This window comes from Bidens hawaiensis, unplaced genomic scaffold (genome assembly GCF_021521415.1).
Source record: "Bidens hawaiensis isolate Kalapana, Puna unplaced genomic scaffold, B.hawaiensis_p1.1 tig00012466_1, whole genome shotgun sequence".
Taxonomy (NCBI): domain Eukaryota; kingdom Viridiplantae; phylum Streptophyta; class Magnoliopsida; order Asterales; family Asteraceae; genus Bidens; species Bidens hawaiensis.
Genome location: NW_027492016.1, coordinates 172,682 through 310,901, shown reverse-complemented (window position 1 = coordinate 310,901; position 138,220 = coordinate 172,682). Strand labels below are relative to the sequence as shown.

The window sequence follows — 138,220 nt, the reverse complement described above, 5'->3', positions numbered from 1 at the left end:
ACCGGTGGACCCGAACCGGACCCGAACCGGTTCCTACCTGTTTTTTGTAGGAACCGGACCCTATCTGATTCAACCCGATGATCCGTGACCGGTTCTAGCATTTTTGAGTGGGGGCGGGTAGGAACCGGAACCGAACCGGAACCGAACCGGAACCGGTTCTGGAACCGAACCATCCGGAACCGGTTCCTAACCGGTTCTAGCCGTTGGATCGAATATAGCCGTTGGAAATCGTTTTTTTGCCCGTTTTTTGACCGTTGGGGTCAAAAATAGTCGTTTTTGGCTCCCCCAAGCACCCTACTACTAGTATAAATAGGTATTTGGTGTCATGGGTTCATCACAACACTCAAAACGCAAACCCGAACGCAAAAAAATACAAAAAAACGCTATTACAACGTTTTGAGTTCTCTAATCTCTTGTTTTCTCTTCTTCTATATTCATATTTGTTGTTATGGCTACCTCACAATCATCGGTTGGTCAAGGTTCCAACGCCGAACCAAGTTTCGTTCGTATTGTACCTCATAATCGTAATCAAGAGATTTGGTGCAATTGGGATTTGGTTGAATTGAGTGACCATTCATTGAAGGCTCGGTGCAAGTTTTGTGGGATTTATTTAAACCCACTTTCGAATTCAAATTTGAAGAAACACATCGAAAAACCGTATTGCAAGGCGTTGAAAAAGAACGTTGATTCGCAACAAACGCAAATGGATAGTGAAGGCGGAATATTTACATACCAAATTGATCGAGTTCAAGATCGTATGGCGAAGTTTGTGATTCAAGAAGCTTTGCCGTTTAGCCACTTCGACAACCCTCGCTTAACCGCCATGATTCGAGATACGCTTCAACCACAATACACTCACGTAAGTCGTCATACTCTTAAACGTTATTGTTTAAAATTGTGGAAGAAGGACAAAGATGTACTAATTGCATATTTTGAAAATATAAATACGGGAATAAACTTAACTAGTGATGTTTGGTCGGCTCCACATGGTCTACCCGAATCTTATCTTTGTGTCACCGCTCATTGGGTAGACCGGTCATCGTGGGAAATGATGAAACGCACCATTGCTTTCGAACTCTTTGAGTATCAACATACGGGAGATAATTTGTTTGAAATTTTAGATTATGTTATAAAAACTTATAAACTGGAAAATAAAATATTTTCAATGGCATTTGATAACGCGTCGAATAATACATCGGCGGTTGATAAATTAAAATTAAAATATACGCCGATTTGCAATGGTGTATTTTTTCACTCAAGGTGTGTTGCACATATCATTAATTTAATCGTGCAAGACGGACTTGCTTCGGATGAGGTTACATCGGTTATAAACGATTTTAGACTAATGATACATGAAGTTTTTAAGAAAAGTAAAAAAAGACAAATGGAATATAGAAAATTTTGTAAAGATACGGGAAGAAAAGCTTTGGGAGCTAATTGGGATGTACCTCATCGATGGAATTCCACTTGCATAATGTTTCAAAGTGCTTTGAAACAAAGAGAAACTTTACAAATGTTTCATTCTAGTCTTGCCGAGAATGATTTGGCAATCCCCTTTTCAAATGAGAAATGGGAAATTATCAATGACTTATCGACTTTTCTTGAAGTTTTTAAAACATCAACTACGAAACTATCGGGAACGTATTATCCGACAAGTCCCTTGGTTCTTTCGGAGTTATTTTTAATCGTTAACAATCTTAAAGAATTTGAAAATAAAAGTCCAATGTTTTCAAACATCATATTACCAATGAAGTTTAAATTAAAAAAATACTTTCTTGAATTGCCACCGGTTTTTACTTGCGCTGCCGCTTTAAACCCAATGTTAAATGTTACGGGGGTTGAATGTGTGATAGACGAAATTTTTCCAGCCTTAGATATGCATGAAGTTGACCCAAACTTTTCAACAGAGGCAAAAAATGATTTTAACTTGAATTTTAAATTTATGTATGACTTTTATTTAAATAAATATGGGTCAAACATACACATGCCTATGCCGGGGGGGTCTTCATCAAGTTCAAGTGCTACTAGAGTACGAGATCCCATGATTAGCCTTATGAACACCGTTCGCAACGTAACGGCTGAAAAACAAAGGGGTAACACCCCTTCAAGCGAACTAGGAAGGTATAGTGCAAATGATTACTCTACCGGTTTATCCGAAGAGGAATATGGCACTTTTGATGTTTTGGTTTGGTGGAAGGTAAAGGAAACCGAGTTTCCGATTCTTGCCACCATGGCCCGTGATTTACTAACCGTCAAAGCTTCTACGGTAGCTTCGGAATCCGCTTTTTCTCTTAGTGGCAGGGTAATATCGGTGAGAAGAACAAGACTAAATTCGGAGTCAGTGGAGATGTGCATTTGCTTAAAGGATCACTTGGACTCAATCGATCGTATTCAACACGTAACCACTCTCGAAGATGAAACACTACTTGATGTTCGAGTGCACGACGAACAAGAAGACATATCTACAAGTAATTCCGAGGAAGAAGTCGCCGCTCAATAATTACGACGAACAAGAATGCTTTTCTAGAAATAATATGTCATAACTTTATATTTATAAGTTTAATGTTTTGTTAGTTTGTTTTTGAAGATTTTAAAACATGTAACCTTTTTTTTGAACTTCTTAAAGTAAATAAAATGAATTTTATGTTAATTGTTTTGTTTATTTTTCATGCTATACAAATACGAATCGTAGTTTAGAATCCAAATCGCAAACGAAAAACGAAAAAAAAAAAACTAAATGCACTTGTATTGCAAATCCAATGAACAAGTTTACATTGTACAATGGTTACATATTTAACTGATGATGTTCCAACTGATGAAACTCTGCAACTGATGTGTCACTGATTCATATTTTGCATCAGTGACAATAAACTCTGCAACTGATGAATGTTCCCACTGATGAGTATTCCTCATCAGTGGCAACCTTCAGTAGTTGTCATCAGTGGCAACCTTCAGTAGTTGTCTTCAGTGACAACCTTCAGTAGTTGTCTTCAGTGGCAAACATCTTCAGTAGTTGTCTTTTCTTCATCAGTTAATTGTTTATTTTTATGTTAATTGTTTTTTTTTATTTTTCATGTTATACAAATACGAATCGAAGTTTAGAATCCAAATCGCAAACGAAAAACGAAAAAAAAATAAAATTTTACACTGTAACCGGTTGGAACCGGTTACGGTACAGGAACCGGGTTAGGAACCGGTAAGAACCGGTTAGATAGGTTAGGGGTCCGAGGGTGGGAGAACCGGTTCGGTTCCCTAACCGGTTCGAGCCTGGAACCGGTTTAATTGAGGGTTTTGAATATAGGAACCGGTTAGGAACCGGTTCCGGTTCCTAGTCCCAAACCGTTTTGAACATGCCTATTTTAAGGTATATACCTCAAGACTATGGATCCAAGGCCCATCTCTATTCATTTAAGTCCATAAATTCCTAAGCCCAACTTGTTTGGCCAACACCATATTTATTAATTATTATTTAAAATAGCAAATACTAAATAATAACACCCAATAATAATAAATTATTTATTTTCGACTTTAGGATGTTACACACTCGCTACCATCTTTATTTTATACTTTCATTATTTTCTTTCTACCAAACAACACAAGGTAATTCATTTCATTTTTACATGGTAATCAAGCACCCCAATAGAATTAATTTTGTTACCTAGACACTCAAGCTGTTTTATTCAACCCTAACCAAATTCCGAAAATACCTTGCCATCATATACATACTCATCAAATGCAGTTAGCACCAAAATTAAAATGGTAGAATTAATCAAAACCACAAAATATATAATTAATATAAGCAATACAACAACAATAATTATATTTTTCGGACCTAGAAATTAACAGTGTTTTACAAAACCTTACCCAACTGAATTGTAATGCAGACTAATGATATGGATAAACGTCGATTCAATTTGAAGAGAGGGGACGGAATGATCCAAATTTACTTGGCCTGTTTGGAACAAAAACATAACCTAAATCAACTGATTCATAAGTAAATGAGTGGTAATTGCCGCCTGTACATAGATCAAAGTGATAGATTACCATTCTTTCAAATGAATTTGGAGCATCAAGATCACAGTCAGAATTCACATAGAGATCAATAAGCATCTGTGGACCCTTACAAACTTTCTCCATTCTGCAACGTTTTAAACAAATAAAAGCGATAAAAAACAAATCTATTCAGGGATTTGATTGAATTTTGTAGAGAAAGGTCATAACTTAATAAATTTGAGAGAACCAATATATATGAATATTATGAAAAACAAGGATTTAAACAAATATGAGACAATAATTAAAGATAAAACATACCAGAGAACACTTAATTTGAGGTTGAGTTCAAAACCATCCAAAGACCTCAAAACAATCAACGGAAAGAAGATACCAATTTCAACCTGAAAATTAATATTAATGCAGGATATAAGCAAACATATATAAATTTGGGTTGTCTAAACTTTATGAGTACCTTAAGGCTTTCCCTAAAACATCAATTTCACTTTGGTTACGTAATGTAATAAGACGGTACAAGCAATCAATTCCATTCTTTAGACGTGTCAAGACGAATGCTAACCACCAGTGTGACTTTATAAGCCTACCTTCTGTTTCTATCCATACACCTTCCGTTTCTATCCATACACCTTTCAGGTCGCAACCCCTATTTCACCTCCCAATTGTCGTTCATTTTTATACTATCAGTATCGTCATCACATTCTTAGTATCGTCATCACGTTCTTAGCTTATCTATGTTCCGATATGAATTTTATTCAAAATTGAGTTTACCCGCCGCAACGCGCGGGCACTCCTACTAGTAATAAATTATTTATTTTCGACTTTAGGATGTTACACACTCGCTACCATCTTTATTTTATTCTTTCATTATTTTCTTTCTACCAAACAACACAAGGTAATTCATTTCATTTCCACATGGTAATCAAGCACCCCAATAAAATGATAATGGCTGAAGAGGTAGGTCCCAGCAGAGCCCAGTTGGACCCGCAAGACTCACCTTGAAAAGAGACGTCTGCGCAGAAACTTACTGGATCCGCAGGACCCACCATGCTCAGAGACGTGACTTCCTTACGCGCAGTACGCAAGCTGTTCCCGCAGGAAATGCCTCCCAATGGTGAAGTACTCTGCCTGTTCCCGCAGCTGCGGATACAAGCCATCAGGGAAGGCCACCCGCGCAGCAAGGCTACACGCACAAGGCACTTAGCTCTCAAATAATTCAGTTGTCACCTGAAGGAATGAGCAAAGCCGGGAACAATCCCGCACAAAGGCGGGAGGGGGAATACTCCCGCCCAAATAAGCCAGTCCGTACGATACGGGAAGATCTTTTGTACTGTACCTGACGAGGTATGGGCAAAAGATCTGACCAAAGATACGACAGCTCATTGACAACAGTATGGCGAGCAGCATGCTCTTGTACTGTATGTCACTATTAGCCGCTGCCTACTCACCAACTCCTGTCATACCACATGCATAGCCGGCAGTTGGTGGAAAAGGAATAATAGTACACAGCAGGCCTGGTCACTGTCAGCCGCTGCCTACCCACCAACTACCAGCATGGCACGTGCGTAGGCCACAGTTGGTAAAACAGGAATACTATTCAGCCGGCTACACCTTCTTGGAAACCTACCTTCGGCTATAAATACCCCAAATGGTATGATCATCTCATCTTATCATATACTATCTCGTATCACATATTATACCTGATATCTGCTCTAGCAATCTCTTAATATACATTTATATTCAAGAGCAATCTAGTCTGATTCTCACGCCGGAGGGTGGTCACAAGGAGGAACCCCCCCCCCCTTCTCAGTGACGAGCTCACGGTGTCTGTTTTGCAGGTTATCAGAAGAACCATCTTTGCCGGGTCTAACCCCTCGTGGGAAACATCTATCTAACCCCCAGGTTATCCGTAATCTGCCCGGGGTCCGATTAGTGTTTCTTCAATGGCGCTTTTCACTTATTATCAATTTCATTTTGTAGTCTACTCTATTACCTGGTATCAAATGAAAAATGCTGCTTAGGTCAAGTCTATACTTTTCCTAAAATTTAATCTCATTGATTATCTCATTTTACGTATATATAGATGGAAAGCGGATATTTTCATAAAGAGAAAGTCAACATATTTACATATGGAAATATATTTATAAATAAATATTTTATTTTAGATACAAGAGAATGAGAGATACTATAGTAAGTAAATAATAAAAGACAATAAGACATAGTGACATGCTATAAGTTTTGGGAAGGGGAAGTAGGACAAAAAAGAATAATATTATTTTGGATACAAACGAATAAACTTGATTTGATAAGTAAATAAATAATAATAATAATAATAATAATAATAATAATATTGATGATCAAGAGTGAGAAATAGAAACAAACGATACGGTGAAAAAGGAGGCAACTTTGAAAAAGGCGGCAAGGAATAAATAAAGTCAGTCGTCCTTCCCAAACACGAATATACGATCGCCATTACCATTACCATTACCATTACCATTACCATTAAATTAAGGAAGCTCACTCCGATTCTTCATTCCTATCCTAATGGCCAGACTCTATTCAAATATTCCGACTTCTCAACTTCCCGATCATCATGCAGATGAACACTCTCGTCACCACAAACCACCTTCTTATGCCCCTGCTGCTGCTGTTAACCGTGCCGGCGGTGGTCGCGGTGGTGGACGGTGTTGTTTCCGGTGCGGCGATTCTGCTCATTTTGTTCGTGACTGTCCGTTTCCTGGTCCTCCACCAAGGAATAATAATAATTTTCGGAGGTCGGCTTTAATTATTTCATTTCTATGTAGCGTTACTGTGTAATTAGATCTGTTCATTTGATAACATTTGTGCTATGTTTATGATTGTGATTAGTTTCTGAACCTAACTTAAAGAATGTATATTCAGAATTGCAACATTTGTGATATGTTTATGATTCGTTATTGTCATCACTTTCTCAACTTAAGCTAAAAGGATGTATATTCAGAATTCTGCATATTTGTGTTACACCATCTGTTTGTTTACAGGTGTTTGAACTTTGAAGGTCTTAAATTGTGATTTGGAGATTTTGATTCATCTAATGTCGCATATAAATCACAAAACTCAGTTTTAACCAACCCTAAATGTAATAAGGATACAACAAACCGCGTAGGTAATTTTGCGTAAATGTAAGGAAACTATGAGTTGTATGAATAAAAGGTAGATAATTTTGCATAATGTTCAAAGTAAGTGTAGGAATTGGAGGGCTCTGTTGTGTGTTGTAGATCTTTGATGCTTCATTTCTTCTAAATTTTGGTTTTAATTAATTGGTAGCATAAGCATATCACTTTTACTCTTAAATCTATATGCATTAGACTGTGAATCAGTTTTCTGAAAGAAGTTGCCATGTGTCAGGGGGAATCAAGCTTCTGTTAATGATTCCGTAAAAATTGAGTTTGTAAAGTTTATTTCCGAGACAGACAAGGGTAAAACAAATCCAACTAACTCATCAAATGAAATATCAACAAATTTGGAATCAGTTAAGGCTTTTTCTAACGGGGTACCTTCAAAGAGTGTTGACGAAAGTCTGTTACTAGAAAAAATACAACAAAAAGAAAAAGAACTGCAGCTGCGAGCTGAAGAAATCGACAGTTTGAGCACCAGATTGAACAAAGCTACTACTGAGTTGAACTTATGTCAAACTAAGAATGAAGAGATGGTTCTGAACATAAAAAGGCTTCAAGAGGATTTAGACAAAAGCAAAATAGAGGTATCGCATTTGAGAGATAAGGATGAGGAGATGCATATGAGGTGGTGGTCTTTGAATAACAAATATGCAGAGACTGAGGCTGAGTTGTGTGAGAGAATTAAAGAGCTTGAAGAAGAAAATGAGACTGCAATTTCTGATGTGAGGAGGAAGGCATTGGAGGCAGAAAAATGGAAAAAAGCAGCAAAAGCTATAGCTTCTGTTTTGGTTACAGGCGCAGATATATTTTCTAAAACAGCAGAACTAGAATCTCTTGTGTTGTATTACAGCAATCGTGCTGCTAAAAGGATGTCAGTTGGAAAGATCAGGAAAGCTTTAGATGACTGCAAAGTGGCAAATCTGTTAGATCCTGGCTTTCTGAAAGTCTGTTTAACAGCTGCCAAGTAAGATTGATACTGATTCAGCTGTTGTGCTTACATAGGTTTAAATATGACTTGTTTTAATCCAACAAATCTTACTTATGATTTGTGTTTGTTAGCTGCCATTTGGTTCTTGGAGACATTGATGGTGCAATGTACAACTACAAAAAGTGTATGGACTCTGGAGTAGTCTGTTTGGAAAGAAGGCTTACTATTGAGGCATCTGATGGTCTACAAAATGCGGAGGTAACATTTACTTTTTTATCGACAGTAATGCCATTTTTAACCACGACTGAAAGTACTTTAGCATACATTAAGATTTGTATGTGTTGAATAAGGACTTACTTAACTTTCTTTTTATTGGCTGCAGAAAGTGGTTAATTTTATCAACAAGTTGACTGAGCTTTTGAAACAAAAGAATGTTGAGTCAGCGACTACTGCTTTGGAGGTTGTTAAAGAGGCCTTGTCAATAAGCCCCTATTCCGAGAAACTACTTGAAATGAAGAGGGAGGCTCTCTTAATGGTATTTACTTTCACAATTTAGTCAGGTTATGCTACTTTAAGATATTGTTATTCTCACCATCGGCTTTATCATGTGTGTAATGTAACAGCTGCATAAGTATGAAGAGGTAATTAAAATGTGTGAGCAAACACTTACCTCTGCTGAAAAGAATTGTGCCTCCGTTGATGACAGTAATCACATGCCCGGTCAGGATCAAATCCGACCATTGAAGCTTTGGAGATTGAGCTTGATGTCTAGGTCATACTTTCATATGGCTAAGTTTGACTTGGCCCTTTCCACCCTTGAGAAATATGAGCAACTGGCACCTCCTGAAACCAAGTAATAATAATGCACACACTCACATACACACACATATATGTATGTATCTATGTATTTATAAGTGTGTATATATCGGGTGGGATATGCTAAAAAGCCTTAAATGTCTAAGGAGCATGATAAGTCACCATGAGTCGCCACGTGCACGAAGGATGAAGAGTAAAACTGTCCAATTGTTTAAATATAAAAAAATCTGGGCGAAATTTGGACTCTCTGTTGTAAACACATGGACGCTCTGTTGTAAATATCTGGACTCACTGTTGAACAAACCCAGTTCAAGCACGCTTAAATTTTTTTAAAAAGATATATCAATAGTATACTCAAATTATAGCTAAAAAATGCTTGATTTTATGGTGCAATCTTTAAAATAAATTGTCGCATAAAAAGGTTATCAACGTTTAGAAAAACGGGGAAGTGGATAAAAATCAACAATGCTCGGCTTTTCCTATTTGCCTCTCCATCCTCTTTTAAAACGTCCACGTCACCTTCCAGCCATCTCAACCATTGATTTGTTTCCATCAAAGGCCTAGGATCCCTTTCACACCTTTTAGACACAATACACTTTTTATATACACGTGCACACACACACACACACACACACAATACACTTAAAGTGTTTACGGCTTTTAAAACATATGGTATTACGGTACAATCCTTTTATACATGTTGGTGATTTTTAAACCAAATTCCCCCAACAATTTTTAAATGGCCTTCGCCCTTTTTAAACATTTAATTCTCATAAATTTAACTATAATATTGCTTTGTTTTTTTTAAGTAAGAAAAAACTTCACATCTTACGTGATTACTAGTATAGTAGTGTCTGTGTTCTGACCTGCCACATCGCGTGTACTGTGCCTTTATATATATATGGTATATTGGTATCTGAAAAGAATCTAGTTTGATCAATTTTTGTATTTTTCCTGTCCCACATTGCAGAAATAACGGGCCATCTTTTCCTTCATCTGCCACTATCAGCGAACTTCTTCACTGTAAGGTGTGAGGCTATATTACGTGGTTTCGGTTTCGGTTTCCTATCTATTTGAAAATTTTGACTTTGTAGACTTTCAGTTGACTTGTGATTTTTCATGTGATGTACATATATTGTACAATGGTTCAGAATGCAGGAAATGCAGCTTTTAAAGGTGGGAAGTATAAAGAAGCGGTGAAGCTTTATAGTAATGCTATAATGCAAAGTATAGTTACAAAGTCTTTCACTGCTATCTGCTTATGCAACCGTGCAGCTGCTCTTCAAGCTTTGGGTGAAGTCACTGATGCCATTGCAGATTGCAATCTTGCAATAGCTCTTGATGGAGATTACATGAAGGTTTGGTATATACATTTTTTTTTGTTTTTAGGTTATACACATTAATTTGCCTTTTTTTTTTAATGCAGGCAATTTCTAGGAGAGCAAAACTACATGAGAAAATTAGGGACTATGAGCATGCAGCCATTGATTTTAAGAGATTAATCACGCTTCTTGAAAAGAAAAGTGAGAGGAAATACGAGGATGATTTAACGGTAGCTCGTCGACAGCTTTCTTCTGTGAATCAAAACATGAAAAAAGGAATGACTATGGATCTCTACCTCATCTTGTAAGTTTTCATTATATTTATTTGTTTGCATTATTTTATTAACAATTGTATTCTCATTTATTATCCGATGATAGGGGACTAAAAGGGTCAGAATCTGGTTCAGAAATTAAGAAAGCGTACCATAAAGCTGCACTTAGACATCATCCAGACAAGGTTTTTTATTTTTAAATTTTGGCTTAATTAATTTTTTTTTTCAAATTTGTTTCTTTTTAACTTGTTTATTTTGTATGCAGGCTGGTAAGTTTCTAGCACGAAGTGAGAGTGGATTAGATGGTGATGCTTGGAAAGAGATTTTTGCAAACATTCATAAGGACGCAGACAAGCTTTTTAAGATAATCGGGGAGGCATATGCTGTACTATCTGACAAAAACAAGGTTTGTTTAGTTTTTTTTTTCATTTCATTTAAGGTTTCTCCGTGTTTTGCTAAATTGTACTTTTCTTGACCATGAATAAACTATCTATGGTCTAATATTGGCATTTTTTTCAGAGGTTTAGTTACAACCTTCAAGACAGTATGCGTGATGACTTTGGGTGGAGCTGTGACGAGTAGATGGTTTTGGGCTGTCTGTTGGAAGAAGGTACACCCCGGGTGGTTGAACTAACATGATCATGGTAAACTTTTGTGAGTACAAATGAAATCGGTTTTCTTATTTTGTGCCCTTTTTTATTTCTGCCCTAATGTTTTATGACTTCATATCAAAGGTGGGGTACATGGGCAGATTGTTGTATATAGTTTTTCTTTGCAAAAAACCGGAAGTTTTATCGTATTAAGGTTTATAGTTATCCTTCGTTACAACTAACAAGATCTTATTTTTGTGGTAAAATGGGTAGTCATTGGTAAAACCATTAGGTCATTTTAACTCTTAAGATGTCAAGACATAACCTCAAAGTATTGGAGAATGAGTGCTTTTTCTCCCTAACCGCAATGGGTGTAAATACAAGAGAGGAAGCCCTAATGGGCCTGCTGAACAAATAAATTCAAATAATTGCAAAATAATATTGACCAAATATATCACCAAATGTACATCATCTAAGATTCCCCTCAGTCGAAACAGAGGATTGTCATATGCAAAGACTGAATCGAAAGCGTGCGAACAAGTGATGAGGCAAGCCTTTCGTACAGATGTCAGCATAGTAATAGTCGGCTGGAAAATTTAAGACTCGAATGACCCTGATGTTCGCTTACCAAATATATTACAAATATGTATATCATCTAAGAATAACAGCTCTAGGTCCATTTGTCATGGGGTTGGTCTAGCTTATTGCAATTATTGGTATCTGGTTTCTACTTTGGTTCATGCTAGATTTAACATTTTTTAATATTATATATAGCTTCGGTTATTTGGCTGCAAGGTTCATATATTGTTAGTATTGGTCATATATGTAGAATTGTAGATGGGTGTTTAGTGTGGACCTTGTGAACTAGTCGAACCAGATGTGAAAAAAATCAACAGGAAAGGTTGTGTTAATATATAGGGTGCTCCATGCCTTGCTTTCATGGTGCATTGGAGTGGTCTTGTTAGTAGGGCTGTATTGGCTGATCCTTGTTGGTTACTTATTGTTACTTGTTGCACCAATTTTATGATCCTCGTTAGTTTGTTACTAGTTGTGCTGATTTTATGATGCATGTGGCTGTATATTTGATCTTAATATATTATATAACTATTCATCTTAATATATGATATAACATGGCAACTATGCACATAATTTTGGCTCACAACACCATTGTTAAATTCAAAATAGCAAGATGATCTTTTCACGTGATATTATTCTCGGGCCTTCATTTAGAATGTCATGTAAGCAGCTTTCTATTTTATCAAGCCAATCAATTATGTTATACTTGAAAATCTTAATAAATAAGTTATATAAATATTTTAGATAAATATGCACAATTTCGTTAATATCCTACTAGCATAGTATAAGTTAACCTTTGAATATGATTAAATATAATGATATTAACATTTCTTTTAATCACACGGGTCACTATCCAATGTTGTATATAAAGAAGTTTTTTGAGATTTATGAATTGTAAAATTTTTGTTATCATTATTTGTATCATATTAATGCATAATGTATTATGTTATTAAATTTAACTTTTTTTATTGTAATTTTTTAATCACCCGTACATCATACTGACTTTATCTTAGTTTATTGTAAATTAATACTACCAAATCAGCCAATTGTCCATTTTCCTTTTCCCCCATCATATGCCGACAACACCTATCCATCACCGTCTTTCGCTTTAATTTCCACTTTTCTCCCTCTACACTCCACTCCAAAAATGTAAGACTTTACATTAGAATAAGATACAAACAAATATGTAACATTCGTTATTTTTATGTTTCGTTGTAACATTTTTTTTTTACGTTTCATTGTACCCGGCTCGTACTATAATTCTGGTTTTGATTTACTAATGAAAGTGTATTTTATCCATTTACCATGCATTAGTGCCATTACAACTTGCTTATGTGTTTTAAATATCAAGTTATAGCAATTAACGACGATTTTAGAAACTATAGGGGTGGTTATTGTCAAAAAGGAAACTATGGTAGAAAACGACCTCGCCGCTTTAGGCGACGAGGGTGGCTGGCTGGCTTCGTGGCGTCACTAGACCCATGTTACAGCAGCTTCTTTTTCTGGTTCGTTTAAGTGTGTTTTAACTCGTTTAACCACTCAAACTCTATCCAAATCAAGTGTAATTCAAAATAGAATGATTCCAGAACATTCCCCAATCAAATCCTATCTAAAACCTATGAATTTTATCTTTTATTTCGAGATAATTATCATGTTTTAAGTGTTTATCTCATTCATTTTGATTTCCAAACGAATTATCATGTTTTATAATTTTCCATCTTCATCTCCATATCTATAATTACATTAAAAACACTATCTTTTCTCTTTCATTTTCAATTAAATAATACTTTTTTTATACTTTTATCATTATTTTTTCTCTCTCATTCACTCACAACCACTTTCAAAAACATTAAAAAATTATAGAGATGAACAGTGCGCTTCTTCAAATTTAACCATGAACAGTACGTTTTCTTTCTTCTCCGCTCACAACCATTTTTAACTATCTTTAAAAAATGGAGTACCCCCTCACATAATTTAGAGAATCCATTGGGAATGCTCTTAGTTTCGTTTATTTAACATTTATGGCACGCTACTAGATTTATACGTCTGATTTGATTTAGTTTTTGGGTTAAAAAATGTCAAATGGAAAGTAAAAAAATCGTCATTCAAAAGGGTCTCAAATTTTTATCTCGGTTTAGGCCTCCGAATACGTTAAGCCGGCCCTACATTGAATTCGTCAAATTAAAGCAGTAATTACTTATGGGCATTATTTTCATGGTGGAGTCATGAGGCGTAATAATACTTTTTAAATTATCATGAGAGAAAGATCATATACCCTAATAATAAGGCCATAGGGTATACTCTAACATCCACTAGTGTTAAGCTTGTTAAGATAGTCCATGGATTATGCTTTTAATGGGTTAAAAGAAAAAATATGTATTAATTACTAATTGATTTGTTATTTTAATAGGAGTGAGATTGAGTTAAATTAATTAAACCATTTTCTTTGGATGAGAGGGAGTAAAGAGAAAAAAAATGAGTGATGTGGAGCATATATGAAGTTAAAAGAGGTTAGAGGATACCCCATGACCTAAGTACACACTAGTCGAATGTAAATAAGGTTGGATAATAAATACTGTAACCAAAAAATATAAATCCAAAATTAATGCACGGAAAGAGTGTGCATTAACAGAATAGAAGTATAACACGCGACTTATATCGCATAAAACATTTCATTTATGATACTCAAGTGGGAATGCTTGTTTAAAATCATCTATTATATGATTTTAACATAATTTTTTTTACAAAAATTGTAAAAATATAGCGTCTCCCTAATAGCTACTTTGAGGGTTAATAATATTAAATAGAACCACCCTTGGAGGGGTAGGTGTTTTACTATTATCCTTTTATTATTAACTAGTTTTTTACTGGGTGCGTTGCACCGGGGCAGGTCGTTAAAATTCGGGTGGTGGTAAAACTAAGCGTTTTTGGTCCAAGCGTTGAGGTGGTAGGTCGATATGAATTCGGTCGGTTTCGGTTACGTGCTTTATTGTGCCGGAACTAAAACAAAAAGGTTACAAGAATTGAGGTAGACCAATGGGGTGGCATCAGTTGGTAAAACTCGAGCGTTGATAAAACCCGACCATTCTCGATCCTGGGCGTTGAAACGGTGAGTCTTTGCAAATTCGGTCGGTTTCTGTCACGCTCGCTACGGTACCAAAACTAAAACAAAACAAAATAAAATCGGCATTCGGTCAATTTCTCTTACGTTCGTTACATTACTATAACTAAAACAAAATGAAGTGAGTCTACACGAATTTGGCCAGCATCCGTCACGTTCGTTATGGTACCAGAACTATAAAAACAAAACAGGTATTCGATAGGTTTTTGTTACGTTTGTTAGGAACCGAAACTAGAACAAAAAATAAAATAAAAAACAAAAATAATATGCTTGACTAGTAAAGTGCCGAAAAGCGACCCAACAGGGCTTTGCGGCACCAGAGATCACAATTGTTATATAGTAATTTTATTTTACGACCTTTTATTAATCAAGTGTTACCCCAAAAACTCATGAACTCCACCAATAAAATTTGATTTAAACTTGTAACTCTCAGTTTTATATAACATTTTGTTAGCGGTCCCTATTTTTATATAATTCGGTCGTTTATAGAAAAGATAAACATAGTGTTTGACATATTACATATGAAAAACGAAATGAGAAATCATGATTCTTAGCAGATTTTTAGTCATGAAATCGAGTTCAAAGATTCTAAACAGTTTACATGAAAAACCGATTTCACTGAGTTCAAAAATAATAAAATCCAGAATTAGGATTATCATATTTTCATGAATGTATTTTCGATTTCTAGTTATAGAGCTGATCATTTACCAAATATAGTAAAAAGAAGGGTGAATTTGAATCGGATGATATTGTTTTAGTTATAAATTATGCACGTCTAAGATTAACTTAATTTCCCAATTAACAAACATGATGGCTCGTATTCGATTACCTCATCCCAACCATGACAAAACCTAATTTATTGTCTCTTTGTTTCATCCTTTTAGCGTTCCGTTTGATCATCACATGCTATGCCAATGCATCCAAAGGTATGTGTACATACATGTAATGTACGTTTTGGCTAATTAATACCGTTTTGACATAATTTGGATCTTGTAATATCTATTGGCTAAGCCAAAAGAAATGCAATGGAAAATCAAGGTTAATATGTTCAAAAGAATAAGAATTATGTTTCAAAAAATTAAGGGAAATTTCTTCACATATTTTAAAAAGCCATTTGGTCATGCAATCAGGAGTTAGAAAAAAGGTTTCTTGATGTACAATTATTTGGCAGATTGTATGCGTTTTATTAATGTTATAAGGATTCAACAAATGTGCACAGACCATGAATTCAACTATGATGACGCGTCGCAGATTGGACCAAAGAAATGGGGATCTCTGAGTGCAGGTTTTAAAGCTTGCTCGGATGGGGAGTCACAGTCTCCTGTTGATATTGAAGCCAAAAAAGCAAAAGATCAGCACAATGACTTGAAACGGTCTTACAAAGAAGCTCCTGCCAAACTTTTCAATAAAGGCCACCATATCGCGGTATGCTCTCTAGTACCTAATAAGCTCATGCATGCTACAATGATATCTGTTCTTACATTTGTTCTTGTTATTGTTCTTACAGTTGTTCTTGTTATTATTATTATTTTAAATTTCATAATTTTTTTAGGTTGAATGGGACGGAGATGCAGGAGGAATAGAAGTGAATGGCACAACTTACAAGCTAGTTCAATGCCATTGGCATATACCTGGGGAGCACACTTTCGACGGGAAGAGGCATGTGTTTTGTAGCATGTTGAATCCTTTTATTACGGGATGGCTTACTGGTTGTTTATAATTCAAGTGATAATTATTGTGCATGATGTTATAGGTATGATGCAGAAATACATTTTGTTCATAGCAATGACAAATATCAATTGGCAGTTGTTGGCGTTCTATACGCCATTGGAGAGCCTGATCCCTTTATTGGAAAAGTACGCATCTTTCTCTACATTTTTATACACGATGTGTGAAAAAGAGTAGCTTATATATCTTAGTGAACCCTAAAAGATCATGTAATATGTATAATATGAAAATGAGTCTTGATACTTCTAGTAGCAAAATGGGTTTATTTATAGAGATGGTATGAAATGGATAGGTCTAGTAATGAGATATGAAGGTAATATATCTTACTTTTAGAACAAACTAGCAAACTCTCGAATTCTTCTCTTAAATATGCACCTTCTGTTCAACACATTTGAGTAGGGACATCTTTATCTAACACTTGGGTACGTATCACTAAGCCAAACACCCTTTGGTTATATCCCCGTATATATGAATGTTTTATATTAAATATGAAAATGAATCAATCAAAACATGATAACTAATTAATGTTTTTGGTTTTACTACGTTAATTTATAGATGGTGTTAGTCACTTAATGTATGATGCAGTTGTCTGAAAGCAAGTTTAAAGAAATCAGTGCCAATGGGAATGATTTGGGGAAAGTAAGTGCAAGTAACATCACGAGTAGCAAAAAGTATTTCCGATATGGTGGTTCTCTTACAACTCCTCCATGCTCAGAGGGTGTCACTTGGACCGCTGCTGAGACGGTCAAATCGATTTCAAAGGAACAAATCGAATCACTCGAAGGTCCTCTTGAAGCCGTAAGTCTTATTTCCTTCCATACAATTATTAGTTTACGTTGTGTAACCCGTTGATAATGTGTGAGAGAACGACATTATATATAGGCTTATAGCAACGATTGTATTTTCATAGTTATTTAACATTAACTTAGAACCAAAAATTTGTAATCTCTTATGTTTTTTTACCTAAAGTACTCGATCTTGTCTGATTGTTCTAGGAATTTAAAGAAAACGCCAGGCCTGTTCAACAACTTAGTGGGAGAACAGTTACGCAATTTGAAGACAAAGAGTAAGCCCTCTTATTTTATAAATATTTCTTGATTACTTTATAATACATGAGACATGCTACTTTTTAAAAGTAATTAGCATAAGGTAATATTGGGGTAAACTTGTCCGTTATAAAATATACATAGAAATAATTATAGCACTGCCTCGCTCAACTTTTATAAATTTAGGAAATAGTTAGAACTTTGAACCTTCATCTTTACCCATTTATTCCTTTTGATTTTAATTGTAAACCAACTTTCTACCAACGATTTTCCAATGGCCGTAACTTTTTCATACTATATATTTTTTTAAAATTGCAATATAAATATGAGCATTTTATTGTCTTTAATTTAGGTATTGTATTGATATAATTTTTTTCAATTGAAAAAATTAACATGTTACGTATGGGCGTTCACAATTCGGTTTTAACGGTTTCTAAGTTAAACCGTGAGCTAAACCATCGGTTTGATTTTTTTCATTGAAAACCGAAACTGAAACATCAAAAATTTAAACTGAATCGTTACTAATTATTTGGTTTCACACATTGAGCTTCAATAATAAGTTTACAGTCCGGTCTGGTTTTATATGGCCTATTTTCAGTATAAACCGTAAACCAAACTGTTTTCTATGGTTTGAACATTCAAAAACCGGCTGGCCAAAATTTGGTGATTGGTTTAAACGCTTTCAAGGTTTCAAACGAACCTTTAACATCCATAATTATTACATGGATTACCAGAATTTTTGTTTCCCGCCTCATCATATGGGTACCCATTAGTATATATTTAACTTTAAGGTGTAAAATAAGTGGTCAAAGGTTCAGACTATGTACAACGTAATATTTAGCTTTAAAAAAAAAATTGAAAGAAACAAGGAACCCGTATAATTCATTTCATATTGGTATTATTCACTTCTTCACATCTTTTATTTACTAATTACCATAGAAACTCAATTAAAATATTTCACACTTATTAAAAGTAAATATTGATTAATTATAACAGTTATAAAAATTAATTAAGTAAATACTTATAAAAAAAATTATATTTTTTTGTAAATAAGTAAAGTTTTTTTTACACAAAATAAGTAAACTAAATAAATAATAAAAAGAGAAAATTACTAGTTGCGTCCCTGTGGTTTTAGGGCGGAGACACAATGAGTCCTCGAAATTTTTTTTGAACTGGTTGAGTCCCCGTGGTTTCAGAAACGAACCATTTGAGTCCCTGCAGTTACTTAACTTTCATGGTAAAACTTTCATTTTTCTGAAACCACATGGACTCAAATTGTTCGTTTCTGAAACCACGGAGACTCAACCAGTTCAAAAATTTTTTCGGGACACATTGTGTCTCCGCCCTAAAACCACAGGGACGCAAACAGTAATGGAATCATCAATGTCTTAACGATGTTTTCATGACGGCTTTAATTATTGTAGGGGCACAGGAGAAGACGCGAAACACAGTGGGGCGGAATCATCGTCATCAATACTGCAGCTTCTAAGAAACGGAATCATCATGCTACTTCAAATATATATTTTATTATATTTATTTTAGGTGGTAGCGTTTTGGTTTTAGATACAGAAATACATACGTGCTTAAGATGCATGCACCATGTGGTGGAAAGTCTAGTGCTTTTGTTATGTCATTTTCTTCTAATTCTTCGATTTGTAATTGTTGTTTATTGATATAAATTCGTTTTACTGGTAAAAGAAATTACATATGTGATATTTTTATTTTATTGTTTGTAAGTTGGGGTGCTAGACTCTTTAATGAGTTTATATCATCGATTTTCGTTACAATGACATATCCTAACATCAATTTACACTACAACAGTTTTTGTTTGATTTGTCATTAGTTTCGCAACAATAAATTTTCCAATGTCGTCGGTATAGCTCTTAGCGGTGACAAGTCGTAGCAAGAGGTCCACCATTACTTCGACACTAAGAGGAAAAACATGTTTTCATAAAAGGTGTCGCCTTTATAATATGACTCATTCGCGACGACATGTTGTGGTTAAAGGATTGACTCACCGGCTTTTTTAAAATTAAAATAAATATTTTAATTAAAAAATCACCTTTTTCAACGACTTGTCGTTGCTAAAGGTTAAATCTTACAGATTTCTCCTAACTAAAATCAAGTGTTTGATAAAGTCATTTCTAGCGTGTTGACATGTCATCGCTAAAGAGTTGGCCCAAACACATATTCTTGATTAAAAATATAGATTAAATAAAAATAATTTCAAACCTTTGGCGATTACGCAGCATCGCTAACGGATGTTTAATTTATTAATTTTATTTTTTATAGTTTCCAGATTTTTATTGAACCATACATAAAAATGAAAACAGTAAATTGACAACTAATTACAATAAAAAACCGTGAAGTTACATAATCTAATTACACAATAAAATTGCAATACTAATTATCATAACAATCAAATATTTTCATCTTCATCTTAAGTCAACAACCCATGGTTTTTTTAATTTTAATTCCTTGATCTTGATTTACTGTATATACAATACACACTATTGAATATATACAATTAAACATTACTAAACATATACAATGCATGATATTAAACATATGTAATATAACACTATTGCATATATTTACTACATTGATCATTTTCTTCTGGTGAAAATTAACAAAATATAATAATGATGAAAGGAAAAAAAATGAAAATATTTTTTCTTTAATTAAAAATATTTTTGAGTATTTAAAATTTCCTTTTCTAATGAAGAGTTTGTTCTTAATTCTTCTCCTATATATATATATACGTATTTCTAACCTTTATATACATATAACTTTATGCAGTGGAGGGTTATTGTACAATAATATCTTATCGTATATTACGTACATGATCTTCCAGAGCGTTGGGTTAAAAAATACGCGATGACAGTTTCGTAAATAACCCAGACCAATTCATGATCAAATTCGTCGATTACAAATCCATTCTGATCCAAATTCTGAACTCATCGCTCTATCTCATCCAATTTCTAAACCCTAACCAGAGCTTAAAGTATGAAATCTCTAAAGTCAAAAACCAAAATCAAAATGAAACGTCGTTGAACATCAAGAATCTTCAAAATTGATCAAAAAATGATGATTTAATCAATCAAATTGATGTGTAGAAGCATTTAGATTCATCAATCGATTATGAAATTGCAGAATACTACACTCAATTGAGCTCTGATTACGGTTCAAAATATCACGTTTAAAAATTCTGAACAAAACTGAAGACACTAAAACGTGTTCTGACCAAAACACATTTAAACATTCAAGTTAAACGTTCTGACCAAAAATTAACACCTTTAAACGTTCAAATTAAATGTTATGATAAAAACGAACACCTTTAAACGTTCAAGTTAAACGTTCTGACAAAAAACGAACACCTTAAAAGTTCAAGTTAAACGTTCTGACAAAAAACGAACACCTTTAAACGTTCAAGTTTAGAAGTTCAGAACAAAAAAGTTTAGAAGTTTTGCTTAGAAGTTCTGTTTAGAAGTTCAGAACAAAAATGTTTAGAAGTTCTGTTTAGAAGTTCAGAAACTTAATCAGAGCTCATATATGAAATTAAACGTTCTACACAAACCTTTAAACATTAAGAAGCTCATATCTAAAATTAAACTATCTGTAACATAAAATTTAACACTGAAATCACTTCATATAATCTTGTAATCATCAAGAAATCATCAATCGACCATCGATCTCGTCATATGAACAAATCTGGAATGTATTTAGACTTCTATCAGTTGAAATCAATTTTCAAATTTTCAATTCAATTGAAGTGAAGACTACAATGGAGTCAGTGATGATGGTTGAATGATCGTAACGGTTAATTGGGATGAAAACGAATTGAAAGAATTTACAATATTGCCATCGCGTGTTTTTTGAAATCAACGGTGTAAGGGTGTCGCGTATGTAATGTACGATAAGAGATTATTGTATTGGATCTTTTATCTACTTATTTATGCAAACCTACTTACACATTTTGGGTCGAAACAAATCATACAATTTCTATGCCCATTAGTAACATATATATACATATACGCACATATGCAACAACATATAAATTAAAAATACAAACATGTATATGCATACATACACATATACAAGTATAAGTACATACATAGCATACATAAATAAACATACAAACCTAGGGGAGGGATATTTGAAAACCTTGTTGAGTTTTAAAAATTTAAGAACTTCATTCTTGGCCACACATTTAATTAAATGGATTAGATTATGTTGTTGAGATTAAATCTGATCAAAAAATCAAAGTATGAGAGAGAATAAAAATGCAAGTGATTACACTAATTTTTGCGTTCGTTACACATATACAAAAAGTCGACTCGGTGCGTAAAAAATTCTGTAATTTTTACGTATATGTAACCTACATATATTACGTATGTTTAAAAAAAATTCAAAAAAAAATATTACATTGAATTCTTTCGAGTTCTTAAAACTTGAAATCTCCCATGCAAACCTATATGTATGATATGCACGCATATATAACCTTCTATGAATGTCGTTAATTACAAAAATTCATCAAATAGTAATTCTGTCAAAAAAATTCCAACGGCAAGTTTTCTTCTTTTGAAATCTCTATATTTTACAAAATAGTTGTTTTCAATTGAGTTCATCCAAAAATCACCTTTTGAAACACAAAACTCAACCATGACTTTCTCCAACCTCTCACATTATTAACCAAAAAACAATTCAAGCCAAATATGAAAAGGTGATTAGTTACGTAACACAGATTCTGAATATTGTCCGTCGTTGATTTCATGATCATATCACCGTAATTCTGCAAAACCGTTAAATCGAGTCTTCGCTTCAATTCAACAACAATGTCAAACCCCAATCTATCATCACTTATATTCATTTATCTTATGATCCTATCATCACAGTCCATTTCGATTTGCATGGCTGATGAGTCCAATGAAGCAGGTACATATGATCCATCCAAATATATATATATATATTTATGTTTTGTTATGTTTTGCTTCAATTGATGATTACCATTTTGTCAATATTAATTGCCCTAACCAAATGTGGAACTTGAGGACACCTAATATATGTATCGTAATAAAATGCCATGTTGTTCTTCCCTGCGCAATGAATCTTGTAGGTCTTCGCCATCGTCTCTTGCTTGGAACATCAAAGAATGATAATTCTCCTAAAACCTTGAACATACCTCCCATTATAGGGGTGCAGCGGGATTCTGAAGGTAACATCTTTCAAACTAAAATAATTTGTCTTGATTAATTATGTTAATCACATGTTTGTAACTTAATTAATTGAAATTTAAATTAAAGTAACGTAAATAAAAGGATATATAATATAATTTAATTAAAGTATACGTGTGTCTGTATATACAAGGTGAGGAGGAATTCAACTATGTAGATGGGACTCCACTTGGCCCAAAGAATTGGGGAAGTATTAAGTCGGAATGGAAGATTTGTGCGGATGGAAAATCACAGTCTCCGATTAATATTGATGCCAAAAGCGCGCAAGTTACACCAGGTGACTTGAAACGTGCTTACCTGGATGCACCAGCCCGACTTATCAATGGAGTTAATAATATTGGTGTAAGCTCAACCGATTTTATTGCACGCGTTATGATTAATTAATTTATCACCATATTATCATTATTCATGTTAAAATTGTTATTGTTATTTTTTAGACAGAATTACAAATTTTGTCCTTTAAAAAAAGCCAAATTACGGTTCGTGTCCTTTTCTAAGTTTCCTTGCAGGCGGTGTACTTTAAACTTTTTTTTTCTACACGTTATGTCCTTTACGCTAACTGGGTTAGAAAAACTCAGTTAAATGCCCTCACGTGAGGCGCATGTGAGGGCATTTTTGTCTTTTCGTCTACCCTGCAACTTCTTCTTCCTCTTTCTTCTTCATTTTTGTTCTTGCATATATTGTTCTGTGTAGATTTAACAAGCTTGATCGACAACAGAATTCCACCTTCATCAATCACAAACCGCCTGATTTCATCAACACCGATCAAATTTCTCAACACCCCACACGCCAAACCGACCAACTCACCACCCGAACCAGACACAACAGCATCATCACAACCATTTTCACAAATCTTTAACAACGCAGACACACCACCGTGAGCAGAAACCGACCACGCGTTGTCACAGTTCGCCGTGACTTTCATCAAACACCTGGCAGACAACTCTTTACCCAACTCGCTTTCACTCTCCAAACCCTTAATCAACAAACCAATAACCCCAAATCCTACCAACACACTCTTATAACAATCAAACCCACAAATTACCGCCACCGATTTCAACGCCTCTTCTTGAATCCCCAATTCTTTCGAACTAAAAAACTTCATAACTGCAGGAACAAACCCCTCAATCTCCATTGCAATTCTCACATACCTTTCATCCTCTTGAATCACCTCATTAAAGAGAACCAACGCCTGCATCTTCATCTCAACTCGCCCAATTTTAAACCGACACAGCAAATCATTAACATAAAACCTAATATCGTCTCTTGACGCACCAATCCCAGGTTTCGAAACCACAATCGCGTGATTATTATTCAAAAACAACAACAACCCATTATCACCAGTAACATATTCAGACAAACCCTAGAAGGAATTGTCGAATTTCGCGGTAATAATATCAAGATCACTCTGCATTAACAGTTTGCCACTGTATGTGTTTTCAATACACTTCTGGGCCAATTTGTTACAGCAATTTATTGTTTCTTCAAGGGTTTGAATGATTGTGAACAGGGTATTACTTTCTCCGTAGTTGCCGGTGCCGGAATAAAATTCCGGCGGGAAGGAGTTGAGAACGTTGAGGATTTGTTCGAGTTTGTGTCGGATTATTTTCCATTTGGATTGGAAGGGTTTGATGGAGTGAGAGAGGAAGATTAAGGATGAGATTTGGTCGGTGGTTTTTCTAACCCAGTTGCAGGGTAGACGAAAAGACAAAAATGCCCTCACATGCGCCTCACGTGAGGGCATTTAACTGAGTTTTTCTAACCCAGTTAGCGTAAAGGACATAACGTGTATAAAAAAAAAGTTTAAAGTACACCGCCTACAAGGAAACTTAGAAAAGGACACGAACCGTAATTTGGCTTTTTTTAAAGGACAAAATTTGTAATTCTGTCTATTTTTTATTTTAAGGTTGTATGGCAAGGAGATGCAGGAGGAATAGAAGTGAATGGTTCAACATACAAGCTAATTCAATGTCACTGGCACACGCCTTCGGAGCACACTATTGACGGGAAGAAGTATGTATGTGTTTAATTTGTAAGTAGTGTTGTATATAACACGCATATATATGCTATTATGCTAACAAATACTATTAAGCTGTGTGCGTTTTATTTACCTTAGAGAAATCAGTTTTATTGACAGATCACAATGTACTTAAAATTAAAATCTGGTTCCTACCTTTATCAAGGTTTGTAGTGATGTTTTTACAGGTTCGATGCAGAACTACATTTGGTTCATTCAAATGACAAAGGACAAAAGGCAGTTGTTGGCATTCTTCAGAACGTTGGAGCACCGGATCCTTTTATTGGAAATGTAACCCCTCTCTTAGTCTCTTTCTCCATGTATACATACACTGGGTGTTCGTTTCAAAACCAATACTATATTGAGAACTCTGATAACCACTCTAACCTTTAAACTAGGTGTTATATTAATTTGCATATAGGCTTTCAATATGTCAAGTATTCATTTATTTTTTTTAAATATGACGTTTATATAGCATTTTATCTGAAAAGCATATGTGTGCATATACTATGTGCATATATGTACACTTTTTATACTTTTAAAAATAAATCCCGAAGATAGGAGATCAATTAACCATATTTTTAGATTTAACCATATTCATCAAAGAATACGCATACGTGCTTATGTGTTTCTATTAGTTCTCATCATACTAATAGTTATGAAATGAACATGTACGTCCATATATAATTATATATAGATCATTCGCACGATCAATGGTGGTCTTCATCCCCCCATAAGTTGATTAATTTTCATACGCAGCTAACAGAGAAGATCGATGTACTTGATACGAATGAAGAAATTAATTTGGAGAAAATAAGTGCAAATAGTATTAAAGATGGTAGCAAAAGGAATTATAGATATATTGGTTCCTTTACTACTCCTCCATGCACGGAGGGTGTTATTTGGACAATTGAAGAAAAAGTTAGATCGATTTCACAGGATCAAATCAAACTACTTAAGGGATGTCATCAACGTGTAAGCAACAGTTCACTATTATGGTTTCTTTTACTTGAAATTAAAGTTAGCTAATTGTATTATTATTATTAGGGAATTCGTGAGAATAGGCATGTTGACCCAACAACATATTAACAATTAATGTAGGCATTCAATTTCTCAGGCCGTAAAATAGGCAACTCCAAAAGGAACCAATTAGAAATCTTCAAGTGGAACTAACTAAGTATGCTTAATTTTAGCCCGCCATAAAAATTATAACAGGTTCACAATATAACCAATCAAATAGTTACACATGTAAATGTGTCGGCTCTATTCTAGTCGGTGGGCTAAATGAGCCGACTCCATCTTAGCCGGCACAACACAGAAAAAAAAGACAGTTTTTTTCCTGTGTTGGCTATATTTTGCTATTTTTGATAGTCAATGCCTATTTTGATGATTATCCTTATTATTACTGAAGAGGTATGTACCCGCCTCAACACCGAGCGAGGCGGGTCAACCCACAAGATATGGACAAGAGGCTTGAAATCAAGACATTATGAAGGCACAAAGCCAAAACCTACGCGCATGGCGCATATCACATATGCTCACGCATATCACATATGCTCATGCATCACATGCTCAGGCATCATATGCTCAGGCACCACAGATGCTCAGGCATCACATATGCTCATGCATCACATGCTCAGGCATCATATGCTCAGGCATCATATGCTCAGGCACCACATATGCTCACGCATCACATATGCTCACGCATATCACATATGCGCGTGGCGCATCCGCGCGTGGCGCATATCACATGCTCGTGCATATCACATCTACGCATGAAACATCTGCGCGTGAGAATAAAGAGAAGACCTCGCGCATCCTCAGGATAGGCGCGTATCATACATGCACATAATCAACCTCGTCCATATCCAAATCAGGATTAGGGCAACCTTGATTGTGCACGTCAGACAACCTTCCAGAAGGTATCTTTTTAAGGAATAAGAATATGCTGATGTTGACAGCTGCCAATGAAAGGTGGACAACTCAGCAAAACCCATGTGCTACCACGTGATTATAACCAATGAAAAAGCACCAGGTGTCCCAAAGGACACGTGGCGCAAAGCAATTGGAGGAGGCCAACAAGGCCCTAATTGGGTCTGAGCCCAATCATTGGAAACCCTAGCACTATAAATACCACATCAACTCCACAAGGAGGGGAGATCAAATATCATCTGATAACATCCAATTACACACAATAACAGAGTATTCTGCTATTAAGCAATACACTCCAAATTCCTTACTCTCACATATTATTATCTTCTCCTACAAATACTTATTTTCACACCGGAGGGTTACCCCAAAGAGGACCCCTCTGTCCCTTTCTGAGGGGTAAGTTTACGGTGCTGTTCATTTTGTAGGTGGAAGAACCCAGATCCATCAGATCCCAGAGAACCATCGGTGAAATAGCATAATCACACCCGAGGAAAGTAGATCGTCTACCAGTGAGTCGATCCACGTTTCTTCATTGGCGCCATCCACTGTTACAACGGCAACAAGATCTCATCAGATCTCTATAAAAAATAAATTTTCACCATGGTTTCTGGCGTTCGTAACGTTGATCAAGTTCTGGAGGATATTGAACGTGAGGATGTTAATGAGGGACAACAGTTTCTGAGGGTGCCGCGTGATTCTACGCGCGCCACCAGTAACCGTCCCTTCATCACAACTCCTCATGGCCAGACTGAAACTCCTCCAGACGATCTCACGTTACAAAATCTTGCCGGCGCGAAACAAAAAGGACCAATGGGTCCAGAAGATGAAACCAGTGATCCCAAAGAATGGCTCATAAACGAGCAACGACGTCTAATGGACAAGTACAATGAGATGGTCAAACACAAAAAGACAGCCGACTTAACACAAAGGCTAGCGTTTGACAAGCAAAACGTTCATGGAACAAAAAGGGCGCGCGCGCCGGAAGATGGTCATTCCGTTCACACTGCACACACTGAGTTTAGTGATGAAGAAGTGCACAGCATGAGGAAGACGCGAGATACTCATGCAGGAGGCTCACAGCTCCGCGCGCACGTGAACATGGCGCCTGGAGCCAGAGCCGATCTGGATCTGCACGCGCCATACAGCCCACCAGTAAGAGGGCAAGTGGACGTAACCACACCATACAGGCCAGCCATCTTGGTGAAACATTCAAAGTTCACCGAGCGCATCGCGAAGGCCCCCATTCAGCACAAAACCAAGATGCCAAGTGGTTTGGGCAAATATGACGGCACAACAGATCCAGACGATTTCTTACAAGGGTTTTACAACACAGGAAACCTAGAAAGCTGGACGATGCCAACATGGTGTCACATGTTTGCTCGCTGCCTCACGGGCGCGGCGCGTGTCTGGTTCGAGAGCTTGCCGACTGGGCAAATCGATGGGTTCGAGGAACTATTGGAAAAGTTCCAAGCCCACTTTGTACAGCAGCGCAGACACACGCGCGACCCTGATGACATCATGCACTGCGTGCGCAGGAATGATGAAACGATTGAAGACTACATCACTCGTTTCAATCAAGAGTCTCTGGCAATCGGAGGTATCACTGAGCAACTCTTGCGCGTGGCCTTTATACAAGGCGCGCGCAGTGATCAACTCCGCCGAGCTCTCGTAAGCAGAGATGGCATGCCAACCACTTGGGCCAAACTAATGGAAGCATCGCGAGTCTTCGCGAGAAATGAAAAACAAATTGCCCAAGATAGGGCAAGAGAAAGAGCGCATCAAGCTGAGTCACCGCGAAGCAACGAAAAAAGGGGCAAACAGAACTCTGTATGGTCCAGGTTGCAACCAACCAGTTTTTCTTCCGCAGAAAAACAGGCACAACCAATCTCACCCCAGCCCCAAAAAGACGTTCGTAATCGCGGGGAGGGTGACAAGAGGGAAGGCGGCAGAGATCCTAACAGACCTCTGCCAAGAATATGGACTCCCCTCACTAAAACGCCTTCACAGGTGTTAAGCACTGAGAATGTCCAATTCAAAAGCCCCAAGCCGCTACACTACAAGGGACCATCAGACAGTGGCAAGTACTGTGAGTTTCACAAGTCCACAGGACACAACACTGATGCATGCCACAACTTGAAGGATGCAATTGAAAAAGATGTGAAATCAGGCAAGCTGGCTCACCTGGTAAAAAACTCAAGACCAGAAAATGAACAATCAGGAGCCTCAGCCAGCAAAAAGTACAAAAGAATCTGTGTAGCCGAGGGAGGAAGGCAAGGGCAAATATCAAGAAAGAGAAGCGCGCAAATCCAAGGAGATTGGCGCGAGCAACAAGTCATCTTCCCAAGAATCAGGGGAGGCCCTTCCATCAGCAGTCCTCTTGTCATCACTACACACATTGCTCATTATGAAGTGTCAAAAGTCCTGGTGGACACTGGCAGCGAATCAGACATCATGTATGAGCAATGTTTCAGGAAACTGGATCCGGCAGACCAAGCAAGGCTGGAAATTGTGAATGCACCAATCTTTGGTGTTTCGAATGAAATCATTCATCCCCTAGGTCAAATACAATTTGAACTAACCATGGGGGATGAAAAACACAAGCGAGCCGAAGTTGTCAACTTCTTGGTCTTGCCCACCACTTCATGCCACAATATGATCTTGGGTAGGGAAACGATTGCCCAATTCAACGCCATACCGTCGCCAGCGCACGGCGCATTGGGGTTCCCAACACCAACAGGTGTAACTTTTGTATACCGAGATCATTTGTGGGCAGTGACAAGTACTCCGCGGGAAGGGAGAATGAAACTTCCAATGGCAGACAACGCGCTAGAGGAATGGATTCTCAACCCAAAATTCCCGGAGCAAACAGTCACAATTGGCGCTACGATATCAGACGACACGAGGTTGAGAATGAAAAGATTGCTCACAGCATATATGTCGGTCTTCGCGTGGCAACACTCTGATATGACTGGGGTTCCGCTAGACCTGGCGCAACATTCTCTCAACACGTTCAAGTCTGTAGAGCCAATTGCTCAAAAGAAGAGAGTCATGGGGGATGAGAAGGCGAGGGCCATGAATGAGCAGGTTGAGGATCTATTGCGCGCAAACATCATCCGCCCGATACGATACCAGACATGGGTAGCCAATCCTGTGATGGTAAAGAAAAGTAACGGGTCGTGGAGGATGTGCATTGACTTCAAGGACCTCAACAAAGCGTGCCCAAAAGATTGTTACCCCCTCCCAAACATCGACGCAAAGGTGGACTCCGTGGCGCCATTCAAGCTCAAATGTTTCCTGGATGCCTACAAGGGCTATCACCAGATTCAAATGGCACCACAAGACGAGGACAAGACCGCCTTCAGAACCGATAAGGGTGTTTTTTGTTACACAAAAATGCCCTTTGGTTTGAAGAATGCGGGAGCCACCTACCAAAGACTTATGGATGCCGTTTTCAGCGAGCAAATTGGAAGAAACCTAGAAGTCTATGTGGATGATTTGGTGATCAAAAGCAGGGAGGAAAAACAAATGCTCAAAGACATCGAAGAAACCCTTGGGCGCCTAAAGGAAGTTAACATGAAGCTCAATCCGAGCAAATGCACTTTCGGCGTACAAGAGGGAAAATTTCTAGGTGTAATGGTCACCAAGGATGGTTTCAAGGTGAACCCTGAGAAGGTGGAGGCCATCCTTAACATGCCCTCGCCATCCAACATGAAAGAAGTCCAGAAGCTGAATGGTAGATTGGTTTCAATCAACAGGTTCCTAGCGAACCATGCAAGCAAATCTACCCCATTTGTCAACACATTGAGGAATTGCTTAAAGAAAAGCCAGTTCAAATGGACTCCTGAGGCCGAGCAAGCTTTCAGTGAGATAAAAGAATGTTTGATAAATTTGCCCGCGCTCACAGCTCCACTTCCTGGTGAAACTTTGACATTGTACCTATCAGCAGGAGAGCGCGCCATCGGCGCAGTATTATTGGTGGATCGCAAGGGAATCCAAACGCCAATATACTATGTGAGTCGGGTGCTGACAGATCCTGAGACGCGCTACTCCATCATGGAAAAGTTAGTTTTGTCACTAACACACGCGTCGCGCAAGCTTCATAGATATTTCAATGGTCATCCCATTGAAGTTCTGACTGGTTACAACATCCAGCAAGTCTTGCGGCGCCCCGCGCTCTCGGGAAGGCTGACAAAGTGGGCACTGGAATTAGGTGAGCACACGATCGCCTATAAGCCCCGTCCAGCAATAAAGGGACAAGTCTTGGCTGATTTCATTGCAGAAGTCCCCGAAGGAAAAATTGAAGAGGCTCAGCGCGAGGTAGACCCTCCGCGAGCCAATGATGAAGAAAATGTGTGGAGATTATTCATCGACGGAGCTTCAAACAACGAAGGATCCGGCGCAGGCCTCAAGCTGGTGGATCCAGAGAATCAGGAATATACTTACGCCATCAGGTTGGACTTCAAGAGCACCAACAATGAAGCTGAGTATGAAGCCCTGCTGGCTGGCCTGCGCATCGCGCAGAAATTCGGAGTTAAAAAGCTAGAGGCCCATGTTGATTCATACTTGGTAGCAACACAGGTCAATGGCCTTTATGATGCCAAGGAGAACACCATGCCTCTGTATCTAGAGCAGGCGAAAAAGCTCATCGAGCAATTTGACTGCTTCAGAATCATTCATATCCCGCGCAGCGAAAACAAGTCTGCTGACGCGCTGAGCAAGATGGCATCAACCAGCTTCGATCACTTTGGCAAAGATGTCAGGGTGGAAGTATTGAGCAACCCGTCGGTGGGAGCGAAGTCTGTCCTTGTAACTCATACAACCCGTTCATCATGGATAACTCCAGTAGTGGAATTCTTGAAGGAGGGAAAAGTACCGGACGATCGCGCACAGGCGAGGAAGATAAGACACAAGTCGCAGAACTATGAACTGCTTGATGGTACATTATATCGACGCTCTTATCTTGGACCGCTCATGAAATGCCTAGACGCTGAGGATGCAAGCTATGTGATCAGAGAGATACACGAAGGAATCTGTGGAATACATGCTGGCCCGCGCATGGTGGTTGCCAAGGCAATGAGCGCAGGTTACTATTGGCCAGGCATGTACTTGGACGCTTTAAAAGAGATCCAAAAATGCAAAGCATGTCAGAGCTATGCGCCAAACACCATGCGGCCAAAGAACAACTTGATTCCGGTGACCTCCGCATGGCCTTTCCACAAATGGGCAATCGATATTGTGGGTCCCCTACCGCAAGCGCAAGGGCGAGTAAAATTTTTGGTAGTGGCAGTAGACTATTTTACAAAATGGGTTGAAGCCAAGCCACTAGCAAAAATCACAGCAGAAGCGATGAAGCAGTTTATCTGGAGCCACATCATATGCCGTTTTGGCTTGCCCATGGAAATTGTGAGCGATAATGGCAAACAATTCACTGACAGAAAGATATCCAACTGGCTTAAGGAATTGCGCATCAACCAAATCTTCACTTCGGTATACCACCCACAGGGGAATGGCCAAGTGGAGCGCGCGAATCAAAGCTTGTTAAATGGGCTGAAGAAAAGGTTGGAGGGAGAATCCCATTCTTGGGTCGAAGAGCTACCTAATGTCCTGTGGGCACACAGGACATTAAGCAAAACCAGCAATGGCGAGTCCCCGTTCAGCCTAACCTATGGAACGGAGGCAATGATTCCAGCAGAAATTGGATGCCCATCCCATAGAGTGCTCATGATGAGCAAGATTGATAACGAGCGCGAAAGAAGGTTGGATCTCAACTTACTTGAAGGGCGCAGAGAGGCGGCTATCATCAGTGAAGCCAAATACAAGAAAAAACTGGAAAAATATTACAACCAGCGTGTGAAAGAATGCCACTTCAAGAAAAATGATTTTGTCCTTCGAAACAATGAAGCTAGCCGCGCGATACCCCCGGGAAAAATGTCCCCCAATTGGGAGGGACCTTATCAAGTCTCGGAAGAATTGGGAAAAGGCGCATACGCTTTAAAAGATTTGAATGGAAAGAAGATCCCGCGCGCATGGAACGCAGCACAGCTTAGAAAATGTTTCATGTAAAAAATGTCAAGTTTGTAATCAAGGCTTTTTAAGCCATTATGAATAATGATACGCGATATCTTCTCTTAATGTGGATTCTATTACCTTTTGCATACATGTTTCACACTTCCCTTTATTAATTTTGAGCAATATGACAACATTGTATTGACATCAAAATGAAATAAAACGAAGTAAAACATACATGCGCGAGCTTCAAGCTCAAACGCGTTAACGAGTCTTAACTCTAAAACGTCAGGGCCTTAGCCCAATTCTATTACCTTTTGCATACATGTTTCACACTTCCCTTTATTAATTTTGAGCAATATGACAACATTGTATTGACATCAAAATGAAATAAAACGAAGTAAAACATACATGCGCGAGCTTCAAGCTCAAACGCGTTAACGAGTCTTAACTCTAAAACGTCAGGGCCTTAGCCCAATAATGTGAGCCTTAGCTCAAATCACTCACAACATCCATCCTACATACTGCGCAGCCTAACCATAAAAATACCTAAACACAACTAAGGCAAAACAAATGCCAAAACATAGTTGTTAAGGTCTCAGGTCGAGGTCGCGCATGCAATTGTAATGGATATCTGAGCAACACATATTGATACGTAAAGGCTAAAAAACTCATAATTCCATATAATAAATGCGAGATAACGTCGCGCATAAGAGGAATAATGAAAACGCCTAGGCACGTGTCAACATAATCAAGATATGGCAAAATCACTTACAATATGACAAGGATTAAGTATAATAATTTCCTTACAACCTTGTTCTTATTTCAACGTGCAAGCATATCTTATATTCAACAAGCAAACATGCAATATAAAGAAATGAATGGGGAATGCGCAAGATGCGAAGAAGGGAAAAACAAAATTTCATTCCAAAGCATTGAAATTTACAAGTTTACAAGATGATGAGATACAAACTACAAATAAAAATAAAAAACATGAAGGGCTTCTCAAGTCTCCACGTCGACGTCAGCCTCTTCATAATCCTCATCACCGCCCTCAGCATCTGGCGCAGCCCGCTCCTCGTCATCTCCAAACTGACCATAGTCAAGTTCTTCGTCCTGAATGGATTCTTCTATCACAATAGTGTCAGGAGCGGATCCTTTGGCCACGCCAGAGCCGCTAGCAGGGGCAGCATGCCCCGCGCCATCATCGCCGCCACCAGCCCCCTCGCACTCGTCAAGTAATTTCTTTAGCGCGCCGAGATCGGGCTGGTCAGCAAGCGCGGATATCTGCAAATCATAAGGAAAAATATGAGTACAAAAAGACTTGGAAAATAAGTCAAGGTTATCTCATTAAGGTTAAAATACCTGCGCAAGGATGGGAATGGGAGTATTCAAATACTTCTCCCCCATCGCGGCCATGTCCGCGCAGGCAACGTCGCTCTGATAAGGGTACTCGGATGGGTTCTTCTTCAACATGCCATATTCATAGCCATCCGTAAACCCTTCAGCTCGACCCACCAAGCGCGCGGCAGCGTTGCAATCCATCACAAGGGCCTGAAACTCGTCTGAGTATTTCATCGCGTAAGCGCAACGAGTCATACCCTGTGAGATTAGCCATTGGCGATCCTGCGCGAGGGAAGCAACAGACGTCTCAAGAGCAGGAATCTGAGAGTTTAAACAACTCAACAGTTTCCTTAGTCTGTTTCAGCTCGTCTTTGTCGGACGCTGCTGCCGCCAGGACTTCTTCTTTTTCCACTCGCGCAAGATCGAGCGCTTCCTGGCTAGACGCTGCCGTCGCCAAGGCTTCGTCTTTCTCGGCCTGCGCGGCCGCCAGCTCCCTCTTCAGGCGCGCAACCTCACTCTCCAGCGATGATTTGTCAGTTATAGACTGGACAAGAGCTTGGTCACGCGCCTCCGCGTCCAGCTCCAAGTCGCGCACTCTACGCGCGTACTTGGCAGCGTCCGCCTCGGCCGCCTGCAGCTTCTCCCGCGCAGCCTGTAGCTCATTCCCGCGCTTCACGAACGCGGTGTTGGCACTTGTTCTGTTCTCACTGAGCTCTGCTTGGAGCTTCTCAGCTCTCTCTCGAGCATCAGAAAGATGCCAAGCAGATACTTTAGCCTCTTGCTTGGCTTCCGCAAGAGCATCACGTACCTTCACGTAATCATAGCGTAGCTCTTGGGAGGCAGCAAAGAAAGCCGACCCAGCAAACAGATGATCTTTGAGCAAGTCATCGCGAGCGCGGGCCTCCTGAAACCTCCTTTCAGCTGGAGGCACAGAATGAGCCCAGAAGTCCTCACAAACACCCATGGACTGAAATGAGCTGTCCTCAGTAATGTTCCATCTCGGGCGGTAAATGTGATCGGCTTCCTGCAAACACAAAGTAATGATCTAAGTCATCAAAACACTAATATGAAAGTCCGCGCAGCGGAGCAAAAACGAACTTATACCTGCGGGGACGAAGCAGAAAAGTCAGCGGCAGGCCCACGAGAAGACGGCGCCGCGAAACCTCGAGGCGCTGCAGGGCTGGCGTGGCCGCCGTCGGAGTCTTCAACTTCAAACTCCTCATCCTCCTCTGAAACAGGCCTCTTCTCCTGCGACCTCGAACCAAAATCAGTCTCGCGAGGAGGGCTGTGCGCAGGAGGAGGTGAGGGAGATCCCGACGCAGCCAGATCGGCGCGTAAAACAGCGTCCTGCTCCTTAGTAATCCCGATGAGGGGAGATTCAGCGCTTGCAGGAGCAGGAGCAGAACCAACGGTGCTGGCACCGGCGCCAGGAGTGCCGCTAGCAGCTTGCACGCCATCAACGACTCCTATGAAAAAATCAACAAAAAGAAATGGTTCATGACTTGATCTAAAAGAAAAAAGTCAGAAAATAAAAGCACAATACGTACCTTGTCGCAACTCCGTTCGCGAGGCAAACATCGCCATGAAGTCCATTCTACCCTTTTTCGAGGGTAAAACAGGGGACTTCGAAGCGACCTCCGGCGCAGCCTCGGCATCTTGTTGCGCTTGAGGTTGATCCACCAAGGTCGCCGGCTCTACAAACATTTGAGTGAGCAAAGATTCATTAGTAATTCTATCAGAATCGCGCTCATAGAACCATGAAAGATAAGCAAAGGATAAGCAAAGTATACCTGTCGAAGGCGCAACGCCGCTTCCCTTTTCCACCGCGCGAAGGGATGAGGTAGTAGCACCATACCTCGTGTGGACATGAGGTCTGCCCACTTTTTGAGGCAGGGAAGACAAGGGAAACTTGGAGGGAAACTCCTGGGTTTTCTCAAATCCCCCCGCCTGAGTAGGAGGATCCTGAACAACAGGGGCAACATCTTTCTTCTGTTTCTTACTGGCCCCTGCGCCAGTTTTCCCCTTAGCTTTACGCTTTAGTTGGGGCGCCTCCTCCTCCTCCTCCTCTTCCGCGAGCTCCAGCTCGTAGTTCTCAAGCGCGTCTACAATACGTGCAAAAGAAGTGTTAGCCAAATTTGGTATTATAAAGGCAAATGCATAAGTACAAAGGCTTACCAGGCGCATCGCTGTCAAAGAGAAATCCCAGATCAACAGGGATGAACATGTCATCGAAGCGATCGGGGAAGCCAACCTCCCCAGCGCCCAGCGCGACGGAGCCACCCTCCATATGCTCATCATAGGCGGCGTGGACATACTCCTTGCTGACTGCACAAAACAAGTCAAATGATATCAGCAAAACGAATTATATTCGCGCAGAAGTAAGGCAATGAGATTAACTTACACAAGCCGTCAACTTGGATCACGGGCTCAGTCGCGCTGTCAGCCCACCTCCTGCTCATACCAACCCCCACCAGCGCCTCCTCACAAATTTTCTTGGCGGAGGATGGTTCGGCAGTCAACTTTTTAACCCAGGCGCCAGTTGGGTTCTTGAAGACACCCACATCCGCAGGCGCAGAAGAGATCGCGCGCATGGTCATGCGGATGGGGATCACACCAGCCCTGATATAGAAAAACCTCTCAGACCAGTCATGAAGGCTCTTGAATGAAACAGTGCAGCACTTGACCTTCTGACTGCGAGGAATAAACGAGAACCAAGAATCTTGGATCTTGGGCTTATAAAAAAACTGAAAGCGCCGAGGGGTGGGCTCCTCGCGCTGAGATTTGCACATGAACTCAAAATGAGTCATGCGCACAAGTCCAAACGGATGGACTTGGGATATATGAATCCCATAAAACCTAAGCACCGCACCTACAAACCTTGTCATCGGGAGACGAAGGTTGCAGTGGGTGAAAAAATAACAGTAAAGGGATATATAGCCGGCAGGCGGGTCCGCCGCCGTTTGCCCGGCCACAGGCAACATGCAGCCAAACTCAGGGAGAAAACCCTGAGAGGCGATAAGGCTGTCAAAATCGGACTGCCTAAGTTTGCAGGGGATCTCATCCCACTTCTTCACGGCCTTGGTCCTCCCTACCTCCTCCGATGAGGCCTCAGCAGCCCTCTTCCCCTTGCCGGTCTTCTTCAATGTAGACATTACTAACGATTTCACACGGCAATGGATGGGGGAGATTGTGTTGTCTGAGCTATCAGACATACAACTGTGACAACGAACAAAGGATGCCTCTGAAGAACAGATATCTGGAAGCAGAACAAAGGTAATCGGAATACAAGGAAAGAGACAAACCCCTACTAAAAGAGCAAACTGTTAAGTCTAATATCTATCTTGCCTCGCTCGCGCGAGACAAGACACACATTAGACTGGGGGGGCTTGAAGAGGTATGTACCCGCCTCAACACCGAGCGAGGCGGGTCAACCCACAAGATATGGACAAGAGGCTTGAAATCAAGACATTATGAAGGCACAAAGCCAAAACCTACGCGCATGGCGCATATCACATATGCTCATGCATCACATGCTCAGGCATCATATGCTCAGGCACCACAGATGCTCAGGCATCACATATGCTCATGCATCACATGCTCAGGCATCATATGCTCAGGCATCATATGCTCAGGCACCACATATGCTCACGCATCACATATGCTCACGCATATCACATATGCGCGTGGCGCATCCGCGCGTGGCGCATATCACATGCTCGTGCATATCACATCTGCGCGTGAGAATAAAGAGAAGACCTCGCGCATCCTCAGGATAGGCGCGTATCACACATGCACATAATCAACCTCGTCCTTATCCAAATCAGGATTAGGGCAACCTTGATTGTGCACGTCAGACAACCTTCCAGAAGGTATCTTTTTAAGGAATAAGAATATGCTGATGTTGACAGCTGCCAATGAAAGGTGGACAACTCAGCAAAACCCATGTGCTACCACGTGATTATAACCAATGGAAAAGCACCAGGTGTCCCAAAGGACACGTGGCGCAAAGCAATTGGAGGAGGCCAACAAGGCCCTAATTGGGTCTGAGCCCAATCATTGGAAACCCTAGCACTATAAATACCACATCAACTCCACAAGGAGGGGAGATCAAATATCATCTGATAACATCCAATTACACACAATAACAGAGTATTCAGCTATTAAGTAATACACTCCAAATTCCTTACTCTCACATATTATTATCTTCTCCTACAAATACTTATTCTCACACCGGAGGGTTACCCCAAAGAGGACCCCTCTGTCCCTTTCTGAGGGGTAAGTTTACGGTGCTGTTCATTTTGTAGGTGGAAGAACCCAGATCCATCAGATCCCAGAGAACCATCGGTGAAATAGCATAATCACACCCGAGGAAAGTAGATCGTCTACCAATGAGTCGATCCACGTTTCTTCAATTACTATTATTAGAGGGACACCCACATAATGCGGGTGGAAATACATACACTATTAATTATGTAGCATATTACTTTTTTTTATTATAACAATATCATACTCAAATTATAGTGAATAAATACCTCTTTTTAAGATGTAATTTTTCTTTAAAATATTAACGATGATGTTTAAAATCATATAGGTAGTTGGTTTAAAAGTCAACGATATATTTTAAAGAATCATATCATATGTTTCAAATGTTGCAATTACTTAACCTCTTAAAATTATGTAAGTTTACGTTTTTGTCATCCTTATATTATAACACATTACGGATTAGAGTTAATTACATATATAGTTATTATAACTTTTTTTTTACCAAAAATACCTCTTTTTGGTATTAAGTTTTTCCAATGAGCATTCCTAACCTATTCCCTACCCTATATCAATATATATCATATAATTACACTACAGATTATTGTTTTTTCGCTCTCCTGTTTAATTAAATAATATTTTTTATACCGTTATCATTATCTTTTCTCTTTCCTCCACTTACATCCACTTTTCAAAAATATTAAAAAATTATATGGTATGAATAGTGAATCTTCAAATTTAACTTTCCCCTATAACATTTTCTCTTTCCTCTACTCACAACCACTCATAACCATACCATATAATTTACAAATCATTCTCACATATTTTAAAGGAATGGGCTGAGAATGCTCAGGTTTAGATTATACGGTTTCAATTTTGAAACATGCATGTTGGCGTACTTAGGTCAACGAACGTTAGTTTTGCTGAAAGGACCAAAATGCCCTTTAATAACATGAGAGACATGTTTTTGTAATTAACTATATTTGACTAATTAAATTATTTCTGTAATTTATTTAATTTAGTTGGATGGTTTGAATTAGGGATGGGATTTTTTTTCCTAAATACCCGTATTCGTAGTCATTCAGTACTCATACCCATACTTGTACCCATATCCGTCTATTCGTGGGTATGGGTACCTGGATTTACTTATTTTAGGTACGGGTATTACGGGTACTCGTTACCCGTTAGAAATATATAGGGGTTTTTATTGAGATTTCCAAAACTCATAACTCTACACTTTGTTTTCGAGTTCCACTTAATGAAAGAAAGTTAAAGAGGGGGATGGAAAGAGTGAAAGGTGTATGTTCTCAAGTTTTGTTTGTTTATTTTTTTCCGAAAAGAAAAGGAAATATAAAAACTTGTGTTCCCAAATTTCATTGTAAAGGAAAGCAAATGAAGAGAAAATAGAAGGTTTTAAAGCATGAATGCTTTCTTTTTAATTTGGAAAGAATTTGATGCAAAGGAAAGGAAAATAAATTGAATTAAATAGAGGAATGGAAACGAAAGGAAAATTTTCTTCTTTTATTTCAGGTTAACTCTAGAACGCAGGCAGTGTTTTTATAGGGATATTCTCAAGGCTTCAAGTGGGCTTTTCAAAACCATTGATAATCAAAATATTAAGGGAAATGTTAAAATACAAATAGAGACAAAAATTAGAAGCATGAGAAGGATTTGTGGGCACAAAAAAAACCCCTCAAAAAAATCCAAAAAATTAATTAAAAAATCATAAATCAAAATATAAATAAAAAGCAAAAAATTTAAAAAAGAAACAAAAATGTTTCCCTCGTCATTTTCATCCTCAAAAAAAATTCCAAAAAATTAATTAAAAAAATCATAAATCAAAATATAAATAAAAAACAAAAATGTTTCCCTTGTCATTTTCGTTCCAACCCTCCCCCCCTGGGCGGAAAAACACAATGCAGAGACAAAAGACACAATGACAAAAATGAATAAAAGACACAATTATAACTAAAAGAAAACACAATAAATTGCAAAATATAACACAATGTTGAGTAATATAATACAATATCATGAAAAAAAAAGACACAATGTCAAGGAAAAAATGACATAATCAATGACGAAGATAAACACAAAACACAATTATAAACAAAAATACACAATGATCTTTGTCCCTTAACATTGTGTTTTTTTTAAGAATGAGGAAGACGATTGAGACATTTTTGTGTTTTTACTTTTTTTGTTTTATGATTTCCATTTAATTTTTTTTAAAATTTTTTAAGGGGTTTTTTTTTTTTTTGTGTGTGTGTGTGGCTATAAATTCCATCCTTCTCATTTTTGTCTCTCTTTTTAGAATAACTTGACCCAAATATTAAATACTAATGGTTCTAATCAAACCTTAGTTCTTTTTTTTTCTTCTTCTAATCAATAACTAGTAACAGCCACCATGTATGGATTTGATATTATAGTTGATTTGTTTCATTTTAAGTTTTGGTATTATGTTTTGGTTATGGTATTACGGGTTTGATTTCGGTATTATAGATAATTGATTGTCATTATCGTACTGGTATTGGTTATACCAAGCTTAGTGAAAAAATTTTTAAGAAAAAAAAAAAGTGGTATCAAAACAGGTACTATCATACCTAAGCATGCAAGATAATAAATTACAGAAATGATTCTTGTTATTTTTATTTTTATTAGTTTATAAATACATAACTAACTTCATCTTTTTAATAAATCGTCCAACTTTTTACCGACTCTTGCTTAATTGATTATGTTTTAGGAATTTCGAGAAAATGCAAGGCCAGTTCAACAACTTGGAGAAAGACAAATTTGGAAATTCGATTTACCAGACGTAACAGAGTAGGTAGCTAGCTAGACTCATTCATGAAAATTGTAAATGCGTACTTGTCTATAATTAAAAAAAAACAAATCAATTTATTTCTGTATATATAGTGTAATTTTAAAATCATGTTTTCACCATTTGTCATCACATTATTATGTTATTTATGAGTGATCTATAAGACTCTATTACTTGATTTATGTTACTGATTACCTCTTTGGTTTGTGGGGCATATTTCAATCTGGTAGCCGAAGAATAAGTTACTAGCATGTGTAGAGAGACAAGTACCATTGCTACAAATATAGTCTAACTATATGTGATAGCTGAAACTGTAGAGAAAACCAACGGCTGGTTTATTTTCATGTAAAATTCTTGATTTGATAATGATATAGATATTCAACTCAGCAACCGGCATAACTGATATCGGTAATTTATTTAAGTATGTTTATTACAAGGTAAAAGCGACTAACGTTCAGATATTTTTATATAAATTAATATTACAAGTATGATTCTTTTATTTGAATGCTTAAATAATGATAAAAATAAACAAATTGAACGAGAGTCATTATGTGAACATTAAACATGTTTATGGGTGCATTTAACATCTTGCATTAGTGATGGTCTTGCTTTAAGCTTAAAAACATGCATTAGGACGTCTTCTAAAAGTTTAAATTAATACCTAGCATTAAACTTTTGGATTAACTTTACTACAATCAACTTAAAAACACTTACTATCTTTTAGAACTCATGATCCACCAGTCTAGTTATACGTTTTTTCCTTCAAAAATGGGGTAGTATGTTTAAATCCTTACAAATACAAGATGAGATGAAATTTTAGGTTTTCAACTGTCAATTAAAAAAAAAAAACAACTGATATCTTTTAAATGGGTCACGACTGAATTGCAATCATAGAGCTAAAATAATTAGGTTTAGTACCAAATTTAATTACTCATGTAGCTTATAAAAACTAAACTGTTTTAACACACAATTGATACTAACCATTAATTAGCTGTGAGATTATAATTACACAAAAACTCTTTCTCACTATTTTTTCTAAATTGTTGACATAACATAATCATTCAGGAAAACAAAATTCAGCACCCATGTCAAACCCAAATCTATCATCACTTCTCTTCAATTGTCTTATGATCATAGGGCCGGCTGGGGCATAAGGTAATGTGGGCGACTGGTCGAGACACTTAGTTTTCGGGGGCATAAATTTTTTTATATATATATTTTTATGAAAAAAAAATATGTATATTTAATGTTTTACCCTAATTATACAATAACTAGCTTGGTTTAGTGGCAAAGGGTATAACTTCCAATCAAAAGGTTGTAGGTTATAGCTTCACTTCAGGCAATTTTAAGCTTAACTAAGTAATTCAATTTAAAAATTTAATTGTTTAAACCAAACAAAAAATCATTTGCATAAGGCTTAATTTTTTTTTTTTGCTTATATTATTTATGTTTGGGATTGAGTTTGAAAAATGCTTATTGGCTTATTGGTGTTTTCAAAAAGCCAATAAATTAAAATGTATTTGGCAATCACAAAAATCTTTCTTATTTTAGTTTTTTTAAAGGGTTAAAAAGCAGTTTTGCAAAAGCCTCAAATCCTGGCTTTTCAAAATGTCTTTTTAAAAAAGCCAATAAGCATTTTTCAAACTCATTCCCACACATGCTCCTCGTTAGGGTCTACGGGCCTTTTTATTTTTAGGCACATAAATTCTCAAAGACAGCCCTGATGATCATATTATCACAATCCATCTTAATTTGCAACGTTTATGCACCCAGTGAAGCAGGTGCATACATATGATCGATATAATTGATATATTGTAATTAATAAGATTTGTAATTGATACATATTGTAATGTAATTAATAAGATATTATGTGTTCTTGCTCGATCGATCTTCTAGGGCTTCCTCGTCTTCAGTTGCTATAGTTGTGTTAATCGGCGCAATTGCTGTAGCGAACATCAAAGAATGACATGCCCTGGACCACCTTAGGGAAGTTTCGAACAGACCCCCACTTAGGGGGATGCAATCGATTACAAAAGGTACGTAATTTCTTCAAAGAATAATTAGCAGCTAGTTTATGTTTTAACAATGGAATTTTTTTAATTAATTTGGATGTAATCACATGTTTGTAACTAATTAATCGGAAATTAGTTTAATGGAAGAGAAAAAAAAAACATAGTTTAATTCTTAATTTGGTTACATATTTTACATATATATTATATTTATTTATGAGGACATCTATAAACACACCGTCTACAATAGTACAATATGATCTCATATCGCATGCTAAAGGCCTTCTAAACCCACCAATAACGGCCGTTGGAAAAGAAAAGGGCCAGTGTCATCTAGTGACATTAACCGTTAGTTACCTGACTCAAACATTCGTTTGGACAAGGGCCGACGACAGTTGTTGTACAGTTATAACAAGTGTTAAAGATAGTGTGAACAACCATTAGTCATTTTGTATTAAACCTTATTAATTTACAACTAAAGTTTATTTTTATGTTTCTTAAAGGTCTTTAAGAGTTCCTGGGCTGACGTTAAACACATCGACATCAATTCTGACGAATTTAATAATTTGACGACCGTTCTATTGATGTTAGACAGCCGTTTAACTTATAGGACTTGCGTCATAATGGCCAGAAAGCCCAAACGTTCGTTCCATTATGAGCTCTCATGAACGTTCTGATTGTCTAGAGGGGGGGGGGGGGGGGGGCGTATTTATAGTACCACCCTTGTTAAAGTATGCGTGCATACCTTCAATTATTTAACAGGTGAGCAATTCAACTATTTACAAAGGGTCTCCGAGTGGCCCAAAGAATTGGGGAAGTCTCTGATTAATATTGATGTCAAACAGGCACATATATCTTTGCACGCATTATGATTAATTTGCCATAATTTAATTATTGTTTATTTTTTAATTAATTTTTAAGGTTGAATGGCTAAGTGTCACACCCCGACTTAGGGCCTAGGCGTGAGACCCAAAGTTGGTACCTGTTTTAAAAATATATTAGAGCTGCGGGTTGATTTAGCGTAAGACCTTATTTAAAATAAATTATTATTAGTATTATTATTTTGAAAAACTTCTCGGATATTGAATATCCGAGTGCTTACAAATAAAATATTAATTTATTTTGAAAACTTTTCAAAAAATGAATATCCAAGTATTTGATTTATAAAGTTTTGAAAAACATGTTCATTTTATTTTAATAATTAAAACTGAGTCATCTCCATATAGCGATCTTCTATCTTCATGAGTAACTCAAATCCTTGCTACTTGTACTATACATGTTTTCCTGAAATGTTGGAAAAAATACGTCAGCTATATGCTGGTGAACACGCTGACACAAAACATTTAAGTTACTTAGGTATCCCCTCGGGTATCTTATGACCCGGCCCATCGTGGCTTAGGAAACAACCAAGTTAAATTTACTATTATAAACATCCAGTGCTACTTGAAACCTCTCAGCGATACCGCAGCATCGAGGTCTAAGCAACTATCAATATACACGAGATAATCCCCTCTCGGACATTACTTAGGTCCGGCCCACGTGACGGATGCATTAACAAGTGTAGTGCAGTGTGCCCACCGTCTACCCACATATGTAAGGATCCAAACAAATGTATACAATAGCCTGAGGGCCAGCATTATTTTTGTTTATAAAGTTTTAGGGATATATAATTCCATGCATACAATCAAGACTTGTTTTATAAAAAGTTGGACGTATTCACCTTCTCTTCTTGTTTGGTGTTTCCCACTGATTTGTCTTGTTACCTCGGACCTATAGTACGAGAATAACGTCTTATAAGTACTAGATCAACGATCTAGCTTCAGACCTTTACCGATTTGTCTTGTTACCTCGGACCTATAGTACGAGAATAACGTCTTATAAGTACTAGATCAACGATCTAGCTTCAGACCTTTAGTCCGATTGCATAACCTTTACCTTGACATGTATCTCTTTTATAAAATATAAGGACCTCTAGTCCTTTCTTTTGTTCATAATTTATAAACCACGTTTCTTTTTCATGAAGAAAAAGTACATTTCAAATTTCTTTTATCATAAGAAATAGAGAAACAATATTTCAACAATAATCTTAGACTTATAAAAATCTATTTTCTTACTTTATTATATAATCAAGGTATAAGCTATATCCCCGACTAAGGTCTAAGCCATTTATAATATAATAATCGAGCAGAACCCCTATCTTGTATGGCTTAAGAAATACCTATGCTCTACTTGGATCGCACTTCTATTTGGAGGAAAGTTTAAGAGAGTAACGATGTAGAATTCTAGCACGCACTTCAAGGCCAAAACATCGAAAATATCAACATATCGGGATTATGGCATGCTTATCGAGGTTATGTGTGTGTTTTTGAGTGTGGAGGATGGATGAGAAACACCCCATGGCCGATCTATTTATAGAACAATTTCTGCACCTTCACGTATCGCGAAGGTGCTTCGCATATCGCGAATATTCACTAGCTATGTTGAGTCGCCACGTACGCTTGCCACGTGTCACTACTTCCTGCCACGTGTCACCGTATGGCGACGCGTGTCCCGTGACGTGTCTGCATCTTCGCGTGTCGCGAAGATGCAACACTTCAAATCTGTTCATTTTCAGTCCCTGATCTTTTGGTAACTTCCCATATCTTGATCTCGTCTCATCATCCAAAAATACAAAGGCGACTCTTAAGCAGCTCGTGACGATGCGAGCGTGCGAAGTGCAAAGTGCGCCATCAAAGCGCCACATTACGCCCATCGCCCGAGCCCATGCGCGTTAGTCAGCATTCCCGTAGCGTTGCCGGGTTAATCCATTCGCGTAGCGGGCCGTTACTGTTGGTGACGGTCCGCCACCCGTTTCAAATATTGAAAGGCTTGAATATATTAGACTCATGCTCTTTCACTTGCTTTGATTTGAACTCTCTTGTATTTCTTTACAAACTTCTATTAAGTTTTCTCTCTATTTTTCATGCCCTTACTTAAACTATATATAACCGTGGTGTGGGCACAGGTGTTTGAAAGAATTTTGAGTAGTGGCATGACAATGTTACGTGGAGTTTGAGCATAATTTCTTAGTTTCTCTCTTTTTTATTTTTCTTTTTCATTTTTATTTGTGAACTGCCAAGAGCATTTCTTTATCTCTTCATTAATATTATTTAAATAGAATATGTATAGCCATGTTCACGTGTGTAGTAAACCAATCAGATAGTGTATACTTAAGAATATTTTCAATTGTAATGTAACATGGCACTAGTATTTCAATATATGCATATTTCCTTTTTTATTTTTCATGAGTAACATATATATATATATATTAAACTTTACTTTTGTAATTTTTTTTATAGTTATTATATATCTTATATATACGCAACACACATGTACATATATAATAGTTGATATTAGTCGGTTATTTATCTATCTTAATTTATGCGCGATGTTTGATTAGTGTAAACGTTCGTTTAGACAACCTACAACAATCGTTACTTCTGATCATGTTTGAGTAAGAATATTATAAACTGAAATAATTTTATTTATCTTATCTTTACATCCACTTCTTATGTTAATTATCACACTTTGGCCCTTCTATTTTTATAAGTTGACATTTTGGCAACAAAATTTGACGGATGTTACTTCCTCCCTACCTTTATTTAAATCTTGTCCTCAAGATTTGTTATGTGAGAAAATACTTTTACATCTTCAATAATTTCTACCAATGATCTTAAATAGGGTATAAATCTATACCCTTAATATTTTTTACTATAATTCTTTTATGTAGTTGTTTTGTCACTCTTAGGTTTGCAAATTTATTTTCGTTTATTCTTCGAATGAGTATGTTCACTATAGGTGATTCGTTCATAGTTTATATAATCTAATCATAAAACTTTTGGTTAAAAATTGAATACCTGATGTTCTGTTTTTGATAAAAAAAAAACTTATTTAAAGTTATTGTTTTTATTAGTATTTATATCATAATTTTTTTCCTTTTTTTTAGAGTGAGGGTTCCTCTGATAATGATTTAGTTATCTGTTCAAAATTTGGTTATAAATTTCTCTGTGATGAGCCTTCAGTTTTCAAGACAACTATTCTGTAAGCACCTATAAATAACTAAAACATTTTATTACGATGACTGACAATCAAGTGTGTTTTCTAATTTACGTATGAATTAATTTTTCATCTCTCATATTTGATTTGAGATTTACTTCGTTTTTAGAGTTGTGCTCCAATTTGAATTTCTTTTATATGAAGATTTTTTTTATTATTATGATCGATTATGGATTAAATTTATATATTTAATTTGACTTTTAATAATAATTTTTTTTTTGGTTTGGTATGTCTGACTAGACATATGCCGTATTAAACATTCTTCTATTAACATGAGTTGGTTTCATTATTGTACACGTATAATGATATCAAATGTATTTGTCAATTTATTTCATTCGTACATAATATTATTTTTCAGTGTCTCATAATATTTTCTTTGCATAGAGGAGATCATCGTATGATATTCTTATTCTTTTCTTGAAATTAATTAGACAACAGATGATAGTCCAAAAATTCATATATGAGATAATTGTTTTAAGTCATTCGCTTACGTCATCATAACCATTTACCTCATTTCCATATATGAGGTAATCAATTAATAACATTAGCTAAAGTATAAGAAACCATTTCATGATTTTCAGTTTACGTTTTGTTATATAGTAGTGTTTCCTTTCTTTAGGAGAGTCAACTTGTTATTCTTTTTACTTTCGGATATACACAAAATATATATATACACACACACGCATATTCTTTCGAAATGTAATATTTTTGTATACCATTTACATATTTATTTCTCCTCTTTTTTTTAACCCTTTCTTGGTTCGGCATGTATGTGTAGATATATGAAAATTCATATACTTCTTTATCAATATTAATCAACAAGATTTGATTGATTTTTTTTTTATCTTTAAACCCTTTTTTTTAATATACTCTGATTCTTAATTATCTTTTGTTGTATATTTTAAAAAAATATATCGGTGTTTATATATATATATATATATATATATATATATATATGAACACGTAATCGGCCTTTATTCTTTTCTATCATTTTCTTTATAACAGACTTTCAGATTTTGTCTGCTCAATGTCTTTAATGTACTATAGAAGTATAATTAGTGAATCTTATGTCAAACATTTTCTTAGGTTTGGCTGATGAGTAACTCGTTTATTCTTATTTTATTAACTTTAACTAATATGTTATTGATCCTCTGCTGTCTTTACGAGTATCACTCATTCATTTCATTTTCTTTTTAATCAAACTTACAAATTTTAACTATAGAGTTTTTGAATTTTGGAAATACGCAGTCTTTCATATGTTGCTAACTAACTATATTTATATGTTTTCGAGGCCATTCTTAGTCTTCATATGTTGCTAAATAACTATATTTATATGTTTTCGAGGCCATTCTCAGTTAACCTTTACATGACTTCTTTATAGTAAAAAAAATAATTTCTTTGATGAATAACTCTGATAGTTTTGCCTTCTAAACTTAACATCATTATTACTATTATTAATTTATTTTTTTAATAGAATAAAGGGGGGGTACTTCATAGATATTTGGTTTAATTAATGCAAATCCGTTTTGGAGTAACGGAGTATAGTATTCGAATTATGAAAATAAGTTTGATAATTCTAGTTGTATTTTTAATAGGCAACATATGATTGAATTTAACAAGACTCGATGTTCAAATAGATTCCTTTAGGTAGATTTTTTTTTTTTCATTTAGTATTTAGAATGTCTTACTATTTGACACTGATATCATTACTTTTTGATTGACTGCACATTCTACATTTGTCTAGTTTGGTTTTATGAATAACACAACTTTAGCTTCGTTTAGATAAGTGACTTCTCGATCTGACTCATTCTAATGAGTAAATATTTTCAAATATATAATAGCTTTTCATAGTACTTAGTTCTCTTTCCTCCCTTTTATTTCAATGTTGGATAGTGTTGAGGAAAACCATTAATTACTATTTTATTTTATTTTAGATCATTTTATTTAGAAATTTCAGGATTTCTATTATTTATTTACATGTCTTTGTTTGTATATTATAGGATATGTTGAAATCAATAAAAAGGACATTGTGTGATGTTTCAAATATTGTCATATCGGTAATAACTTAGAACATAATAAGTAATGTAAATTGTTAACAACAATGACCAGTTGTAGTTAAATATTCACTTTACTTCTTTTCGTTCTAAATATTTCCTTTTATTATTTAAATTGATAACAATATTTGCTCTTTAAGTTATATTGACATGTTGCTAAGTATTGATATGGACTGAATCAATAAACACTGTACAGGAGCAGTGGGTCATAATAACCTAACACTAAGTTGCAATTCGCAAGCACATGCTCTATTTAAGATAAAATATATGATGTGGGAATTTTTAGAAAGTCTTCTCTCTCTCTCTCTCTCATATATATATATATATATATTTTTTCTTCTGACTCCGTCTTGGTATAAGTGCATGTTCTTTCTCTCTCTCTCTCTCTCTCTCTCTTAATTGTCTCTTCATTGTCTCTCGATCGGAAATTTCACTTATTTTCTATGCTTCTTAGAGCGACAAGGTTCAACATTTGTTCAAATCATGCATGGTTCCATTCACGTAGACGGTTTGTCAAATTTCATTCGCATAAGTGGTTATATCGCATCGCTAATATCCAACCTCAGTCTATTGTAGATTCAGGTGCATCAGCCACTTCTTCGGTGTTATTTTGCCATATGTTTTCACCTTTTCATTTTGTTCTAATGAATTTTACAACGAAATACCACTAGATTTGTTGAATTGTTCTATCGGTAAAAGTTGCAATCTGGGATAATATCTTGGCTTTCACGGTTGATTATTTAATGGTCGTGTAGTCGATGAGAACTATATTGTTGACATTTAAATAGAATTTAAAATAAGAATTCGAACTATCGTATCTTATCCGTACTTATCAAATTCTAAATTGGTTAAAGCCTAGGTACTTTTTGTCAATACCTAATTCGCTAAAACCGATGGCTCTATAATAAGACTAATCTCTATCTTAGATCAAAGCTTAGGTATAGTTAAATACCGAATTCGCTAAGATCGATGGCTCTGATACCAACCTGTCACACCCTGACTTAGGGACTAGGCGTGTGACCCAAAGTTGATACATGTTTTGAAAATATATCAGAGTTGCGGGTTGATTTAGCGTAAGACTTTATTTAAAATAAATTATTATTAGTATTATTATTTTGAAAAACTTCTCGGATATTGAATATCCGAGTGCTTACAAATAAAATATTAATTTATTTCGAAAACTTTTCGGAAAATGAATATCCAAGTATTTGATTTATAAAGTTTTGATAAACATGTTCATTTTATTTTAATAATTAAAACTGAGCCATCTTCATATAGCGATCTTCTATCTTTATGAGTAACTCAAACTCTTGTTACTTGTACTATACTTGTTTTCCTGAAATGTTGGGAAAAATACGTCAGGTATATGCTGGTGAACACGCTGACACAAAACATTTAAGTCACTTAGTTACCCTCTCGGGTATCTTATGACCCGGCCCATCGTGGCTTAGGAAACAACCAAGTTAAATTTACTATTATAATCATCTAGTTCTACTTGAAACCTCTCAGCCATACCGCAGCATCGAGGTCTTAGCAACTATCAATATACACGAGATAATCCCCTCTCGGGCATTACTTAGGTCCGGCCCAACGTGACGTATGCATTAGCAAGTGTGGTGTGGTGTGTCCACCGTCTACCCACATATGTAAGGATCCAAACAAACGTATACAATAGCTGAGGGCCAGCATTACTTTTTTTTATAAAGTTTTAGGGATATATAATCCCATGCAAACATTCAAGACTTGTTTTATAAAAAGTTGGACATATTCACCTTCTCTTCTTGTTTGGTGTTTCCCACCGATTTATCTTGTTACCTCGAACCTATAGTACAAGAATAACGTGTTATAAGTACTAGATCAACGATCTAGCTTCAGACCTTTAGTCCGATTGCATAACATTTACCTTAACATTTATCTTTTTTATAAAATATAAGGACCTCTAGTCTTTTATTTTGTTCATCATTTATAAACCACGTTTCTTCTTCATGCAGAAGACGTACATTTCAAATTTCTTTTATCATAAGAAATAGAGAAACAATATTTCAACAATAATCTTGACTTATAAAAATCTATTTTCTTACTTTATTATATAATCAAGATATGGGCTATATCCCCTACTAGGGTCTAAGCCATTTATAATATAATAATCGGGCAGAACCCTACCCTGTATGGCTTATGAAATGCCTATGCTCTACGTGGATCACATTTCTACTTGGAGGAAAGTTGAGAGAGTAACGATGTAGAATTCTAGCACGCACTTCGAGGCCAAAACATTGAAATATCGATGTATCGGGGTTATGACACATTTATCGAGGTTATGTGTGTTTTTGGAGTGTGTGGGATGGATGAGAAACCCATGGTCGATCTATTTATAGAAAAATTTCTGCACCTTCGCGTATCGCGAAGCTGCTTTGCGTATCGTGAAGATGCACTAGCTATGCTGAGTTGCCTCGTAGGCTTGCCACGTGTCACTACGGCCTGCCACATGTCACCGCGTGGTAACGCGTGTCCCGTGACGTGTCTGCATCTTAGCGTATCGCGAAGATGCAACTTGGATTCTTCGCGTATCGCGAAGATGCAACACTTCAAATTTGTTCATTTTCAGTCCCTGATCTTTTGGTAACTTGCTATATCTTGATCTCGTCTCATCATCCAAAAATACAAAGGCGACTCTTAAGCGGCTTGCGGCGATGCGAGCATGCGAAGTGCAAAGTGCGCAATTAAAGCGCCACATTGTGCCCATCGCCCTTCACCCGAGCCCATGCGCGTTAGTCAGCATTCCCGTAGCGTTGCCGGGTTAATCCATTCGTGTAGCGGGCCGTTACTGTTGGTGACGGTCCGCCACCCGTTTCAAATATTGAAAGGCTTGAATATATTAGACTCATGCTCTTTCACTTGCTTAGATTTGAACTCTCTTGTATTTCTTTACAAACTTCTATTAAGTTTTCTCTCTATTTTTCATGCCCTTACTTGAACTATATATAACCGTGGTGTGGGCACAGGTGTTTGAAAGAATTTTGAGTAGTGGCATGACAATGCTATGTGGAGTTTGAGCATAATTTCTTAGTCTCTCTCTCTCTCTCTCTCTCTCTCTCTCTTTTTTTCTTTTTCATTTTTATTTGTAAACTGCCAAGAGTATTTCTTTATCTCTTTATTAGTATTAATCAAATAGAATATGAATAGCCATGTTCACATGTGTTGGAAACTAATCAGATAGTGTATACTTAAGAATATGTTCAATTGTAATGTAGCATGGCACTAGTATTTCAATATATGCATATTTCCTTTTTGATTTTTCACGAGTAATATATATATATATATATTAAACTTTACTTTTGTAATTATTTTTATAGTTATATATCTTATATATATGCACGCACACATGTACATTATAATAGTTGATATTAGTTGGTTATTTATCTATCTTAATTTGTGAGCAATGTTTGATTAGCGTAAACGTTCGTTTAGACAACCTACAACAATCGTTACTTCTGATCACGTTTGAGAAGAATAATATAAACTGAAATAATTTTATTTATCTTATCTTTACATCCACTTCTTATGTTAATTATCACACTTGGCCCTTCTATTTTTATAAGTTAACATTTTGGCTACAAAATTTGACGAGTGTTACACTAAGAGATGCCGGAGGAATAGAAGTGAATGGTTCAATATACAAGCTAATTCAATGTCGTTGGCACACGCCTTTTTGAACATGCTATCGACGGGAAGAAGTATGTGTGTTTAAACTTGTGACTAGTCTTATATAAGATCATGCGTAGTGGGGTGCTTCCCACCCTAAGGCGCCCTAAAGCACCAGGAACACCGCCTCCGGGTGCTTTGTAGGGGGGAGCGCTTCCCGCAAAGCGCCGAAAGGGGAGGAAGAGGTGGATGGTGATTGGTGGGCTTGTTTATTTGTATGATAAGTCTTAGAAAATGCTCATCCACTACACCTCTTGTAGCCAAAAAACCCCTATGGTGACGTGGAGCCACATGGCGTAAAACGCCCCCATAGAAGCTCAATCCGCTACACATAGTCTAAGACGCATGTTAATAAAATGGCTAAATTGCATGTGGTTTATGTACATCCACTGCTAGAAAAATGAGTTTCACTTGCAGCTGGATCATGTCATTGACAAATATGGAAAACAAAAAATTCAAAAAAATAATTGAAATCTGAATATATAGTCATCAAGAGAACACAATGTACTAAAGTGGGAAACTTCACGTTAATCTAAAATCACTAAAACTTTTGTGTATGGAAAACTGGAAAAGCCACTTAACTTTCTATGTTCAAATGTTGTTTTGTGTGTTAAACGTTTTTTTTTTAAATAAATAAATAAAATGTTGAACATATATGAATTGGAAAATTCTGAAAATGATTCAAAAAGATAGAAAGGTTCTCATAATAGTCCTTGAAAATCTAATATTTCAAAAATAGTTCATCGAAATCAATCAGAGCTGATAGATTTGTAACAAATCCGATGGTTTTCGCCAGCCAATATAAAACTACCAAGTGTCCCACTACCACCCACCCCCGATGGTTTTCCAATGAAATCCGTCTGGACCAATAATTTTGGAATGAAAATCATCTTCCCATGAAAACCATCTTCAAAAATCATGAAAATTCGTTTATTTTTGAAATTCATCTGAGCCGATGAATTTCAAATGAATTTCGTCTTCGAAGATAATTTTCAAAAAAACATGCACCACCACCACTACCATCATTATGATCTCCATTTTCCAGCCACCACCCCACCCTACCCACTGCCGCCGCCACCACCACCACCACTCCCACTTTTCGGCAAACATCACCTCCATTACCCGCCCATCATCATAACACCTTTCCGGCCACCACCCAACCCACCACCATCACCATTCCCACTTTTCCTCCAAACATCACCATCACCATCACCCTCCCATCATCATCATCACTTTTCCGGCCACCACCCCCACCCACCACCACCATTCCCACTTTTCCGGCCACCATCATCACACCTTTCCGGCTTTGAAAATGTTGAGCTCCTGGAGTTATTCAATGAAGGAGATGGGTGGTGGCGGCGGCGAAGGGAGGATGCGATGAAGAAGGAGATGAAGATGAAGAATGTGAAGATGAAGATGAACACGAAGATGAAGATGATGAAGAAGATGAAGGTGATGAAGGTGATGAAGATGAAGATGAAGATGGTGTTTTTTTGAAATTCGTCTCCAAAGATGAAATTCACATGAAATTCATCTAGTCAGACGAATTTAAAAAAAACACAAATTTCGATGGAGATGATTTTCAAATAAAGTTGATTTTTCAAAGATGATTTTTAAATGAAAACAATCTAGACCGATCCGTTTGAGGGGAAAATCAATTGGGCAGGTGGGTAGTGGGACACTTGGCAATTTCTTAGTGGCTGGTGAAAACCATCGGATTTGTTACAAATCTATTGGCTCCGATTGATTTTGATGGACTATTTCTGGAATGTTAGATTTTCAAGGACTATTTTGAGAATCTCAGGTATTATGAAAGTTAGTTATTATCTCTCACTTAAAGTTATATTAAAAAATAAGAAAGCAATCTCTAAACTGAAAATAGTCCATGAAATTTCCATATTCCAGAAATAGTCCTTAGAAATCAATTGGCGCCGATAGGTTTGAAAAAAGTTGAAAAAAATCAGATGGTTTTCAAAGATCCAATACCAAGCTGCCAAGTGTCCCACTACCCACCTACCCCTGATAGTTTTCTAATGAAATCCGCCTTGACCGATATTTTTGGAATGAAAATCATCTCCCATGAAAACAATCTCCAAAAATCATGTTTTTTTTTGAAATTCATCTGAGCCGATGAATTTCAAATGAATTTCGTCTTCGAAGATAATTTTCAAAAAAACATGCATCTCCACCCACCACCATCATGATCTCCACTTTCCGGCTACCACCCCACCCACTGCCGCCGCCACCAGGCACCACCACTCCCACTTTTCCGGCAAACATCACCTCCATTACCCGCCCATCATCATCACACCTTTCTGGCCACCACCCACCATTGAGATTGATGAGGATTTCTTGCTTAATTTGGTAATCGATTGTCGATTTCTGTTTTGGGTTAGGTCATAATTCATGTTCCATATTTTCTGAATTCATATTCCTTACCACAAGGGTATCCTCAGAAGTAAGAGTTTGAAGAATGTCTTCATCATTTTTCACTTGGAAATATATATCTGCAATGCATCAGAACATGTAACTGAGTAAATAACAAGTTTGAAGTTTCCATAATAAAATTCACATAACAGGATCTTTGAGAGGATAACATATATCCATGTTCATCGGTGACATAGCGCAGATCTGGCCAGAAAATATTCTCATAGACTCCATCACCTACCACGCCTGAAAACATAAGCATTGCCCAATTAAGCAAGAAATCCTCATCAATCTCAATGGTGGTGGGTGGGGTGGTGGCCAGAAAGGTGTGATGATGATGGGCAGGTAATGGAGGTGATGTTTGCCGTAAAAGTGGGAGTGGTGGTGGTGGGTGGGGTGGTGGCTGGAAAGTGGAGTTCATGGTGGTGGTGCATGATTGTTTGAAAATTATCTTCAAAGACGAAATTCATTTGAAATTCATCGGCTCAGATGAATTTCAAAAAAACATGATTTTTGGAGATGGTTTTCATGTGAGATGATTTTCATTCCAAAAATATCAGTCCAGACGGATTTTATTGGAAAACCATCGGGAGTATATGAGTAGTAGGACACTTGTCAGCTTGGTATTAGATCTTTGAAAACCATCGGATTTTTTCAACTTTTTTCAAACCTATCGGTGCCGATTGATTTCTAAGGACTATTTCTGGAATATTGAAATTTTATGGACTATTTTCAGTTTCTCTCTCTAACTTTGGACTATTTTCAAAATTTTCCCATTTATAAAACATTTCCTACATAGGAATCCACCAAAAGCGAGTGGCTTTTTTCATACAAAAATAATGAAAGGTATATAAAACCGTTCAAAAATAAAATAAATAAAAGGAAAGAAACACTTATATGCAGTGTGGTAAAAATCGCTAGTCGTTAGTCAGGCAGTGGGGAGGGGACTAACGATTAATCATGATTAATCGAGATTAATCGGGATTAATTGGTTCGGACTTTAATGTTTAATTTTCAGTTTTATATGCGTATACATTTTTATATGTAATTTTCAGTTTTATGCATACATAGAACACATTTTTGCCGGAAATTGGCCGGAATCTTCGCTGGAAACCAATAATTTTTGTTGAAATGTCGCTAGAAACTGCTAATTTTGGCCGAAATCTCGCCAGAAACCGCCGATTTTGGCCAGAACCTCATAAAAAAGCCGATTAAGCTAGTCTGATTAGTCTGTTATTTTCAAACCACATTTCAGTCTTCTTTTCACCAACGTATGTTGACCGTAATGCTGCCTTGTGTTCGTTAACGTATGGAGCAATACATGTCATGTGTTTTAGGACCTCAAAATATGCAAGTTGTAAAAGATCATGACCCGGGGTGATTGGTTTCATGCCAACACCTCCGACCCCTTCAAGTCTACCTGAGTGACGAGATTGAGGAACACCTATACTTTTGGCACCGTGCAAGTAACCTGTGTAAAACTCAGTCACCTCTTCACAAGCATATCCTTCAACAATACTAACATCAGGTCGATGACAATTTCTCACATACCGTTTTAAGACACTCATATATCTTTCGAAAGGGTACATATAACGTAGAAATACAGGACCACAAGCCTTAATTTCTCCTATAATATGGATTACTAAATGAACCATCACATCAAAAAATGATGGTGGAAAGTACATCTCAAGCTCATAGAGGGTGACAACGATTTCTTCTTGCAATGCATCCAATGACTCAGGATCAACAATTTTTGAGTGAATCGTGTTAAAAAACAAACAAAGTTTGGTGATAGTATGTCGAATGTTATCTGGTAACAATCCACGAATTGCAACAGGAATCATATGTGTAATCAAAACATGACAATCGTGAGACTTCATACCAAGCAACTTACGGTCTTTCAATGACACCAACCTTTTAATGTTTGCAGAATAACTAGATGGAACTTTAATATCTTGTAAACATTTACAAAACTTCTTTTTTTCATCGTTCGACATAGGTGGGAGAAAAAAACCTTTGGTTGTCGGAACAAGATGAAGCTCTTCACGTATTCCCATTTTTACCATGTCTTGACGAACTTTAAGCCCATCTTTCGTTTTACCAGGAAGGTTTAACAACAAACCTAGTAAGTTGTCACATACATTTTTCTCAATATGCATAACATCTAGGCAATGTCTCACTTGTAAATCCTTCCAGTATGGTAAATCCAAAAAAATTGATTTTTTCTTCCAAATGACGGTGGATTTGGCTTTTATGTGTCTTGTAGATTTGGCTTTTATGCCTGTGGTGGATTTGGTCTTTTTTTTACCATGAATTCTTTTTCCCAACACGGTATTTATATTTTTAACTAGATCAAATGCATCAAACTGTTTCCTTATCAATTCGTGCTCGGCAGATCCATCAAACTCTTTCTCCTTCTCTCGATAAATATGATCGCATGGAAGGGGAACTTTCGATGTTCCATGTACACTGTTTTTTTACAACCATCCAACCACTTCGAAGTTGTCCTGTCTTCACAAACAGGATAAGCAAACTTACCTTTGGTAGTGTATCCTGACAAATTACCATATGCTGGAAATCACTTATGGTGCAAAAAATCATGGCTCTCAACATAAATCTTTCCTTTTTATAAGAATCATACACTTCTACACCTGTACCCCATAGAGTTTTCAAGTCATCAATCAACATAGACAAGTAAACGTCAATGTCATTACCAGGTTGTTTCGGACCCTGAATCAACAACGACATCATTATGTACTTTCGTTTCATGCATAACCATGGTGGAAGATTGTTGTAAAGGCCCCGTTCCCGGTAACCCTACTTTGGCGTTGGATTTACTCATAAACACAGTTCTAAAATCAGAGTTAATTAAAAACTTTCGCTGAATACTAAAACATCAACCATCAAATTACAAAACAACAAAATCTTGTCTTAACAAAAGTTGAATTGTTTTAACATAACATCATATTTCATAAAATTTCTTCCCCGAGATGCCAGTCTTCCAGTCCCTACCATGTGCCATCTTCAAGCCAGCTCCTTTAACCTATTTACCTGCGTGTATACTAAAAGTCAGCTACGCTGAGTGAGTTCTAGTTAAGCAAGTAACATGCATTACGTTCATATTCTTACACATGTTTATATATATATCCGAAGACATATTACGTTCGTTCTTACTATCATACTTCCATACATTCATATCTTTACTTACCTTCTTTATTTTATACATACATAACCGTTCTACGTTTTAAAGAGCCTTTCGCCCTATGACCTTCGTAGATACTATTAGGGTCTGCAACCCTTTACTCTATGCATATATTTAGGGTATGTAACCCCGTACTCTTCGCATATATTAGTAGGGTATGCAACCCCGTACTCTTTGCATATATTATTAGAGTATGCACCCTTTACCCATTCAACCATATCTGTCTCATCAATCATTCATATAATCATCATATAATAATAACATTCAATACATGGTCATACATATATCATAAACTTACCATTCAAGTAAGTGTATCATCTATCACATAAGAGTATGCACACAGCCCCGAAACATAACGCATAAAAGGGGCTAGAACTCACCTGAAGTCGGTTTCTCTTGCCGTTAATGGTAATGCCCTTCCTTAACTGTGCACGGCTAACTGTACAACACATTACGCGTGTTAATTATCCATTACTACTACTTCTTACATCTAAGTTAATGAAACCCTCAGCTAATGGTGGTCTGGGGGCAGCGCCCCTGGTAGCGGGGTCTAGGGGCGGCAGCCCCTAGCAGGGTTCAAGAGGCAGAGCCCCTGGCTGGGGTTGAGCCCCTCATAAAAATTTTATTTTCGTTAACAGGTCCTTCATAAAAAAACGCATCAGAAAATGGATTTCATGTAATTTCGCATGAGAATTTCGCATAAGAATTTCGCTTCACATGGACCATTTCGCATCGCATGGCCATTTCGATTCGCATGGACCATTTCGCTTCGCATGGCATGCGATGCAAAATACTTAGATTTCGCATGGCATGCAATGCGAAACCTTTTCGTGCGAAATAGACCTAATTTACCTTATTTTGTTAATTTAGAGCCATTTTACCCAAGACTCTTCCTTAGAACCCGTCTTAGACCTTTTTATGGGTTTCGGGTTGTACCAACTTTGTATACCCATGTTTCTCACAGTCCAACCGTCACCTTTTTAGTGTAAAACGCACCCAAGAGGTTATAACTTACCAAGTTTATGTTTTTCTTACATTTTACAGCCCGATCTACCATTCTATCAGTTTTCATGTCGAAACCGACCTAAAACTTAACCTTTTTAACCAAAACCCACATTCGGTTCTCGGGTTCGGTTCAGATCTGAAACAACTCAAGGACCTGGACGTGATTCTTGATGTTTAATGGCGTTCACACACGAGGTTCTTTCTTCTTTTAGCTCGGGATTGGTTTTGGGTGTTAGAGGGAAAGTGTGTGTTTTAGTGTGTGTTATGGTGGAAAGAAATGGTGAAAGGAATGGGAGATGGCTTTATATAGGAGGCTATGGGCCCCACCATCCACTTCCATACCAACCCAATCATTATCCAAATACAAACACGCACACAATTAAACTAACGACACACTGATAATAATAATAAAAATTTCCGTTATTTATGCACAGAAATACGGATGTTACAATTGTAGATGCATAGAAGAACTGGCCACGTACTATGAATGCTACTCATGGCTCCGAAAAGGTTAATTCCGTCTGAGCTAAGTCCAAACCGTATGTTTCTAACCTCGTTGCCAAATTCTGGATACATATTATCAATATTTTTCCATTGAGGTGAATCCGCAACATGTCTTAATTTTCTATCATTTATACGATCATCTGAATGCCAACATAATAACTTTGCTTCTTTCTCATTTGAAAGTAATCGTTTTAGTCTCGGTATGATTGGCAAATACCACAACAATTTAGCCGGTAGTCCATTCTTCACATCTTCGTCAACTTCATCAGTTTTGGTTTTACACTAATACCTCGAAGCGCCACACTTAAAACATTTATGATCATTTTTAAACTTCTTTCTATACAACATACAATCATTTGGACATGCGTGTATTCTTTCCACTTTCAATCCCATCGGGCACATAAGTTTCTTTGCTTTGTATAACGAAACCGGCAACTCATTATCTTCCGGAAGCATTTCATGCACAACCTCTAATAGATATGTGAAACTTGCATCACTCCATCCATACCTAGTCTTTCCGTTAAACAATTTCAAAACAGCACTAAGTTTCGAAAATTTCAAACAACCAGTGTAATGGTTTTTCTGAATCTTCAAATAGACGTTTTAATTTGTCTTGTTCACTATCACCAATATTAGTCTCTAAATCGTTATACATGTCATTTAAATTGTCATTGACGTCATTTAAATCACCATCATCATTATCTATTAAATTGTGTTTGTCATCATTGTCCTTATTTGACGACATGCCACGATCAGTAAGTGACTCACCATGCATTGACCAGCAAGTATATCTAGGTTTAAAACCATGAGATATCAAATGGTACTCTATTTCAGTTATATCGCTATATCTTTTGTTGTTTTCACAACTCATACAAGGACACCAAATCATTTTATCTCTAACTTTCACTTGATTATCTTTGGCAGCCTTAAGAAAACCTTTAACGCCATTTATATATGTTTTGCCAGTAGATAAACGACCGTACATCCAGTCTTTACGATCCATCTGAAAAAAAAACAAATAAATATATATGAATATGGTGTAAATCGGTGCTCTAAGGCAGCGGATCCTAACCCAGTTTTTGAAAATTATATCTCTCATATATACATTTTAACGAGTTGACAATTTAAGAAATAATCGGCAGCATTTCCCCTTAACTCCCCAAGCATGCGTATAAACCGCAAACTCGAAAGAGTAAGAGGAAATAATCACCAGATTTTTTCTTAAATGTCAACCCGTTAAAATATATACACATCCTAAACGAGATATAATATTCAAAAAGCAGTCCCGAAAAAGGAACAATCCAAAATTTATCTCTATTAGATAAATTTTGGACGGGTATATACTCTAAAGGGCTAAAAGATTAGTTAGTGAGTAAGTATAATTGTAATATTCATAAGAAAAAAAAGAAGCCAAAATTCTCCTACCTCCATGAATACGGATAATGAGAGCTTGAAAATAAATGAAGAAGACAATGAACATTAAAAGATATATGTATGAGCTGATATAGGAACGTTGCAATTTGAAAATTGGGTTGACTTACCTTTATAGCGGTTTGTAATTTATTAAATATATTATTATTTGATTTTGGCCGTTTGAAGCGTTTCTTCCATTTTGGTAAATGGATTATTTGATTTATTGACTTATTTTATTATGCTTGAAACAAAAATAGTGGTTGACATATACAAATCGTTGTATACAAATTTTTGAACCGCTTTTTATTTCAATTTTTGTAGTAGTGAAGTCTGATTAATCTTGATTTTGGCTGGATTTGACGATTGACCGCTTAACCCAAAATTAATCAGTGAAGTGGGGACTCGCGATTAATCACGGATTAATCGGCGCCTAGTCGGAGAAGATCCAAAAGGCTTGGTGCAAACAAAAAAATTCATTTGGGAAATGTAAGTGCAAGTAGTACAAGCCTACAAGGCATGGTAGCAAAAGGAATTATAGATATATTGGCCCCTTTACTACTCCACCATGCACAGAGGATGTTATTTGGACAATTGCAGAAAAGGTTAGATCAATTTCAAAGGGCCAAATCAAATTGCTTAAGGGACTTAATCGTGTAAGCATTGATTCACAATTATGTTTTTTTTTAACTTGAAATAAAAAAGTAATCAATCATATTAAATATAATGTTTTCATAGATACATAATTAGTTTCCTCATTTTCATATATTTTAATCAAATTTTTCCCATGTCGTTACTTGGTTTTCTTTTAGGAATATCAAGAAAATGCTAGGCCAGTTCAACTAGGAGAAAGATCAATTTGGAAATTTGATTCACTTGAAAAAGAGTAGACTCATTCATGAAATACCTATTTATATATTTAAAAAACAAAAAAAAATGTCATTTTATTAATTTCTGCACAGTATAAAAAATGTAAAATCATATTTATGTCACTAAGAGGCAAGAGCCTCTACCAAGCGAGCTAGTCTCAACTCTCAACCACCCACGCATTGGTTTATACTGAGACTTGAATCAATGTTTTAAAACTATGAAGTTGGATTTGTAAGATTTCAGACAACAATGGACACACATAAATAAGCATAGCATACAAGCAATTAAAATGCAAATCCAAGCAGCATCCATAACTCTTCCCAACTCAAATTCTGCAATTCCCCACCCTTAACCTACCAACATAATAAACCACCATCTCTGAGAAAGCTCAAGTCTCATCATTATAACATGCATTAAAAACAAAACATCACACTAGTTCACAACTCTGATGCATAATGCTAAAAGCATGCATTTTCATCTGATTCAAACTAAAAACAAGATGAAACACTCCCACCCAACAAGTCCTTAGGAGTTCTTAAGGTGCAATATTCATAAACATGCTTTAAAAGCAAGCTTACAGATTAAGAGCTTGAGCATGGTGACGAATGTGATCGTCTATGAAAGAAGCTATGAAATAGTAAGAGTGATCATAACCAGGCTGCATACGCAACAGGAGTGGAGCTTTAGCGTTCCTACATGCCTCATCAAACTTTTGTGGTAATAGTTGATTTTCATGCAAAAACTTATCAGCATCACCCTATACATGATTGAATATAAAACAAGTATATGAGATTCTAAAATATATCCAAACATTTTAATAAAAAGGGTCCGTTTTACCTGGTCAATCAAGATTGTAGCTGCAACATCATTATACTTTGATATCAGACAGGTGGCATCATACTCCTGCATAATGAGTTATAGTAATGTTAAAGTTAGGGCTTATGAGCGCTTGTTCCCAGTGAGCATTTGTTTCCAAGCCTGTAAACGAACCGCACATTCTGTGAACAGTTCGTGACTTCGTGAACCATTCAGCAGGAAGTTTGTTTAGGTTTATTTATTTTAAAAAAACAAACATGAGCAAAAAATTGCTCATTTAGTTGAACAAACAAACATGAACGCATGTCTCGTTCATTCATTAATGTTCATGAACATTCATTCATTATAATTCGTTTATGTCTGTTTGTTTACATCCATATATGTTCATTAGTTTACGTTCGTTTAAGCTGTTAAAACGTTCGTTTAAAACTTTTTGGCCCATTACAACTTAGTCCAGTTTTAATAACTTTTTAGGCCCAACTCATTGTTCTTGTATTATCTTTAACTAGTTCTAGCTGAGTTATGTTCCTTCGTCTAAGTTCGTGAACTGGTCATTTACACTATTAACGAATGAACATAAACGAACATGTATATGTTCATTTTCTTAATGATCGAACATGACAGGAAAACACGTTCATTTAATTGTTCATGTTCGGTCGCTTGTTTGGTTAATATAAGCAAGCAAGCACGACCATGCTCTGTTTATGTTCTTCGGTTCGTTAACAAACCTACTTGTTTCATAACTACCAAGCAGTAAAATTACAAATATACCTCCCATGCAGACTTGTCGTCACCCAAATAGTTTGTGAACGCCTTCTGGCCCCATGGACAATTAATAGGATTTACAATAGGCGAAAATGCTGACACCGACTGTAAAAAGCCAAATTTAGATTTTAAAAATGGGTTAATATATTATGCAAGTTTCAGTAATTATTTTGTATAACATGATAATTACCTTGTATTTGTCAAGATTCTTCAAATAGATTGTAAGTGCTCCGTGTCCACCCATCGAGTGACCAGTTATGGATGCCCGTGACGTATCAAGCTGTGGGAAGTTATCATTTAGAAGTTGCGGGAGTTCCTTTACTACATAATCATACATCCGCCAGTTCTTCCACTTTTCCACAGTAGCGTTAAGATAAAATCCGGCACCTGATTTAATTAACTGTCAAATATAACTACTCACATAGGTATGCATTTATTTGAAGTATCTAAAAAGTCAATCCAAGAAGTACGGTTTATGTTTTCCTGTAACGTACCAACACCAAAATCATAGCTGTCTGATTCACCATCCACATTCAGGCCTCCTGCATGACAGACAAAAATGCGGTCAGTAATGTACACATAAAATAAATGAGTGGTAGATAAAATTAAGTTTTAAACTTTAAATTGAAAGCTAAGTATATGAAAAAGGTTTAAAATTTCAAATTGAAAGAATGCTCTGTTCGGCTCGCTTACTTGGAGATGTATCTGGAACAACCAAAGCAATGCCTTCAGTTGAGGCAACTCGTTGTGCACCGGACTTGATTATGAAGTTCTCATCGGTGCAAGTAAGCCCCGAGAGCCAGTACAATACCTAACATGTAATCAAACATACAAGTTAGACCGACCCCATTTACCAAAACAAATTAAGGAACACGTGCTTAAAAACATAATGAAGCTTCGGATTTTATAAGCATTTGATCACAAGTTGGTAATTTAAACTTATGAATATCACTTTCATTTAATTTCATTCTTTCATCTAATCAAGAATCAAGTCCAAACAAACTCAATATTACTCAGTAAACCAACAACACGATTAATAGTTTATTAGATCAAATTAACCGAAGAATTAAACGCTGTGTTGTTCCAGTTTGACTTTGAATACAGACCACATGTTAAAGAACTCTAATTAAACCAAATGTACAAGAACCACAGCATAAAAAGGTACTACTAGACATGTGGGAACAAATAATAATAATAATAATAATAATAATAATAATAATGTTATTACTTATTAGGTATCAGATCAAGGTATAACCATCTGACCGTATGAAAGTGATAGAAATTAGTAAATTAAACAAAACCCCCAAATTGAAAAAAAGAAAAATATGATAAATAAATCAGTGAGCTTACGGGGAATTTTTGGGAGGGAGAAGATGAGGGTGGGAAGTAAATGTGGAAGTTCATGGAGCAATTCAAGGTGGGAGAATAGTGTTTGTATCTTTTGTTGAATCCTTCGAACATTTTGACGCTGCTGGTTTCAGTCGGCTTCGTGTCCGCCATCCTTGATTTGGATGAGTCAGGCGAAATAATTATTTTATACGGGGTGGGTGAAGCTCGATTTCCACCACATGTTACCGGAGATAACAATGTGACAAACCTTCTCAATCTTATTATTATTATTGATACTCAAATAATTGATATAAATGAAAGTATTTCTGTTAATCATAAAGTTAACTTTACAACCATCGTAAACTTGTTTTTATTAAGGGGGCGGGGCACATTCAAAGATAGCCCATGTCCTTACTACCCAAAGTGTAAGATACCGCCTTCCATGTGGGTAGACAGGAAAATTGTGTTTACTACAAACCTTTACCTTAATGATATATTTAATATATTCGTTGGAGAACTAAAAAAACTTAATAAATTATTTATTACACTGAAGAAACACTAACCGGACCCCGGGGCAGATTACGGATAACCTAGGGGTTAGATAGATGTTTCCCACGAGGGGTTAGACCCAGAGAAGATGATTCTTCTGATAACCTGCAAAACAGACACCGTGAGCTTGTCACTGAGAAGGGGGGGTTCCTCTTTGTGACCACCCTCCGGCGTGAGAATCAGACTAGATTGCTCTTTAAATATAAAGGTATATTAAGAGATTGCTAGAGCAGATATCAGGTATAATATGATAATAATGTGATAAGATATGATAAGATGAGATGGTCATACAATTTGGGGTATTTATAGCCGAAGGTAGGTTTCCAAGGAGGTGTGATCGGCTGCAATAGTATTCCTGTTCCACCAACAGTGGCCTACGCACGTGCCCTGCTGGTAGTTGGTGGGTAGGCAGCGGCTGATAGTGACCAGGCCTGCTGTGTACTATTCCCTTTCCACCAACTGCCGGCTATGCACGTGGTATGACAGGAGTTGGTGAGTAGGCAGCGGCTAATAGTGACATACAGTACAAGAGCATGCTGCTCGCCATACTGCTGTCAATAAGCTGTCGTATCTTTGGTCAGATCTTTTGCCCATACCTCGTCAGGTACAGTACAGAAGATCTTCCCGATCGTACGGACTGGCTTTTGGACGGGAGTATTCCCCCTCCCGCCTTTGTGCGGGATTGTTCCCGGCTTTGCTCATTCCTTCAGGTGACACTGAGTGATTGAGAGCTAAGTGCCTTGTGCGTGTAGCCTTGCTGCGCGGGTGGCCTTCTCTGATGGCTTGTATCCGCAGCTGCGGGAACAGGCAGAGTCCTTCACCATTGGGAGGCATTTCCTGCGGGAACAGCTTGCGTACTGCGCGTAAGGACGTCACGTCTCTGAGCATGGTTGGTCCTGCGGATCTAGTTGGTTTCTGCGCAGACGTCCCTCTTCAAGGTGAGTCTTGCGGGTCCAACTGGGCTCTGCTGGGACCTACCTCTTCAAGTCCCCCCAGTCCAATGTTCTTCTCATGAGTGTTTAATAAAGTGAGGTGAACTTTTGGACTTAAGCAAAGGGTTTTGAAAAGGGTTTTTTAAGGTTTTCCATGGGGATTCTTCCCGCGGAAGTCCTTGTCACTTGCAGAAATTCCCGAGTTTCCTGCTTGATCTTTGGGTATGATGCGGGTAGGTCTGTAACCTCCTCGCAAGTTAGGAGCGTTGAGTCCCACTTGTGTGGATTCTCCATGAGGTTTTGGTAGTTTTGAACATAGTGATCAATTATGTTAAAACCACCAATTCCATCCTGGAGCTTCAAACAATGTAGTTCTCGACGTTCCCGCTATGCGGGGATGTCATTTCCGTTTCCGCAAGCATTGCCTAGAAGATCCTTCTTGGTTTCAATTCCCTGCGGAGCGCTAGGTATGTGAAGGGTTTTGCCTTAACACTGTACCCGTTCTCGTCTTACGGTTATTTTACTTCCAAGGTATTCCTGGCGTCCATTCCCTGCGGGTGCTAGGTATGTGAAGGGTTTTGCCTTAACACTGTACTCGCACCCGTCTTATAGTTACTTGGTTGCCGAGGTATTCTTGGCTTCAATTCCCTGCGGGTACTAGGTATGTGAAGGGTTTTGCCTTAACACTGTACCCGCATCCGTCTTACGGTTACTTGGTTGCCAAGTTATTCTTGGCTTCAATTCCCTGCGGGTGCTAGGTATGTGAAGGGTTTTGCCTTAACACTGTACCCGCATCCGTCTTACGGTTACTTGGTTGCCAAGTTATTCTTGGCTTCAATTCCCTGCGGGTGCTAGGTATGTGAAGGGTTTTGCCTTAACACTGTACCCGCATCCGTCTTACGGTTACTTGGTTGCCAAGTTATTCTTGGCTTCAATTCCCTGCGGGTGCTAGGTATGTGAAGGGTTTTGCCTTAACATTGTACCCGCATCCGTCTTACGGTTACTTGGATGCCAAGGTAAGGGGTATTTTCCCGCTTACTTTGAATCTTTTTGAATTTTGAAAATCGAAGAGTTGGTGAAAGGATAAGAACAGTCCAAACCTCTGAAACGTCGTGCGACGGTTTCTTCTGACTGTGTCAGGACGTGCAGGAAGTTATGGTGACGTGACAGTACATGGTCATTCCAGACGCTTTTTCAGGCGCGTGGGCGCGATTTTTCGGGCGCGTGGCCGCGAAATTAATGGTACGCGTCCTGTCAACAGCTGTTGCCAGCTTGCTTTTTGCCACGTGTCATAGTTTCATTGCACCTTCGATTTCTCTCTCTTCCGCATTAAATGCATCGCATTAATTGCGATTAGTATATAAAGGGGGAGAGGGTTCTTTGTAATCCACACTTTCACTCTTCTCTTCATCTTCTAAGCGATTTCCGGCGAATACTCACCTTTTCAGGCAAGCATTCTCTTGAAATCGTTTTCTTCTTTCTTTTGCAAGATGTCGTCTCGTGATCTCGAATCTATAGCCGATGACAAGAGTACTGCTGGCGAGTGCCAGTGTGCTCTGCCTGTCGATCTGTATCAGTACGTCGTCAGGAAGTTCATGCTCGAGTCTCTCGAGCCTGAGTTTCCTGAACCCCATCAGACGGTGTACGATGCCCCCAGAGGCAAGATCGGGGTATATGCTGCATTCTTTGTTTATGGGAATCTTAGGTTCCCATTGACAAAGTTTGTGTACCGTGTCCTGGAGAGGCACGGTGTGCACCTGACCGAGGTGCACCCGATGGCGATTGCCAAGATTCGGCACTTCGAGTGGGTGTGCCGGATTCTGGGCATTGAGCCCTATGTTGACCGCCTGATGACCTTCTACTCTTGGAGGTGCATCCAGGGGTGGTATACGTTGATAACCCGGATAAAGGGTTTGAAGATTTGCGCAACCGAGCGCAGTCTTCGCTCGTGGAAGAGGGAATTCTTCTACCTTTCTGCTCGCATCATCCCCCTTGCCATGAAATTTAAGAATGGGCAAGCTCTTCCAAGCCTTCACGCCTCCAACTACCAGGAGGCGGAATGGTTCTCGAAGATATCCCGGGTTCAATCTCCGGTTTACCGGTTTGCGGAGTCCGGGATGGTGATGCTGGGGATGAGCCGGGTGTGGAAGGTTGCGGATGCGCGAAAGATCCCGATCGTCCTTGAATACGGTTCGAACTCTGTTCCTTACGGTATGCTTTGCTTCTTTTTGTTGATTAAGAATTTCTTCTAACTTCTTTCCTGTTTATTTCAGAAGGGAACGACTTGCAGTCGCTCATGCACCCGCGGGAGGCTGGCGGTCCCGCTCGGATGGGTACTCGCGCTCTAGACGAGAACGAGTTGCCCATCCTAGAACAAACGGCGGATCGGTTCGTGGAGGTCTATCCGCTAGGCCACGAGATCCTTAGCGCCAGGCGGCCAGGTAAGGCGCTATTCGACCCTCGACCCCTCAATGTTGAAACCTCTGCTGGAATTCCTCTAATCGTATGTTCTGATGAGGAATCCGCAGATGGTCCTCCGTTGGTGCGGAAGAAGAAGGCCGCGGGCGGGAAGGGGAAGGAGAAGGTGGCCTCCGCTGCCGATCCGGCGCTTCGGTCTGATTCGGAGACCGAGAGCGAAGAGGTGGCGGGGAATCCCGGTGGTGATAAGACCGCCGCTCCGGAGGCTGCGACGATAGTCACCTCCGGAGAGCCCAGGATGACAACGGTGACCGGCGTGAAGAGGCCGGCTCCATCGGGTTCATCCCCGCCTGTCCGCACTTTCAGGCTCAAGAAAACCCGTAAGTACAAACTTCCTTTGTCTTTTAACTTCATAGTTTTCCATCATTGATACTTATCTTCTTTGTGCAGGCGTGGATGTTGACGCATTCCAGGGTGGAGCGCAGAGTACTCCGCCCATGACGGTAGGCTTGGTCAGCCTACCTGAGGCGACGACCCAGGCGCCTGCGCCTGCTTCCGCTGGTTCAGTTGCTCACTCCTTTGAGCCGACTGTTCCAGCTGCGATGACGTCGCCGCCGGCTGTGAGTGCTATTTTTACCGCATCTTTCACCGAGCCGGCGGTTACTTTTGCTGCGGATTCCGCGGCGGCGACCGCGGCGGCTTCTACCATGCCTCCGTCATCGGCAACGACGGCCGATCCTTCAGGTATGCATGGGGCTTCTCGCCAATCTCTGCCTCCTTCCCATCTGCCTGACCTCTTGGATGGATTTCCGTTGGGTTCAGGTGATGGATTTGGCGGCTATCGGCCTGTTATTGACCCTACAGGTGCGTAGGGTTCTTTTGGCCTATTTTATATTTGTTTTATCATCTTTTCCTAACTGCTTTATGTTTTTTGCAGTGTCGGATTCCAATGAAGTGTATGTTCCACGATGGAACATTCGCCGAGGAACAACCCTTCGCACCCCTGCGGAGTGCGTGGAGTGGGCTCGTCACGCTGCTCCCAGTGGTGCGTTGGGGGAAGCCATGGCTAGCTACCAGGAGGGTAGGCTAAGCAATGAGCTTCGGGTTCTCCTGGCCCGGATGCAGCCGCGCGTCGAGCTGCTTTGTCGTGAAAACGACAAGTTAAAAGCAGCTCGCATTAAAGAAGTGGCTCAGGCGCGGGCTGTCCGGGAGGAGAACCAAAGACTTACCGCAGTGGCCGCGGAGAAGGAGAAGGCCTTCAAGGCCCTCGAGGTTGAAGTTCAGGCCCGGCTCGAGGCCCGTTCCAAGGCTGCCCAAGCTGTTAATGAACAACTTCGGCTGGCTAAGGAAACTGCAAGGAACGCAACCGAGAGGGCCACCAAGGCTGAAGCTGTTGCTGAGCCTCTACGCGTGGAGAATGAAGAGCTTAAAGCCAAATTAGAGGCTCTCCAGCGGGCTCATGATGCCTTGGCGATGGAAGACGCCAAAAAGCTCCAAGAAATCTTGGACCAGAGGGGGGTGCTTGATCATACCGAGCGTAAGCTAAAGGGCGTCGAAGAGGCTGCGGCTAAAGATGTGTTGCTTGCCAACCTCAACAAGAGTGAAGCCGAACGCGCCCGTAACGAAGCTCAAGCTGCCCTCCAAGAAGCTCTGGTTGCCAAGGAATGGCTTCTTCGAGAAGCGTTGTCTCAGGTATGCTTTTTATGTCTTTACGCTTTTCTTTGTAAATAGAAAAGGTTCTGATACTTGTATTTTTTTCTTGTAGGTTGTGCATCGGGTCTTTGCTGAGACGTCTTATGACGATGCTATGAGCGCAGCCCTCAACGCTTCTCACGAGGATGGGGAAAAGGCCGGTTTCCTGCTTAGTCTAGGGTTCGTTGAGAAAGGCATCCCGCCTTCCAACTTCCCTTTATTCGATGTAGATACTGAAGCTGTATACGACCAAGCAGTGAATCAGTATGCCGCCTTCCCGCATCCGGTGGTGGAGAAGGTGAACCAAGTTGCTGCTGCTGATGATGGGCTAGCTGTCCTTAAAGCTTTCCTTGAACTGCCACGCTCTACTGATGGTGCTGGTCCAAGTGGAAGTGGCCCTGAAGCCTGATCCTGAAGATCCCTTCCCACTGCTAGGATAGATTTAGCTTGTATAGATTTATTTTCTTGTAGGCGGGTAGTTACCCGGCCATTCTTGTAATGAATCATTGTGAAATATAAATCTTTGTGCGGGTAAGACCGCTACTTTCTCTGGATTCATTGCTTTATAAACGTTATATGACTTGTATACTTTAGTTTAAATTAGCAATTTTCCAAGTGTAGAATAAGTTAACCTTTGAACGTGGTAGATAATAGGTTGAAGTTTTGCTTCCTCTTTCGTGATTGTGCGGGTAGGACCGTCACTTGCACTTAGTAGGATGGCTAAACTTTACTTACATCTGACCTGCGTGGAGGTTTTCCTCATCTTTTTTGAAATTTCTAAGTGTTTAGGATAAGTTAACCTTTGAACGTGGCAGATAATAGGTGTGAAGTTTGCTTCCTCTTTCGTGATTGTGCGGGTAGGACCGTCACTTGCACTTAGTAGGATGGCTAAACTTTACCTATATCTGACCTGCGTGTAGGTTTTCCTCATCTTTTTTGAAATTTCTAAGTGTTTAGGATAAGTTAACCTTTGAACGTGGCAGATAATAGGTGTGAAGTTTTGCTTCCTCTTTCGTGATTGTGCGGGTAGGACCGTCACTTGCACTTAGTAGGATGGCTAAACTTTACCTATATCTGACCTGCGTGTAGGTTTTCCTCATCCTTTTGTTAGAAATTCTTTTGAATAAGTTTTCCGTTCGACGCGCGGTTGTCAATAGGTTAGTGTTCAGTTTCCTCTATCATGATTCATGCGGATAGACCGGCACTTTCATTTAGTGGGATGACTGAACTTTTCCCCTTCAACTGACCTGCGTGAAGGTTTGCCGTTTTTTGGGTTTATGCGGGTTTTGCCGCCTTCCCCACGCAACGACTTTCCACGTAATTATGCGGTGAAAAACCGGCATATCCGTGTTGAATAAATTAACCGTTCGACGCGCGGTTGTTAATAGGTTAGTGTTCAGTTTCCTCTATCATGATTCATGCGGATAGACCGGCACTTTCATTTAGTGGGATGACTGAACTTTTCCCCTTCAACTGACCTGCGTGAAGGTTTGCCGTTTTTTGGGTTTATGCGGGTTTTGCCGCCTTCCCCATGCAACGACTTTCACACTTATGTATGCGGTGAAAACCGGCATCAGTGTTGATAGTTCATAAAGTATAAATGTAAAATCATCAGCGTCGATGATCTAAGGAGAATCATTTCCATTAGAAGTGGCTCTTGGCCTTTTCTTTACAAATTTGGAATTGATCTACATGCAAACTGTGTAATTGAGCTCCCTTCCATGTTGTTGGGATGGGAGTGCCATCGAGCCGATACGCACCTGGTTCGGGATCTCGTTCTTTACGCAACATGTAGTCTCCACATTGAGGCTGGAATTTTATTCGTGTTTTCCCCAGCTGGGGTTCTACACGCATCAGCCTGCTCAGCGTTCATTGCGCCACGAGGTGCGCGAGCGTCCCATCTCTGACAAGTGCTTCGACCATGTCCTTTACGTCTATGCATTCTTCGGTGTTGTGGCCTTTTGTCCTGTGAAAGTCACAGTATTTGCTCCGATCAGCATTGTGACGATGTCGGATTATTTGAGGCTTTGGCCATGGGAGCTCCTCAGTGGCGAATATGTCGGTGACGCTTTTGGTGAGCGGCATCCATCTGGAGTTTTTGTTTGACTGTTCTTATCCCTTCCGCCTAACCGATGTTGCAAGCCGGATGAGGTGTCAAAGTTTACCCTTGACAGCCAAATGCCTAGCTTTCGCTTTTTGTTTAATCGGGCGGTAAGGACGTTGTCTTCCCTTGTTTTCTGGGTGTAGAGGTTTGTGCTCTGTGGAAGATCTCTACCCAGTTGCTTCTCCGTTTCCGCAAAGCGTTTAGCTGCTGTCATGATGGCATCCCATGTGGATGGCATGCCATCTTTACCTGTTAAGGTGCGGATGAGCTCTGGGTCGTTCGCGCCCTGAATAAAAGCAGCGCGAACAAGATCTTCGCTGATGTTACCCAGACTTAGCTTCTTCGAGTTGAAGCGAGTGATGAAGTCTAGCAAAGATTCATCTTCCTCTCGAATGCATTTGAGGATTGTCCATTGCTCCTCGGTATACTTTCTTTGCTGGCTGAAGTGTTGGCTAAACTTCTGTTGGAAGTCTGCCCAGTCGTAGATGTGGTTGACCGGTAGACGATCGAACCACGCTCTAGCAGCCCCAACAAGCGTCATTTGGAACATGTAACACCACGTAGGTTCCGTCCAACTACTGACGGTTGCCCCCGCTATGAATCTGTTCAAATGATCATCTGGGTCAGATATACCATCATATGTGCCTATGCTGGACATTTGTTTGGCACTTTTTGGGGCAATTGCTTCCGCAATGTCCTTTGCAAATTTGGACGTTCCCGCATTTGCAACGTTTGGTCTGAATGTTTTGGAGAAGTCACGTGGACTTCCCCCTGTGTTTTTTGGTTTGAAGGCTTGTCCAAAATGCCTTCTCGGTTGGGAGTCCGTTTCCTTACGCTTCCCTTTTGCCCTGTGGCGAGGGTTCGCGTCGGTGTCGGATTCCTCCGAGCCATCGTCCAAGTATTCTTCGAATTCGTCAGCCTGTTGGACGGAACGCAAGCGTTCGTCCAACTCAGCTTGGAATTCCTTTTGACGTGCCTCCGCCCATGCCTTAACTTCATCGAGTGTTTGGCGGGGAGTCTTGTTCGTTCCTCTAACTGGGTATCGGTGAATCCCAGTGAGCGATTATTTACTGCACTTGCCCCAGCTTGGGTAACTGGGGTAGTGTTCGTAAAATTTACTTCACTTGCCCCGGCTTGGGTAACCGGGGTAGTGTTTGTAAAGACTGTGTAGCCGGTATTCCCCCCAGTAGCTGGGGTTGTGGTTACCGGAGTTTCTTTAACCATCTTTCCAGAAGTTTGAAAAAACTGGAGAAAAATGAAGTTCTAGCTTTTATGCACGGATGGCGCCAATGAAGAAACACTAACCGGACCCTGGGGCAGATTACGGATAACCTAGGGGTTAGATAGATGTTTCCCACGAGGGGTTAGACCCAGAGAAGATGGTTCTTCTGATAACCTGCAAAACAGACACCGTGAGCTTGTCACTGAGAAGGGGGGGTTCCTCCTTGTGACCACCCTCCGGCGTGAGAATCAGACTAGATTGCTCTTTAAATATAAAGGTATATTAAGAGATTGCTAGAGCAGATATCAGGTATAATATGATAATAATGTGATAAGATATGATAAGATGAGATGGTCATACCATTTGGGGTATTTATAGCCGAAGGTAGGTTTCCAAGGAGGTGTGGCCGGCTGCAATATTATTCCTGTTCCACCAACAGTGGCCTACGCACGTGCCCTGCTGGTAGTTGGTGGGTAGGCAGCGGCTGATAGTGACCAGGCCTGCTGTGTACTATTCCCTTTCCACTAACTGCCGGCTATGCACGTGGTATGACAGGAGTTGGTGAGTAGGCAGCGGCTAATAGTGACATACAGTACAAGAGCATGCTGCTCGCCATACTGCTGTCAATAAGCTGTCGTATCTTTGGTCAGATCTTTTGCCCATACCTCGTCAGGTACAGTACAGAAGATCTTCCCGATCGTACGGACTGGCTTTTGGGCGGGAGTATTCCCCCTCCCGCCTTTGTGCGGGATTGTTCCCGGCTTTGCTCATTCCTTCAGGTGACACTGAGTGATTGAGAGCTAAGTGCCTTGTGCGTGTAGCCTTGCTGCGCGGGTGGCCTTCTCTGATGGCTTGTATCCGCAGCTGCGGGAACAGGCAGAGTCCTTCACCATTGGGAGACATTTCCTGCGGGAACAGCTTGCGTACTGCGCGTAAGGACGTCACGTCTCTGAACATGGTTGGTCCTGCGGATCCATTTGGTTTCTGCGCAGACGTCCCTCTTCAAGGTGAGTCTTGCGGATCCAACTGGGCTCTGCTGGGACCTACCTCTTCATACACATTATTATTATTATTATTATTATTATACATAAATATGACCACCTTTCACCAACTTATTCAAATAATCAAACCTTTGTCATTTTTATTTATTCAAACTCTTAATAGCTACTGTCTCAAACGATGATCCCGGGATATTCATACCGCCGAATAGGGGTGTCCATAATTTGGGCTAAACCGAAAAAGACCGAAACCCGGACCGAAAACGACCGAAACCTGGACCGAAATATTACCTTTGGTTCTACATCGGGTAGTATATATTTCCAATTTCGGTTTCGGGTCGGGTATCAGTCTTAAGACAAAAAAAACCGAGTTTACCCGAACCGATCCGAGTTTGCCATGGACTTTTGAAACTTGGTTGCTATTCCATGAAATTGTCACTCAACTTTCATATTTTATTATATTATAGGTTTTAACATGTTTTCTTAGCCCATTTCTTTTTTGCTTCACATAGAAAATTTTTTTATCTTTTTTTATGTTAACGTTGAGTGGTGACGTTGATTTTATTTTTTATTTTTAAATTTTAATATAATTAACGGTTTTTTTATTTTTTAAATTTAAATACATATATTGCAATTTCCGACCCCCATATCTTATCCTCCATTTCTTTCTTGACGCACAAAAAAATCAGTGTGACTCGATTTGAAAATTTAGTGACTCGATTTTGGGAAAAGTTGCACGAGTGCCCTAATTGGAACATTTTTGAAACTTGATTACTATTATATGAGATTCTCATTTTTTTTATTTGGTGGTGAAACCAAAATACGATGACGATGTTTTCCGTTACCGGTTTCGTATGTCGGAAGATCATTTAGTTTAAATTTTGTATTTAAGTTTTTGGTTTGAATTGTCGTATTTTATTTTTCTGGTTTTCAATTATGTAATATTTTTAATTTTAATTTTAATTAATCACATATAATTGTTTAGTTTGCTGTAATTTAAAAAAAAACATAAAATTCTATGGTACTTATGAATAAGTGTTGTTAGTGATTTTGTAGTTACTTGAAGATAGATATGATATGAGCAGTTCAAGATTGGCTGGTAGATAAGTGGTACCCATAAGTACTCATTCTTCTCTTATAACATTCACAAAAGCTCCTCAATAAATATGTGAGTGTTTTCTTTATATTTTATGGATTAATTTTGAGTATAAATGAGAAAAAACATAATAAATATATAAAAAATATTATTTAATTAAAAAATTAAAAAAAATAGTAATTTTTAATGTGTTTATAGAAATAGATAGAGGATCTATTAAGAATACTCTTAGTCATCATGATTAATTATATTATTAGACAACCATGTAAGCTAAAAGAAAATATGAAAGTGGATGGTATCAAAAGGAAAGTAAGGTTGTCTACTTGTTTACCAACTACCCCAATAAACTTATTCCTAACAAACTCTCGTTTTCTTCTTCCAATCTTCCTTACAAATCCTTTTAAAAATGTTTTTTTATTAATATATTTGATTGTTTGTATTGTATACATGGCACGTTTTTAAATACTTCAAACGAAATAGTACACATTACGTATGACTTTCGGTCACAAATTCAAAATCTCAAGATTGTTATTCCAAACTAAAAATATTTACATACTAAAATAAACTTAACTAATATACACTAAATAACTCGAACAACTCACATAAAGAATTCAGATTATCATCATTACCATCTGATACAAGACTTTGTTTAAAAAATGTAGAGAAAACAACATAATCCAAACAAAACTATGAACCCTAAATTGATGGAGGTGTAGTTCTAACAAAAACAATAAAAGAGGACGAGATTGATATGCACTTAAAACATTCTCTGAATAACTCAACGTAGAAAACCAGCCCTATGTTCCCTTTTATGATTGAAAGAAAAAAGAAAGAAAAGAAAGCAGGTCAGCAATACAAACTCTTTAAGTCTAGCTTCCAAACCCATCGGCTATCAAAAGCTCATCAGCTACTACACCAGCTTCAAGACCATTTGCCAATTAACTAACTCTCGTTAACAATAGAAGAGAAAAAGAATTAGAACTAATATTATACAATATTTTCTATTACTCAAATTGAGCGTATGCACGTTTCAACACTTTCAACAAAGTGGGGTTGTCTCTCAAGTCATCTATTACAAATAAAATTCTTCTCGTGTGCTTAGTTTTTATATCATTAGTGGTGTATCAATGTCCAACGCCAAATAGTACACATGGATCATGATCAGGGGCGGACCTACTGCTATCATGCAGGGTTTAGTCGACCCCTGTGAAAAAATTGAATTTAGTTACATATATATGTTAAAATCTTAACCAACATCTGTGAAATTTGAACATTGACCCCCCGTAAGATATCGAAAAAGAGAAAAAACATAGTTGAAGAAGGTGAGAAAAGAGAAGTATGATCGTCGGATTTTTTCGGGCAAACATTACCGGAGGATAACCGGAAAAGAGTAAACGAAGAAAATTAAGGAAATAAGGGTTTTTATTATTATTCCTTGGGTTAGGTTATAATAGGAAGTATAATTTTTGTAGGAAGGATAAGAAGTAGTCTTGTCCATTGATTTTGAATATGGATGGTTGAGATTAGTTTAGGGGGAAATCAAGTGTGAAAGAAGGGGGAGGGCATAAAAGGAATAACATATTTGTTGACTTTCTCTCTCCACATGCAAAGCACATACCAAATTCCCCCATCATTTTAAAACGTCCATAACTTTTTTTACAACGTTTTTATTAAAAATAAATTTACCATAATAACGAATATCTTTTTATCTTTCATATGAGTACCATATTGTAATATAAAATTTAAAAAAAATCAGTGGGTTTTTACAAATTGTGTTTTACAAAATTGTGTTATACAATAGTATTTTTCATTGTGTTTTTTCTATTGTATTTTTTACATTGTGTCATACAATTGTGTTTTTTATTATGTTTTTTTCATTGTGTTTTTTTTTTCATTGTGTTTTTTTCCATTGTGTTTTTCCGGACTTTTCCGGCGAGGTGATGGCGGTGGGTGACGGTTGTGGTGGCAGTGGGCGGTGGAGTGGTGGTGGTTGTAAAGAGTAAATATGTAATTGGGTTTTATGTAAGTGAGTTTTTGAAATTAATGTAAGTGAGTTTTGATATTTAAGTGTTAGACTAAAATACCCTCCTTCCTAGCCTTCTTAGAAAAATCAAACTTCTTATTTGAACTTAACCCATTATTCTTTTTCTATTATGTGTAGTTGACAATGGGGAAAGTACAACCACTTTAAGGCTACCCTAGCTATATAGTTGCAATCCATTTTTTAAATAATTAAATATGTTGATTTCGATAAACTTTGCTAGCCAAATGATAGATTTGATTCCCTTAAATTGAACCATAAGTCATTCGTTTAAAAGTATTAGGCTGAGGGGTGTGGAGCGCGACAGGGGGCGCGTGAGCCCATCCGCTCGCGCCCCGGGGCGCGAGCACCACACCACCGAGGCGCGAGAGGGGCGCGAGCGCGGAAAAAGAGGCAGGCGCAAGAGGGGTAGCGGCTGGGAATAGGCGTGAAGGGGTCTTGGGTTGCGTAAATAGAGCCGTTGGGCTCTTTGTTTATTAAAAAAAAAATTTTTTTCTCTATAAAACCAATATCACATATCACATACCAATATCACATACCATCAACCCATTTTAACCATATCAAACACAACTTCAATCTCCAAACTCATATATAATATCCCAAAACCAATTTTTTTTTAAAAAATAATGTCGTCGTACTCGTCTGATTCCGACTCCTCCGAAGAGGATGATTTGCTTCTTCATGTAGGGGGAGTTTTGACCGCAACCGTGGTCAATCTCTTGCAAAATCAAGCCCATCAACCCCGACTCCCGAGGGTTAGAGCACCACCTCGTGATCGTGATCGATCGGGTGCTAACGATACTTTGATGAGGCATTATTTTAGCCCTCAACCGGTATACGCGGAGTCGGATTTTCGAACTCGTTTTCGAATGAGCAGGCAATTGTTCACGCGTATAGCGAGTGATTTAGAGGCACGGTATCCCTTTTTTCAACAAAGGGAGGATGCTAGGGGTCTTCCCGGTTTTACCCCTCTTCAAAAATGCACGGCTGCTATCCGTCAATTAGCGTACGGCATCTCGTCGGACGCTTTGGATGAGTATTTACAGATGTCGAAAAGGGTTGCACGTGAATCCCTTCATTTTTTCTGCCAAGGTAAAAAACATTAATTTTACTTTTTATTAAATATTTATTACATTTTGTAATATATATTGTACGTAGGAGTCATATCGACTTACGCTCGGAGATATCTGCGTAAACCTACAACGTATGACATCCAACGCATATATGAGGTGCACGCAGAAAAACATGGTTTTCCTGGGATGCTAGGTAGCATCGATTGTACGCATGTTGGATGGGCTATGTGTCCAACGGCCTGGCGAGGTCAGTTCCACCGTGGTGATCATGAAGGGCCGACCCTCATACTTGAGGCGGCGGTGTCACAGGATCTTTGGTTTTGGCATGCTTTTTTTGGTGTTGCTGGGTCAAATAACGACCTTAATGTTATCGATCAGTCACATTTGATCAACGACCTTATCGACGGGGTTGAACCACCTCAATCTTTTCTTGCAAATGAAGAACTCTTCAAGTACGGGTACTATCTGGTCGATGGTATTTACAACGAATGGGCTGTGTTAGTTCAAGCTTTTACAGATCCAATCGCCGACAAACGGAAGTATTTTACGAAGAAGCAAGAGTCTGCTAGAAAAGATATTGAAAGAGCTTTTGGAGCTATAAAAAAACAATATTATGTTCTGGCGAACCCGATACGTTATTGGACTCGGGAGAGGATAATGGACGTCGTCTACACGTGTCTTATCCTACACAACATGACGTTAGAAGACGAGGGCAAAGCTATATGCCAAAACTACCAAGGTGACATTCCGCCACAACCGTCCACAATCAGTGATCAACAAAAACTTCATAACATAGCAAATATCAAGAGCCGTGAGATACACGGGGGTCTTCGACATGAGTTGGTTGAACATTTGTGGGCGAGGCGACCAGATGATCTTGTATTAGATTAGTTTTATTATTAAATATTATTGTTTGTTTAATTTTTAGTATGTTTTTTTTTATTATGAATTTTCAAAAAAATGTGTGTTTTTTTAAATAATTTCTTGTTTTTTAATAATACGTTTTTTTAATACATTTATAAAAAAATAAAAAAATAAACCGCTCGCGCCCCCTCTCGCGCCCCTCCACACCATGCCCCGGGGCGCGAGCACCACAACCAACACCCATCTTATCAAGTTTCTCTCTCTGCCACACGTCACAATATTATTGGCTGGAGCCCCCACTCGCGCCCCCTCTCGCGCCCCCCACACCCCTCAGCCTTAGCAGGGTCGGCCCTGAATCTGTGCAAGGAGTGCCACTGGGCCCAAAAAAATTGGATGGCTTGACTAAATAATGAAAGTTGACCATCAAAATTGTTAGTTAGAGAGTTGTAGGAGCAAAGAGCAGTGAAGTAAAAGAAGAAAATGTGAAAAAAAAGGGTCTATTGAAAATCAGATGTGTGAGATAGATGCAAATGAAGAAGATGAAATGCACATTACATGATGAGGTTTATATTATAATTAAATCAAAATAATAAAAAGCCTATGCAGTCTGGATTAGGCTTATGAAGTGCGGACATGTATTGATATGGGTTATTCTAATTACACTCAAGGTTGTAAAAGTCGTTAGGCAGTCCTAGGCAGTCGACTAGGGAGTCGCGAGTACTCAGGAGTAGTCGGGGATTACTCGGAAAATACCTACGGAGTACTCGGCCGAGGCAGGGAGTACTCGATCTAGGCGGGAAGTAATCGGGGAGTACTCGGCAGCCTACTCGAGAGTTTTACAACATTGATTACACCTACTCCGTTTTCCGGTTACACTATAATCTACCATATTAATTATATTTGTCTGAAACAAACCAATAAACTAGCTTTGATGTCATGTGATTAGGCCTGTAAACGAACCGAACGTTTAGTGAATTATTCGTGAACCGTTCGGCAGGAAGTTTATTTATGTTCGTTTATTTAATAAACAAACGAACATGAACACATGTTCCGTTCGTTCATTTATGTTCATGAACGTTTGTTTATGTCTGTTTATTTATGTTCGTTTATATATTAATAAAAAATAATTAACTGTTATCTGGATAGGTCATCTGCTTAAATGTTTTATATTTGTTAATTTGTGTTCATTTAAGTTTTTTCCTTTAAGTTTGTTTATATTTTTGTTCATTTACATTTGTTCATGCATGTTCGTTTATCTTTGTTCAGTTATGTTCGTTTAGATTTTAAACAAACGAACACGAATGCACATTTTTAAATAAATGAACACGAACATAAATATTTGTTCGATTAAGTGTCCGTGTTCTTTAAAGTTAAACAAACGAACACAAGCATGCCCTTGTTCGTGTTCATTCGATTCGTTTGCATGCTTTCATTATTCGCATTGATGAATACGTCGGTCTCAATCTCTAGGCTCTTCTAATTTTATTTGTATTCGTGAACCGTTCGCGAATACATTAATTTCCTTAATGAACGAACAAGAACATAAAATCTCGTTCTGTAAGTGTTCGTGAACCGTTCATGAACACATATTTTTCTTAACGAACAAACATGAACAAGGCCTTATTCGTGTTCGTTCGGTTCGTTTACAGCCATACATTTAATCACCCATAATTAAAAATTAAATAAATGATCGATTAAAAAATAAATGCATTCCAACAGTAATAAATGATCATCCAGTTTTTACTATTATATTTAATTTATTGTTATTGTTATTAAATAACAAAACGTAATAATATATTCTTAAATACCAAAAAAATTATTCAACATCTATATCTATATCTATATCTATATGCTAGATTTTATTCCCCGTATTTGGGTTGTTTTAAGTTATTCAGTTTTAATATTTATATATGTATATTTGGATTTTAATTTTATTTATTGTAAGCAAGTTAATAATTAATATACCTGAGATTTGATAATAAAATGGTTTCACAAATAAATGATATGTCATAATCCGGTTTAAAAGCTATCTGGGTTTGGTGATACCCATTACCCGTTTATTTTCTTTATTATAAAATTTTTCTTAATTATAAATAATATCTTTTTTTTTAAATAAAATATGATATTAATTTTTAGTATATCCCTATTTTATATGATTTTCATATCAAATATTTTATAAGATTAATTTTTAATATAATGAGATGTTATAACCCATTTAAGAGCTATATGGGTTTGGTAAGACCTTTACCCGTGAATTTGAGTCAAATGCGTGAGAAGCCTTCATTTACAAATAAAGCAATCTGATGGTTTGAGAGAATGGATATTTTACATTTTTCGTTTTTTAATATTTATTTTTTTGGATTTTAATTTTCTTTATTGTAAGAAAGTTAATAATATACTTATGGTTTGATGATGAAAGAGTTTCATAAATAAATGATATGTCATAACCCGTTTAAAAGCTATTGGTGACCCATTACCCGCTTATTTTTTTTACTATAAAATTTTTTATTAATTATAAATAATATCTTTTTTTCTTTTTTAATTGGATATTAAATTTTAGTATATCCCTATTTTATAGGATTTTCATATTAAATAATTGGTAAGATTAATTTTTAATTTAATGAGATGTTATAACTTGTTTAAGAGCTATTTGGTTTTGGTAAGACCCATACACATGAATTTGGGTTAAATCAATGAGAGGCCTCCATTTAAAAATCAAACAATCTGATGGCTTTAGGGGTGTGCGTTTTCGGGTAACCCGACCGAAACCGAAAACCCGAACTGGATATACCCGAAACCCGGACCTAATTTTTGTTAATCGGTCTGCCACCGGTCCTGTATACCAAAAATAATCGGGTTTGGTCCGGTCTTCGGTCCTAACATGATGAAAACCGAGAAAATGAAGACCGGCCCGAAAAAGAAAAGTACGCATGTCTTTTGGTGAAGAAGATAAGGGCGGTGGTGTAGGTTAGTTGCAGGTTTGTTTTACTCGATAAAGTATATAAAATGGCTTTTATTTCTTTTCTTCCTATTTTATTCTTTTTTATTAAACAATCGAGAATGGAAAAGACTAAACAGTCATAGGTGTAAGGTGTCTAGTGTCTACTCAAGAAAATCCAAAAGTCACATGGGAAAGATGCAATTAATTTTTTTTTACTAAAGCATCTGCTAGCATTAATATTCTACAATTTGCTTAGACATTTTATTTTCTCTTTACTCACATAATCCCATAAATTCACTATCAGATTAAAATTACTTCAGTTTTAACATCTTTAGAACTTCAAGTCACATCTCTAATCCCTTCAAAAACACCTTCAAGAACTCAAAGAAGAGCTAAGCACAAACAGCTTTCAAGATACTATAAGCTTCAAGACGCCATCACCATACTTCTCATGTTTCTTTCATCGCAGAAAGTATTTGGAGGAAACTTTTGTTGAAGATAGAATAGAGTTTGAAGTCGACTCTAAGGGATCTTTCTCTCCGTTTTCAGTAGCGATTAATGCCAGTTTAAGAAGCATAATCGGTTTCGGTCTTTGAAAGGATGCCCGAAGAACCGAACCGGGCAAACCCAAGACCCGAAGTTTATGTTAAAGTCCGGTTTGCAGAATTCGGTCGTCGGGTCGGGTATATCCATTTGCACACCCCTAGATGGCTTCCATAAAAGAAGGGAGCGACTACATCGCGACACGTAGGATTTTAGGGGTTTCGGTTATATATACATTATAGATATAATATTAAAGAAATTCATTTTAGCTCATTTTTATTGGTTGATTTTACTATATTCCAAAAATAATAAGCCCTCATAGAACTTGTTACTAATATAATAATTCAAAATTAAAATCATAATAATCATTTAATCTATATAATAAATACTATTAAAGACATTCTTTTTGGCTAATTCCTATTGGTTGATTTTACTATATTTAAAAAAATAATAAGTCCTCATAAAATTTGTTACTAATAAAATAATTCAAAATTAAAATCATAATAATCATTTAATTGGATGCGTTTTTTTTTATCCAGACAACCAATTATAGACCCGCATACGTTTCATAACCCTAATTTTCATTCATTTCTCTCCAACTCACTGTTTGCGAATCACACCATTTTCAAATTATCTTATTTGAATATGCATCTTTCCCACAATTTAACATGCTTTGTGTCTACAATGCTATCAAGTTCTTGGTGTTTTGAAGAGTTTAGAATCGACAAATTGGAATAACTGGTTGGACTAATATAAGCAGAAGTTATTGTTTATTATCTGGAGGTAATCACAATCTTTCCTCTCTATACTTTTGCATTAATTTTGCCTAAAGTTTGACCTTTTTGTTAATAACATTTTTGTTTGGCATCTGCACATATTGAATTAACTGTATTTGCAAATGAATTTTAAATTAAATTGAACTACTTTTCTTATCATTTGCTAATTTTGATTCGCAATTGAAGCTTTAGATGTAGAAGATGATAAATTGTTATTCTCCACTGGTAAGCCACCTATGCTCCCATAAATTGTTCTATTCTTGCTCCTTTTTTAGTAAATTATCATGCATTAAACACGTGCACATATGTTGCAAAATCAAATTTAAAATTTGGAGATTAGAAGGAAAGGAATATACAATAAATTGCAAATTAAGAATTTCCATGGACGGAAATTCCCAAGATAACGAGTTTGAGTCAAAACCAGTTGTTTTAAATTGTAATATAAACTTAAAAGGCAAATTTATTGATGATGCATTCTTAATTATTATGTCATTTTAAACTAGCGAGTCGGGTTGGATGGAGTAACAGACCAAATTAGATTCGTGCCAAAATGGGTAATAATGATCATAATGAGTTCGGGTCGAAACAAGTTGTTTAAAAAACTATTAAATCATAATAAGTCAAAATAGCTAACTTTATTTAATGAGTAGGATATGATGGGTCGGTTTTGACGTGTATCAATTACATAATATAGACCAAAGGTATAGAAGTCGTAACACATGCTGTTTACATTCGGGCTTTCTTATCAGGTAAGGCTCATATTAGAAATTACAAATTTAAGACGCCATATGTGGCAAAGACAATTAGTAATGGGCTTGGATATGTTGCTGTATCCAATGATTTGGATTAGAGGATCGTTTCACAAAAGTATTGAGAATTTAACTACAAGAAAAGACATATTACAATTGAACTATTGATAATTTCTTTTAAGTTGATCATTTCATAGAGCTATTTGTATTTAGGGATTTTTTGAATCGGTACGTCATTATAATAATATTATAGTTTCATCTTTCTTTTTTGATTGGTTAAATACGACAGGATTTTGTGGATATACATAAATCTTCAACAATAATATTTGGCAACATGACTGCAAGTTGGTCATCCTTTGTCGTAGAGGTGACAATTTTGTGCATGTTACTACTTATAATGTGTTGATTAATTTTTCCATGTAATATGTAATTTTAAGTAGCACTGTAATATAAAACGTAGTTCTATTAATAATATATGATAATTTTCTTATGTATCATATTTTGTTTACATTTTCTTAAATTGGTCAAAATCTAATATGTCTATTTCTTTTAGTAAAAAAGTTTGGGTCACTATAACCATCATCTCTTCCAAATTACACTAACATTAATATTAAATTTATAAAATAGCCGCATTTATTTGGCATAATATATTTATGATGGTTTAAATAGAAATTAGTTTAAAAAATTTATAATTCCATAAAATGAAGTTTTAACACATAATGTTGTGACACACTAAATTAAATATAATATATAGGATTAATTTTTACAACAAATTAATTGTTCGAGGTAAAACGATCTAATTTATGAATATTGATCGCAAAAGTAAATAAATATATAGGATTATTTTTCATAACAAATTAATTATTCAAAGTAAAACGATCTATTTTATGAAAATTGAAAATGTTTAAGTGAATGAAACAAAAAAAGGAGCCCTTTTATATATAGTTTTTTTTGACAGATAGTGTTATGTTCACTAAAATGAATTATTAATTTTGTGATTATTAAAATGCATTTTTATATGCGAGTTAAGGACAAACATAACATTTATCGAATAGGTTCATTGTGGTATCAGAAATAAACCCAGATAATAATTTTGACAAATTAACATATTTAAAAACAAAACAATAACAAAAAACAAAAACAAAAAAAAAATATATATATATATATATTCAAAGAAAGAAGGTCTCCATATAACCCAAAAAAATTATCAAAAAATTGTTAGATAAGAGGCTTGAACTTGCACATTCTTTTTCTAACATCCTAAATGAAAGCTTTAACAATAGCATCAACAACCAACATGTCAAGCTATCACAATTGGTTAAATGTCAAAATGATTTACATATAAATAAAACTAAAATATTAAAAAAACTTTTATGACATCAAACTTCTCAATTATATTAATTAGATAATGCGTTAAAGCAAGTTAATGAAAGATCAAACATGAAAACATGTAACACAACCTAGACTTGAATAAAATGCAATTAACTTATAAAATACATAAAATGGAGTTTAGGATTAAAATCGTAAATATGGAATTATATTATTATAAATTAAAAATAGAGTTTACTAAATACGAAAATCCGAAAGTTTAAAACGGGTCGGGTTTGAAATTTAACGAATGTTACAGTTTGTGTAACTTGTGTGTGTTTTATAAAGACCCTAAAATTGATATAAGGCGGAATTTGAATAAAAAAGTTCTAAAAATTATTTAGGTGCACGGAATCGAACCCGTGACCTCAAGTTTACAAAATCAACAACTTACCAGCTAGACCAGCGCATGCATTTTCAATAAGGTGGTTCATTCCTAATTTATAAGATGGTTAACTCTAATATTTTAATCAATACACTATTATTTAAAACTCGGGTGATTCCGGGAAACCACCAATTTGTTAGCTAGATCCACCCCTGATTACCGGTCGATAAATCCGTTGTTGGTTGGCAAAGAAAGGGTTAGTAGGGTCTTTATTGCTTGCTAGTATATTAGCGTATCACATTTGCACCGAATTCCACGAGTTTGGGTTTAGGTTCGTGTTTGAGTTCAGGTTCATTGTTGTGGAGAATTGAGGGTTGAATTTTTTATTTTTTTATATGAAAAGAGTGTGGGTAGATTAGATGGGAAGATGATAGTGTACGTTAAAGAATGTTGGTTTTGTACTATATATATTATTAATTATGAAATTTTATTTATATAACGGTAATATTACCGTTGAAAAGGAGATGAGCCCACAAACACTCACCCTTACCACCCCATTATCCGGACCCCCCACCCCCAATCGCCCATGTGCGGTGTTCTGCCCCTTCACCACCCCCTACACTGTATGTTACAAATAAATGGTTTTGAAATAACGTACTTTGGAATATCGTCATTATATTTTCTGCTAGTTTAGTTCAACAAATATTTTTAATCTATTAGTTTTATTTATTTATTTGTTATACGATATGATTAGTGTATGTCACATTTAATAGCATTAATATCAAGTATTTATTGTTTTTCTGATATCACTATATTGTGTATTTAATTATTTATTACTATTTAAATCGAAATATATTTATGTAACAAACACATCTAATTTCTTCCCATATGAATTTGTAGTGTTTGAAAGCATGTCATCCATGAAGTTTTATGTTGCAGTTTTATTCATACTCACGTACTCACAGTAGATCGTAAATGTTTTCCCTTCGGACCATATCACATATGAGAAACACACTTCTAATGACTTGTAACCTATTTTTATTGGTGAAGCGTGCGCAGTCAAGTGGTATAAGTATCCATGTTTTTTTTAAAACATGCAACCAGGGATGCTATGTTAAAACAGGGGTGTACTCCGGCCGTTGCGCATAAGGAGATACATGTGCATGTATAAGGCTTTGTTAAGACCCATGGCTTTGAAGATACTTTTGGCATTAGTTCATTTGCCAGTTAACAATTATCATGTTTAGCACTATATATATTGTGTAAAATTGAGATACTATTGCTATCGTGTTTTGTATAAGTCTATAAATTATACAAATAAGTACAATTGACATGGTTATCAACTTATCAGGCTATGTTTATGTCTTTTTGGCACAGTACGTGGCTTTGAACGGGTTCCTCATTCAAGTTGTTAAGTCTTTTTATTTACTTCAAAGAGGTAAATATTTTACTTATAAATATAGTTGACGAGAAGCATAAATAGGAAGGCATGTTTTTTTTTAGAACGACGGTTTTCTTGTATTTAGGCTACCGCACTCTTCAAATTTGGAGAGTCTCGAAGCCCCACTCTGACCAGACTATGTTGTCTTAACCGGGCCCACGCTGCTTCAGAGTTTGGCTTGGCGTTCCCCCAGGAAACCATACCGCCGACTGCCACTCGACAAAATGACAGTCGTTGTGCCACCATAAGAGCATAACTCTCAGGCATAACACACGGTGGGACAAAAACCCGGGTGGTCTCAGGTCCGAACAGACAACCTTTGCACAAGTCCTAGCTCAAATATTTCATTGCCAGTATCCGCCCAAAAGTGACACAAGTTGGATTCAAACCTGAGTCATCACTAGAGAACCCAAGTCTCCTACCAGTAAGCCACAAGCGGGGATAGAAAGACATGATTTTTAAGGACTATTGAATGTAATATTTTACTTTTTAAACGAACACATTTTGAATAATAAAAATGAAATCATATTTACCTTCAAAGCAAATTGTAACCAAATGCGTGATTAATTACTCCATAACTAACTTTTTCTAACTAAATTATAACACAATTTATTTTTAACATTCGTTTTAATTACTATATGAGTGGGTAATTTTGTCACACCCGATTTAGCAAAATGCGGAAACGTAAAACGGAAATGTAACAGACACCTCTGGTTATAACATTCGTTATTTTTCAAACCCCAAAACCCAAACCATTTCAAATTTTTGGTTTTTGTTTATAAATATGTATATTATTAATATTCTCAAGTTTCACTTCATGTGGCATTCGTCATTTTTGAGTTTATATTGTATTCGTTAAACTGACATTGTTTGTCATTTTAATGTACTCTTGTTCATTGTTTGTCATACGTTCATTTTCTATTCGTATTGAATTCCGAGGATTTACGATTATCATTTGTCGCTTTCAATTCATTTTGCGTAATTAACGAAAGTTAACGTTTTAAAGTTAAAACAATTTGCAAACTGTGCGGGTAAAATATAAAAATATCCAAGTTATATAAATTCTATTTCATACTTATCGCATCTCAAAGTTCAAGGACTAAAGAGTAAATATATGTTGAAAACTGATCCGTTTTATTAGTCGAGGTGATCTATTTAGTTATAAATACAATCATATGTTACATTTTTCGTATGTAATAACTTTTCCTAAAGTTATTTAAATATATCAACCATTACTAATACACACACACACACACACACATATATATATATATATATATAAACAACATTTATAACACTCATTATTTTCTTTATTCAAATGTCGTATAAATAACATTACTTATGCATAACTAAAGTACATTTTTTAATTATTTAATTATGTCACATTTTTTTGGTTAGTTTTAAAAGATGAAGAAAAATACATTTTTATTATATTTAAATCTTAATCAAAATTCTTTATGAGGATAATAAATGTGTTTGAATATAAATTGTAAGTTACAATTTAATTATTATGACCAATTACGAGCTTTAAATGACATTCATGACCCATTAAGTATTTTGACAAATTTAATACAATTGAAACAACTCTAGCTCACTTCACTTATAAATAGAGCTCCATTCCTTCTCATCTTCTCACAACTCAATTTATAAAAGATTCTTGTTATTATCTCATTTTGGTGATTTTCACCTACTTTGATTTATGAAGTCAAACCGTGAAGTTTAAGATTTCTTCTTTTATTATCTAAGTTCTTGTTCCGGGTATGTTTTTAGTTTTTGCTTGTTCGGGTCGTTTAGAACTTAATTTTATACTATTTATATAACATTAGTGTTAGCTCATAAAAAACGATCTTGACTCCCTTATGTATTTATTCGGTTCGGTTTAGTTATTTTATTTATCCAACATCTAAAACTAATTCTTTTCATCTCACTCTCTAAAATATAATACTTTTTACCATGTCGGAAACGAACCCAACCTAAAGTTGAGTTCGGGTCCGACTGGAAATGAGCCTAATTCTTTTAAGTCATCTTTATTATTAAATAAACAAATAAATTATTAAAAAATATTTTAAATCAAATAAAATCATTTTAACATAAATAAATTATTTATAAATTTAAGTTTAACATTTTCACCTAAAAACTAACGTTCACCTTCATTAAACCCGATAAAATTATTTTATTTTTTCGTTTCGTTAACTAGAGCTCGTTACCTTTTTATAAATTGTTAACATAATCATTTTTTTGAGATAAAACTATCGTTAAAATCCGTGATTCGCAAATATCATAATTCCCGTATTAGCGTTAAGTTATTAATAAAATATTGTTAAAATAATTTAAATCGTATTAAAGCTTAATAATATTATTATAATATAAAAATGTCATAAAATAATAAAAGTTACATTAAATAATGCTTGACTCCGTTAACAAAATATTTTTAACCTTTTCAGTTCCGTTAGCTAGCCTTTAAATATTTGTATTTATTTATAGTTCGAAAAGTTCAAACGCTTCGAATTCTTTAAATGCATTTTCGATCGCTGCGGTTTCGTTATTGTGCTATCGGCTTTTATTACAGGTTTATCTTCGCATTCGAGGTGAGTTTCTCACACCCCTTTTTAAACGTTTTCATATTTTGGGAGTAGTATATGTATCCTATCAAACCTCAAGAATTACAATTTTTGCTTACAAACTACAATTCATATCATGGATTTATGTGCTTACTTGCTTATTTGTTTTATACGTGGATTTCAAGTGGTTGCCTCAATAAGTATGATCATACGCCCTCCCTTTGCACTCAGGTCCATTTGTATCGAGTGGAAAAGGGACCTCATATCCGAGTACGTTGGTAGCCCCAACTGGAAAGGACCTTCGTTTGTTCTTTACACACAGGTCCATTGCATCGAGTGTAAAGAACCCTTATGTGCTCATTTCATAAGTTTCATGGAATTGTATGATTTTTACGTATTATATTAAACTGTGGGATTCTCACCAGCTATGTTCATAGTTGACTTTATTTTATACATATGTTACAGGTATAAGGATACGATGATGAAGGTTAGAAGACACATAGCATGCTTATAGGATATTCAACGAACAACTTATTGTTTCGTTTACTTACTTGTTTACAACTTGTATTTAATAAACTTGTGTTACATGATGATTTAAATGAAATAATGTTACTATGGTCATCTAATAGTGTCACGTGTGTTTGAGCAATCTGTACGTCACAATCAGGCATTTCCACTTTAGCTGGGGTGTTACAGATTGGTATAAGAGCCGTGACTATAAGATAGGACATTAGACATAGTGCCCTAGTTAGTTATAGCTTATTTATTTGTTAGGGTTGCATAATAGAATTATGTGAGCCTCTACTTGATTGTTTAAACGTACTCACTATTACTGTACTGCTGATTTCATTAACAACTCATGAACACAAGCACACACACACAAGTCCAAGACTTAGGCCTAAAACAAGTTTATCTCAAAAGCACTTTCAAGCAATTTCAAAATTCGGTGTTCCGATATTTCATCTTCTTAAAGATGATTCTATGTGGCGGGTTCGTAGTAACTGTAAGCGAGGCGTGCTTGTTTTCCGAACTCTTGACACCAAGGTTATTGAAACCTAAGGATAAGCAATACGCATATTGTCACACCCCGAAAACTTAGCTTAATTTAGCTTAGTTTAGCAGCGGAAGTCTTAATTAAGACGTTTCGGGCGGTGATAGGCGCCGATTAGCCACACGATATTTAAACACACACACATATCCATAAATATACAAGCTGGACATTTATTAATTTAAAATAAAGTTTAAGTTATCAGAGTACATATTATTCAATATTTTATGTCAAACTGGCGGGATGTGAAAACATCCCTATTTTTCCCCAAATCTCCTTCACGAAGCTCCCTGTTTTCCTTTACCTGAAAATACGTTTAAAATATACGTCAACACAATGGTTGGTGAGTTCTCGATTTAATAAAATCTTTACCCATTTATTATTTGTCGACTTACGCCACTCGGTCCACACGTGACCAATATGTTCAATTCGATTCCTTGCCTTTAATTGGCCAAGGTCTACTTTCAGTTACACACGAAAATCGTTTCAAATTTTCATACCGGTCCTCGCTTTACCACGAGAGACCACATGGCCCCCTCTTTCGCTATAAAAGCGAAAGTGCATAAAATTCAACGTTTTATTTAACAAGTGTGATAGTTATAGACTAGCTAGGAATATAACAAATGTATGACTCCCTTAAATCTATAATCAAAACGTACAACAATCGAAATATTTATCACTTACCCCACCGGCGCGACCGGTGATGAAAAACTTATAACTAGATAGGTTCATTTTTATGAAAAACCGATTACATATTCGAACTCCTCATAAAATTAGTTTCGAAACCATATAAAGATGTAAATTTTTGGAGTTGGTTGGTTTCGGGTCCTTATGGGTGTCGGTACCGGATTTTGTTTACTTACTGTTCCGTCTTTGCGAACCGAACATTCTAGAATTATGTTGATGATCTAACATTAATGTTTTCCCTTTACTTTTATTATTTTAAGTCGTTCCCGACCTTTGGGAATATATTTGGATTGTTAGCCTAATCCGGGTTGCTGACTGTGCCTTACTTACACAGTATTCGCTATACGCCAAAAAGGAACTTTTTGAACATAATCAAATATAACACACATATTTTTGGAATTCTTAGACTAAAATATTAATGTTATTATTATTCATAATATTGCATTACATGGTAAACCCGTATTACATTAGTGCTTAACTAGGCTTAGAAAGACCGGGTATCACACATATATCCAATCAGATGTCAGACCTGGTTGCTTTCTTGGAGATTTCGGGAAGGGCATGAAACTTATTAGGCCAAAACGTACCACACCAAATGCCATACGAATCACAACTTTATATTTTCAACCGTGATCATGTCCTCTTTGTGATAAGGACATGATTGCACTCCTTAGAATGTCACACGAGTCATGGTGGTTCATGCGACGTGTGACTCCGACCCTCAATGTTTTACAATGTGTTTTAACTAAAAGTTTGACAAGTCGTGGTGATACACGAATAACCAGCTTTTGGTTCGATTTGATTAAAGCTGGTTCGATTTGATTACGCATTTTAATTTATACGTTTTAACTGAAAGTCTGTCAAGTCATGGTGATACACGAATACCCAACTTTCGGTTCGATTTGATTACACATTTTAATTTTTATTGGAACATAAAAATATGATGATTCATACAACATGTGATTCCGAATACTCAATCGTCTATATTGTGATTTTGACAAGTCGTTGGGATATGTGAATACTCGAGTTTCAATTTGTTTTCTGTGTTTATATTCATTGAAATTTCTAAATATCATGCTAGTACATAAATTGTTGAATTTCAACCCGTTTTCTTAATTTATTAATTCATATTATTATGATTTGAAAAAAAAATTCGAAAGGTCGTGGTGATACATGAATAGTCGAGTATCGATTCGTTTCTTTATTTGTATACATTCATTATTTCTTATACTTTGAATTGAAAATACGAAAAGTTATGGTGATATATGAATAGTCGATTTTTCAATACTCATTTTCTCATGTGTTTTAAATTGCGAATTCGAAAAGTCATTGTGATGCATGAATTGTCTATTTTCAATTCATTTTCTTTATATAATTCGATTACTTTAGTTTTATTGAAAATTTGAAAAGTTATGGTGGTACATAAACACTCGATTTTCAATTCGATTTCATAACTCATATTAAATTTGTATTAATTCCGTGTTTTTATTTCAAAATTTGATATATTCCTTTCATATGTTTATTAGAAAATTTACGAGATTAGTATTATTGAAATGTGAAAACTCATACTGACTCATGAGCCCCTCGATTCGATTTCAAATTTTATTTCATTCGATTGTAAGTACTTATTTATTTTCATATTTATAGATGGATTCTGATTTTAGGGATCTCTCATGTGACGTTTCTTTTGATTTTGATATGAATTTCATATTTGCGTCCAATGTCACACGAATTGTTCACACTTCAAGCCTTCTCGACTCCTCGATGCGCCCTCGAAACTCAACCCACAAAACGACAACCCAAAGCATCAAGCAATTGACCATCGCAATCCCGACCATGATAAACCAAGATTCATTACCATCCATAACAATACATTCAAACCTCAAAGCTATACCTAAGTAAATCCAACCTAACCCTTGGATACTCAAACCCAACCCAACCAAGATATTTACACGAGAACCCATTCTTTGTATAACACGGACGATTCCCTCACTCCGCTACCGCAATGTCGAAATGTCCCAAATAGTGTTAAATTCGGCCAACTCATCAACTTTTGTCTTATAACTATACATACCTTTATTCCCACGACCTGTTACCCAACCATTTACCCCCCACCTTCTGCCTTACCTTATGCTCGTACTTCAAACCCACTACTATTGCAGTAACTCGAGCACACCGTTATAAGGCGTAACTTGTTTCCGCCATACAAAACCTTACCGTGCGTCCCTTGACCTCTCAAAGGTTTATTTGATTTTCGAATTCAATAAAGTCGCCTTTTCAAACCTGTTATTATTTCTTGCACTCTTTTTCTATAATTAGTTCTTTTACAAACATTCTTTTTCGTGAAATTTCAAATCTTTATTATTTTAACTAAATCACTAATAAGTATATACTCTGTATACGAAATATATTCAAGTAGTTTTGCATCAAAAATAATCTACTGCTGCTGCTGCTGCTACTGCTACTGCTACTGCCTTATTATTATTATTATTAGTATTAATACAATTATTATTATTATTCCAATAAAAATTTTAAAATAAAATAAAATATTTCGCTTTAAACAATTCCTAAGCCGTGAGGCTATTATATTACCATCAACGAGTTATTTTATCAAACGACTTCCATTTTCTCAAAACGTCACCCAACCGGGAAATCCTTTACATCGAAAGTTTTCCAAAGTTTTCTAACTAGCTAAGTATTTATGCAAGAATTATTATCATACACATCGCGTCCCTACAAATGATCTTCACAAACAATGTCATCAATCATTTTTATTTTCATGTCAACGCCAACAAGTTTTAGATAAATAAATCATACCGCCTCACCATAATAACCTTCACACTACAAAACCACTTTCGAGAAGACGAGCATCACAAGTTACCTTTTTGTTTTCCTTTCTTTTATATGTTGTAGATATTTTTCAGTTTTGGCATTTTCATGAAGTTTATGTATAGAGTTCCTTTCAAAGGTTGTCTACGAAGTTAATATCGAGTATGATTATTCGTTAATTAGTGAACTATTCCCATTCATAGATACATTCTGAAGTGGTTTACTTTGTTATTTCAATCTCGTGGTCTGTAACCGATTTTCCATAAACATAATCGTATAGTGTAAGTTGGAGACTATGAGCATTTTTATACATATGTTGAGTTTATTTGGGTTACATAAATGGTTTGGTCATATTGTTCTATTTCCGCTCAATGTTTTGTTTGGATCATTTTGTTATTCATTATCCCAATGTTTTACCAATTTTAGATCAATATTTTAGTTCGGTCTTGAAATTTCGATTATTTTGTTCTCAATGTTTTACTAATTTGAGGTCAATGTTTTACTTGGATCTCGAAGTTGTAATTATTTATTAATCTCAAATGTGGCCCTTATTCACCTTGATATTTTCATTTGTTTATCGAGTCATTATTGACCCCAAAAATTTACTTTATTCTTTTATTAAAGTGTCGTATTTATTCTCGGACCCAATCCTTATCGACTTACATGTTTACAGTTTGTAGATCAATGCTATGTTTACTTAACATGTTATTCTCAACTTCATTATTTTATGTTCATGATTTCAATTGGTCATCCATCATTCTAATTATTTCATACCACTCAAGAGTTTTGCGCATTTTGTTTGGTAAACATCGTTTGTATCTTTAAAATTTTCAATGATTTCATATTCTCGCTTATCCTTAACCTTAAGGATTGGTTTCCATATTTTTTTAAATTTTGATTTGTATAGTTCATCGTTCTTGAATTCTAAAGTTTTCACAAAAGGAATTATTATATTTTAAACCAACACAATGGGACAGATTATGTGGACCATCCGACGGTAAAGGTAATTATGGGTTGACACGTAATTATCCAAGTCCTCGCATGGAAGACATAATAAGTACGTTGTGTGCAATAACTCAAAACCTGGGATGATTTTGAAAGACATGACAAATGAAATATGATAAAGGCATGGTGGATACGCCGTTGGTACATCCTATATATAAGTGTCGTTACCATATTCCCATTTGTGATGTCTTTCGGGTCATTCAAAGATCGACGTTATTTTTTTATTTAATTATGTATATGAAAATCATTAAAACTTTTAAACAACTCCTCATATGAGTTGTTTTCTTTTAAAATTTTATTTTTATTTTAATTTCAGGACAACATTCTCAAAAGTTGTGAACCCTGTAACATTCATTAATTTTCAAACTCAAAAACCCGACCCATTTCAAATTTTTGGTTTTTGTTTATAAATATATATAAATATGTATATTGTTAATATTCTCAAGTTTCACTTCATATGGCATTCGTCATTTTTGAGTTTATATTGTATTCGTTAAACTGACCTGGTTTGTCATTTTAATGTACTCTTGTTTGTTGTTTATCATACGTTCATTTTCTATTCATATTGAATTCTGAAGATTTACGATTATCATTTGTCGCTTTCAATTCATTTTGCGCAATTAACGAAAGTTAACATTTTAAAGTTAAAACAATTTGCAAACCATGCGGGTAAAATATAAAAATATCCAAGTTATATAAATTCTATTTCATACTGATCGCACCTCAAAGTTCAAGGACTAAAGAGTAAATATATTTTGAAAACTGATCCGTTTTATTAGTCGAGGTGATCCATTTAATTATAAATACAATCATATGTTACATATTTCGTATATAATAGCTTTTCCTAAAGTTATTTAAATACATCAACCATTACTAATATATATATATATAAACAAAATTTATAACACTCATTATTTTCTTTATTTAAATGTCGCATAGATAACATTACTTATGCATAACTAAAGTACATTTTTTAATTATTTAATTATGTCACATTTTTTAGTTAGTTTTAAAAGATGAAAAAAATACATTCCTACCACATTTAAATCTTGGTCAAAATTCTTTATGATGATTATAAATGTGTTTGAATATAAATTGTAGGTTACAATTTAATTTTTATGACTAATTACAAGCTTTAAATGACATTCATGACTCATTAAGTATTTTGACTAATTTAATACAATTGAAACAACTCTAGCTCACTTCACTTATAAATAGAGCTCCATTCCTTCCCATCTCCTCACAACTCAATTTATAAAAGATTCTTGTTATTCTCTCATTTTGGTGATTTTCACCTACTTTGATTTATGAAGTCAAACCGTGAAGTTTAAGATTTCTTCTTTTATTATCTAAGTTCTTGTTCCGGGTATGCTTTTAGTTTCTGCTTGTTCGGGTCGTTTAGAACTTAATTTTATACAATTTATTTAACATTAGTGTTAGCTCATAAAAAACAATCTTGACTCGCTTATGTATTTATTCGGTTCGGTTTAGTTATTTTATTTATCCAACATCTAAAACTAATTATTTTCATCTCACTCTCTAAAATATAATACTTTTTACCATGTCGGAAACAAACCCAAAATAAACTTGAGTTCGGGTCCGACCGGAAATGAACCGAATTCTTTTAAGTCGTCTTTGTAATTAAATAAACCTAATAAATTATTAAAAAATATTTTAAATCAAATAAAATCATTTTAACATAAATAAATTATTTATAAATTTAAGTTTAACATTTTCACCTAAAAACTAACGTTCACCTTCATTAAACCCGATAAAATTATTTTATTTTTTCGTTTCGTTAACTAGAGCTCGTTACCTTTTTATAAATTGTTAACATAATCATTTTTTCGAGATAAAACTATCGTTAAAGTCCGTGATTCGCAAATATCATAATTCCCGTATTAGCATTAAGTTATTAATAAAATATTATTAAAATAATTTAAATCGTATTAAAGCTTAAAAATATTATTATAATATAAAAATATCATAAAATAATAATAGCTACATTAAATAATGCTCGACTATGTTAACAAAATATTTTTAACCTTTTTATTTCCGTTAGCTAGCTTTTAAATATTTGTATTTATTTATAGTTCGAAAAGCTCAAATGCTTCGGATTCTTTAAACGCATTTTCGATCGCTGCGGTTTCGTTATTGTGCTATCAGCTTTTATTACAAGTTTATCTTCGTATTCAAGCTGAGTTTCACACACCCTTTTTAAACGTTTTCATATTTTGGGGGTAGTATATGTATCCTATCAAACTGTAACAACTCGGGTTTTTCACATACAAATTTAAATCTATTATCTGACCCGTTTTATATTCGGGAAATTTTAATAATAAAAAGTATCACGTATATCAAGGAATTTCTATACAATTTATATTATTTATTTATTATATTTATAACTTTAGGAAATATACATTTTTAACCCAAAAACTAAATTTTTATCTCTTACTGTTCCCATCTTGAAACTCTAAGGACTTAACTGCAAATACTGTTAAATAACTTATAACCCATTTACCAAATCCGAAACCCGTATCCGCAACCCGTATCCATGACCCGTCTAATTTCCTTGAGCCTCAATTAACGATCTAAGTTAGGAATTGAATCAATTTTTTTTATTAAACTTACCAATACCGACCTAACTGTCGTAACCAATTAGGAAACATTATCGAATCTAACGTGTATTTGATATATTTATGAACCGACTAACCCTATAATCGATTATATATTCTAGACTCGATCATAATTCAATTAATCATGTCTGTAACTCTCTAATACTAGTGCCTATCAAACCCCCATGGTTAATTGGGTTTTCGACGTCTGGTTATGCTTTGTTCATCATCATCTTCGCCGGCCACTGTTAGCTCTCAATTAACCCGTATATAATCATAGAATCAGGTAATAAATTGTATGCATATGTTCATCTTGATTAGCTTTACAAAAGCCCTAACCTTAATTGAACGAACAATGAACGGATTGATCGATTGTTGTTTTAGGGTTTTATAATCAAATTTGGGTAAACTGGTTTATGTATATATTAGATTGTTTTCATTCTATAACCAGCTGACACCCTAGCCCAGTTGGTTAGGATGTGTGTGCTAAATTCCTGGTCCGACTGAGGTCGCGGGTTCGAGTCCTGGCCAAACCCTATTTTTTTGGTATTTTAGATTTTGGCTATTTTAACTTGTATTAATGATTTATAAAAATATTATAACTAATATTAAATATCAATTAAACATTATTTAATTTAATTCGACATCATAGAGCTAAACGTTTCTTGTCATTTGATATCGTTACAAGTTTATATATATATATATATATATATATATATATTATTGGTTTTAAACAAAATCATTATAAGCGTATTTAACATGTTAAAATGTGTTAATTATATTTTTACCGTCGGGTTTCGTTAAAGATTTTAAGATATAAATTTTATGATAATTATATATATAAATGGTTATTATTATAGAACATCGCAACTCATATTTATTTAAACTAATTATTTGTAAACCCGATTTTTTTGTCAAACAATGATTCTTATAATTAAATAATAATAATAATCTTAGAGAGCAATCGTTCAATCCATAACATAACGATAATAATTGTAACTCAAATCACATCGAAATCTTAAATTAGTTATACATATTATATCATTATAAATCACTTGTAATATCATTTAATTAGGATCCTTGTCGGTAATTCTTGAAGAGCGTGATTATCGTTCTTGTTGTAAACATTCCCGTTTGGCTTATTCAATCAGGTGAGTTTTATCATTCCCCTATTTTACTCAATTTTCACAAACGTTTTGGGGACATATGCGTATATCATAGTATACATACATATCTATATATACATACATATAAAAAATAACAAATGTGTAATTGTGTGATCAATCAAATCTACTTGTTATGTGCTTACTTGTTTATGTGCGCATTCATGTTCGGAGAGGTCCCGCATATCCCCATGTATTGGGTTCTCATTCTATTGACCACCGCCCGATTCGCTGGCAAGGGTTTTATTCTATTTATTTGCTCATGGTTGATTTACCGGCGTCCGATTCGCTTGGCAATGGTTTAATCGACAACTTACTTGCTTATGGTTTGATTTCATTACCGCATTTATTACGTTTTGCTTATTTATTATATATTGATTTTTGTGTCATAAATTGGTGATAAACTCACTCAACATGTTTGTTGACAAAACTTCATTTTCTACGCATATGCAGGTTGCCTGAGTTGAAGGATGGACACTTAGAAAGACCTTAGGATTATAATGAAGACATACATGGATTTAGACTTGTTGTATTTATTTATTTGAATTGTTTGGTTGTATTTAATTATTATGTGTATTATTTGAATAAAATAATTAATTAAATATTGTCATTTATATTTATGATAGTATCTTCGAGCTGTGAGCAATAGGATCACGCCCCGGCATTTCCGCCTTAGGTTGGGGTGTGACACAAACCTCAAGAATTACAATTTTTGCTTATAAACTACAATTCATATCATGGACTTGTGTGCTTACTTGCTTATTTGTTTTATACGTGGATTTCAAGTGGTTGCCTCAATAAGTATGATCATACGCCCCCCATTGCACTCAGGTCCATTTGTATTGAGTGGAAAAGGGACCTCAAATCCGAGTACGTTGGTAGCCCCAACTGGAAAGGACATTCGTTTGTTCTTTACACTCAGGTTCATTGCATCGAGTGTAAAGAACCCTTATGTTCTCATTTCATAAGTTTCATGGAATTGTATGATTTTTACGTATTATATCGAACTGTGGGATTTTCACCAGCTATGTTCATAGCTAACTTTATTTTATTCATATGCTACAGGTATAGGGATACGATGATGAAGGTTAGAAGACACATAGAATGCTTATAGGATATTCAAAGAACAACTTATTGTTTCGTTTACTTGTTTACAACTTGTATTTAATAAACTTGTGTTACATGATGATTTAAATGAAATAATGTTATTATGGCCATCTAATAGTGTCACGTGTGTTTGAGCAATCTGTACGTCACACTCAGGCGTTTCCGCTTTAGCTGGGGTGTTACACTGGTATCAACCACATTGTTTATAAAGAACAATACAAACAAATTTAGAATATTTTACATCGATTTAACTTCGTTTATAACTAGGTGATACAAACTAAATCTAGCCCGTTAATCGGCTTTACATCTTACTAGCACACTTGCATAAATTCATCCAGCATTGATCGCAAGTCAAACACGTAGCACGTTGACTTTCTAGTCCATGTCTGGTATACTTGAAAAACATGTTAAAACAGGTCAACTACAAATAGTTGGTGAGCTTCACAAGTTTCAAGAAATCAATTGTACGTATAACAATTGTAGTATGTAAATATGCAAGTGTGTATGTTTGTACATTCACAAGTACGTTTGTTTGTATGTTTATGATGTAATTATGCTAAGCTACAGTGAAGCCTTGACTATTTGTTTGCGCTACGCGCCTTCATTTCCCACGCTCAATCAACCACTGTGGCCCCCCTTCCGCCCACAACATGCCCCGAGTAGCTATGTCTAACACAACATAGCGTGTTTGTATAATTATGGTCATGTGCAACAGCATCAAATTCTCAGTAAACCGTGTTGCCTCCGTTTGGGTTTGTCAAACCAGTAGTACTATTCACAAGCCACCGGCTCGAAGTTAATCACTTTGTTCGTGTGGACTTTTGTGTATTAACACTTCCGAGTATATAGATATGCATCAACTTGTTTTTCACTCCAAAAATTCGTAAAAACAGTTTAAAAGTGGGGTTATGAAACTCACGGTTTAGTAGAGGTCCGATACAAAGGTACATTGTAAGCTCGCAGTTTGTTTTGACTCGTTCACTAGTCCCTATAATGAATATTATAATAATATTAATATTTTAATATTATTATAATCTCAATACAAAACTAGGCTGTATATCTAATCTGAATATATACGCCCATCATAAAGTGTCAATAGGCTTAGATTGTGATTTTGTTCAATGTTTAATACTTAAAACCGAACTTGGCTCAGTTTCCTCGTTTCATCAGCTGGGCCAAGTTATTCGTTTACGCCTTTAGAGAACAGTTATGCGGATGTAAACTTGGGTAAACGTGTTGGTTGATAAAATGATTAAGTTACAAAGAAATATCACAAATTAAGGGCCTGGATTCGCCACGGGGCTCATTTCCGTTTATTTAGTTTGGTTTGGAGAAAAATGCGTACAATTCACTCAAATTGTCCGGATTTCTCACAAAACGTTCGTTTTCACTTAATTAACCCAAAAGTATGATTTTTAATCACTCTTGATGTTCTGATATTCCAACAGGTTCGTTAATCACGAACTCGTCGGTTTTTATCAGAATTGGATTTGTTTACTATTCAAATTAGCATAATTAATTATCTGTTTATCATTAAATTATCAAAATTTAGCCATATCAATTAAAATATGTATATTTTGATAAAAATATTTCTGAAATTATTTAATGATTTATTAATTGATAAAAATTTGTTTTATATTCTATATTTAACTCGAAAATCATCTATTTATACCAAACGATTTCTGAAAAATCCGCCAAAATTCCTGAGTGATCAACATACTTTCCCTAACAACCTATAAAAATTCCATAAGCTAAAAACCTTGCCAATTACTTTTTTCGAGCCGAAAACGACTATGAAAACACAAATAAACGCGAATCCACAAAACATAGCTAGGGTTTTCCAAATGACCCCAAATTTTATATGTAATATAATTATACCAAGTATGAGTTCCCCATAAAATTTGATAATTTTTAAAGTATTTTGTGTATTTTTCCCAAATAAACGTCCCAAATCGGTAATAAATTCGCCAAATATTCTCGGATGGTCGAAAAATTACCAAATTTGAATAGAAACTCAATCATATTGTCCCTGATGTCCCTTAAAAATTTATAACCTAACAACATGCACATAATAACCTTAACCTAAACAGCCCTTAATCGAGCAATTCGACAATACCTTTGCGGTTTTCGCTCGTTTTCACTCTCCTAATTCAATTTCCGCGTTCTCGTGCTTCTATATAAGCTAAGTACAGGTCCTATCTCACAAACCAAGCATGTTTCATCAATATGGCAGCCTTGGAACTTAGGGTTTCGGCTAGGGTATTAAACCAAACTTTTGGACCGTAAAAACACCGTTTAAACCTTTTAATCTGTGTTTATGGCCGAAAAGGAGTATGATTCTGATTCCTAACCATTTCTGTGATCAAAAAATGATTTTGGACCATTTTAAAGGTTTTTTCATGATTAGGAATGATTTTTGGTAATTAAACTATGATTATATGTAATCAAACAAGTTAAAACATGTATAAAATTGATTGTTCTTGCCAAAATACCTTAGTTTTCATGGATATTGTGAAAGAGCAGCTGGGGAAGATGTTAAACTTCTGGAATTTGGTTCTCAAAATATCTAAGGTTTACTTAGTATAAAAGAAACATAAATATAATAATGTTAATGGTTTTTTTTTCAACTTTGGCGGGCTAAGCCAGTTGGGCCCCCTTTTGGGCCCATTTGGCCCAATTTTCTCGATTTACATTCCCGAACATGAAAGGCTGAGTCCAATTTTATTTTGGTTTCAATTTTTTGTGCAAAATATATCTCAGGTACGACAAACAGTGCGAAAACGAGTGTTTTTCGACTATTTTTGTGTAAGTTTATAAAAGCATAGTATTTTTTTGTAAAAATCAAAAATATTTTCACGAATCAATTAAAAATTTCAAATAAATGTTTTGTAAGTCTTTTTCCGCTTAACGGATGATATAATGCTTGTTTTGTAACTATCTTTCGCGTTTAAATCCATAGCGGGTAGTTAAACGAGTATGTTTTCGTTTAACTGGTTTGCTATCGAACTAAGGTTATAATACTAATATGCTGGCTTATATTCAACGTATATTGCTTATAGATGCCCCCCCCTGAGATATCTGGGTCATAACCAGACCTGTTTGGTTATCCGTTCATTCGTTACGCAATAAGCGGTTAAACGCTTATTCGATTTGTAAATACTGAGGTGTATCCGGTTTTGTCACGAATGTCACAAATTTAAAAATAAATTAGAAAAAGATGATGGCACATGCATATATACGCCGAAAACTTGATCGAAATCATCTACAACCATACAAAGGGTTATATGTTAGTAAATTACTTGAGATATATTGAGAGTCTTTAAAATAATCAAGCATGCTACGTGTATACCCAAACTATTAATATATCATGGAGTAGGCTAAATGTAATCATTCATAAAGTTAATTCGTTTTTTAGAACATGTGTATTACTGGGAGAATTGTGGGTGGTGTTTAGGCTCAAAACTCTCTTTTACACCCTCCCCCCCTCCATTTTCCAAGTCTTGGGTTTTAAAGTTATGTATATAACTTTGTAAGAGGTAGCGTTTTAGGTTGTTTGTGTAAGAGAGAGAGGAAATCAGAGCCTTGTGCTCAAATTTTTAAAAATTAATGTTAGAGCCTTGTGCTCAGTAATAAATTAAACACTAAGCCTTGTGCTCAGTAAAAATGGAAATTAAAAATTTTCTAATTGAAGATGATTATGAAGAATCATACCAACAAAATATTGAACTTATCAAATTTAGTGAAAACGAAAGAGGTTTTCAGTCAGATTATATGATTAATTCTGACTAATTAACAAAAATAAGCAAGCTTAAGTTCAAACTTGATAATAGACAGGTTTTTAATCTACCTAATAGTGTACAAAGCCTAGTTTCAAAAGCTTTTTCTAGAAAAAATAAAATCCTTTTCTGCTTTAATACTGAAGAATTTCCAGTACACATAAAGGATACACCGGGAAAAATATTTTTGCCACTCTTAGCAAGAGGAGAAATAGCAAAAAGACTTTTGACTATTAAACCCGAATTAAGAAAATCAATGAACATAGTGCATATAGGAGTAGTAAAAATCCTACTAAAAGCACAATTCAGGGGTGGAATTAATTTTCCTATTAAAATGGTTGTTGTTGATAATAGAATCATTATGATTAGACAAGATGCTCTCTTAGGGGCAGTACAAGGAAATTTAGCATATGGTAAATTTATGTATACCGTATATCCTAAATTTGCTTTATATCGAGATTCAAAAGATTTCGATAAAACTCTTAGTTTCATATATCAGTGTGAAAGAACTTATCTTATGGAACCAGGAAATAAAGTATTTACGATTAATTATTTAATATCGTATGCTATAACCAACAGTACTCATTATATAGAGTATAAAGAAAAGAGAGTATAACAATCGAAGATATATTCTCAGATATAGGAACAGTTGAGGAAAGTAAATTTACAAAACCCTCACAATTACAGGAAAATTAGGCAATTAATATAGCTCGAAATAAACAAATTCTAGAGTCTAGACCCAGACATAGCTTTTCTGAACATACTCTAAGAATTAGAGAACCAGCTTCTACTTCTACAGAAGCACAATTAATATAATCTATGTCAGAAAGAATAGATAAATATGGAGAAATTCTTAAAGAGGTTATAGGAATATAATGTCTTTAACACCAATTCTAGGAAGAAACTTTTTAAGCTTAAAGCAAGAAAAACTCTTATAATTATAACATGAGTTCTCTTGTAAAGTTAGAAGAATTAATTAGAGATCTAATTAATAAAGTAGAAAAATTATCTACTAACGAAATCAAGAGGCTATAGCCGCAAAGATCATTAAAGATGTATCAGAAAAAATTGATAAAATAGAGGAAGTTAAGCCTCAAAAGCTAGAACAGCACACTAAAATTTTCAATGAAAAAGGAAGATTTCAAAAATACTCTTTTCCTAACTTTAATGTAGGAAATCCGTCATTAGGAAGTTCTAAGTGTCCAAATGCGTTAAAATGGCCTTTCGGTACAAAAGAACAATAAAATATCAAAAGAAACAATTCTTAGAGAATTGTAAAGACTCGACAAAAGATGTCATAAGATGTCCGAATCCATGTGCTAGTCTATAAAACCCATGTGACGTGTTTTAGAGCAATAATGACTAATATGGAGATTGACCTTCAAACAGAAAAATGCCACATAATTCAAAAACTCGGCATAATTCATGACAATTGGAATATGCATCCAGGTGACAAATTAAAAATTATATCTGAGATAATAAAGCAAAAACAAAAGTTTGAAAAAGAAATTCAAAAGCTTAACAAAACTAAAAAATGAGTTCTATTTCTCAAAACTAGAGCAAATCTTTGATAGCCTGCTTGAGACATGCTCAGCCGAGCAAATACGTGAACTAGTTCAATTAATGTCACTAAGTGATAAAGAATGCGAACAAAAGTTTTCTGAAAATAAGAGTCTTAGAGACAAATATTTTCCAAAACAGGTTTTCACTATAAAGGAACCTAAATCTGAAAAAGAAATCACTTCCGAACCTATAACTGAAGATGAAATTTCTTCAGATGAAGAAACTCCTATGTACAATAGTAGAACAAATCGAGCCAGTACTAGTTATACTAGCCACAAAAAGAAACATACATAATTTTCTATGCCTTATCACAAAGGTATACCAAATTCTAATAATGGAAGTTCAACCGCAATTGACACCATTAAAATAGACTGTATATTTGATCTTGAAAAAAAAAAAGAAGTTATAGACAAATGGAATACCGAGATTAGTCTCATTATCCAGTCTGATCCAGAAGAGTTCTCTAATGCTAAGACATTACTATTATCAATAGAGCACAAATCTTCAGGAATCATCCAAGACTTCCTTAAAGGCACAACTTGGAATGAAAATATGCATGGTATAGACCTCTTTGATCAAATAATCAATGCCATGTATATGATGTTCTTATGTCTTGATTTTTTCACAAATAAAGACCAAGAAAATCAAAAATTGCTGGAAAAAGCAAGGCAAAATCTTAGGAAAACACAATTATGTGATATATGTCTTTTAGACGATTTTACTTGCTTATTTGAGCAAAAATTATACAAGTTAAGTAAGGGTGAATATCATTTCTGGATAGAAGCCTACTTAATGAAAACCCCCATCGTAGAAGAAAATGCCAAAGAAAGATGGAACAAAGAAAAGAACCCTTTAACTATGCATTCCCTCGGATTTGCAACAAGGATTGTTAAAGAAGAAATTGCAGTTTATTGTGATTTCTCCAACAAACAAAAATAATTAAAAAGATTTAACAAAAACTGTTGCAGTACTTTAATTGAAACGCCTCAATTATCCTTTAGATGTGACCCACCCTGTAAGGCCCCGAACCCGGTGACCCTACTTTAGCGTCGGATTTACTCATAAACACAGTTCTTCAAATCAGAGTTTATTAAAACTTTTCGCGGAATATAAAACATCAATCATTTGTTACAAAACATTAAATCTTTTCTTTTAATACCATAACACAAAACTTTATATTTAAAACATCTTTACTTCTTTCTTCAGATGCCAGCCGTTCAATCCATGCCGTGTGTCATCCTCATGCTAACTCTATAATCAGCTCACCTGCGTGCATACTAAAAGTCAGCTACGCTGAGTGAGTTCTAGTTAATCGAACGCCATACAATACATACACATACGTACATATCCGTAGATACATATCCATACTTTACTAGTTACCCTTCTGTTCTACATACATACTTGCTACCAAACATACATACATATCTACAATCACTATCCTCAGTCTACCGAGAGTACGTTCATAGTTCACCGTCTATACCTGTACTCAAGGTTGTGAACACGTACAAGGTTCGCAGTCCTTACCTATGTTCACCATTTATGGTACGTACAAGGATCGCGGTCCTTCCCTATACCATAGTACATCCACAACACGTACAAGGTTCACAGCCCTTCCCTATGTTGCAACCTAATTCATAGCACGTACAAGGTTCGCAGTCCTCCCCTATGCTACAAAATCAGCACGTATAAGGTTCACAGTCTTTTCCTATGCTGAAATACATTCACAACACGTACAAGGTTCGCAGTCCTTCCCTATGTTGCAACCTAACTCATAGCACGTACGAGGTTCGCAGTCCTCCCCTATGCTACAAAATCAGCACGTATAAGGTTCACAGCCCTTTCCTATGCTGACATACATCCACAACACGTACAAGGTTCACAGCCCTTCCCTATGTTGCAACCTAATTCATAGCACGTACGAGGTTCGCAGTCCTCCCCTATGCTACAAAATCAGCACGTATAAGGTTCACAGCCCTTTCCTATGCTGACACCTATCTACATTTACATATATCATCTACATCACGTATAAGGCTCGCAGTCCTTAACTACGCCATCACCTGCCGAGTCTATGTCCGACAGAAGCTAGAGGGATTTGCCATCCTAACTTACCATGTCGAACATAGAACTCACATGCCATTCGTGTACCTATATACACATACTTATATTATAACATAAGAACACTCTAGGCATTCTTTACCTCATTCATTTAACAACATACCCCTTGTCGACACGTGCAATATCCGAAGATCGTTCACGCCCCGACAAGTATTCATTTGAAACATTCGTACATCTTCCATATATAATATTCGTACCTTCATTTATAACCTGACAGTACGCGCAATATCCGAAGATCGTTCGCGTACCGACAAGCAATCATTCATACCTATCACCTATATCACATATGACATACACTTATCACTTAGGATAAATGTATTAACAACACATCGAGTATGCACACAGCCCCGAAAACATAACAAGGAATGGGGCTAGAAACTCACCTGAACACGGTTACGTTCACCGTTAATCGTAATCCCTTTCTTCAGTTGTGCACGGCTGACTGTATAACAAGTATACGTATCAATTAACTATCACTTCTCATAATGTATTTCTATCTTTATATGATCCACAACGAACGGGGGTCCGGGGGCAGCGCCCCTGGCAGCGGGGTCTAGGGGCGGCAGCCCCTAGCAGGGTCCAAGGGGCAGAGCCCCTGGCTGGGGTCGAGCTGCCAGGTCAGCTTGGAAAAATTTTATTTCCAATAACTGTCTTAACACATTTTCCAGTAGGTTTTTAATTTATTTTCTAAACGAACTTCACTTTAGGCGAAGTTAAACCTCGGGCGAACTTGGCTTCAGGCGAAGTTAAACCTTAGGCGAACTTGGCTTCAGGCGAAGTTATACCTTAGGCGAACTTGGCTTCAGGCGAAGTTAAACCTTAGGCGAACTTGGCTTCAGGCGAAGTTAAACCTTAGGCGAACTTGGCTTCAGGCGAAGTTAAACCTTAGGCGAACTTGGCTTCAGGCGAAGTTATACCTTAGGCGAACTTGGCCGTAGGCGAAGTTATCCTTAGGCGAAGTTACGCTTGAAGGCGAAGTTACGTTTGAAGGCGAAGTTCATCAGGCGAACTTATTCTTGCAGGCGAAGTTATCGCGCTGCAGATCTGTTTGCCCATAAATCCTTCGTTTCTTAGCCAAATAACTCGATTTTGGTACCCACGGAATCGTATGGTCGGCGCCTACAAATCCCAACCATCAAATCGGCCTAAAATCGACGTTTTAGGGGTCCGATTTGGGCAGTTTGGGTTTCGGGTCCGGTTAACCCTTCCAATCCTAACCATTTTCAGTAATATTAGCTTTGTTGGATTTGTTCTTACCTTACCAACTCAGATCTATCAGCAAAATCTCGGGTCTCGGCTTCGAATCTTGATCGGTTAGAATGTGTGTGTTTTGAGTGTGTGAAGAAATAGATGTAAATGAAGATATTTTTGGGATTTTGGGGGTATTTATATCCCTGAGATCCCATGGACCTAAGGCCCATTCTCATTTAACCCATCCTAATTAATCCAAGTCCACAACCCACATCCATTACCCAACACTAGCCCGACCCATACCAACTCCTATTTTTTTATTTATTTCCTGATAACCCGAGTAAACTTTCCCTCTATTATTAAGTAATATAATTGATATTATCTTGAAATTTCGGGATGTTACACACCCAAAGATAAAAAATACTTCAAAAAGAAGTATAAAAGAAAGTATAAAAACAAAAAGAAGGTTTTGGAAAACCAAGAAAAGAAAATTTATACTTGGTAAATATTTTTCAAAAGAAGAATCAAAGATCTCTCCGCAAGGAAAGAAAAAATGTAGATGTTGGATATGTTCTGAGGAGGGACATTATGCCAACGAATGTCCTAACTGACAAAAATTCCCAGAGAAAACAAGCTTATTCTAGATGCGAAAGAAGAAGGGTATTTTCCTTCTGAAAATATTTATGATGGATATACTCATGTATATTCAGTAACAGTCAAATACGACTCTTCTGACGATTCCATTGACTTTGAATGACTAAAACCCTAAGCGGGAAGAAAATGAATTAGGCAAATTACAGTTTTGTCAAAATATTATAAAACAATAAGAATTGGTTATGCTAATATAACCAATCCCAACTCTATTTATATCAATGGAAAAATTTTTCTTAAAGGATATAAAACAATAACTTTACATTGCTATGTTGACACCGGAGCAAGTCTCTGTTTAGCGAGTAAATATGTTATTCCTGAAGAACTTTGGGAAACACACCTAAAGATATTAAAGTAACAATTGCTAATGAAGAAACAATTAAACTAAATAAGGTTTGTAGAAATCTTATAGTTTATTTTTCAGGAGAACCATTCCTTATTCCTACGATTTATCAACAGAAATCTGGAATATATCTGCTTATTTGAAATAATTTCTGTCAGCTGTATGGACCTTTTACACAATGGTTAGACAGAATATCTTTCCATGTTAATCAAGAAATGATTCTGATTAAGAAAATAACTAAAGCACTTCGGGTAGGGAAACCTAATTTTCTTAAATCAAAGAAAAAGGATTCAAAAATAAAACAAATCCCCGATACGAATATAACTCAAGAAGTTATAAAACCAGAAGAAAAATATTTCCTTGAAATACCAAAATACCAAAAAACATAAGCATTACTTGAAAAAGTATGCTCAGAAAATCCTATTGACCTAGAAAAAATCCAAAAACTGGATGAAGACGTCAATAAACTTAATAGACCCTCAGACTGTAATCAGAGTAAATCCAATGAAATATAGTCCACAGGACAGAGAAGAGTTTAGCAAACAAATTAAAGAGTTACTTGAGTTAAAATTAATTGTTTCAAGTAAATCACCTCATATGTCACTGGCTTTTCTAGTTGAAAATGAAGCTGAGAAAAGAAGAGGAAAAAAGCGAATGGTCGTAAATTATAAAGTGCTTAACGCAGCAACAATAGGAGATAGTCATAATCTTCCTTGCATGCAAGAATTATTAACCCCTTAAGAGGAAAAACCATATTTTCTAGTTTCGACTGCAAAAGTGGTTTCTGGCAAGTACTGTTAAATGAAGAATCTCAGTTATTAACTGCATTTACATGTCCTGATGGTCATTATCAATGGAAGGTAGTCCCTTTCAGATTAAAACAAGCAACTACCATATTTCAAAGACATAGGCCAAATGCTTTAAGAGGACTAGAAGATTATTGTATCGTCTATGTAGATGATATTATAATATTTTCTAACTCTGAGGAACAATACTATTTTCATGTTTTATGAGTTCTAAAAACAATTGAAAAATACGGAATAATTTTGTCAAAAAAAAAAGCAAATCTTTTTAAAACAAAGATAAATTTCTTAGGTCTAGAGATATATCAAGGAACTCATTGTCCGTAAAAACATATTTTGAAAAATTTACATAAATTTCCAGATACTTTAGAAGACAAAAAACATCTACAGAGATTTCTAGGTATTTTAACTTATGCAGAAATCTACATCCCGAAGCTAGCAGAGCTCAGAAAACCGTTACAGGTAAAACTAAAAAAGGACTACGTGTGGGACTGGAAAAATCCGATACAGGCTACATTAAAAAGATAAAGAAAAATTTAACATGTTTTCCAAAACTTTATCTTCCAAAAGAAGAAGACTCCCTTATAATTGAAACCGATGCCTCAAATAATTTTTGGGGAGGGTCTTAAAAGCAAAAACAGCTGACAAAGAGAAAATTTGTAAATACACCTTTGGAAGTTTCAAACCAGCTGAAAAGAATTACCACAGTAATGAAAAAGAATTACTGGCAGTAAAAAACACCATTTCAAAGTTTTCTAATTATCTATCATTTGTAAAATTTCTGGTCAGGACAGATAATAAAAACTTCATTTATTTCCTAAAAACAAAAATTTTAGGAGATAACAAACAAGGACGCCTAGTCAGATGGCAAATGTGGTTTTCAAGATATTCCTTTAATATTGAACATCATGAATGACCAAAAAACGTGTTAGTTGATAGCTTAACACGTGACTTTCAAAATGCGTAAGCAATGACTTAACCTTTTTCTATAAATACGATACGTCTCTTTCACCAAATACATCACACCCATATTTAGAAAAGAAATGTGATGGAAGAAGAGAAAAAAAAATCAAGGCTCTACGCCTAAAAGAAAACATTCTTCTAATAGTAATGCAACAACAAATTGCGTTATACAATGAATTGCTTAACGCCAAAACTGTAAATTCTGTACAGGAAGACAAAAGTCTAAAAATAGAATCTATTCCTTTACAAATGGCTAAAGGTAAAGAAAAATCAAGTCCGTTGACCCCTGATGCTTTGGGAAAAAGCATACATACGGCAAAAGATGAGCCACAATCATCTTCTAGTCTGAAAGCTAACGGCTCTGGTAAAGACGACTCAAATCCGTTCACAGCTGATAGTTTGCCAAAAACTATTAAATGACATCTCCAGGAAATCAAAAAGATGAGATTCTACGTCATTTTTTTATGGAGACCACAGAGGAATCCATGAAGACTGGGCTATTGTCTCAAGATATGTCCAGAATACAACGGTTTCCTTCAAAAAATTTGGCTCTTTGTTACAAGCTCAACAAGAAGCCACAAGATATTCTGTAGAATTTGGAAGAAAAGAAATACCATTAAGGGTTACTATCATTCCCATGCCTGTAGTAACAACAAAGAAAACCTCACCGGTTAGATTTTCAAATTCACCATTTGAAAAAAGAAAGGAGAAAAGAACAGAGATCCAAAATGAAGAAATCGATCTAATTAGTTTAGACGAATTCCAATCAGCTTGGTCAAAAGCCAGGGCCCTTAGTCCCGAAGACTTTGAAGTCGAACATGTATTCACAGAAGACAAAACGGAGGACACGTGACAAACTCTCAGTCGAATAATGGAGGACACGTGATTAGGACCCCACATGGGTTCAATTATGTAGAAGATTACGTAAGCACTTACGTAAACAAAAAGAACTTTACGTTCATTTTTTTCTATATATTGTAACATATGTAAGGGATAGAGGCATCGAATGCTCTCCCAAAAATTTTAGTTTTATTGTGTAACATTAAGCGATGTGTGAGTAAGCTCCCCCTTAGGAGAAAATGATGTAAATATCCAAAAGTTCTTCCTTCGGGAAGAACAGTTATGAAATAAAAAATTTCCTTTTGTCAACATCTCTGAGTCTTGTTATGAAACTGGAGTCCTGGAGTCATTTTTAATTCCGTCAAGGCAGGAGGCCATAGGAAATTAATGATTAGATTGGTCACTCGTCACTAAGGTTTAGAGACAATGGAGATCTAAGATATATCTATCTCATAACTGTTATACTTCGATGATTTTTACTCATTTTTCCTTAAATTAAAAAACTATAATCTCTTAAATTAATTTCTAAAATTATGAAAACAAGATATCCGCACTTCTGGTAATGCTTGCATGAGAGTTATAGGCTTTTTACCATTACACCACTTTTACAAAACTCTCTAATGCTTACTGGACTGCCACGTTTCGCAAAACGCTTAAGTATGGAAAGTTTTGACTACGCATGATCTTCGTAGGAAACAAATGAATCTATACAAGACCTTTTAAGAAATGAAGAATCAAAATAGTCGGCATTACTCATGGGTGCAAACGAGTCGAGCCGCTCATGAGTTATTTGAGATTGTCTCGTGACAACATTTGATTGTGCCAAGCTTAAATGCCGAGCCTAGAAGTAAGCTCGTTCAATAAACGAATTTATGCTTGAGCTTCACTTATCGAGCTCGATCCTGCTCACAAGCTTAAACGAGCCTAACATTTATATAATTTTGATAATAATATAATAATTATTAATTAATATATATAGTGTTATGAAAAAATAAATACATAATATATATTAAAGTATGACAATTGAAAATTTAGATATAAATTTATAAAAACTAATTATATATATAGATAAATATCAAATGTTGGTGTCATAACTTTTTTTAGAAAGCCACTATTTTAGTATTTGTGATTTTAGTTTCAATATTGTAGCAAGCATGGTGATGGTATGTTAGCCAAAGTGTGCTATGCTAACTTTCTTGTAGTTGTCAGGGTTCGATTCCTTTGCTGTTCATGCATGTGCATCATGTTTGTTTTAACCTATTTAATGTTTTATTTTTGGTGGGCCATGACACGTTTTTTTTAAAGGACTTTCAATTTAAATTCTTTTTTAAAGGTTTATTTAAAGTATAATAATTTTTTTAACCTATTTATTGTTTTGTTTTTGTTAGGCTATGACACGTTTTTTAAAGTACTTTCAATTTAAATTCTTTTAAAGGCTTAGTTTAAGTATAATAATTTGAGGAAATTAAGTTTCAAATTTAGTTTCGGTATCGTAACGAATTTAAACGACGCAAATTAAACGTAACGTCTCGTTGCCGCAACACCCGTGTTATTGTTTATTTAGTTTCGGTACCTTAACAAACCTAGCCAATGATTAAATTATGTTTTATGTTTACTTCCGGTACAACAACGGACCTAATCATTAGCAAGCGAATGTATGTCGACTCGCCGTTGCAACGCCCATGTTTGTTTTGTTTTTTAAATATGCCTGTTTTTGGAAATTAATTTTAGGTTTAGTTCTATTGTTGTGGCGAACCTATAGATACCGACCAAATTTTTATCACAACATCTGTAATTTACCAACCAAATAAAATCTGTTTTACTTATATTATTTTTTATATCATAAGCTATGCGTTTACTAATTTATTTTTCCATTAGATACCGACTGTATATGTGTCACTTTCATCATAAGTTGTATGCATGCTGACACTATTTTGGGTATTCACATATAGTTTTTTGATTTAATGTAGGTGTCATGACAAACTTAACCAATACCGACCGAATTTTCGTCAAGTCGCTGCCGCAACTCGACGGGTTTCAAACCTAGTTATTATTAAATAGTAAATGAGTCGACTTGAGTTTGAAAAACCACACCAGCTAAGCTCGAGATTTAAAAATCAAAACGAGCCAAACTTAAACTCGGGCTATGTGTGCATTAAACGAGCCGAGTTGGGGCTCATCCTTAAGACAACCTGTAATTAATACCCAGAGAAAACAACAAAGGAGTTGATGAAGAGAACAGAAGACAGTGGGTTTTTGAAAAACGAAAGCAGGCAAAATGAACAACGTGATTCACCCACCTTCATTAATGGCGGAATGGAAGATGCCACCAGAAACCCATTCTTCCATATTTTTAATCTTCTTCCTCCATTATATATATTCAGCCGGAAACCTACCTTCGGCTATAAATACTCCAACACCTTGGAATGGTATTATCTCATCTTATATCTTCTCTCATATCTCATATCTTGATATATTACCTGATATCTGCTCTAGTCATTCTCTTAATATACACTTATATTCAAGAGCAATCTAGTCTGATTCTCACGCCGGAGGGTGGTCACAAGGAGGTACCCCTTCTCAGTGACGAGCTCACGGTGTCTGTTTTGCAGGTTATCAGAAGAACCATCTTAGCCGGATCTAACCGCTCATGGGAAACATCTATTTAACCCCCAGATTATCTGTAATTTGCCTGGGTCGATTAGTGTTTCTTCATGCTCCTTACCCAATTTATCATCATCATAAATAAATGCATTTACACCCTAACTTCATTTGTTCGCATTCATTTACACTCACCAATTTCATCATTACAATAATTTTAAAGGTATTGTTATCTGATTACTTACTTCATTGTTGATTTTGCCTTTACTTTAATTTATTATTATATTTTTATTTTGATTTATGGTTGGACAGGTGAACCAATTGCCAACCTTGTCTGAGTTTACTAAGTCATTGTGATTTTAGCTAGCCTTTTAGGGCTTGTAATAATATTAGACAAATGCATATGCCAATTAGTATCTTTTCTTTTCTTGGGTAGCTCTGATTTAGGTGAGAATTCTACCAATATACTTTATTCATATAATCCACTGCAGTTGGCTTGTGATCACAAAAGTGAAATTAGGGTTTTTATTTTGAAAGTTATGGTGGGAAGCATTGAGGTTATGATGCCGAATCTGCTTTCAAACGGGGCGGTTTCGCATAATAACGGTTTAGAGGAAAAGCTAGATGAGTTTAGACGCGTTCTTGGAAAATCTGATGATGATTTGTTAAAGATTGTGGGAGTCGGTGCGGGTGCGTGGGGCAGTGTGTTTGCGGCTCTGCTTCAAGATTCGTACGGTCGGTTTCGTGACAAGGTTCAAATTAGGATATGGAGAAGGGGTGGGAGGACGGTTGATCGAGCCACTGCTGAACATTTGTTTGAAGTGATTAATTCAAGGGAAGATGTGTTGAGGAGGTTAATTAGACGGTGTGCATATTTGAAGTATGTTGAAGCAAGGTTAGGTGACCGGATTCTTTATGCTGATGAGATTTTGAAAGACGGGTTTTGTTTGAATATGGTGGATACGCCTCTTTGTCCCATGAAAGTTGTTACTAATTTGCAAGAAGCGGTTTGGGATGCTGATATTGTGGTTAATGGTTTGCCTTCGACTGAAACGCGTGAGGTTTTTGAAGAAATTAGTAAATATTGGAAGGAGAGAATTAGCCCACCGATTATTATCTCGTTGTCAAAGGGTATAGAAGCGGCTTTAGATCCTGTTCCTCATATTATTACTCCGACACAGATGATCAGCAGGGCAAGTAAGTGTTTTTAATCTTGAATTAGTCTTTAATTCTTGTGATATTATTATATCTTGATGAATTTTCTGATTTGATTGATATGTTGGCGTATAAGAATTTACCTTGTTTAGATTGTATTAATTTGTGTGCATAGATTGTTACAAGAAAGTCTGATTTGTGATGTTTAAGTTTTTACATTGAGACAAACTTGATGTTCCTAGATTAGCGTTCATGCTATGAAGATCAAAGAGGGTTGATTTTTTGAATTGCACTTAACCAAGGGCACAAATGTAGCGACTGTCTGAAATATTGGTGCATTGTGTTTTGTATCTTAAAGCCGACTCTTTCTTGGACACATGTAACCGTACAATATTTGACTGGTGGTCAAGTTTATTTGACTGTCAAAACAATTTTTGTTTTCTTACTTTCCTTTTATGAATAGTTAATTCATTTAATATGAGTTGATTTGACGGTCAATACATTTTTTTGTTTTTATTTATTTATTTATTTTTAGGGATAGCTAATTCAGTTAACATGATTACAAAAACTTATTAAAAATAATGTCCTGATTTATGAATAAACCACTTTAGGAGGTTGTAAATCCTCGAGTATGTATTGCGTGTCGTATTAGCTGTTTGACTCGACTCTTTTTTAGCTAAATTTTGTAATTTTAGCATAGTTAACATTTGACTAGTTAGCAATGGTACAACCCAAATTGACACATTTTTGCATCAATTGTAATAATATATTTTTTGTTATAGCTGGAGTTCCAAAGGAAAACATATTATATCTTGGTGGACCAAATATTGCTTCTGAAATTTACAACAAAGAATACGCGAATGCACGAATTTGCGGGGACGAAAAGTGGAGGATACCGCTTGCAAAGTTTTTAAGGCAACCGCATTTTATAGTATGGGACAATAGTGATCTTGTCACACATGAAGTTATGGGAGGGTTAAAAAATGTTTATGCAATTGGAGCCGGTAAGATGAAATATGTTTTGCATCATATTTGAACGGGATAATTGATTTTGGGTTTTATTAATTACAGGAATGGTAGCAAGTTTGACCAACGAAAGTGCAACCAGCAAATCGGTGTATTTTGCACACTGCACATCGGAGATGATATTCATCACTCATTTATTAACCGAAGAGCCCGAAAAACTTGCGGGCCCGTTGCTTGCAGATACTTATGTGACACTTTTGAAAGGGCGTAACGCATGGTACGGGCAAATGATTGCAAAAGGAGAATTGAGTCTTGATATGGGTGATAGCATTAGTGGTAAAGGGATGATTCAGGTACACTTAATTTAATAATTTCCCCTTTTTTTATTGTTTAGTTATTGTTAATTAATGTTTTTTTTTTCTTTTTTTTTTTTGGGTTTATAGGGAGTATCTGCTGTGGGGGCATTTTATGAGCTTTTGAGTCAATCAAGCTTGAGTGTATTGCATCCGAATGAAAAGAAGCCTGTTGCACCGGTTGAATTGTGTCCCATCTTGAAGACGTTATACAAAATACTCATAAAGAGGTAGGCTTGTATACGAACCGAATGAACACGAACGGAGCATGCTCGTTCGTGTTCGTTCATTTAAATTTAAGCTTACGGACGTTTGAACACAAACAGTTAAACGAACGGGGTTTCTTGTTCGTGTTTGTTTGTTGAGAAAATGAACATGTTCATTCGTTAACGGTACAAATGAACAAGACTGAGCTAAAACTATTAAATGTGAATAACAATTTGTTGGGCCTTTAAAGTTATTAAATTTTAAATGAATATGTTAACGAATGAACTCAAACAAACGAAAACTATATACATGAACGTAAGTGAACGAATAAATGAACGAACGAGGCCTATGTTCATGTTTATTGCTCGTTTGTTTATTAAATAAACGAACTTCTTGCAGAAGGGTTCGTGAACTGTTCTTTGAACGTTCTGCTCATTTATATGCCTATGAAGAGATAATCTTTCATTTAAACGCATGTTCCCGATAAAATATGCAAATGCATAACTTTACATGTAACATAGCTGGAAATCAGTTGTGGAAATATCATATAGTAGAATAAAATAGACCGACTTTGTAAACGGAAATTAATAAAAAGGGGTTGTTTCTTGACTTGACCCCATGATGTTCTGTTACAATAGTGTAATCTAACATATAATTGAAGGCTTGCCCCTACAATTAAAATCCATGTGTAGACTTGTCATCTTATTTTGACAACTAGTAATTAATACATTCGGTGCAACTTTATTGATGGAGTCATTAAACATATCAAGCTTATCTTTTGATGACAAGACATGAAGAAAGGATTGCTTAATTTAAAGTTTTAAACAAAAGAGAAATTGGGACCCGTCTTTATTTATAACACATTAATAGGTAGTTACAACTTCCAACATGATTTTTGGCTTTCAGGGAACAAGATTCACGAGCGATTCTTGAGGCACTCAGAGACGAAAGATTGAATGATCCGCGTGAAAGAATTGAGATTGCTCAGAGTCATGCGTTCTACAAGCCTTCACTTCTTGGTCAGCCTTGATCACACCTTGTTTGGATGTCTATCGAGTAATAATAAGAACATTTGCAACATGTTTATTATTAATGATTATAGCTGCCATAAGTTCCTATGAAATGATTATGGTATTTTCCAGATGCTAATATTTTGAAAGTTATGTATCTAGTTGTCCTAAATGAACATCTGCATTCTGTTGTTTAAAATTCAAGCCATGAGCATGTTGCTCTAGAAGTATTGCATCAGGATCTAACATATCCGGTTTTCAATTTCTTCGTCTGTGAAACATGCGTTGTAGCAGAAAGTCAGAAACTACAAAGCTTGAACCGAAAATTATGTTGGTTATAAAATTTCACCAGGGAACCTGCAAAAACATTTAGTTTGTGCTAAATTGTATGCACTAGCATTTAATGTCAAATTTGGATCTTAGATCCCGAGTACTATGCACTAGCATCTATCAATGTCATACCTGGATCTTAGATCCGAATACCGAAAAATAACGAACCTGCATGAAAATTTTTTTGGCTACACTAGTTTCTATAGTATTGCCGAATAGCATATACCATATAGTACAAAGATTTGATATCTGGCTTTTAGTGTAGGAGTTTGCATTAAACTCAAATTATTAGTTTACTTTTTTGTATTGGTCCCTTTTACAATGTTATGTATTATACATGATAGTTTATTGTGTTTATTTACCCATTTTATATATGTTAATATATGTTAAAACAATCATGTTCATTGGATTATATCGAAACAGAAGGCAAGCGGGCAACAAGCTGCGCCGCTACCCCTTTTTGAATCGCAAAACCCAATCTTTTAAAAACTATATTTGCTGATCTTGGAGTCATAACATTACTATGCATGACCCGCTAAACACGGGTAAGTAGCTCCACAGCTTCAGGCGCGAGGAAATTTGTATTTAAGTTGCTTGGTGTTATTTTTTTATTCTCACTTTTTTTTTCTAATTATTATTTCTTCTTTGTTAATTTTTTTTAAGTTTGTTGTATCACGTTTTGCTATTGGGATTGACAGCACGTTTCTTTTTAAAGTTTTTTTAGAAGGTACACTGTTTACGTTTAGTTCTAAGATTCTATGTATATAGTAGTCCTAACTTTTGCAACATAAGTCATATGTCTAATTGTTGAAAGCGTCTTACACCTGAAATCTGTGAATCCTCTAGACATAGCAATGATACTTACTCTTTGCTATATACATTGATTTTTGATAATTAACTGGATATTGATGACTACAGTAGTCGGTAGAATATGTGAGTTTTGCGATGCTTGCTTCTAGTATGATGAACGTTGACTTTCGTCCTTTTCAAGCCAACGCCCTAAGTAAATATACTCATTGCTGTGAAGGAGGTAGTGTTGATCTTCCATACCCTAGAAAACCTCCTAATGACATAATTAGACTTTTTGAGCAACATAACTTTATGATGAGCTGTCTCTCAAGACTTCGGGATCCTCAATGCGAGCTTCTTTTGCTTCGCTCATGTATGGGAGTCGCCAAGCTTTTGTTCGGTTTGAGAACATGCCAACCTATGTATGTGGGGGAAGCTATTTCTATATTTGACAATGGTCTTCGAAGGGCGATTGAGGACATCGTGGTTTGTGGAGGTCCGTTCTTTGGGGATCTCCAATGGAGGTTGGCATCACTTCCGATCCGTTATGGGGGGTTGGGTCTCTGTTCGGCCGAGGATGTATCTACATATGCTTTTGTGGCTTCGAGAGCACAGTCGTGGTGTTTGCAAGACCATATTCTTCGGGGTTGTGATATTTATGGGTTGGACTCTGATTATGGGTGTGCGATAGATCGTTTACGTACTTCACTTCCAGATTTTGATCTTAGCGGGTTCTCTAATAAGGACACCGCCCCCCCCCTAAAGCCCAACATGTTGTGGCGAGTGCCTTATTTAGTGGAATCGTCAAGAGTTTAGAAGTGAAGTTTGATCTATCTCCTCACCAAAAGGCGGTGTTTGAATGCCTTCGGGCTCCTCGGGCTCAGGATTTTCTAACGGCCATCCCCATTGAAGGATTAGGCCAACGTATGTCGGGTTTGGAGTATCGGGCTATCCTTAAGTACCGGTTAATGATCCCTATGTTCCCGACGGATGAACCTTGCCCAATTTGTCGTAAGGTCTGTTTGGATTCTTTTGGTGACCATGCGGTGTATTGCAAAGAATTGCCTGGCTTTAAATACAGACATGATCTGGTTAGGGATGTTCTGTGTGATGTTCTTAAACGGGCAGGGATTTCTGCTAAAAAGGAGGCCCCTGTTAACTTTCTCACGGATCCTATTGAAGGGAGGTCTACTTTACGACCAGCTGATATTCTTGTGTTCGGGTGGGCAGGGGGGAAACACGCCTGTGTGGATCTTACAGGAGTGTCTCCTCTTGTTGGGCTCAGGGACCGTGGGTTTGTTGTGGGTCAGGCTGCGTTGAAGGCTGAATCGGGCAAAGTTGTTAAACACGAGAAAGCTTGTTTAGATAATCAACATGTCTTTCTACCATTTGCCTTTGATACATTTGGTTTTCTGGCTCCAGAGGCTGTGAAATTTTTGAGTAGGGTTCAGCGCGTCGTACACGGAACCTCTTCAGCTTCTAGGTCCCAAAGCTTCGTTTTTAGCAGGATTGGCTTTGCTGTTCAAAAGGGGGTTGCGGCGCAGCTTGTTGCCCGTTTGTCTGCCACTTTATTATAATCGTTTTATAGTAAATTATATAATTATCCTTTTAGTATTATTATTATTATAACTTTATTACAAACACTAGGAAACAAAAGAACATAAGACAATATCTGTAACAACAAAAAAAATCAAGATGCACAACAAAAAATAAACACTTTTAAATAATAATTAGAATGTTTAAAAGTTAATTAGTTTTAGAAATTTTTAGTTTATAAATATTCTTATTTAAAACTTATTTTTAAAACATTTTGGTTTATAATTATGCTTATTTATACAGTAGTTTTATACATAAGAATATTTAAAAACATGTAACTTAGTTAATTAAGTTTAGAAAATAAAATGCTAAAAGTAAGTTATAAAAATATAAAGTAAATCTAAAGGGTATATCAGAGGGGAAAACTAATAGGGACATGCATATTATAAGGAAACTATTATGAATAAGTAGGATTGGCTTTTGTTTTTTTTTCCGCGTGTTTACGTTTAAGTGGTTCTGGAAACTATTAATCTGGTTATGTTTCTAACTCGTCTCGACTAGGTTTAGGTGTGTATTTCTGGAATATCTTGTAAAGTGTGTAAACCTCAAAAATAAATTGTGAAAATATGTATTTTGGGATTTTTTTTTCTTCCTTACTTTTATAATTACGTGAGGTTTGTGGCATACCGTACATAGTTTGTCATTTAACTATGCACATTTCACTAGATAATTCTCCAAATGAATATTATTAAAACTAGGTTTTACCTGCCGTGTTGTGCCAGTGCATTAATATGTGTTAATTTGCTATAGGCTAAGTATGCTATGATACCGACACTAATTAAAAAAAACCAATATGTTAACGTGAATTTGGTAGGTTTCGATTACATTTGTTATTGTACTAGAACTAAAAAAAACGTAGTTTATGATTAAAAAAACATATTTTGAATGACGCTTATTCGACCGGAAAAACCCAGGTGTTGCGGCAGCGAGTCATCACGAAGTTCGGATTTTGTTACATTCGTCACAGTACTGGAACTAAAAAACAAAAACCTCGTATAATTTATAATATAAAAAAATATAGTGTATTTAAAATGAAGTTTATTCGGTTGACAAAACTCGAGCATTGCGCTAGCGAGTTGAAACGGATTTGATCGGTTTCAATTACGTTCGTTAAGCCAACGAAACTTAAAAAAGGTTTAAAAAAGAACAAAAACACAATAAAATTGCTTTGCGGCATCGGCCTATATTTTCTATCTACAATTATTATAATTATACTGTATAAAAAATAACAAGTTTGGTGCCGCCAAGTGGCCCAACAGCAAGTTTGGTGCCGCCAAGTGGCCCAACAGCAAGTGCCCTGTTGCGCCACTTGGCGGTACCGAACTAGCCCGCAAATTTTGTGTTTGTTTTTTTAGCAATCACCATAACAAACGTAATAGAGACCGACCAAACACCAATTTTTTTTTCAGTTCCGATATTATAACAAACATTGGAAATGGATTGAATTCCCGTAGACTCACCGTTTCAACGCTCGGGATCGACAACGGTTGGGTTTCAACGCTCGGGATCGACACCATCCCATTGGTCCACCTCAATTTTTATAGTTTTTTTGTTTTATATTTGGTTTTAATTCCAGTATAATAACGTACGTCACATATCGAATTCACGTCGACTTACTGGCTCAACACTTATATTGTACCACTGTTTGAGTTTTACGTTTACCGACCTTCCCGGCGCAATGCGCCGGGTTAAAAACTCGTTATAATATAATTATTAAGTATTAGTATTTTATAATTTAAAATATTTATTTTAATTTGGATTCATGATTTGACTCTTAATTGGGCATATCTTCTGCTTGTGGCCCGATGGCATGATTATTGGGTTCTTCAACAGAGATCCAAGTTCAATCTTAATTTGTGACATTTTGGTTCGATATTAGTAAAAAATGATTTGTGCTAGGCCTTGCAAGATTGTCAGTTTGAATCCTTATCTCACCCGGGTTTTAGTCCCATCGTGTGTTACGCCAGAGAGTTTTGCTCTTGTGGTGTCACAACGGCTGTCAAGTGGTAGCCGATGGTATGGTTTCTCGTAAGAACGCCCAAGCCAAACTCTGAAACCAGCGTAGACCAGCTTAAAACAACATAGTCTGACATAGGAGGACCGCGAGGCTCTTCAAATTAGAAAGTAACTTGACATTAAAAAAAAGAAAAGAAAAAGAAGGCATGCATGTTTGTGTTTTTGAATTTATCTACGTTTGAAGAACAGTGCTAATTTTTCTGGAGTAAATAATCAAATCAAAATACCTTATGATAAAAACAAATTAATTAAGTATAAACATTAACAACCGACATCAACTTTATATATTATATAATATATATATAAAATATCTTTCTAAATCCTAATTATTAATTACCCTAATCGACCTCTCTCTATCTCTTTGCCGTCGTTCGCTCGAAGACATATGTCTTTTTACGGTGTTGTATACCGACAAGGGTTTACATAATCGTAAATGGAGGGCCACATGATCGCGTGGATGTATTAGTCGAGATCAACAATGTTAAAGACATGGAGTCATCAGCAGCAACTGCTACAGTGCATGAGTGCAATCAAGATATCTACAACTCCTTGTTGTTTGACGGTGGGCCGCCTTATAAAACTTGCCGGTTGCAATTCACAGAGCATAAGGGTTCCGTAGTTCGCGCCAGTTACGTGTATCATAATGAATTTGGACAAGTGCTGTATCATGTAGACAATGAATATAATCATGATTCAGCTATGTGCAACGCAAGGTGGGTCTTATCATGGGAACGGGTTCGTAAGAACATACCAAAGGCTATAGAAGATTATGCAGTGAAGACAGGTAGAATTACGGGTAGAGAGAATGAAGATAATGATAACGAATGTTGTGCAATTTGTCTGGAGGGATATCAAGAGGGAGATATGATTGGAACAATGGTACAATGCAAGCATAGGTATCATGACCAATGCATCAAGAAGTGGTTAAATAGGAAGACTTGGTGTGCGATTTGTAGGGCTAATGCTTTTTTGTATTTGTTTCGTATTAGTTAATTCTTATTTGTTTTTTTTTTTTTTATTATTTACTAAGGCTGTGTGGTGTGGGCATTCAACGGGGATGAATTCATCATATCATATCAAGCCACATAGCGCTGACCGGACCCCTTGTCGTTTGCACCACCGTTGAATTCACCCCCTTGTCGTTTGCATCGCTGAATTCATCCATTCGCGAGCAAAAACCATCAATTTTTCTCCATTCGCTTGGGTGAGCCGGTTGAATTCATTTGTTTGTGGCGACCGCTGAAGCATGGTTGTCATCGTGTGCGCAAGCCAGGTGGCTGAATTCATCCGTTTGCTAACTACAACTGACAGACAAAAGTAATGTTACTGCGCTCATGACTAATATAATTTTATTCCTCTCTTCATATATTGGTTTATGCATACGACTATAATGCTAATCTATAGATTTTAGTAATCTCATGTTTTAATGTACATGTATGTTTTATTATCAAGTTAGTTAAAGGCTGCATATCGAACGACATATATATTAATCCTAAAACGTGCATTCTCCTATTCCTCTTATTATATATCTGCAAGTACATCGACAACATGAGGACATGAGGCTCATAACTTTGTAACCTCAATAAGTTTGTGTTCGCTCTCAATTTCACGTTTGTGTGATCTTCACTTTGTGGATACTTTTAAAAATTGTATACATTTGTGTGTCAGTATTTAATATATGATTAGGCATTAGGATGCAAGATATAAATAATTACTGTTAGAATTAATTCAACTTTTGGAAACACTTAAATACATCATTAATAACACTAATGACTATCTTATCTTATAATTAGAATATTATAAAAAAGGGTAAAGATAGAATTTGATTCAAATAGCCTGTAAGTCAGTGAGGATTTACTCAAATTTTAAATTCTCACCAATTCCTTTATTTAGAACAAAATCTATCATTACATGTTTTGGGGGATGCATAATGTATGCTAAATTATACCAACTTTGTCACAAACACTATTTTGCCACCACCTATAGTTACCCTCTCATCGGGTCTTGATCTAACAAGTTGTCGTTAGCTAGCTAGCTTCGAGAAATATTAGTCAGACCGATCATACTAGAGAGCAATAACTTGTTGAGAAAAAAGAAGATTAAAAGTTTTTCAACAAATTTAATAATAGGTTTTAGAAAATTAGAAGAGTAAAATGATAAAAGTATTAATTGATTAAACGAACAATACTTGTTTAAAAGATCTTCAACACATTTAATAATAGGCTTACCATACTTACCGGAGTCCACGACAATGCCTTACTCTTCATCTTCTTAATTGTAAGTAGAGGTGAAACCGGTTAACCGGTTTCTAACCGAAAGTCTAACCGGTTGCTAACCGGTCCAATCCTAACCGGTTACTAACCGATTCTAACCGCCGGTTAGTAACCGGTTTATATTATTGATTTCAAAACCGGTTATTAACCAATTAACTGATTTTTTTATTATTATTTTATTAATAATCGGTTATTCGCCAACTGGTTAACCGATTTTTTAAATTATTTTATTAGTACCCGACTCAATTAACCCGTCTAACCAGTTATTTCCTGTCAAAAAAAAACCGGTTATAGGTTAACCGATTTGTGCAACCTCTAATTATAAGTTACGCAAATTTGTATTAGTTCAAGTAAAAGCTTATATTTATATAAATTTAATATTTTTTATAAATATTTGTATTAACTAATCAATCCTTTAACTATGTTTTATGAGCTGAATAGAGATTAAATAACTAAAAAGAAGAAAAGGAAAAAAGCTTGGTTGTTGTATTGGTGATGGACCTCAATTAATTTTGTATTGTTGGGTGTTAACTGAGTTGGGAAAAAAAAGAAGGTGACTAAGGTTTAATGGCTCATGTGAGCCCAGGGCCCATAACAAATAGTTTTGGTATTATTATTATTATTATTTTGAATAAAGGTATGTGTGCATATATTTTAAGGCAGATTTAACAAGAATGTTAAAGAGCATTCACAATTCGTTCATTAAATTTAGTGAGTGAAGTTTTTTTTAATATATAGAGTAGTTTAGGGTATTGTGAGTAAAAAAAAATACAATAATTTTTTATATATTTAAAAAATTTGTGTAGCACCTTATAAATTTTTTAATATATTTTAAAAGTGTTTATGAGTGAATAAGAGTGAAAAGTAATAATAAAGGTATAAAGAATATTATTTAATTAAGAATGAAAAAGAAATTGTAGTGCGTGTTAGTGTAATTTTAATATGCATACATAATATGCAATCTAATATCAGTGTGTTCAATATTCATTCATGTAGACTAGGGATGAGCTCGAGATGGTACCGGTACCGATCCCGAGAATTCCGATCTCGAAATTCGGAAATAGTTGGTACCGGTACCGAAATGTTCGGTTTGGTACCGGTATTGGTTCAGTACCGGTATTTCGTAAAAAAATTGGAAAATACCGACCATACCAGTACCATACCGATAGCGAAATCTCAAAACTTGGTACCGATTCGGTACCTGTATCGAAAACGCTCATCCCTAATTTATACAATGCTGGTTTAAGCGGTGATAGTCTAATAGGGCCCAATTACTAAGTTTGGGCCAATCACACGGTAAATCCACTTGGGCTTAATCCCAATGGGCCTCATATGCTTAGTTGGGCTAGGATCCAACCAAGGTCCGTTAAATGTAGGATACGCCTTCTATAAACATATAATCAACATATTGGTGCATATCTGCCATTGCCAACACATAAGCAAGTTATAATCTCATACATCATACAGATGCTATTATTTAGTCGGATTTAAAATGAAAGAAAAAAGAGGTCGGTTCAATTTTAGGGTGTTACACGGTACAAACACTTGGTATAAATTTTATATCTCAGCATTAAAAAAAAAATCAAAATCGCGTATTTTGTTTTTTATTTAGTGAACACAAATTATAAAATAACAATAAATATTACTAAAAAAATAATCTATCTATCTATACTAATAAATAAGTACTTCATGCCACTTGTCATCTTCTTAGCTATTTTCATCAATTGTAACCTATTTTCATAAAATGGTATCTTATTCGGTTCAAACCGATTCACTTTTTTCATTCTTTTTTTTGTTTTTATAACCCTAATTCCAGTTCCTCTCTCCTGCTAGCATCTAAGCCATCACCTACCTTAATTCAAGTTTGATTTTATCAAAATCAAACTCGGATCTGGTTCTTTGTGCCATCGTCGTATTCTGCTGAACAGCCACCGCCGTCGCCTCCTTCATCGCCACCGCCATCGCCGTATTCTGCTGAACAACCATCGCCGTCGCCTCCTTCATCGCCACCGCTGTCGCCGCCTCTCTTCCGTAGCCACCTATTTTGTACGCGCAATCGCCGTCGCCACCTACTCATCTCTTCCGTAGTTCACTCTCTGTTAAAGGTATACTCCTTAACTATGTAATTGAAATTAAGGTTTTATTGATCTAAATTAGGTTTTTTTTCTTGGGTGGTGTTCTTGATTGCATAAAGATGACATTTTTAATCTGTTTTTTGATTCTTTTTGTGTTCTAATTTATGGGTTTTGTGAATCAGGTGATTAAACATCCAATCCAATTACAGATCTATTCCATTGATTGATTGATTGGCCAATTAATTGATAACCTTCTTGTAATTAATGAATTGTTACAGTTGCTGATACATTGCTTTGGAGGAAATGCTACGGAGGTGTTATGTTGTTGATTGGTTCAACTGTTATGTGGGTTTTGTTTGAACGAGCTGGATACAATTTCTTATCGTTTGTGGCTAATACCCTGTTGCTTTTGGTTGTCATCCTGTTCTTTTGGGCGAAATCGGCTTCTCTTCTTAATCGGTGTGTGTGTTTCTGTCGTATTAATCTTTATTTTTAGGTTAATTTGTTTGAACATGGTTTCTGTTTAGGCCGTTGCCTCCTATTCCTGATTTGGATATATCTAAAGAGTCTGTTCTTATTGCTGCTGATGAGATCAGAGTTTTGGTTAATCGGGCTTTAGCCACGGTTCATGAAATTGCGGTTGATGGGAACTTAAAATTGCGGTTCACGATTTTGTTTATTTCCAGGTTTGCGAAGCTTTTCTGATGACCAGTCTGATGACTGTGCATGTCTTAGTTTCAGGATAGTGTTGGTTCATGCTACGATTCGTGTATGCATTAGTTCCTAAATATCGCAGCGTCTAATTTCAGTACTTATGTGGTGAGTTTAAATTGGGTTTTTAGCTAAAATGAACATCAAACCCTAACCCTAAAAATTGGGTTTTTGTTTATTTTTTATTTTTTTTTAATTTGAATGTGGTGAGTTTATTAGGTTATAGTGAGGATGAGACCATTGAATAATAATGAAGGAGGAACAGTAATCCAGAAGACTTTGGGTGATTCGTTGACGATGCTAGGGCACCAGTGAACTTTTGATCATGTTGCAGATGTATCGTCGACTCAGGCAAGTTAATTGTTAATCATTCTTAGCTTTCATGTTGCAGATTTTATGAAGTTTTCGTACAGTTTGTTAATGTTTCGTGTTCGAATGTGTGTTTCAGATTGATATATTCCAGCTTGTGGGAGCTCCGCTTGTTGAAAACTGTCTTGCTGGATTTAACAGCTCGATATTCGCATATGGGCAGGTATAAATAAATGCACTTTTATTGCCATCTTTTATGGTTTTTGACTTTTGTTTGTTGCTATTTGTATTAATATTTTTAATTTGATTTGTCTAGACCGGGAGTGGAAAGACCTACACGATATGGGGTCTGGCCAATACCTTGTTAGAAGAAACCTCAAATAGTAATGAACAAGGATTAACGTCCCGTGTATTTTCTAGATTATTTTCTCGCATGAATGAGGTCTCTTTTTAGTTTTTTTATATCCTTTTTGTTATAGTTTTAGTTGTGAATTTGTCTCATGAGTTACTTTTTTTTCTCGTAGGAGCAAAATAAACATGCTGACAAACAACTTACGTATCAGTGTCGATGTTCTTTTCTTGAGGTAACATGATGGTCTTTTATAATCAATAACTGAACTTTATGCTGCAATTGTTGTATGATGCCGAAACATATTATATACCGATCTATAATGAACAAATCACTGACTTGCTGAATCCATCTCAAAGAAATCTTCATCTAAGAGAGGATAATAAAACTGGGGTGTATGTTGAGAATTTGACCGAGGAAACTATTTGCAGTATGAAAGATGTGACTCAGCTCCTCAAAAAGGTATTGAATTTGTCAACAAGATTCATATATTTGACTCTCACTTGCATTTGACTAATAGTCAAACAGAAGTATTGAAGCCCGATATAATATTATTTGATGATTCTTAACAAATATTCAGGATGGTGTTGGTTCATGCTACGATTCGTGTATGCATTAGTTCCTAAATATCGCAGCGTCTAATTTCAGTACTTATGTAACCTCTAATTTAAGTTTACTTTAATCACGTTTATTGAATCATACCTTTTAGGCAGATTAACTTTATTTGTTACTGAATATAAGAATTTTTTTTAAATTGCGGGTTGTTATTTGATTATTATTATTTGTTGTTGTTGTTGTTGTTGTTATTATTATTATTATTATTTTTAAAACTTTATAAGGTTGGGAGTATTATTGATAATTTAATCTTTTGCAGCCTCCACAATCATTTCATGTGACAATGGAGGAGTATATAAACGAAGCAACACGGATGGTGCTCGCCCCAACCGACACTTTGGTGCGTATAAATTTACTATTACACCAAAAAAAATATTTATTTCATAATATTTTTCAATTGCAGGAATATCCCAAAAGGCTTATGCTGACTTATAAACCAGAAGAAAGCAATGAGCCTATTCAAGATTATGAAGATTCACCTGTTGCAGCTAAGCCTGTGCCCATTGATAATATTTTTGTGTCAAATGACAATACTACCCCTTACTCCGCACATTGACAATAATGTTACAGTCATGTCAAAGTCGAGAAGCTTGAGTCGTTGAATCTGTTAATTCTGATCATCATCATTATCATAATCATCATCATGATTTTCGTACGGTGGCTGCTGCTTTAAACATGAAGATTATTAACTTTGAAGGCTATACTATGCCTCACTTTTGCAAGAATGCTGCAGTTAACTACATAAAAGAAGGCCATTAAAGGATTGAATAATTCAGTGTCATTAGACATTAACTGATAATAATTGTTTCATTGGAGTAACACCAAATGATGATGGTCATGATGTGGTGTTAAAAGACATAGATGACTTCCTTCATGTTTGTTCAAATAATTAATATAACATCCCCTGCCAGGTATGAAGGTGAATACTTCACAAATTTTTTGTGTTTATCTTTTGTTCTGTTTTGATATGGTTCAGTTTACTTTTACCGGTTTTTTGTATTGGTTTGGCTTTAGTTTTTTTATTGTTTTTGGTATTGTTTCGGTTTCGATTTTTCCGTCTTTTGTTTCTTCGATTCAAGTTTTTTGGTTTCGTATCGGTAAGTTTTTTACTGTTGGTTTCGTTTCAGTGTTTTTGGTTGTGTTTAGTTTTGTTTCGGTTTAGTTTCAAATTATTCGGTTTCGCTTTGGTATTCTTTTTTAGTCTCATTTCGGTTTATTCGGTCGTTTTGGTTTAGATTCGGTCTTTGGCCAGGTTACCGGGTCAACAGCAAACGGCCCGATTGGAAATAGCAAAGAGGGTTGGAGTATTTACATTACAAAATGAAGCAACTTGATTATATTTCAAGATTTGAAACCACCAGTTATTTTGTTGGGCGACGATTATGCTGCAAAGTTATCAGATTTCGGGCTGGCAAAGGTGGGCCCGCTTTGAGATAACTCTTCCTCTTTTTTTTACCTTTAATGCTACAACTTAAAAAAAAAGGCTTGTAAATATTTTGGGTGAAAACTTCAATCAATTGAAGCTCTTCATACTTATGACTACTGGACCTGTTTCATATAACATTCATAGGTCAAAGATAGATAATGTGGGAACCAAACTGGTAAATATAATGAGTCAAACGAGTTGACAGTCCCACATTCTTCCAAATCATAAACCTGCTAAAACATTCTATTAAAAAATATTATTTCTTGTAATGCTATTTAGAAAACAAATTGTTACAAACAAAAATGGCCAAGATGGAGGAATACCAAATGCAGTCAAAAATTTTTATACAGTTTTTATGATATTTATGATGTTTTTAGACATACGCATAAAATATAAAATAAGTTGCTTGACCCATTTGACTCGTGTACATGCACGGGTTAAGATTTTGGGTTTTTTTTTCTTATTATCCAAAACTAATTACGATTCAATTGTTACATGAAGTGTAATCTATATTTGAGAAAAACAGACATCCTCAGTAACACCTCAACTGTATAAACTTACATTTTGGAATTATGTTGAATTATATTGCTATGGTATCATAACGAACTAAACAGTTACCAACCGAATCATCGTTATATCACTGCCGCACCGCAAACCAAAATCACACAGACCAAATTCCTATTGCGGCCCGTCGCAATACGCGGGCTCACCTACTAGTAATATATAAGATGCGAAACTGTAAAAATAAAAATAAAAAATAAAACATGGACCTGGGTGTTGGGCCCGGCTCAAAAATAAGATCATATAATAAAAATCATTAATGAAGCCTTTAAATTAATAAGTCGGTTACGAATTTTCCTTACAAAAAGTAGGTGATCAGTTGAAAATTAATTCATCGTTGGAAACCTTTGTTTTGTTTCGTTACATACCCTAAAAGCTTTGTCGAATTTCTTTGCGTACGATGATGAACATGAAGCGCCAAAACACTGCCTACGATGAAGACAAGCATAAATCGATGTTCATCGTCACCGCGTAGTAGGACAACCGAACTCCGTAGAGATTGTCCGTACCTATACACTGTTAATCGCCGGGTAATAATCCATTCATCCTCACTTTTTTTAAATTTTAGTTATTGTTATTATTAATTTGTGATGCCTTCTTGGTAGAGGGTTTTGAGTTGATAATATTAATAATAATAGTTGTGTTTTGATGCAGGTTCTAAATTTTGAATTTGAGAAGAAGTGTCCGGCGTCTTTATCAGGGTTGAACGTGTATGCATGCTTGGTATGCGGTACATATCGCCAAGGGAGAGGGAAGAAGACGCATGCATATAATCATAGCCTTAAAGCGGGACATCATGTATACATCAATCTTCACACAAAAAAGATCTACTGTCTGCCTGATGGCTATGAAGTCTATGATCCCTCACTCGATGATATAACCCAAGGATTAACAATAATGATACAAATAGACAATGCTTGAGGGATAATTTTCTCTTTCATCGATTCGCTCTCGTCTGAAGTAGAAGAAGGCAGTGTTATAAGGTCACTTCTAGTGAACAGATGAGTTCATTCATACACTCATAATTTTCTCTTCACAATACTTTATCGCTTCTGCACTCGCCTGAAGCGATGCTTATGTAATTGCTAAGTGTTTTGAGTTGAGAGTTTATAGTTGTAACTGTGTTTTTAAGTGTTTCGTTTGAACATTAAACTTTGTAACTGGTTGATTATTTGATGTATTTCAAACTTTTGGTAATTTTGTCATAATCCTCAGTTGTGGTGTAAAGTGTAATACATGTTTAGCACTCAGGTAGCAAAGTTAACCATCATGGCCCCTCAATTCATACACAGCAACGCCATCTAGTGCTTTAATAACATTGGTTCCGTAATATTTCAAGTTATAAAGTTCACTATCATGTATCTTGTCGGTCCATCAAAATGTATCTTGTTAACTTAAGCCATTACCTGAATGGTTCTATAATCATTGTAAAACTAAGGTTTATAAATTAGTTAATCCTTATATGGGTTAAAACGGGCAGCTAGAATGTAAAATGAATTGATATATGATTTGTACATATATATATAGTAAAAATGATTTCTCGTGGTTTGTTAAATATGTTTCTAAGTCTTTGATCTTCTTATTAGTATATATATGTGTAGATGATATTGTGTTGATTGATACGTAGCAATGAATCTTAGATAAATAATGTTAAGAAGAATTAAGGAAAAGATTTTAGATAAAAGACCAAGGGACGTTAAGGTGTTATTTATTTATTTATTTATTTATTTATTTTGAAATAGGAAGTTTTATAATCTAACTTGGGTGTGTGATTGTGTGTTTAACCACCCCCCCCCCCCCCCCAAAAAAAAAAGAAAAAAAGAAAAGGCAAGCATAACGTGGTGTTTGGGGCGGTAAGGAGTTGATGTGGCCAAGATTTTACACCCCATGTGACCTCACAATGCACAGCTTTAGTAGTATTTTGTTTTGTGGATAAAGGTGTGTATTCACATATTTTAAGGCAGTGTCAAAACATATTAGAACAAGGTTGCAATCTAATATGCATTTATCATCAAAATTTACAAATGCACATGATATCACAAAAAAGTTATCTAAGAATTTTTCATCCATAGTGAAGAGGTATGTACCCGTCTCAACACCGAGCAAGGCGGGTCAACCCACAAGATATAGACAAGAGGCTTGAAATCAAGGCATTACGAAGTCACAAAGCCAAAACCTATGCGCATGGCGCATATCACATATGCTCATGCATCACATGCTCAGGCATCATACGCCCAGGCACCACACATGCTCAGGCATCACATATGCTCACGCATATCACATATGCGCGTGGCGCATCAGCGCGCGGCGCATATCACATGCTCGTGCATATCACATCTGCGCATGAAACATCTGCGCGTGAGAATAAAGAGAAGACCTCGCGCATCCTCAGGATTGGCGCATATCACACACGCACATAATCAACCTCGTCCTTATCCAAATCAGGATTAGGGCAACCTTGATTGTGCACGTCAGACAACCTTCCAGAAGGTATCTTTTTAAGGAATAAGAATATGCTGATGTTGACAGCTGCCGAATGAAAGGTGGACAACTCAGCATAACCCATGTGCTACCACGTGATTATAACCAATGAGAAAGCACCAGGTGTCCCAGAGGACACGTGGCGCAGAGCAATTGGAGGAGGCCAACAAGGCTGAGCCCAATCAGTGGAAACCCTAGCACTATAAATACAGCATCAACTCCACAAGGAGAGACACTCAATCATATCACATTCAATCATATTCAATTACATTCAATCACAGACAGTTACAGCCAGTAACATACACAATCATCAGATAACATCCAATTACAGAGTATTCAGCTATTAAGCAATACACTCCAAATTCCTTACTCTCACATATTATTATCTTCTCCCACAAATACTTATTCTCACACCGGAGGGTTACCCCAAAGAGGACCCCTCTGTCCCTTTCTGAGGGGTAAGTTGACGGTGCTGTTCATTTTGTAGGTGGAAGAACACAGATCCAAGAAAACCATCGGTGAAATAGTATAATCACACCCGAGGAAAGTAGATCGTCTACCAGTGAGTCGATCAACGCTTCTTCATTGGCGCCATCCACTGTTACAACGGCAATCAGATCTCATCAGATCTATATATAAAAAAAAATCACCATGGTTTCTGGCGTTCATAACGTTGATCAAGTTCTGGAGGATATTGAACGTGAGGATGTTAATGAGGGACAGCAGTTTCTGAGGGGGCCGCGTGATTCTACGCGCACCACCAGTAACCGTCCCTTCATCACAACTCCTCACGGCCAGACTGAAACTCCTCCAGACGATCTCACGTTACAAAATCTTGCCGGCGCGAAACAAAAAGGACCAATGGGTCCAGAAGATGAAACAAATGATCCTAAAGAATGGCTCATAAACGAGCAGCGGCGTCTAATGGACAAGTATAATGAGATGGTCAAACAGAAAAAGCTAGCCGACTTAACACAAAGGCAAGCGCTTGATAAGCAAACTGTTCATGGAACAAAAAGGCCGCGCGCGCCGGAAGAAGGACATTTTGTTCACACGACTCCCCTCACTAAAACGCCTTCACAGGTGTTAAGCACTGAGAACGTCCACTTCAAAAGCCCCAAGCCACTACACTACAAGGGATCATCAGACAGTGGCAAGTACTGTGAGTTTCACAAATCCACAGGACACAACACCGATGCATGCCACCACTTGAAGGACGCAATTGAGAAGGATGTGAAATCAGGCAAGCTGGCTCACCTGGTAAAAAACTCAAGACCAAAAAATGAACAACCAGAAGGAGCCTCTGCCAGCAAAAAGTACAAAAGAATCTGTGTAGCCGAGGGAGGAATGCAAGGGCAAACGTCAAGAAAAAGAAGCGCACAAATCCAAGGAGATTGGCGCGAACAACAAGTAATCTTCCCAAGAATCAGGGGAGGCCCTTCAATTAGCAGTCCTCTGGTCATCACTACACACATTGCTCATTACGAAGTGTCAAAAGTCCTGGTGGACACTGGTAGCGAATCAGACATAATGTATGAGCAATGTTTCAGGAAACTGGATCCGGCAGACCAAGCAAGGCTTGAAATTGTGAATGCGCCGATCTCTGGTGTTTCCAATGAAATCATTCATCCCCTAGGTCAAATACAATTTGAGCTAACTATGGGGGATGAGAAACACAAGCGAGCCGAAGTTGTTAACTTCTTGGTCTTGCCCACCACTTCTTGCCACAATATGATCTTGGGTAGGGGAACGATTGCCCAATTCAACGCCATACCGTCGCCAGCGCACGGCGCGTTGGGGTTCCCAACACCAACAGGTGTAACTTTTGTATACCGAGATCATTTGTGCGCAGTGACAAGTACTCCGCGGGAGGGGAGAATGAAAATTCCAATGGCAGAAAACGCGCCAGAGGAATGGATTCTCAACCCGAAATTCCCGGAGCAAAAAATCACAATTGGCGCTACAATATCAGACGACACGAGGTTGAGAATGAAAAGGTTGCTCACAGCATATATGTCGGTCTTCGCGTGGCAACACTCTGATATGACTGGGGTTCCGCGAGACCTGGCGCAGCATTCTCTAAACACCTTCAAGTCTGTAGAGCCAATTGCTCAAAAGAAGAGAATCATGGGGGATGAAAAGGCGAGGGCCATGAATGAACAGGTTGAGGACCTATTGCGCGCAAACATCATCCGCCCGATACGATACCAGACATGGGTAGCCAATCCTGTGATGGTAAAGAAAAGTAACGGGTCATGGAGGATGTGCATTGACTTCAAGGACCTCAACAAAGCGTGCCCAAAGGATTGTTACCCCCTACCAAACATCGATGCAAAGGTGGACTCCGTGGCGCCATTCAAGCTAAAATGTTTCCTGGATGCCTACAAAGGCTATCACCAGATTCAAATGGCACCACAAGATGAGGACAAGACCGCATTTAGAACCGACAAGGGTGTTTTTTGCTACACAAAAATGCCCTTTGGTTTGAAGAATGCGGGCGCCACCTACCAAAGACTTATGGATGCCGTTTTCAGCGAGCAAATCGGAAGAAACCTAGAAGTCTATGTGGATGATTTGGTGATCAAGAGCAGGGAGGAAAAGCAAATGCTCAAAGACATCGAAGAAACCCTTGGGCGCCTAA

The 138,220-nt window shown here is 36.4% G+C and overlaps 7 protein-coding genes and 1 long non-coding RNA gene across 9 annotated transcripts; 5 read left to right on the top strand and 3 right to left on the bottom strand.

The window, feature by feature from the left end:
* Nucleotides 1–6,552: 6,552 nt before the first annotated feature.
* On the top strand, nt 6,553–11,165 carry LOC143541006 (uncharacterized). Its single transcript, XM_077033932.1, has 11 exons — nt 6,553–6,782; nt 7,396–8,130; nt 8,226–8,352; nt 8,477–8,629; nt 8,718–8,947; nt 9,881–9,938; nt 10,062–10,268; nt 10,337–10,536; nt 10,611–10,689; nt 10,770–10,910; nt 11,024–11,165. Exons 1-11 carry the CDS (start codon nt 6,553–6,555, stop codon nt 11,084–11,086), a joined length of 2,223 nt encoding a protein of 740 aa, XP_076890047.1. The 3' UTR covers nt 11,087–11,165.
* A 4,835-nt stretch (nt 11,166–16,000) lies between these two features.
* Nucleotides 16,001–17,589, top strand: LOC143541005 (alpha carbonic anhydrase 4-like). Its single transcript, XM_077033931.1, has 5 exons — nt 16,001–16,297; nt 16,344–16,450; nt 16,545–16,647; nt 17,105–17,317; nt 17,515–17,589. The coding sequence occupies exons 1-5, from the start codon at nt 16,001–16,003 to the stop codon at nt 17,587–17,589; spliced, it is 795 nt and encodes a 264-aa protein (XP_076890046.1).
* Nucleotides 17,590–23,458: 5,869 nt separating this feature from the next.
* Nucleotides 23,459–24,003, bottom strand: LOC143541004 (uncharacterized). Its single transcript, XM_077033930.1, has 2 exons — nt 23,526–24,003; nt 23,459–23,484 (listed from the first exon to the last, which is right to left on the bottom strand). The coding sequence occupies exons 1-2, from the start codon at nt 24,001–24,003 to the stop codon at nt 23,459–23,461; spliced, it is 504 nt and encodes a 167-aa protein (XP_076890045.1).
* A 292-nt stretch (nt 24,004–24,295) lies between these two features.
* Nucleotides 24,296–25,850, top strand: LOC143541003 (alpha carbonic anhydrase 4-like). The gene is made up of 5 exons (XM_077033928.1): nt 24,296–24,310; nt 24,706–24,812; nt 25,005–25,107; nt 25,238–25,253; nt 25,514–25,850. Exons 1-5 carry the CDS (start codon nt 24,296–24,298, stop codon nt 25,843–25,845), a joined length of 573 nt encoding a protein of 190 aa, XP_076890043.1. The 3' UTR covers nt 25,846–25,850.
* Nucleotides 25,851–56,674: 30,824 nt separating this feature from the next.
* On the bottom strand, nt 56,675–61,605 carry LOC143541002 (uncharacterized). The gene is made up of 7 exons (XM_077033927.1): nt 61,600–61,605; nt 60,741–61,177; nt 60,556–60,682; nt 60,223–60,456; nt 58,105–58,193; nt 58,002–58,016; nt 56,675–57,932 (listed from the first exon to the last, which is right to left on the bottom strand). The coding sequence occupies exons 1-7, from the start codon at nt 61,603–61,605 to the stop codon at nt 56,675–56,677; spliced, it is 2,166 nt and encodes a 721-aa protein (XP_076890042.1).
* A 1,230-nt stretch (nt 61,606–62,835) lies between these two features.
* LOC143541059 (S-formylglutathione hydrolase-like) lies at nt 62,836–65,537 on the bottom strand. Its single transcript, XM_077033975.1, has 7 exons — nt 65,386–65,537; nt 64,729–64,846; nt 64,530–64,577; nt 64,226–64,422; nt 64,042–64,140; nt 63,292–63,357; nt 62,836–63,211 (listed from the first exon to the last, which is right to left on the bottom strand). The coding sequence occupies exons 1-7, from the start codon at nt 65,533–65,535 to the stop codon at nt 63,029–63,031; spliced, it is 861 nt and encodes a 286-aa protein (XP_076890090.1). The 5' UTR covers nt 65,536–65,537; the 3' UTR covers nt 62,836–63,028.
* LOC143541058 (putative glycerol-3-phosphate dehydrogenase [NAD(+)] 1, cytosolic) lies at nt 64,954–120,178 on the top strand. Of its 2 annotated transcripts, none has more exons than XM_077033973.1 (6): nt 64,954–64,963; nt 116,869–117,554; nt 118,295–118,516; nt 118,584–118,831; nt 118,922–119,061; nt 119,945–120,178. In XM_077033973.1, the coding sequence occupies exons 2-6, from the start codon at nt 116,897–116,899 to the stop codon at nt 120,066–120,068; spliced, it is 1,392 nt and encodes a 463-aa protein (XP_076890088.1). In that variant the 5' UTR covers nt 64,954–64,963; nt 116,869–116,896; the 3' UTR covers nt 120,069–120,178. The 2 variants fall into 2 exon arrangements, with proteins under 2 accessions (XP_076890088.1, XP_076890089.1); XM_077033974.1 differs by lacking the exon at nt 64,954–64,963 and adding an exon at nt 116,786–116,804 and having other exon boundaries at nt 116,895–117,554.
* A 9,883-nt stretch (nt 120,179–130,061) lies between these two features.
* LOC143541024 (uncharacterized) lies at nt 130,062–130,568 on the top strand. The gene is made up of 3 exons (XR_013136686.1): nt 130,062–130,189; nt 130,287–130,370; nt 130,464–130,568. It is a non-coding gene; the product is annotated as an uncharacterized LOC143541024 (long non-coding RNA).
* Nucleotides 130,569–138,220: the final 7,652 nt, after the last annotated feature.

Bases quoted from the DNA above. Each gene is read 5' to 3' on its own strand.
- LOC143541004 (XM_077033930.1), bottom strand. From the start codon at position 24,003: ATGAAGATGCAGGCGTTGGTTCTCTTTAATGAGGTGATTCAAGAGGAT. The intron at 23,485-23,525 runs GTGGAATTCTGT...AAATCTACACAG, and splicing joins GCGGTTTGTGATTGATGAAG to AACAATATATGCAAGAACAA.
- LOC143541002 (XM_077033927.1), bottom strand. The intron at 60,683-60,740 runs GTTGTTTGAAAT...CGGAAAGACTAG, and splicing joins TCAGAAAAACCATTACACTG to GTATGGATGGAGTGATGCAA. The intron at 60,457-60,555 runs GTGGAAAGAATA...TCGAGGTATTAG, and splicing joins TGTGCCCGATGGGATTGAAA to TGTAAAACCAAAACTGATGA.
- LOC143541059 (XM_077033975.1), bottom strand. From the start codon at position 65,535: ATGGCGGACACGAAGCCGACTGAAACCAGCAGCGTCAAAATGTTCGAA. The intron at 64,847-65,385 runs GTAAGCTCACTG...ATTACATGTTAG, and splicing joins CTCCCTCCCAAAAATTCCCC to GTATTGTACTGGCTCTCGGG. The intron at 64,423-64,529 runs GTACGTTACAGG...TAATTAAATCAG, and splicing joins CAGCTATGATTTTGGTGTTG to GTGCCGGATTTTATCTTAAC.
- LOC143541005 (XM_077033931.1), top strand. From the start codon at position 16,001: ATGTGCACAGACCATGAATTCAACTATGATGACGCGTCGCAGATTGGA. The intron at 16,451-16,544 runs GCATGTGTTTTG...ATGATGTTATAG, and splicing joins CACACTTTCGACGGGAAGAG to GTATGATGCAGAAATACATT. The intron at 16,648-17,104 runs GTACGCATCTTT...TGTATGATGCAG, and splicing joins CTGATCCCTTTATTGGAAAA to TTGTCTGAAAGCAAGTTTAA.
- LOC143541006 (XM_077033932.1), top strand. From the start codon at position 6,553: ATGGCCAGACTCTATTCAAATATTCCGACTTCTCAACTTCCCGATCAT. The intron at 8,630-8,717 runs GTATTTACTTTC...GTAATGTAACAG, and splicing joins AGAGGGAGGCTCTCTTAATG to CTGCATAAGTATGAAGAGGT. The intron at 10,911-11,023 runs GTTTGTTTAGTT...CATTTTTTTCAG, and splicing joins TACTATCTGACAAAAACAAG to AGGTTTAGTTACAACCTTCA.
- LOC143541003 (XM_077033928.1), top strand. The intron at 24,813-25,004 runs GTATGTATGTGT...ATGTTTTTACAG, and splicing joins CACACTATTGACGGGAAGAA to GTTCGATGCAGAACTACATT.
- LOC143541058 (XM_077033973.1), top strand. From the start codon at position 116,897: ATGGTGGGAAGCATTGAGGTTATGATGCCGAATCTGCTTTCAAACGGG. The intron at 117,555-118,294 runs GTAAGTGTTTTT...TTTTTGTTATAG, and splicing joins ACAGATGATCAGCAGGGCAA to CTGGAGTTCCAAAGGAAAAC. The intron at 119,062-119,944 runs GTAGGCTTGTAT...TTTGGCTTTCAG, and splicing joins TACAAAATACTCATAAAGAG to GGAACAAGATTCACGAGCGA.